Raw genomic sequence first — 134,021 nt, forward strand, 5'->3', positions numbered from 1 at the left:
AAATGGGAGAAAGTGAAGACTGCAGATCAGACTCAAAAAGTGTGGTGCTGGAAAAGCGCAGCAGATCAGGCAGCATCCGAGGAGCAGGAGAGTCAACATTTCATGAGGAATGTCCTGATGAAGGCCTATATCTTATGTGATCTCCCATATTTTGGGGAAATGAAGCATAGACTGGGTGATCATTTCGCAGAGGTTCTGAAGACACATACCACCAGACTATAGTCAAACAGGTTTATTTGAAATCTCAAGCTTTCAAAATGCTGCATCTTTGTCAGATGGAATAAAGAAAATCACACAGGCATAGAATTTATAGGCAGAGAGATCCAAAGATCATAAAAATAGTGTGAGTGGAGTGTCAAATAATAAGTCTCTGCAGGTGATCAAAAGTGTCAGATGGTGTGGGTAAAATGTTAACAGCTAAATAATAAGTGAAGAAGATGACCTATAATCCAATTATTTAAAGCAGAGAGATAATTACAAAAAAATTAAAATAAAGTGGTGCTGGAGACAACCCAAATGGCTGGAATAATGTGCAAGAGGTGTAAGAGTCACATGCAAACATGGTCTAACCAAAGTAACAAGTAATCCAAAATGGTACTCCAAGGCAGCCTTCAAGAGACAAAACAATGCAGAATCATTGAGCAGAAACTGACAGCCAAATTTCAAATCAATGAAAACGGCCTCAACAGTGACCTTGGGTTCTGTCTGCAAAAAAGACCCTGAACTTCCTGTTGCCTGCCACTTCAACACACCACCTTGTTCCCTGGCCAATATTTCTGTCTCAGGCTTGCTGCAGTACTGCAGCAAAGCTCAGTGGAAGCTGGAAGTACATCTCATTTTCTGCTTGGGAACTCTGCAGCTTTTTGGATTCAATATAAAGTTCAACGATTTTAGGGCTTGAGGTAGCTTCTCCCATGATCTTATCTCTTCGCCCACACACCAGGCCTTGTTATCATATGTTGGCAAATATTACTACAGATGCTGGAATCTGTACTGAAAATAAAAATTGCTGGAGATCATAGCAGGTCAGGCAGCATCCATGGAGAGATAGCAAGCTCAAGTTTTGAGTTTCGATTCTTCAGAGCTGATGTGACATATGGGGAGACATATATACTATAGTTGGGGGAGGTGGAATTGGGGGAGAAAGGATATTGATAGTTCAGATTAACTGATCGGAATGTAAGGATGACAGAAGAATGGTGTGTCTAACTGCCAGAGATGGAAAGAACAGACAGTCCCACTAGGATGGGGTACAGGAAAGAGGACATGGTAACAGAGAATGTAACAAGCAAAGCTAAAAGAAAGGAAAGGAATGGGGGTTCTCAGTATTGAGCCCAGAATGTTGTAAAGTGTCTAGTCTGAAGATGAGATGTTCCACCTCCAGTTTGCACTGTAATGGTGTTGGAGCATTGCAGCATGCCGAGGACAGACAAGTAGGCTGTGTTGAAATGACTGGCTACGGGAAGGTCAGAGTCATGCTTACACACAGACTGGAGGTGTGTAAAGTGGTCACTCAGTCTGCATTTGGTTTCTCCAATGTGGTGAAAAATGTGTTGCTGGAAAAGCGCAGCAGGTCAGGCTGCATCCAAGGAGCAGGAGAATCTACTTTTCAGGTATAAGCCCTTCTTCAGGAATGAGGAAGGTGTGCCAAGCAGGCTAAGATAAAGGTAGGGAGGAGGGACTTGGGGGAGGGGCGTTGAGAATGCGATAGGTGGAAGGAGGTTAAGGTGAGGGTGATAGGCCGGAGAGGGGGTGGGGAGGAGAGTTTGGGAAGAAGATTGCAGGTCAAGAAGGCGGTGCTGAGTCCGAGTGTTGAGACTGAGATAAGGTCGGGGGAGGGGAAATGAGGAAGCTGGAGAAATCTGCATTCATCCCTTGTGGTTGAAGGGTTCCTAGGTGGAAGATGAGGTGCTCTTCCTCCAGGCGTCGTGTTGCCATGCTCTGGCAATGGAGGAGGCCAAGGACCTGCATGTCATAGAGTCATAGAATCATAGAGATATACAGCATGGAAACAGACCCTTCAGTCCAACCTGTCCATGCCAACTAGATACCCCAACCCAATCTAGCCCCACCTGCCACAGTGGGAGGGGAAGTTAAAGTGTTTAGCCATGGGGCGATTGGGTTGGATGGTGCAGGTATCCCAGAGGTGTTCTCTGAAGCATTCCGCAAGTAGGCAGCCTGTCTCCCCAATGTAGAGGAGGCCACATCGGATGCAGCGGATGCAGTAAATGATGTGTGTGGAGGTGCAGGTGAATTTGTGACGAATGTGGAAGGATCCCTTGGGGCCTTGGAGGGAAGTGAGGGGGGAGGTGTGGCGCAAGTTTTGCATTTCTTGCGGTTACAGGGGAAGGTGCCAGGAGTGGAGGTTGGGTTGGTGGGGGGTGTGGACCTGGCGAGGGAGTCACGGAGGGAGTGGTCTTTCTGGAACGCTGATAGGGGAGTGGAGGGAAATATATCCTTGGTGGTGGGGTCTGTTTGGAGGTGGCGGAAATGACGAAGGATGATACGATGTATCTGGAGGTTGGTGGGATGGTAGTTGAGGACCAGTGGGGTTCTGTCCTGGTGGTGATTGGAGGGGCGGGGTTCAAGGGCAGAGGAGTGGGAAGTGGAGAAGATGCAGTGGAGAGCATCGTCAACCATGTCTCAGGGGAAATTGCGGTCTTTGAAGAAGGAAGCCATCTGGTTTGTTCGGTAATGGAATTGGTCCGCCTGGGAGCAGATGCGGCAGAGGCGAAGGAATTGGGAATATGGGATGGCGTTTTTACAGGGGGCAGGGTGGGAGGATGTGTAATCTAGGTAGCTGTGGGAGTCGGTCGGTTTATAGTAAATGTCCGTGTTGAGTCGGTCGCCCGAGATAGAAATGGAGAGGTCTAGGAAGGGAAGGGAGGAGTCTGAGATGGTCCAGGTAAATTTGAGGTTGGAGTGGAAGGTGTTAGTAAAGTGGATGAACTGTTCAACCTCCTCATGGGAGCACAAGGTAGCGCCGATACAGTCATCGATGTAGCAGAGGAAAAGGTGGGGGGTGGTGCCAGTGTATCTGCGGAAGATGGACTGTTCCACATATCCGACGAATGTGGAGTAGGCCACACTGGGTGAAGCAACTACCATACACAAGGTTGGAGAAGGTACAGGTGAAATACTGCTTCACCTGGTAAGACAGTTTAGGCCCTTAGAATGAGCAGGGAGGAGATGAAGGGGCAGATATTGCACCTTCTACGTTTACATGGGAAGGTGCAATGGGATGGGGGAATGGTGTAGGTGATTGAGAAATGGACTAGGGTGTCATGGAGGGAGCAATCCCTGCAAAATGCAGATGGGGGAATGAGGGGAAGATGTGATTGGTGGTGGCGGTCTGTTGGAGTTGTCTGAAATGGCGGAGAATGACCTTTGAATGCAGAGGCTGGTTGAATGAAGAGTGAGAACAAGGGACATTCTTGTAGTGAGTGATGGGAAGGAGCAAGGGCAGAAGCACAGTGATTGGTTGGATGCACAGTGAGGGCCCTGACAACCACAGTGAGTGGGGAACCAGGGTTACGGCAGAAGGAAGCCATGTCAGCAGCTTGGAAACAGTATGGACTGCGGGTGCTGGAAGCCAGAGTCAAAAGATATGAAGCTGGAAAAGTGCAGCAGGTCAGATAGCAGCTGAGGAGCAGGAAATCAACATTTCAGACTGAAATCCTTTGTTAGGACTAGGGAAGGGGAAGGAGCCCTGACGTATATAAAGGGAGGGGTGTAGGAGTAGGGGTGGAGGAAAGGTAGGGGGGGTATGGTGATAGGTGGATGCAGGCAGAGGGTTATTGTGATTGGTCAGTGGGACGAGTGGAGCAGATGGATGAGTAGGAAGATGGACAGGTTAGATGAGGTCAGAAAGGTGAAGCGGGGTGCTGGATATAGGATAAATGCTTGGGAAGGAGGGATTTTGAAGCTGGTGAAGTCAATATTGAGACTATTGAACAGTAAGCTCCCCAAGTGAAATATCAGGTGTTGTTCCTCCAGTTTATCTTTGGTCTTACTCTGACAATGGAGGGGGACAAGGATGGACATGTCACCAGTGGAGCGTGGGCGGGGGAATTAAAATAGATATCAACCAGAAGGTCAGGTTGGTTGATGAGTGCAGAGCATTGATGCTCCACGAACTGGTCCTTAAATCTGCATTTGATCTCCCCCAGTATAGTGGAAACAACATTGGGAGCAACGGATGCAATAGATGAGGTTGGATGAAGTGCAGGTGAACCTCTGTCAGATCTGCAAAAATTATTTGTGACCTTGGACAGAGGTAAGAGGGGAGGTGTGGGGCAGGTATTGTATCTCTTGTGGTTGCAGGGAAAGGTACCAGTGTGGTGGAGAAGTTGGTGGGAAGTTTAGAGCTGACGAGGGAGTGAACTGTCCCCTGCAGAAAGCGGATAAGAGTGGAGAAAGAAATTTCTTTTTGAAGGTGGGGTCTACATGGGGGACATAGATGTAAAGGGCCTGCACGTCTATGGTGAAGATGAGGTGTTAGGGGCTGGGGAATTGAAAGTTTTGGAAAAGGTGGAGGGTATTGGTTGTGTCACAAATGTAGGTAGGAAGTTCCTGGACCAAAGGGGAACAGAGTCGAGATAGGAGGAAATGAGCTCAGTATGACAGGAGTAGTCAGAGACAAAATTCAACTGGGGCAGTCAGGTTTTTGGGTAGGAGATAGAAACAGACAGTACGGGGTTGGGGAACTATCAGATTGGAGGCTGTGGACAGGAGATCTGATGAGGTTGTTGATTGTCTGGGTAATGATGGCTTGGTGATCAGAGGTGGAGTCATAATTGAGGGAACGGTGGGAGGAGGTGTCAGAGAGTTGGCGTCTGACCTCAGCAATGTAGAGGTCAGTTCACCATGCTACCACCGAGCTCCACTTTATCGGCAGGTTTAGTAGGTTGGAATTGGAGCAAAGGGAGCGAAGGGCCACACATTCCAATGGGAAGAGATAGGAGTAATTGAGAGGGAGGGAGAGGCAGCAGTTTGAGATGAAGGAATTGAAAGAGGGTAGGAGGCCGGAAGAGGTGTCCAGGAGGATGGACTTTGCTGGAGGTGGGAGAAGGGGTTGTTAAAGAATGGATTGGATTCAAAGAAATAGGTGTGGGGGAGGCAGAAAAAGAGCTTGACATCATGACATGTGCAGAATTTATTTATGTCTGGATGAAATAGAATGAAAATGAGCCCTTTGCTGAAGACTGACCATTCAACCTCAGTGAGTGGGTCTTCTGGGGGGATGGTGATGTAGCAGCCACATGGTCCTCAATGTTAGCGGAACCGGCAGCTGGGTATTCACCATCTCCCTGGATCTTGTTGAGATATTTGTATCATTGATAGCCACTGGTGAAGTATTAGAAGGGTGAAGATTGGTTCACGTGGCTCAGTATTTAAGAAAGGCAGGGGCCTATAGACTGGTGAGCTTGATATCAGTGGTGGGTAAGTTGTTGGATGGGATTCTGAGGAACAGGATTTGCATGCATTTGGACAGGCAAGGACTGATTAGGGATAGTTAACATGGCTTTGCATGTAGGAAATCGTGTCTCACTAACTTGATTGGTTTTTTTGAAGAAGTGTTTTGGGATTGCTTTCAGACTGTAGGCCTGTGACCAGCGCAGTACCACAAGGATCGGTGCTGGGTCCACTGCTTTTCGTCATTTATACAAATGATTCGGATGTGAGTATAGGAGATATGGTTAGTAAGTTTGTAGATGATACCAAAATTGGAGATATAGTGGACAGCAAATCAGGTTACCTCAAAATACAAAGGGATCTTGAACAGATGGGCCAATGGACTGAGGAGTGGTAGATGGAGTTTAATTTAGATAAATGTGAGGCGCTACATTACAGAAATGCAAATCAGGGCAGGACTTCTACACTTAATGGTAAGGTCCTGGGCAGTGTTGCTGAACAAAGGGACATTGGATTGCAGGTTCATAGCTCCTTGAAAGTGGAGTCACAGGTCGACTGGATTGTGAAGAAAACATCTGATATGCTTGCCTTTATTGGTCAGTGCACTGAGTATAGGAATTGAGAGGTCATGTTACAGTTGTAGAGAACATTGGTTAGGCGACTTTTGGAATATTGTGTAATATTCTGGTCTCCCTGTAACAGGGAAGATGTTGTAAAACTTGAAAGGGTTTAGAAAAGATTTACAAGGATGTTTCCAGGTTTGGAGGGTTTGAGCTACAAAGAGAGCCTGAATAGACTGGGGCTGTTTTCCCTGGAGCATTGGAGGTTGAGGGGTGACCCTACAGAGGTTTATAAATTCATGAGGGGCATGGATAGGGTTAATAGTCAAGATCTTTTTCCCAGGGTAGGGGAGTCCAAAAGTAGAGGGCACACGTTTAAGATGAGATGGAAAGATTTAAAATGGACCTAAGGGACAACATTTTCACACAGAGCATGGTGCATGTATGGAACAAACTGCCGGAGGAAGTGATGGATGCAGGTACAGTTACATTTAAAAGGCATCTGGTTGGGTATATGAATAGAAAGGGTTTAGAGGGATACAGGCCAATGGGCCAATGCTGGCAAATGGGACTAAATTAATTTAGGATATCTGGTTGGCATGGACGAGTTGGGCTGAAGGGTCTGTTGCTGTGCTGTATATTTCTATGATTCTATAACTCAATGATGGTTATATTGCAACAAAAGCATGTCAAATGATGTCAATGTACTGGGACAACTAACCCAAACACCACACACCACCACGATATCTCGAGCAATAACCATCAGCTTTAATGAATTGGATCTCTTGCTCTTATCAGCGTGGTACCCAGCCCCAGTTACCCCTAAAATCAATGTTCTCTACTAGAGGTATTGCAAAACATCAACAAGTGATGTAAAGACTCAGATAAGACACTCATTGAGTGTTTCAAAAGTAGATGGCCACATGACTGAACTGATTGTTTATTTGTTGCTTGGAATGGATTAAAAGAAACAGGAAAAGCAAGTGAGGTGGTTAATGGAACCGCACCAGTTTATTTCCATAAGCTTGGCATTTGTCCTCTGCGGCACGGTGGCACAGTGGTTAGCACTGCTGCCTCACAGTGCCAGAGATCCGGGTTCAATTCCCGCCTCAGGCGACTCTCTGTGTAGAGTTTGCACGTTCTCCCCGTGTCTGCGTGGGTTTCCTCCGGGTGCTCCGGTTTCCTCCCACACTCCAAAGATGTGCAGGTCAGGAGAATTGGCCATGCTAAATTGCCCGTAGTGTTAGGTAAGGGGTAGATGTAGGGGTATGGGTGGGTTGCGCTTCGGCGGGTGCGGTGTGGACTTGTTGGGCCGAAGGGCCTGTTTCCACACTGTAAGTAATCTAATCTAATCTAATTGCTCTGCAATTGGAAGAAAGTGAATTAAAAATTAGTTGCTATTACTTGCTGATAATCATGTGACTGTAACAAAGAATTACATCACAATGCAGAGGTGACATCCTCGGAGCAGTCTCAGTTTTCCTGGGCTCCAAAGAAACAAAAATCACTTCAAAAATATGTGAGCAAGACCATAAGTAGAATATGAATTAGAAGTGGAGAGTTCAACATTTTCTTCCCTTTATGTGATAAATGATAATAGAGACTAGGTTCTAATAGCATTGTCTACAGAGTCAAAATCACTAATAGTTTTCCAATGAACCAGAGTGACTGTGAGAAATAATTGACTCTAGGTGTGCAGATGTTAGCTCTGAAAGAAAATCTAGTTATACAGCAGACATATTCAGTCACTATTTTGGAATCTTGTATTCTGCTTTTTATTTTGGTTTTATTTTAATTTTTATAGTCACTTAGGATATCTTTTGGCATTTTGAAAAGAAAGAGATAGAAATTGTCAGAGGATTGAAGTATATCTTGTTGAAGAGGTAAGAAATTTAAAAGTGCATCATTACAGCTTTACAAAGCTAATCTCCAGAATATGGGCATCGCAATCTGTAAGAGGAAAGTTTGATACAAAAGAATGACACAAAAATAACAGCAGAAAGTATGATGCAGTTGTGTAAGGTTTCTAACAGGAAGCAGTTAAACATTTCTCCTATGACTATATTTCAGATGGCAGGCATTAATTGGGATCTCACCTGCATGGAACAGGCTGAATGGTTGGTTGTCAGTTGGAGTTGAATAATGTGTAATACATTTCTCTGTAAATAAAAGTTGTTGTAAGAATACAAAAACTAGGCTGCAGTGCTCTAACCTGCACAGTCTAGTCTCTTGTTTTCCAGGATTTTCTGTTTCCATTTAATTCAATCTACTCTTCGTCATTCTGCTAACTTTGGACCCATGCTGCCATTGTTCCTTTTATTCCATAATCATCTTGAAGAAGAGAGAACCTAAACATTGTTCCTTAATGTACAATAATGTTACTATAGTTAAACTACATCCTGGGTGTTATTGTTGATCAGACACTGAATTGGACAAGCCAGATAAATACCATGGCTATAAGAACAGGTCAAAGGCTGAGAATTCTACAGCAAGTAATTCACTTCCTGAATCCAAAAACCACACACCATCTATAAGATCCAAGCCAGGAGTGTGATTGAATACTTCCCAGGGATGAGTGCAGCTCCAAAAACACTCAGGAAGCTCAACATCATTCAGGAAAAAGCAGCCTCCTTGTTTGGCACCACATCCTCAAACATTCAATCCCTCTACCACAATCTATAGTAGTAACAGAATGTACCATCTACAAAGTGTATTGCAATAACTCACAAAGACTCCTTTGGCAGTAACTTCCAAACTGACAACTTCTACCATCCAGAAGAATTTGTGCAGCAGAGACAGTGAACATCACCACCTATAAGTTCCCCTTTAAGTTATACATTACCCTGATTTGGTTATAGTTATATTCTGTTTTTCCAAAGTTGCTGGGACAAACTCCTGGAACTCGCTTACTAACAGCAATCACAAGGACTGCAACAGTTCAAGAATGCAGCTTCCAGCTTATCTGCTCCAGCATAATTAAGGATGGGTAAACAATTGCCTTGCCAGCAATGTCCCATCCGGTGTACAGTAAAAAAGCTTGTAACCATGAGATTGCTGATGGTTAACTGTTGTGTAATGCTTGCATTAATTGGGAACAGGATGCATGTCATTTCTATCAGCCTCAGATTCATAAAGAAAAGCTATTTGATTGTTGCATCCATAGCTGAAATTGGATTTTAGTGGAGAAAAAAACAAAAACCGGATAAAACTTACCTGTTCCTTTAGACCTGTACAGCTTGGGTTTACTCCGGATATGAAGGAGTCACATATTTCAAAGGAAGTAAGCTTCACTCAGTGAGGAAGGAGAGTGAGACACAGCTCAGATAGTATATCATTCGGGGAATTTGGAGGCAATGTGGGGATTCAGTGAAGATGGGGAGGAGTGCTGTTTGATTGCTTTTTTTGTCCCACAGTTTGTAAGGTTTGTTTAACAGGATAATTGAAATCCAGGATCAGGGGCCCAGCACAAAACAATGGCACCAGAGGTAAATGGATTGGTTGGTGATAGCTACTAATTTGACTATCCGTTACAGGTTTCTTTCAGTTTAAAGGTATGCAGGGGAAATATTTACAGGCCACAAACTAAAAGACCAGTGCGATTTTTAAAAAAATCAGGTTAAGAGCTAAGAAATTAAAATAGAAATTTGGGCTAGGCGAAGTGATGTAACTGCATGGTGTGGGAGCTCGTGGACCCTATTATGTTTCATAGTGACCATCATCTGTAATAAGTGTTGGTTGTTTGGGGAACTCCAGCTCAGAGTTGATTAGCTGGAGTCTGAACTTCAAACACTGCAATACCTTGGGGTGGGTGAGAGTTATCTGGACATTGTGTTTCAGGAAGTGTTCACATCCTTAGATTAACTTCTGTCAATGGTCAGGGACAGGTGGGTGAGTCTGTGAGTGAGATAGGCAGAGGGAACCAAGAGGTAATGCTGAAGGTGCCTCAGCCCTTGAACTTGGCCAAAATTTGAGATTCTTGCTCCCTGTGTGGATGAGAGTGGAGACTATAGAGAGGATGAACAAACTAACCATAGCACTGTAGTACAGGGAACCATTGAAGAGAGGGAGAAAAGAGAAATGTAATTGTATTTCAGGGTTGGTATTGTGAGAGGAATGGACATTGTTTTCTGTAGCCAGGATCAAGAGTCCTGAAGGCTGAATTGCTTGCCTGGTGCCCAGGTTCAGGATCTTTCATCTGGGCTGCAGAGGAACTGGGTGGGGAAAGATCCATGTGCCATGGTCCATATAGATACTAACAATACAGGTAAAAAGAGGAAAGAGGTTCTTTTGAGGGAATTTGAGCAGCTAGGGGTTAATGTCAAAAAGCAGAACCAAAAAAGTAAGAATTTCAGGATTAGTACCTCAGCCAAAAGCAATTTGGTGCAGGGTCAATAAGATTAAAGAGGTCAAGACATAGCTCAAAGATTGTTGTGGAAGAAAGGGTTCAAATTCATCAGATATTGTTACCTGTACTTAGGAAGGAGGGAACTGTTCTGATGGGACTGGCTCCACCTGAATCGTTACTGGGATCCAAGTCCTAGTGAATCATATAACCAGGGCTGTGGACATGGCTTTAACCTAAATAGTTGGGGATGGGTTCAGTTATGTGGAAACTTATGGAAAAGATTAAAGGGGGAGGGAGGGCTCAACAGAGGTTATCAAAGTTTCCAGAATAAATAATAGGACAGGGAGTACAGAAACAGTCAGGAATCTAACTTCAGGCACAGCAGATAACCAGAGCCTATTTCCTAGGGCAGAAATGACTAACACGAGGGGTCATAGTTTTAAGCTGGTTGGAGGAAAGTATAGAGGGGATGTCAGAGGTGGGTTCTTTACACAGAGTTGTGAGAGCATGGAATGCGTTGCCAGCAGCAGTTGTGGAAGCAAGGTCATTGGGGACATTTAAGAGACCACTGGACATGCATATGGTCACAGAAATTTGAGGGTGCATACATGAGGATCAGTGGTCGGCACAACATCGTGGGCTGAAGGGCCTGTTCTGTGCTGTACTGTTCTATGTTCTATAAGGGGACGACTATGAGAAGGGGACAGTCAACATAGTTTTGAGGGTGCTGTGCTTAAATGCACACTGCATATGAAACAAGGTAAGTGAGCTTGTAGCACAGATTGAAATTAGTAGGCTAGATGTGGATATCACAGGAATGAGGCTGCAAGGGGATCAGGGCTGGGAAATAAATATCCAAGGATACACATCCTATCAAAAGAACAGGCAGATATGCAGAGGGGGTGGGGTTGCCTTATTAGTAAAAGAAATTAAATCAATAGCAAAAGGTGATATAGAGTCAGAAGGCATAGAATCTGTTTGGTAGAGTTCAGAAACCACAAAGGAGAAAAGACCTTGATTGGAGTTGTGTACAGGCCTCCTAGCAGTAGTCAGGATGTGGGAAAAAACTAAGTAAGAACTTAGAAAAGGCACTGTTATATTAATCATGGGGGACATCAATATGTAAGTGGACTGGGAAAATCAGATTGGTAGTGGATCTCAAGAGAACAAATTTATGGAATGTCTACGAAGTGTCTTTTTGGGACATCTTGTGATAGAGCCCAGATGGGAACAGGATTTAGTGATTTGTAATGATTAGGGAGCTGAAGGTAAAGAAAGCCCTCAGGAGCAGTGACCATAATATGATAGAATTTACTCTGCAGTTTGAGAGGGCAAAGCTGGAATCAGATGTAACGGTAATACAATTGAGTAAAGACATGAGGAGGAGCTGAGCAGAGTTGATTGGAAAGGAAGTCAAGCAGGGAAGACAGTAGAGCAGCAATGGCAGGAGTTTCTGGGGGTAACTCAGGAGGCACAGCAGAAACTCATCCCAGAGAAGAAAAAACATACTAAGGGGAGGATGAGGCAAACATGGCTCATAAGGGAAGTTAGGGACAGCATAAAGAGAAACGAGAAAGAAAAATGTGGTGAATATTAGTGGGAAGCCAGAGGATACCCTTTCCTAGTAGTCTATTGATCCCTTCCCTGGTAGTCTAGTGGTTAGGATTTGGCATTCTCACCGCTGCGGCCAGAGTTCAATTCCTGGTCAGGGTATGGGAGCTCTACTCTGCTCATTTATATGGCAGTACAGTGGCTTAATGGTTAGCGCTGCTGCCTTACAGTGCCAGGAACCTGGGTTCAATTCCAGCCTTGAGTGACCATCTGTGTGGAGTTTGCACATTCTCCCTGTGTCTGCATGGGTTTCCTTTGGATACTCTGGTTTCATTCCACAGTCCAGAGATATGCAGTTTAGGTGAATTGGCCATGCTAAATTGCCCATAGTGTTCAGAGATGTGTAGGTTAGGTGTATTAGTCATGGGAAATGTACAGTAATAAGGTAGAGGAATGATCTGGGTGGAATACTCTTTGGAGGGTCAGTGTGGACTTGTTGGGCCAAATGGCCTGTTTCCACACTGTAGGGATTCTATGATTGCGAAGCCTTTAAAAACCAACAGAGGAAAACTGAAAAAGCAATAACTGGGGAGAAGATAAAATATGAGAGGGGGCAAACTAATAATATGCAAGGAGATTGCAAGAGTTCTTTTAGAAAGAGACAAGAGTGAATGTTGCACTGCTAGAAAATGAGGCCAAACGAGTGGCAATGAGGAACAAGAAATGGTGGGGGAACTGAATAGGGAGAAGATGCTTGGAAAGATGGATAAATCACCCGGACCAGATGGACTATACCCCAGAATTCTGAAGGAGATAAATGAGGAGATTGTAAAGGCATTGGTGGTGATATTTTCAGGAGTCACTGCAGTCAGAGAGGGGCCCAAAGGACTGGAAAATGTTTAATATCACACCACTGTTTAAGCGAGGGAGGCAAAAGATAGGAAGCTATAGGCCGGTTAGCCTGACCTCAGTTTTGGTAAGCTTTTAGAATCCATTACTAAGGATGAGAATGTGGAATACTTTGAAGTGCATGGTAAGTAGGGCCGAGTCAGCGCGGCTTCATCAAAGGAGGTCATGCCTGACAAATCTGTTAGAATTTTTTTAGGAGGTAACGAGCAAGTTAGACAAAGGAGAGCCAATGGATGTGAATTATTTGGATTTACACAAGACCTTTGACAAGTTGTCACACAGGAGGCTGCTATAAGACAAGAGTCCACAGAGTTAGTGGCAAGGTACTGACATGGATAGAGTATTGGCTGACTGGCAGAAGGCAGAAAGGAGGAATAAAGGGATTTTTTTCAGGATGGTAGCTGTTGACTAGTGGAGTTCCATGGGGTCAGTGTTGGGCACATAACTATTCACGTTATACTACACATTAACAATCTGGACGAAGGAACAGAGGGCATTGTTGCTAAGTTTTCAGATGACACAATAATAGGTGGAGGGATAAGTAGTGTTGAGGAATTGGGAAGACTGCAAAAGGACTTGGAAAGAACAGGAGAGTGGGCAAAGAAGTGGCAGATGGATTACAAGTGTGAGGTTATACACATTGGTAGGAAGAATAGAGGCATAGGTTATTTTTTAAATGGGGAAAGGCTCCCAAATCTGAAGCACAAAGAGACACGGAAGGCCTAATTCAGGATTCTCTTATGGTTAACATGCAGGTTCAGTTGGCAGTTGGGAAGGCAAATGCAATGTCAAGCGAGCTAGAATGCAAGAGAAGGGATGTACTGCTGAGGCTGTATAAGGCTCTGGTCAGACTGCATTTGAAATATTGTAAGCCATTTCGGGCCCTATATCTAAGAAAGGATGTGCTGGCTTTGGAGGGAGTCTGGAGGAGATTTACAAGAAATATCCTGGGGATGAAGGACTTGTCATATTAGGAAACGTTGAGGACTCTAGGTCTGAACTCGATGGAGTTTAGAAGAATGACGGGAAATCCATCTGCAACTTACAGAATACTAAGAGGCCTGGATAAAGTGGACCAGGAGAAGGTGTTTCCAGTTGTAAGAGAAATTAGGCACAGCCTCAGGATGACCCTTCAGAACTGAGCTGAGGAATTTCTTCAGACAGAGAGCGGTGAATCTGTGGAACTCATTGTCATAGAGGGCTGTGGAGACCAAGTGATTGAGTGTATTTAAAGTCAGGGGTAGGTTATTGATTCGTAAAAGGATCAAGGGTTGCATAGAGAAGGCAGGAGAATGGGGTTGAGAAACATGTCGGCCAAGATCGAATGCCAGATCAAACCTGAATGCCGAATACATAATTCTGCTCCTATATCTTATGGTCCTATAGTCTTAAGTCCTTTCCTACGTGTACTGAGATTTTGTTCTTAAAGACTTTTCCATGTCATTGTAAACTGTAGGATATTATCAATGATCTTCAAATAATATTGTTTTATTGTAAAATTTTTATCAATATTGCATTCTGCTCAATGTTTCTGGAAGGTTTTTGAATATTATTTCAAAACATTTCCTAAACATTCTCCACATACCAGCAAAACGTAAGGAATAGTTTTCTGTGCCATGCTATATGGTGCAGCATTAATGTCACATTAGCAACAAAGTAAACAATGTTTGTTTTTTAATAATTCTGGAAACTTTATTTACTTTGTTTCTGCAGGTGATTACACCAGTAAAGAGAAATTTAACACTAGCACATGAATCATGCCATTTCCTTTTATTAAATCTCATAAAACTCCTGTTGAGATTGTAAGAAATCTAAAGGAGAACATGGCTATATTATAAAAATGTGATCCTTCAGAATATAGAAAAGCAGAAAAGGTAAGCAAGGATGAAGGAAAAAAGCAGAGGCTACATGGTCAGTGAATCAAACAAGAAAGAAACCTACACTGCTGTCTGACACAGCAGTGAATCTGCACAGCCACTGCCTTTGCTGTTTGAGTTCAAGTATCTCTGGACATCGGAGTGCGTGTAAGAAAAATTAACAAACAGTGAAATTCACAGCTGACCTTGGAGGAATCTGTGTGAGAGAGCTTACAGCATAGGAGAAGCTAAGTGCATAGTTTTCAGTGTAATCTTGCTGCTCTTTACTTAGTAAATCTATCATAGTAAGTAGAGCATGTTCTTTTTTGATTATATGTTTTATTGAGATCTGTCTTTTGATTAAATTTTAAAAATATAAAACATAGGTACTAAGTTAGCCTGGAGCAGTGTTTTTTTAGAGCAGTAAGTCTGTGCTATTTTCTGGGTCTATAGATTGTTATGGTGCAAAGATGGCCTTCAGTAGAATGAGGTGCTCTTCCTGTTAGACATGTGACATTAAGGAGAGTTTCCATGTTATTGCAGGATCATTATGTCTGCAGGAAGTGTGTTTGGTTGCAAACCCTATCAGATCATATGGGTCAGTTGAAGTGGCAGTTAGAGGCAATGAGGAATTTACAGGTGCTAGGGAGTGTGTTGAGTGGCAGTTATAGGAAGTGGAAAAAATCACAGACATCACGGAAGTGGGTTACCTCCATGAAAGGTAGGAGAAGGAGGCAGGTAGTGCAGGAGTCTCCTGTGGCTATCCCCACCTCAAACAAGTATGTTGTTTTGGAAAATGTAGAGGGTAATGGACTCTCAGGGGAATGTAGCACAAATAGCCAAGTTTCTGATACCAAGACCGGCTCTAATGTAATGAGGGGTACATCAGGTTCCAAGCAATCAATTGTGATAGGAGACTCCCTAGTCAGAGGCACAGACAGACATTCTGTGGCGAACAGCAAGGAATCAGAATGGTGCGTTGAATACTTGGTGCCAGGATTAAGGATATCTCGGAGAGGATGCGGAATATTCTCAAAGGGGAAAGGTACCAGCAGGAGGTCATTGCACACATTGGAACTAAGGACATAGGAAGGGAAAAGGATAAGATTTTGAAGGGAGAATATAGGAAGTTAGGCAGAAATTTTAAAAGGAGGTCATAAGACCATAAGACATAGAAGCAGAAACTAGACCATTCACCCCATCAAATCTGCTTCGCCATTCAATCATGGCTGATAAGTTTCTCAACTCATTCTTCCACTTTTTCCCTGTAACCCCTGTTTCCTTGATACTCAAGAATCTGTCTATCTCAGTCTTAAATATACTCAATGACCTAGCCTCCACAGCCTTCTGTGGCAATGAATTGCACAGATTCACCACTCTCTGGCTGAAGAAGTTTCTCCTTATCTCCATTCTAAAAGGTCTTCCCTTTACCCAAGGCTGTGTCCTCAGGTCCTAGTCTCTCTACCAATAGAAACATCTTCTCAACATCTACCCTGTCCAGGCCATTGTGTATGTTTCAATTAGAGGTCCTCAACAGTAGTAATATCTGGATTACTCCCAGTGCTACAAGCTAGTGAGGGCAGGAATAGGAGGATAGAGCAGATGAATGTATGGCTGAGGAGCTGGTGTATGGGAGAAGGATTCACATTTTTGGATCATTGGAATCTCTTTTGTGGTAGAAATCACCTGTACAAGAAGGACGGATTGCACCTAAATTGGAAGGGAACTAATATACTGGCAGGGAAATTTGCTAGAGCTGCTTGGGAGGATTTAAATGAGTAAGGTTGGGGAAAGGGGGGGGGGGGTTGGGACCCAGGGAGATAGTGAGGAAAGAGATCAATCTGTGACTGGTACAGTTGAGAACAGAAGCGAGTCAAACAGTTAGGTCTAGCAGGGACAAGGTAGGACTAATAAATTAAACTGCATTTATTTCCATGCAAGGGGCCTAACAGGGAAGGCAGATGAACTCAGGGCATGGTTAGGAACATGGTGCTGGGATATCATAGCAATTACAGAAACATGGGTCAAGGATGGGCAGGACTGGTAGCTTGATGTTCCAGGAGACAGAAAGGATAGAAAGGGAGGCAAGAGAGGAGGGGGAGTGGCATTTTTGATAAGGGATAGCATTACAGCTGTGCTGAGGGAGGATATTCCCGGGAATACATCAAGGGAAGTTATTTGGGTGGAACTGAGAAATAAGAAAGGGATGATGACCTTATTGGGATTGTATTATAGACCCCCTAATAGTCAGAGAGAAATTGAGAAACAAACTTGTGAGGAGATCTCAGCTATCTGTAAGAATAATAGGGTGGTTATGGTAGGGGATTTTAACATTCCAAAAGTAAGACTGGGACTGCCATAGTGTTAAGGCTTTAGGTGGACAGGAATTTGTTAAGTGTGTATAAGACAATTTTCTGATTCAGTATGTGGATGTACCTACTAGAGAAGGTGCAAAACTTGACCTACTCTTGGGAAATAAGGCAGGGCAGTAGATTGAGGTGTCAGTGGGGGAGCACTTTGGGCCAGCGACCATAATTCTACTAGATTTAAAATAGTGATGGAAAAGGATAGACCAGATCTAAGAGTTGAATTTCTAAATTGGAGAAAGGCCAAGAACTTTCGAAAGCTGATTGGAGGCAGATGTTTGCAGGTAAAGGAACGGCTGGAAAATGAGAAGCCTTCAGAAATGAGATAACAAGAATCCAGAGAAAGTATATTCCTGTCAGGGTGAAAGGGAAGGCTGGTAGGTATAGGAAATGCCGGATGACTAAAGAATTTGAAGGTTTGGTTAATAAAAAAAAGGAAGCATATGTAAGGTATAGACAGGATAGATCGAGTGAATCCTTAGAAGAGTACAAAGGAAGTAGGAGTATACTTAAGAGGGAAATCAGGAGGGCAAAAAGGGGACATGAGATAGCTTTGGCAAATATAATTAGGGAGAATCCAAAGAGTTTTTACAAATACATAATGGACAAAAGGGTAACGAGGGAGAGAATAGGGCCCCTCAAAGATCAGCAAGCGGCCTTTGTATGGAGCCGCTGAAAATGGGGGAGATAATAAATGAGCATTTTGCATTAGTATTTACTGTGGAAAAGGATATGGGAGATATAGACTGTAGGGAAATAGATGGTGACATCTTGCAAAATGTCCATATTACAGAGGAGGAAGTGCTGGATGTCTTGAAATGGGTAAAGGTGGATAAGTCTCCAGGACCTGATCAGGTGTACCCTCAAACTCTGTAGGAAGCTAGAGAAGTGATTGCTGGGCCTCTTACTGAGATATTTGTAGCATCGATAGTCACAGGTGAGGTGCCGGAAGACTTGATGTTGGCTAACGTGGTGCCACTGTTCAAGAAGGGTGGTAAGGACAAGCCAGGGAACTATAGACCAGTGAACCTGATGTCGGTAGTGGGCAAGTTGTTGGAGGGAATCCTGATGGACAGGATGTACATGTATTTGGAAAGGCAAGGACTGATTAGGGGTAGTCAACATGGCTTTGTGCGTGGGAACTCATGTTTCACAAACTTGATTGAGCTTTTTGAGGTAGTAACAAAGAGGATTGATGAGGGCAGAGCAGTAGATGTGATCTATATGGACTTCAGTAATGTGTTTGACAAGGTTCCCCATGGGAGACTGATTAGCAAGGTTAGATCTCACGGAATACAGGGAGAACTAGCCATTTGGATACAGAACTGGCTCAAAGGTAGAAGACAAAGGGTGGTGGTGTAGGGTTATTTTTCAGACTGGAGGCCTGTAACCAGTGGAGTGCCACAAGGATCGGTGCTGGGTCCTCTATTTTTTGTCATTCATATAAATGATTTGGATGCGAGCATAAGAGGTACAGTTGGTAAGTTTGCAGATGACACCAAAATTGGAGGTGTAGTGGACAGCAAAGAGGGTTACCTCAGATTATAACAGGATCTTAATCAGATGAGCCAATGGGCCGAGAATTGGCAGATGGAGTTTAATTCAGATAAATGCGAGGTGCCGCATTTTGGGAAAGCAAATCTTAGAAGGACTTATACACTTAATGGTAAAGTCCTAGGGAGTGTTGCTGAACAAAGAGACCTTGGAGTGCAGGATCATAGCTCCTTGAAAGTAGAGTCCCAGGTGGATTGGATAGTGAAGAAGGCGTTTGGTATGCTTTCATTTATTGGTCAGAGTATTGAGTGCAGGAGTTGGGAGGTCATGTTACGGCTGTACAGGACAATGGTTAGGCCACTGTTAGAATATTGCATGCAATTCTGGTATTCATCCTATCAGAAAGATGTTGTGAAACTTGAAAGGGTTCAGGAAAGATTTACAAGGATGTTGCCAGGGTTGGAGGATTTGAGCTATAGGGAGAGGCTTAGTAGGCTGGGGCTGTGTTCCCTGGAGCGTCGGAGGCTAAGGAGTGACCTTATAGAGGTTTACAAAATTATGAGGGGCATGGATAGGGTAAATAGACAAAGTCTTTTCCCTGGGGTAGGGGAGTCCAGAACTAGAGGGTGAGAGGGGAAAGATATAAAGGAGACCTATGGGGCAACATTTTCACACAAAGTGTGGTATGTGTATGGAATGAGCTGCCAGAGGAAGTGGTGGAGGCTGGTACAATTGCAACATTTAAGAGACATTTGGATGGTATATGAGTAGGAAGGGTTTGGAGGGATATGGGCCAGGTGCTGGCAGGTGGGATTAGATTGGGTTGGGATTTCTGGTCGGCATGGACGGGTTGGGCTGAACGGTCTGTTTCCATATTGTACATCTCTATGACTCAATGGCTCTAGATCTCCTCACATCCCCTGGGTGGCACGGTGGCACAGTGGTTAGCACTGCTGTCTCACAGTGCCAGAGACCCGGGTTGAATTCCCACCTCAGGTGACTGACTATGTGGAGTTTGCACATTCTCCCCGTGTCTGCGTGGGTTTCCTCTGGGTGCTCCAGTTTCCTCCCACAGTCCAAACATGTGCAGGTTAGGTGAATTGGCCAAGGCTAAATTGCCCATGGCGTTAGGTGTAAGGGTCTGGGTGAGGACGCGTCGGTGTGGCCTTGTTGGGCCAAAGGGCCTGTTTCCACACTATAAATAATCTAATCTTATCCTTCTAAACTCCATTAAATATGAACCCAGAGTTCTCAAACATTCCTCATACGTTAAGCTTTTCATTCCTGGGACCATTCTCATGAAGCTCATCTGAACACCCTCCAGGACCAATAGGTCCTTCCTGAGATTTGGGCCCTGAACTGTGCACGATACTCCAAATGTGGTCTGACCAGAGCCTTATTGAGCCTCTGAAGTACATCACTGCTTTTATATTCAAATCTTCTCAAAATAAATGCCATCATTGTATTTGCCTTTCAAACTACTGACTCAACCTGCAAGTTTATCTTGAGAGAATCCCTGACTATAACTCTCAAGTCCCTTTTGCACTTCAGACTTCAAAATTTTCTCCCTATTGAGAAAATAGTGCATGCTTTTATTCTTCTACTAAGGTGCATGACATCACACTTTCCCACGTTGTATTTCATCTGCTACTTCTTTGCCCACTTTGCTAGCCTCTCCAAATTCTTCTGCAGCCTCCTTGTCTCCTCAATACTATTTGTCCCTCTACCTATCTTTGCATCATCTTCAAACTTAGCCAGAAAGCCCTCAGATCGTTAATGTATGAAGTGAAAAATTGTGGTCCCAACACTGAGCCGTGCGGAAGACCACTTGTCACCGGCTGGCATCCTGAGAAGGACCTTTTTATCCCCATTCTCTGCTTTCTGTCAGACGCCAGGCTTCTATCCATGGTAGCACCTTGCCACTAACACCATGAGTCCTTATCTTACTCAGTAGCCTCCTGCGTGGTATCTTATCAAAGGGCTTCTTGAAGTCCAGGAAGATAACATTCATTGCCTCTTCTTGGTCTAACTTGCTCATTACTTCCTCAAAGAATTCTAGCAGATTTGTCAGATGTGACCTCCCCTTGACAAAACCATACTGATTTTGCGCTATTTTACCATATACTTCCAAGAATTCAGAAATCTCATCCTTCACAATGGATTCCAGGATCTTACCCATGACTGAGGTTAGGCTAGTTGATCTGTATTTTTCCGTACTTTGCTTTACTCCATGTTTAAATGGGCCTGTCACGTTAGTGATTATCCAGTCCTCTGGGAGCCTCCCTGATTCTTGCGATTCCTGAAGGATCACCACAAATCCTCCACTATTTCTTTAGCTATTTCCCTTAGTACTCTGGGGTGTAGACCATCAGGTCCAGGTGAATTATTCACTTTTAGGCCATTCAGATTTTGTAGCACTTTCTCTTTGTTGATGGCCACCATACTCAGCTGTGCCCCTCTACTCTTCAGAATTTTTGGGATATTACTCATGTATTTCGTCATGAAGACCGATGCTAAGTAATTATTCAGTTCCTCAGCCATTTCCTTGTTCCCCACTACCATCTCTCCAGTGTCATTTTCCAGCAGCTCAGTGTCTACTTTTGCCTGTCTTTTGCCCTTTATATGCCTAAGGAAACTCTTACAGTCTTCCTTTATGTTACTGGCTAGCTTATCCACATATTTAATCTTATCTCTTCTCATTTCTTTCTTTGTTGCCATCTGTTGGTCTTTGTAAGCTTCCCAATCCTCTGGTTTCCCACTGCCCTTTGCCACATTATATGATGTCTCTGTTGCTTTTATACTATCCCTGACCTCCCTAGTCAGCTATGGTTGCCTCATCCTCCCTGTACCATACTTCTTTTTCCTTGGGATGAATCTCAGCTGTGTCTCCTGAATTACTCCCAGAAACTCCTGCCATTGCTGTTCCACTGTTCTTCCTGCTGGGCTCCTCTCCCAGTCAATTCTGCCTAGCTCCTCCCTCATGCCTCTGTAGTTACCTTTATTCAGCTGTAATGCTGTTACCTCTGATTCTATCTTCTCCCTCTCAAATTGCAGAGTAAATTAAATCATATTTTGATCACTGCCTCCTCAGGATTCCTTCACCTCAAGGTTTCTTATCAAGTCTGCATCATTGAACAACACTAAATCCAGTATTGCCTGTTCCCTAGTGGGCTCCACCACAAACTGCTTCACAAAGCCATCTTGTAGACATTCCACAAATTTCTTTTCTTGCAATCCACTACTAACCTGATTTTCCCAGTTCACCTGCATATTGAAATCCCTCATGATAAGCTGCAGTGCTGGGCTGAGAGGTGGCAAATGGAGTTTAATGTGGAAAAGTGTGAGGCGATTCACTTTGGAAGGAGCAACAGGAATAAAGAGTACTGGGCTAATGGTAAGATTCTTGGCAGTGTAGATGAGCAGAGAGATCTTGGTGTTCATGTACATAAATCCCTGAAAGTTGCCACCCAGGCTGGAATGGTTGTTAAGAAGGCATCTGGTGTGTTAGCTTTTATTGGTAGAGGGATTAAGTTTTAGAGCCACAAGGTCATATTGTAGCTGTACAAAACTGGTGCGGCCACACTTGGAATATTGCATACAGTTCTGGTCACCGCATTATGGGAAGGATGTGGGAGCTTTGGAAAAGTTTCATAGAACATAGAAAAGTACAGCACAGAACAGGCCCTTCAGCCCACCATGTTGTGCCAAGGATTAACCCTAATGTAAAATAAAATAACCTAACCTACACACCCCTCAATTCTGGTCATTGCATTATGGAACGATGTGGAAGCTTTGGAAAGGGTTCAGAGGCGATTTACTAGGATGTTGTCTGGTATGGAAGGAAGGTCTTATGAGGAAAGCCTGAGGGATTTGAGGCTGTTTTCATTAGAGAGAAGAAGGTTGAGAGGTGACCTAATTGAGATATATAAGATAATCAGAGGTCTAGACAGGATGGACAGTGAGACCCTTTTTCCTTGAATAGTGATAGCTAGCACAAGGGATTGAGGGGTGATAGATATTGGACAGATGTCAGAGGTGGTCTCTTTACTCAAAGAATAGTAGGGGCATTGAACGCTCTGCCTGCAACTGTAATAGACTCGCCAACTTTAAGGGCATTTAAATGATCATTGGATAAACATATGGATGAAAATGGAATAGTGTAAAATAGAGAGGCTTCAGATTTTTTCCACAGGTCGGCGCAACATTGAAGGCTAAAGGGCCTGTGCTGCGCTATAATGTTCTATGTTCTATGATTACTGTAACTTTGCCTTTCCTACACATCTTTTCCCTCTCCTGGTGTATCTTGCGCCCCAGCTCCTGACTAATATTTGAGGCTTCTACATAACTCCACCTATTTTTTTATCCCTCAATTTTACCCACATACATTCTATACCATCTGACCCTACTTCATTTCTTACTATTAATTTGATTTAATTTCTTATTAATAAGTCAACCCCATCCCCTCTGCCCACCTACCTATCTTTTTGAAAGGATGTATATCCTTGAATAGTTAGCTCCCTTGCAGCCATGTCTCTGTCATGTCCACCACGTTATACCTACCAATTTCAATCTGTGCCACAAGCTCATTTATCCTATTCCCTATACTACATACATTCAGATATAACACCTTCAGTCCTGTATTGACCATTCCTCTTTTCATTGTCATTCATTTGTCCGATGTGCTTGAAGTTTGATTGCTAACCCTTTCCATATACACTCTGTCGTAGATTTGTCTGTGCTGAGTTCCTATAATCCTATAATTCCTATAATTCCTATAATTATAATTCCTATAATTTGTCTGTGCTCCTATAATTCTAGTTTTCTAACTTCCACTGTAACTGAACTCCCCCCCCCATTTAGTTTAAAGCCCTGTCTACAGCCGTAGTTATGTGATTCGCTTGGACTCTGGTCCCAGCACGGTTACATCTGATTACAACAGGATCTTGATCAGATGGGCCAATGGGCTGAAGAGTGGCAGATGGAGCTTCATTTAGATAAATGCGAGGTGCTGCTTTTTGGAAAAGCAAATCTTAGCAGGACTTACACACTTAATGGTAAGGTCCTGGGGAGTGTTGCTGAACAAAGAGACCTTGGAGTGCAGGTTCATAGCTCCTTGAAAGTGAAGTCGCAGGAAGATAGGTTAGTGAAGAACGCGTTTGGTATGCTTTCTTTTATTAGTCAGAGTATTGCGTACAGGAGTTAGGGAGGTCATGCTGCGACTGTACAGGACATTGGTTATGCCACTTTTGGAATATTGTGTGCAGTTTGGTTTTCTTCCTATTAGAAGGATATTGTAAAACTTGGAAGGGTTCAGAAAAGATTTGCAAAGATATTCCCAGCTATTTGAGGCTGAATAGATTAGGGCTGTTTTCTCTGGAGCGTCGGAGGCTGAGGGTTGACCTTATAGAGGTTTATAAAATCATTAGGGGCATGGACAGGATAAACAGACAAGGTCTTTTCCCTGGCTGGGAGAGTCCAAAACTAGAGGGTCTAGATTTAGGGTGAGAGAGAAAAAATATAAAAGGGACCTAATGGGTAACTGACTCATGCGAGGGTGGTGTGTGTATGGAATGAGCTGTCAGGGGAAGTGGTGGACGCTGGTACAATTGCAGCATTTAAAAGGCATCTGGGTGGGTATATGAATAGGAAGGGGTTGGAGGGACATGGGCCGGGTGCTGGCAGGTGCGACTAGATTGGGTTGGGATATCTGGTCAACAGGGATGAGTTGGACTGAAGGGTCTGTTTCTATGCTTTACATTTCTATGATTCCATGACTCTAGTCAGGGACATGCTGCAGAATTTTAAAATGCTGGTCTGAAAATCATTCTGCAACTAACTCCAAGCCTCCTGTCACCTAACTTTGGCAGATGCGGGAGATGAAAGTAGAATGTATAATAATCCCAGATTTCCATTAGCTTGTTGAAACAGATGTGGAGAAAAGAAAATATCGCTTGATTGACAGTTTAAGATTTTTATCTTAAATCTATTCTGTTGATTACTCAAGGTTTATGAATACAAGAAGAAGAGCTCAAATCTTTATAGTTTCTGTTGTTGATACTTTAAGGGTCTTTTTGATTGGTAGTAGGAAGAGCAATATTTCTTTAAAAAGTTATGAATGGCTATTTTTAAAAATTTTCTATAAAGGCCATTGTTATTACCAGGTTCACTAATTCTTTTCCAGTGAATACTTGGTGAATAAAAAAACAAAGAACAGCCTAGCACAGGAAAAGGCTTTGGCCCACCAGGACTGAGCTGCCACCTGATGCCTCTCAAAACTAAAAACCTCTTTCCTCTATTCCCTGCCTATTCAAATATCTATCAAGATGCCTCTTAAGCATTGCTATAGTATTTGTCCCCACCACCTCCTCTGGCAACACATTCCAGGCACTTATAGAGTCATAGAGACGTACAGCATGGAAACAGACCCTTCAGTCCAACCTGTCCATGCCGACCAGATATCCCAACCCAATCTAGTCCCACCTGCCAGCACCCAGCCCATATCCCTCCAAACCCTTCCTATTCATATGCCCATCCAAATGCCTTTTAAATGTTGCAATTGTATCAGCCTCCACCACTTCCTCTGGCAGCTCATTCCATACACGTACTACCCTCTGCGTGAAAAAGTTGCCCCTTAGGTCTCTTTTACATGAAGACACGAAAATTAGTGGACTAGCAGAAAGCATAGGGGACTGTCAGAGAATACAGGAGATATAGATAGACTGGAGAATTGGGAGGAAAAATGGCAGATAGATTTCAATCCAGACAAATGTAGGGTGATGCATTTAGGCAAGACTAATTTGAGAGCAAATTATACAATGAGTGGAAGAGCCTTGAGAAAAGTTGATGGGCAGAGAGATCTGGGAGTGCAGGTCCATTGTACCCTGAAGGTTGCTGCACAGGTGGATTGGGTGGTCAAGAAGGCATATAGTATGCTTGCCTTCATTGAATAGGGTATTGAGTATAAGAGCTGGCAAGTCATGTTAAAATTGTACAAGACATTGGTTCGGCCACATGTAAAATACTGTGTACAGTTCTGGTCACCACATTACCAAAAAGATGTGGAAGCTTTGGAGAGGGTGTAGAGAAGGTTTACGAGGATGTTGCCCGGTATGGAAGGTGCTAGCTATGAAGAGAGGTTGAGTAGGTTAGGTTTGTTTTCATTAGAAAAAAAGAAGATTGAGAGGGGACCTGATTCAGGTTTACAAAATCATGAAGGGTATAGACAAGGTGGATAGAGACAAGCTTTTTTCCAGGGTGAAGGATTCAACAATGAAAGGTCACGCTTTCAAGGGCGAGAAAGTTTAAGGGGGATATACACAGCAAGTACTTCACATAGAGGGTGGTGGGTGTCAGGAATACGTTGCCAGCAGAGGTGGTAGAGGCAGGCATGGTAGATTCATTTGAGATGCACCTGGACAGATGCATGAGTAGGTGGGGAGCAGAGGGATACAAATGTTTAGGAATTGACTAACAGGGTTAGACAGTACATTTGGATCAGCTCAAGCTTGGAGGGCTGAAGGGCCTATTCCTGGGCTGTCAATTTTCTTTGTTCTTTGTTCTTCTTTGTACATCTTTCCCCTCTCACCCTAAACCTATGCTCTCTAGTTCTGGACTCCCCGATTCCAGGAAAAAGACTTTGCCTTTTTATCCTATCCACGCCCCTCATGATTTTATAAACCTCTATAAGGTCACCCCTTAGCCTCCGATGCTCCAGGGAAAAACAGCATCAGCCTGTTCAACCTCTCCCGATTGCTCAAATCCTCCAACCCTGGCAACTTCCTTGTAAATCTTTTCTGAACCCTTTCAAGTTTCACAACATCTTTCTGATAGGAAGGAGACCAGAATTGCACGTAATATTCCAACAGTGGCCTAACCAATGTCCTGTACAATCACAACATGATTCCCAATTCCTGTACTCAATACTCTGACCAAAAAAGGAAAGCATACTAAACGCCTTCTTCACTATCCTGTCTACCTGTGACTCCACTTTCAAGGAGCTATGAACCTGCATTCCAAGGTCTCTTTCTTCAGCAACACTCCCTAGGACCTTACCATCAACTGTATAAGTCCTGGTAAGATTTGCTTTCCCAAAAAGCAGCACCTCGCATTTATCTGAATTAAACTCCATCTGCCACTTCTCAGCCCATTGGCCCATCTGGTCCAGATCCTGTTGTAATCTGAGGTAATCTTCTTCGCTGTCCACTACACCTCCAATTTTGGTGTCATCTGCAAACTTCCTAACCATACCTCTTATGCTCACATCCAAATCATTTATGTAGATGACAAAAAGTAGTGGACCCAGCATCGATCCTTGTGGCACTCCACTGGTCACAGGCCTCCAGTCTGAAAAACAACTCTCCGCCACCACCACCCTCTGTCTTCTTCCTTTGAGCCAGTTCTATATCCAAATGGCTAGTTCTCCCTGTATTCCATGAGATCTAACCTTGCTAAACAGTCTCCCATGGGAACCTTGGCGAATGCCTTACTGAAGTCCATATAGATCACATCTACTGCTCTGCCCTCATCAATCCTCTTTGTTACTTCCTCAAAAACACAATCAAGTTTGTGAGACATGAAAGGGAAGGCTGATAGCTTTGGGAATGCTGGATGACTAAAGAAATTGAGGGTTTGGTTAAGAAAAAGAAGGAAGCATATGTCAGGTATAGACAGGATAGATCGAGTGAATCCTTAGAAGAGTATAAAGGAAGTAGGAGTATACTTAAGAGGGAAATCAGGAGGGCAAAAAGGGGACATGAGATAGCGTTGGCAAATAGAATTAAGGAGAATCCAAAGGGTTTTTACAAATATATTAAGGACAAAAGGCTAACTATGGAAAGAATAGGGCACCTCAAAGATCAGCAAGGCAGCCTTTGTGTGGAGCCACAGAAAATGGGGGAGATACTAAATGAATATTTTGCATCGGTATTTACTGTGGAAAAGGATATGGAAGATATAGGCTGTAGGGAAATAGATGATAACATCTTGCACAATGTCCAGATTACAGAGGAGGAAGTGCTGGCTGTCTTGAAATGGTTAAAGGTGGATAAATCCCCAGGACCTGATCAGGTGTACCCTTGAACTCTGTGGAATGCAGGAGAAGTGATTGCTTAGCCTCTTGCTGAGATATTTGTATCATCGATAGTCACAGGTGAGGTGCCAGAAGACTGGAGGTTGGCAAACGTGATGCCGCTGTTTAAGACGGGCAGTAAAGACAAGCCAGGGAACTATAGACTGGTGAGCCCGACCTCGGTTCCTGGTGAAGGGCTTTTGCCCGAAACGTCGATTTCGCTGCTCCTTGAATGCTGCCTGAACTGCTGTGCTCTTCCAACACCACTAATCCAGAATCTGGTTTCCAGCATCCGCAGTCATTGTTTTTACCCTGTTTTGACCTTAGTGGTTGGCATGTTATTGGAGGGGATCCTGAGGGACAGGACGTACGTGTATTTGGAAAGGCAAGGACTGATTCGGGATAGTCAACATGGCTTTGTGCATGGGAAATCATGTCTCACAAATATGATTGAGTTTTTTGAAGAAGTAACAAAGATGATTGATGAGGGCAGAGCTGTAGATGTGATCTATATGGACTTCAGTAAGGCGTTCGACAAGGTTCCCCATGGGAGACTGATTAGCAAGGTTATATCTCATGGAATACAGGGAGAACTAGCCATTTGGATACAGAACTGGCTCAAAGGTAGAAGACAGAGGGTGGTGGTGGAGGGTTGTTTATCAGACTGGAGGCCTGTGACCAGTGGAGTGCCACAAGGATCGGTGCTGGGTCCTCTACCTTTTGTCATTTTCATAAATGATTTGGATGTGAGCATAAGAGGTACAGTTAGTAAGTTTGCAGATGACACCAAAATTGGAGGTGTTGTGGACAGCGAAGAGGGTTATGTCAGATTACAACAGGATCTTGACCAGATGGGCCAATGGGCCGAGAAGTGGCAGATGGAGTTTAATTCAGATAAATGTGAGGTGCTGCATTTTGTGAAAGCAAATCCTAGCAGGAATTATACAGTTAATGTTAAGGTCCTAGGGAGTGTTGTTGAACAAAGAGACCTTGGAGTGCAGGATCATAGCTCCTTGAAAGTAGAGTCACAGGTGGATAGGATAGTGAAGAAGGCGTTTGGTATGCTTTCATTTATTGGTCAGAGTATTGAGTGCAGGAGTTGGGAGGTCATGTTATGGCTGTACAGGACATTGGTTAGGCCACTGTTAGAATATTGCATGCAATTCTGGTTTCCTTCCTATCAGAAAGGTGTTGTGAAACTTGAAAGGGTTCAGAAAAGATTTACAAGGATGTTGCCAGGTTTGGAGGATTTGAGCTATCGGGCGAGGCTGAACAGGCTGGGGCTGTTTTCCCTGGAGCATCGGAGGCTGACGGGTGACCTTATAGAGGTTTATAAAATTGTGAGGGGCATGGGTAGGATAAATAGACAAAGTCTTTTCCCTGGGGTTGGGGAGTCCAGAACTAGAGGGCATAGGTTTAGGGTCAGAGCAGAAAGATAGAAAAGAGACCTAAGGGCAACTTTTTCATGCAGAGGGTGGTACATGTATGGAATGAGCTGCCAGAGGAAGTGGTGGAGGCTGGTACAATTGCAACATTTAAGCGGCATTTGGATGGGTATATGAATAGGAAGGGTTTGGAGGGATATGGGCCAGGTGCTGGCAGGTGGGACTAGATTGAGGTGGGATATCTGTTTGGCGAAGATAGGTTGGACTGAAGGGTCTGTTTCCATGTTGTACATCTCTATGAGTCTATGATTATCACTAATCAGTCCTTACCTTTCCAAATACATGTATATCCTGTACCTCAGGATTCCCTCCAACAACTTGCCCACCACCAACGTCAGGCTCACTGGTCTATAGTTCCCTGGCTTGTCCTTACCACCTTTCTTAAACAGTGGCACCACGTTAGCCAACCTCCAGAATTCCGGCACCTCACCTGTGACTATCAATGATACAAATATCTCAGTAAGAGGCCCAGCAATCACTTCTCCAGCTTCCCACAGAGTTCTAGAGTACACCTGATCAGGTCCTGGGGATTTATCCACCTTCATGCATTTCAAGACATCCAGCATTTCCTCCTCTGTAATATGGACATTTTTCAAGATGTCATCATCTGTTTCCCTACCTTCTATATCCTCCATGTTCTTTTCCACAGTAAATTACCATCCTCTATGTACAAAACCTGCCTCTTACATCCCATTTAAACGTTCACCTTTTACCTTACATATTTTGCCTAGTAATTGGCATTTCTACCCTGGGAAAAAGGCTCTGACTTTCCATTCTATCCATGCCTCTCATAATTTTGGAAGCTTCTATCAGGTTACCACTCATCCTGCAATGTTCAAATTCTCCTTATATCTAATACCCTCCAAACCAGGCAACCTCCTGGTAAACTGTTCCTGTACCCTCTCCAAAGCCTCCATATCCTTCTGGCAACCACAACTGTGTATAATATTCCAAATGTATCCTAACTAAGGTTCTATACAACTGCAACATAACTTGCCAATTTTTAATATTCTATGCTCTGACCAATGAAGGCAAATATGCTATCTGCCTTCTTGCCTGCCTTATCTCCTTGTGTTGCCACTTTTAGGGAACTGTAGGACTGTACACTTAGATACCTCTGTATGCTAAAGCTACTAAGAGTTCTGCCATTTACAGTATACTTCCCTCCTGCATTAGATCTCCCAATATGCGACACTTTGCAATTATCCAGATTAAACTCCATCAGTCATTAGTGAGTTTTGAGAAGATTTGTAGCTCAGGTTGAGGTTCTCGATGTAAGTTTGCTCACTGAGCTGGGAGGTTCATTTTCAGACGTTACGTCACCATAATAGGTAACATCATCAATGAGCCTCCAGTGAAGCACTAGTGGTATGGCCTGCTTTTAAGTTTCCTTGGATTGGTGATGTCATTTCCTGTGATGAAGTCATTTCCTGTTCTTTTTCTCAGGGGGTGGTAAATGGGATCCAAGTCAATGTGTTTGTTGATAGAGTTCCAGTTGGAGTGCCATGCTTCTAGGAATTTTCACACATGTCTCTGTTTGGTTTGTCCTAGGTTGGATGTATTGGCCCAGTCAAAGTGGTGTCTCTCTTCATCTGTATGTAAAGATACTAGTGAGAGTGGGTCATGTCTTTTTGCAGCTAGTTGATGTTCATGTATCTTGATGGCTAGTTTTCTGCCTGTTTGTCCGATGTAGTGTTTGTTACAGTCCTTGCACAGTATTTTGTAAATGACATTAGTTTTCCTTGTTGTCTGTATAAGGTCTTCCAAGTTCATTTGCTGCTGTTTTAGTGAGTTGGTGAGTTTGTGGGCTACCATGATGCCAAGAGGTCTGAGTAGTCTGGCAGTCATTTCTGGGAGAGTATCTAGGGCTTCTGGATGCATTTTGTCTGCTTGTTTGGGTTTGTTGCTGAGAAATCAGCAGACTGTGTTCATTGGGTACCCATTCTTTTTGAATACACTGTATAGGTGATTTTCCTCTGCTCTTCATAGTTCCTCTATGCTGCAATGTGTGGTGACTCATTGAAATAGTGTTCTAATGCAGCTCCTTTGTGGGTGAATTCTTAGAAGCATGGCACTCCAACCAGAACTCTATCAACAAACACATTGACTTGGATCCCATTTACCACCCTCTGAGAAAAACAACAGGAAATGACATCTCCAAAGGAAATGACATCACCGACCCAAGGGAACTTAAATGCATGAATAAAATGCAGATCATACCACCAGTGCTTCACCAACAACTCACTGATGATGTTACCTACTATGGTGACAAAACATCTGAAAATGAGCCTTCCAGCTTAGCGAGCAAACTTACATTCATCTGCCATTTCTCTGCTCAAGTCTCTAGCCTATCTATATGCTGCTGTATCACCTGCCAGTCCTCTTCACTATCTGGATCTCCCCCAACCTTTGTGTCATCTGAAAAAATATTAATCAGGCCACCTACATTATTGATAGAGTACATTTATGAGATGTTTGTTCTGTATTGTTTCTCTTGCAGAGAGGTTTTGCCGTACTGGTGGTGGAATGTCTGTTTCAGAAGCAATGGGTAAATATTTTTGGGCTCCCTAAGTGTTTTTTTTCAAATTAGACAAAAGAAAAATGCGTGGATTGAGTCAGACTCACACACACACAAGGTTTTAGTTTTGCTTTCAGTTGGGCTTTGGGGTTGCTATTGAACCTGATAGATACAGCTCTCTCTCTGCTGCAGCAAAATACTTGAGCTCTTTCTCTGCTGCTAGATTGTTTCTTTCAGTGTTCTTTTCTCCTGGACTGGAAAGGAGATAGCACATGAGGAAATCTGTTTTGCTGAATATGATTCCTGAAGAAGGGCTAATGCCCGAAAAGTCAATTCTCCTGCTCTTCGGATGCTGCCTGGCCTGCTGTGATTTTCCAGCACAACATTTTTCAACTCTGAATATGCCTTTGCCAAGGGTATGTTTATGGGATGCTACTGTATTGGAACAGTTGATGATTAGTAGGTGAATAATATAATATTTTGTTAAATATTTCACTAGAGTTAAAATTATGCCAATCCATTTTTTTGTATTTTAATTATAAGAATAAAGTGTATTTTGCTTAAAGCCCAGTGGTAGGACCAATTGAATAACGTCTGGAATATGGCATCTTACACTTGCCTTTAAATAAAATAAAAACTTAGGGTCTAGGCTATCTCCTTGATATATTTTGAGGGGGTGGGGAGGGGGAGTGTTTGGTCTGGTCAATAACACTACATTCTCCTCCCAATCATTTATGTATAGTACAAAGGATAGGGTCTCAACACTGTTCACTGTAAAATACCAGTGTTTACAGATCTCCAAGCTGTAATTCACCCTTCCACCATTATTTTCTGTCTTCTGTGACTAAGTCAGTCCTTTATCCATCTTACCAGCTCACCGCGGTTCTCATGTGACTTCACATTTTGTATCAGCCTGCCATGAGGGACCTTGTCAAAGGCCTCGTTAAATTCCACATGGACAATATCTACCACCTTGCCCTCATAGATCAAGTTGTCACTTCCTAAAAAAATCTCATTCACATTTGTGAGACAATACCTCCTCTTCACAAAGCCATGTTGCCTAATGCTAATAAGTCCAACTTCTTTCCAAATATGAGTAAATCCTATCCCTAAGAATCTTCTCCAGTAATTTCTGTGCCATAAATATATGTCTCACCAGCCTGTAATTTCCCAGACCATCCCTCTTCCCCTTCTTAAGCAAAGGAGCAATGTTGGCTATTCTTCAGAGAACGCAAAGACCCCTCAGATCTTGGGCACTTGTCTATCTTAATGCTTTTCAAAATATCTTTTTTTAATATTGACATGTCCTAGAATATCAACATACCTCTCCTGAGACTCACCACCCACCATGTCCTTCTCCTTTGTGCGTATTGCTACAAAGTAATTGTTAAGGATCTCGCTCCCTTCATCCAGCTCCACACACAAATTCCTTCTTTGTCCTTGGGTGGACTTACCCTTTCCCTCGTGACCCTCTTCTCCTTATATATGTATATATTTATATAAAATGCCTTTGGATTTTTCTTAATCCTGTTTGCCTCAGACATTTCAAGGCCCCTTTTAGCCCTCTTAATTTCTTGTTCAAGTGCTTTCTTGCTTTCTTTATAGTCTTCGAGCTCTGTCTGTCTTCAGTTTCCTAAACCTCACATCTGTCTCCTTTTTCTTTTTGTCTAAGCTTTCAATTTTTCTTGTCATCCAAGATTCCTGAATTTTGTCATCCTTATCCTTCACTTTCATAGGAACAGGTTGGCTTTTAAAAGATTCCCACATGCTGGATGTGGGTTTACCCTCAAACAGCTGCTGTCAATCTACATTCCCCTGTTACCACCTATTATTGTGGTGGTTAGACTTCCCCAAATTTAATACCCAAGGGCTACTCTTGTCCTTATCCATAAATAATTTAAAGCTTACAGAATTATGGTCACTGTTCCTGAATGTTCCTTAAATTTTGATCACCTGGCCAGCTCATTCCCCAAAACCAGGTCTACTGTGCCCCTTCCTTAGTTGGACTATTTACATATTGCTTCAAAAAATTGTCCTGAACTCACCATCAAATTCACCTCCATCCAAGCCCCTGGCACTAAGCAACTCCCTGTCACTATAGGGAAAGTTAAAAATCAGCCATCACAAAAACCCTGTTGTTTTTACATTTTTCCATAATTTGTCCACATATCTGTTCCTCCATCTCCCACTGGCTGTTGGGAGGCCCGCACTACAACCTCTTCAAAATGACTGCACCCTTCTTATTGCTGAGCTCTACCCATATAACTTCCCTGGATGACACCTCTAAGGTGTCCTCCCTCTGTACAGCTGTGATATTCTCCCTCATCAGTAATGTAACTAACCCTTCTCTTTTGCATCCCTCTCTATCTCATTTGAAACACTTAAATTTCAGACTATGAGTCTTGCCGTATTCACTGACCTCTCCCTACCTGTTCTTCCTCTTAGTCTTATTGGCCTTAGTCTCGGACTCTTCCTTGCTGACCTACAGCTCTGCCCACACTAGTTTAAACCTTTCCAAGTGGCACTAGCAAACCTTCATGCCAGGATATTGGTGTTCCTTCAGTTCAGGTGCAACATGTTCTTCCTGTACAGGTTCCGCTTGCTCTGGAAGATATGCCAATGATCCACATATCTGAAGCCTTTTTTCCTACACCAGCTCTTGAGCCATGTATTTAACTACTGTCATCCTATTTGTTGCCTCACTGGCAAGTGGCATTGGAAGTAATTTTGAGATTACAACTCTATAGTCTTGCTTTTCACCTCCTGTCTAACTTCCTGAATTCCCTTTTTAGGATCTTGTCTCTCTTCCTGTTTTTGTTGTCAATACCATTATGGACCACAATCTCTGGCTGCTCACCCTTCCCTTTTGAAATATCCTGTGCCTGCTCCCTGTTGTACAACAGTACCAATCATCATGTCACCAAACTGGCTGCTGCTGCTTTCCTTGAGAGGCCATTGTCCTCCAATGGTATCCAAAACAGTTTTGCTGCCTGAGAGTAAAGATTGGCCACAGGGGACTCCTGCACTGCCTGCGCACACTATTCATCTTCCTGTGGTCACCCAATTCTTCTCTGTCTATGTAGCCCTTACTGGTGATGTGACCTGCTCACTAAACGTACTATCCACGACATTCTCAGCCTCATGGATTATCCATAGTGAGTCCATCTGCAGCTCCAGGTGCTCCATGTGGCAAATCAGCAGCTGCAGCTGAACTCACTTCCTGCATATGGAGTCAGCATAGACACTGGAAGTGTTGCTGATTTCCCACATATTGCAGGAGGAGGAACATTTCACAGGCCAGAGTTCTCCTGCCTCTATGAACCTTATCAACTATAAACAGGCACGCCTAGACTTCCCTAGCAGACTACAACAAAATGTAAGTATTTTTATTTTCAGAAATGTATTTTATTCATAAAAATATATTTAGGTATATATCATTCCTAAAGCAGTTAAATTCTGTACTGTCAGATATGAGGAAACAAACAAACAATGGAGTTTGACTCTATCTAGCAAACAAACCAAAGGCACCTCTTACTTGTACAAGACTATACTTTCACACATTTGAGACATTGGAAGGGTCTGATAACTGAACGGACGCCTAGTTAACTTTGGCAGAAAGACTTTCAACAGTGGTTTTTCCCCACTGCACCTATGCAGAAGCTGTCCCAAGCATTAGTGTGTCCCTCAGCATGTAGTCCTAGAGCTTGGAATGTCAACTACAAAAAGTAAATATTTTATCGTTCTCCAGGCCCTGCTCACTCAGTCTGCAAACCTGAGCCCCCTCTGTAATATGAATGAGTGTGTGAGTGTTGAGTTGGCATTAAGGACAAGAGTGACCATTGCGAATGTGTGGGAGGTCATGGGTTAGGAAAACTTGGAATGGATGTGATATTAGGGCTAGAAAGCCTAATATTTCACAAAATGATTGAAACAGTCCCAGAAAATCATGGGGCATTTGGCATCACCTGTGGCAACCTCCCATCTGCATTTGAGAGTTGGGAGTAACAGAGAGGATAGCCCCCACTTGCAACCCTTGGAAAAAGAAATAGGGCCATTTAGGTTATGTTTTACCAAGGTGAGTGGACCAGGCTGGGAAATTTCCCAATGTGATCCGCCAGCCTCCATTATGAAAATTCAGCTCAATGCTCCAACTTCAGAGTTTCACCATGATGTCATAGAGTCATAGAGATGTACAGCACAGAAACAGACCCTTCGGTCCAACCCATCCATGCCGACCAGATATCCCAACACAATCTAGTCCCACCTGCTAGCCCCCAGCCCATATCCATCCAAACCCTTCCTATTCATATACCCATCCAGGTGCCTGTTAAATATTGCAATTTTACCAGCCTCTACCACTTCCTTTGGCAGCTCATTCTATACACGTATCACCCTCTGTGTGAGAAAGTTGCCCCTTTTATATCTTTCCCCTCTCACCCTCTAGTTCTGGACTCCCCGCCCCAGGGAAGACGCTTTGTCTATTTAGCCTATCCATGCCCCTCATGATTTTATGAACCTCCATAAGGTCACCCCTTAGCTTCCGACGCTCCAGAGAAAACAGCCCCAGCCTACTCAACTCTCCCTATAGCTCAAATCCTCCAACCCTGGCAACATCCTTGTAAATCTTGTCTGAACCCTTTCATGTTTCACAACATCTTTCCGATAGGAAGGAGACCAGAGTTGCATTAAATATTCCAACAGTGGCCTAACCAATGTCCTGTACAGCTACAACATGACCTCCCAACTCCTGTACTCAATACTCTGACCAATAAAGGAAAGCATAACAAACGCCTTCTTCACTATCCTATCTACCTGCGACTCCACTTTCAAGGAGCTATGAACCTGCACTCCAAGGTCTCTTTGTTCAGCAACACTCCCTAGGACCTTACCATTAAGTGTATAAGTCCTGCTAAGATTTGTGATTTACTCTGCCATTCAATATGATCATGGCTAATCTGACTTTAATCTCAATGCGACATTCTTGCGTATCCCCAATTCCTTTGGAAATCAAGAAGCTATATTCCTCTCGCTTAAAATTATTTAAAGATTCTGCATCCATTTTATTTTCAGAAAGGGAGCTCCAAAGACTCACAATCCTAAGAGAGAAAAACCTTTGTGTCAAGGTGCCACACAGGACGCTGCTAAATAAAATAAGGACCCATGGTATTAGGGGCGGGATACTGTTCTGATTGTAGTTCACTAAAACCACAAACAGAACACAAGGTAGAACACAAGAACAGGGAATACTTTATGCATTTTCTCAGCTCCACAGTCAGTCCTAGACTGTCTCTCCCAGCTCACCTGACCATTCTCTTGGAGCAGCAACACCACACAATTACTGAGATAACACATATTGTTATGGATAGAGGATTGGCTGACTGGCAGAAGGCAGAGAATGGGGATAAAGGGGTCTTTTTCAGGATGGCAGCTAGTGACTCATGGAGTTCTGCTGGGGTCAGCATTGGGACTACAATTATTCACATTCACAATTATTAACAATCTGGATGAAGGAACTGAGGGCAGTGTTGCTAAGTTTGCAGATGACACAAAGTAAATGCAGGGAGAGGTAGTGTTAGGGAAGTGGGGAGGCTGCAGCAGGACTTGGACAGGCTAGCGGACTGGGCAAAGAAGTGGCAGATGGAATAGAATGTGAGAAAGTGTGAGGTTGTACATTTTGGTAGAAAAATTAGACTATTTTTCTAAACAAGAAAGGCTTTGGAAATATGAAGCGCAAAGCAACTTGGGAATCTTGATTCAGGATTCTCTTCAGATTAACATGCAGATTCAGTTGGCAGTTAGGAAGGCAAATACAATGTTGACATTCATGTCATGACATCTAGCATACAAGAGCAAAGATGTACGGCTGAGGCTGTATAAGGCTCTGGTCAGACTGCATTTGAATATTGTGAGGAGATTTGGGCCCTGTATTCTAAGGAAAAGAGTGCTGACATCGGAGGGGGTCCCGAGGAGGTTTCCAAGAATGATCCTGGGGATGAAGGTCTTGTCATGTGAGGAGTGAATGAGAACCCTGGGTGTGTACTCAATGGAGTTTAGAGGGATAACGGGAGATCTGATTGAAATTTACAGGATACTGAGAGGCCTGAATGGAGTGGACCTGGAGGAGATGTTTCCATTTGGAGGACAGACAAGGACCCAAGGGCACATGCTCATGGTGAAGAGACAACCCTTCAGAATAGAGGTGAGGAGGAATTTCTTCAGCCAGAGGGTAGTGACTCTGTGGAACTCAATGTGCAAAGGGCTGTGGAGGCCAAGCCATTGAGTAGCTTTAAGACAGAGACAGATAGATTCTTGAATAGTAAGGGGATCAATAGTTATGGGGAGAAGACAGGAGAATGTGGTTGAGAAACATATCAGCCAGGATCAAATGGCGGAGCAGACTTGATGGGCCTAATTGAATAATTTTACTCCTGCATCTTATAGTCTTAGGGTGGACCAATTAACAACCAGAGTGTATAAATTTAATACAAAAGGCAAAAGAAGCAATGACGACGTGAAGAGAAGATTTTGTGCAGTATGTGGTTGGGATTCAGGATGCACTGGCTGACAAGCTGGTACAACCAAAGCTTTCTTAAGGGCAATTGGATCATTACCTGAAAAGGAAAGAAATATCAGCCAATGGGAAATGGTGGTGAAGAAGCACCAGGTGAATTGCTTCCTTGGAGGGGCAGCAGTAGCAAAGTTGTGCCATACCTGCCAGTGGTTTGTAATGTAATTGAAACTGCAAGGTCTTTCCATTCGCCGTCCTTCTTGTTCCTGACCCAGTTGCTGCAATTGACAAGTTAAGTGCTGTTTCCCACTCACTCTCAATTTGAGGCTGGGCAGGAGTAGTTCCTGGATGGGGATAGGGATGAGGATGGGGATTCAGCAGGCCACCCAGCTCAGACATTGTGCAGGAAAGAGATCAACTCTTCAAGGACCCCTTTTCCACAATGGGTACACCTCAGTATGTGTTGCTCATGCAAACTCCCTCCCTCTATCTATCCATCAAGACTCCTAGGTTTCTTCCCTCCTACATGGCCCTCAGCCCCTCTCCAGCATGGGAATTCGACACTTTGCCTGCCCTGCATTCTAAGACTGCCTGTAGGCCCAGTGCTGTCAGCTGCTGTCAATGTGCTCCTGGGGCAACAGTGGTGCCAGTCAATCACAATGGCTGCTGAATCTTTGAAGAGCAAGTTCTGTCTGAATGAGGAGCAAAGTTCAATCTGCAGCTAATTCATCCTCCTCTGAGAATTGAATGTCTATGGAGCTTCTGAATTGGTGATGATGTGTTCGTTGCCGACACATTAGGAAATGTTGCCATCCCATAGATCCTTTCCAAAGGACTTGGCCAAAAGTAGAGAGAGACATACATGGTGATATTAAATAAGGCAGAAAGTAAATCATGTTGATTACAGCAGAAAGCTGCAAAGAGAGTTTGATAGATTAAGTGACTCGACAAAACTCTGGAAAATAGGATACGTTGTGGAAAAATGTGAGACTATCCACTTTGGATCCAAGATTCACATTGTGAGATGCTAAGAACTGAAAAGGACCTGAACGATTGAGGATTGAAATCATTCAAATAGTGAATAGGTGCAAAATATTATTCAAGAGGCTATTACATTTTTAATTCTCTTGGTAGTGGAAATCTAGACTTTATTCTCACCAACAAGAAGCTGTCGATGCTTGAGGTGAACTGAAAAGATTGTTTCCATTTGTGGGAGAGTCTAAGACCACAGTAAGGGGTTGCCCATTGTTAAGAAACAGAGCAAAAGCCCTCACAATATATGAAGAGGGTAGCCTAGATCCCAACTGTTTCTTATTTCTAAAGGCATGTGTTAGGTATTATGTTCTGGATGCAATTTGGTTGATCAAACTACTAGGTTTTAAGCAAAACGCACTTTATTCTTACACTATAGTTAATACATAAACAAAAGAAAGAAGAATTCTATTCTACTCTATTGAACTCTATTAGAAAACCTAAAGGAGAATAGCAAATTATTTAAATAGTAAACAACAACTCTTCCAATATATAACATCCCATAAATGGCACGAGGGCACAGTGATTAACACTGTTACCTCACAGCGCCAGAGATCCGGGTTCAATCTCTGCCTCGGGCAACTGTCTGTGTGGAGTTTGCACATTCTCCCCGTGTCTGCGTGGGTTTCCTCAGGGTGTTCTGGTTTCCTCCCACAGTCCAAAGATGTGCACGTTAGGTTAATTGGCCATGCTAAATTGCCCATAGTGTCAGGTGAAGAGGTAAATGTAGGGGAATGGGTCTTGGTGGGTTGCTCTTCGGAGGGTCGGTGTGGACTTGTTGGGCCAAAGGGCCTGTTTCCACATTGTAAGTAATCTAATCTAATCTAAACACACTCTTGGCGAAGGCAAATTCAGTAAATTAGATTGTCTCACATGCAATGCTTTTCCAGTTCAGGAGGACAAAAACATCAAGAGAAAACACAGAGGGAGAGAATGAACTGAGTGTTTTGCTGTCGCAGAGAGAGATGTATATCAGCTTCCAAACCCCCGCAGCTACTGAAAGTTAAACTAAAATCCTGATTCTGTGGGCGCTTGACCCCACCTGTTCAGGTTGCTTCTACTAGAAGCAGAGAGTCATAGAGATATACAGCACAGAAATAAACTCTTCGGTCCAACTTGTCCATGCTGACCAGATATCCGAAACACATTTAGTCCCATTTGCTAGCATTTGGCCCATATCCCTCTAAACTTTTCCTATTCATATACCCAGATACTTTTGAATGTTGCAATTGTACCAGCCTCCACCACTTCCTCTGGCAGCTTATTCCATACACGTACTACCCTCTGAGTGAAAAGGTCCCATTTAGGTCCCTTTAAATCTTTCCCCTCTCACCTTAAATCAATGTCCTCTAGTTTTAGACTCCCCCACTCCTGGGAAAAGATCTTGTTCCAACTTTAAAAAACCCCAAGGCTTCACAAACTGTTTACTTTATTGGCTTGGAACAGACTGCTCAGTACCTCTGCTTCAACCCCTCTTCAGAAAAAAAAAGAACAAAATATGCTTCTTAAAGCCATATTATTGTCACATCATTTAAGACAGAGGCGAGGAGGATTTCTTCTCTCACCGGACAGTGAATCTGTGGAGTTCTTTGTTGAGGTTGGATTGTTAAGTATATTCAAGGCTGAGAGAGACAGATTTTGAATCAGTGAGGGAATCAAGGGTTTCAGGGAAAAGACAGGAAAGTGAAGTTGAGAATTATCATTATCAGCTACGATCTGATTGAATGGTGGAATCGAGTTGATGGGCAGAATGGCCCATTTCTGCAACTATGTTGTAAGGTCTAATTGGCAATCTTATAGCAGCAACTTTCTGTTGTTTGATTTTCGTTGCAGCTCTCCATATTCCCATATTGAGCTCCTGTAATTTAAACATGTGCAGAGGAGTTTAGACTGTGTTTCTGTTTAGTCCAGCTGTTGTTGCTTGACCCCTTTTCACCAATATTGCCTGTACATGTTTTCATGGAGACTTGCTCAACTGTCATTATTTTGTTTAGGTCACTGAGGAAGTGTCAGAAAGCTTGATATTAATGAAGGAAATACTTTATGGCACAAGTGGGAAGGATGCTCAGACAGAGGTTGTGGCAGTTAGTCCAGGAGCTTTATAACTCTGACCTTCTCAGCACTCTGATAGCTGGTCTCCCTATGATCGACTTTGAGGTACATTAAATCAGAATTAGTTAAGTAATTTTATGCCATATCGTTAATTAAATCACAGTTTGTTTTATAAATGTATGTTGGTCTTTTCACTTATTACATTTCAATGTGTGAGTAAAACACTAACATTTTGATCTGGGGACAGTATAAATCCAAGGCTTGACATTTTCAGGATTCTAGTCTGGAAGAAATGTAAGTTCCTCAAAGGGGAGGATGGAATGGACAGGGGCAGGTGTGTGTGCTAGGCAAAGGTGGAATCCCAGCTTCTCTATCCACCTGTCTGAGTGGATTTCTTGCTGGTCATGTGGTTTTGAAGATGATGAAATATTTAAATCTGAGTTGCTTGCTTTTAGGAGGGATTTTGATTTCAGAGAAAGTATGTTATATTTCTCTTTCCACAAATGAATTTTGAAGATTTATTTTCTGATATGTTGACTGGTGTAGACTCAGTGAGATGAATGTCTCTTTTTTTTGCCACAGTGGTACCAGAACTTCTTTTACCCATAAGCCTTTGGAATTCCTAAATTTCCTTTTGCTCTCACTTTAGGGCAAGAAGGATGTATCGGAGATCTTCAACAATATTCTTTGTAGGCAGATTGGCACACAGACACCAACAGTAGAGTATGTATTCTCCCATATGCAGATTCTCTTCATGTTGCTAAAGGGGTAAGAACAACTACATTCAGAAATTTGTTGTTTGAACATTTAAGGGACACAAACAGGTTTCAATTTTATTCAAGAGCAATTTTTTTTTTCTCTGAAGAAACTCATCATGTGGAATCTTAAAGAGGCCTAATCAATGTAAGCTATGGTGGGAATGTGGCAGAATTATGTGAGAAATACAGTGAGATCAATGTTGGAATAAATCACTTCACCTTTTAAGTTTGAGGCCAGATTTTCACGAGAGAGATATGAGTTACCTACTAAAGGAGAATATTATTTATTAACATGCAGGGAGTGATGCGTATGTGGAATGGGCTGCCACAAAAAGTGGTTGAGGCAGGTACAATGGCAATATTTAAAAAACATTTGGATAGGTACAAGGATGGGAAGGGTTTAGAGGGATATTGACCAAATATGGGCAATTGGAACTAGCTGAGTGGGCAGCATGGACCAGTTTGGGCCAAAGGGCCTATTTCCATGCTGTGTTACTCTATGACTCTATAACTTATTAACTGCAGATCTCACCTCATTCATATGCAGCTTTCTATTCTGTCATCTGCCGTGAACAAAGTAGATCCTGAGAATTCCCAATGTGGAAGTTAGAGCAGGTACCTTGCTGCTGGCTGTGAAAAGCCTTCATGTTGTTCACCAAGTAAAAACATCTCAGAGCATGATCCATGGGCACCAGCCAAATACCCACCTTACCCATAGACATAGGCATATGGTAACTGCCAATGCCTCTGGCTCTTCATGGCTCTTCTCTGATCAACCTGAAGGATGCTTAGGAAGTACTGCAGGGTGCACTGGCAATTTGCATTAAGTTGCTACTGAAGGACACTTTGTACACATGGATAGGTGCCCAGCTCAAGGATAAGACTGGGCTGCATCTCAGGCTGATCAACCTCAAAGCTGGGTGCTCACCCAAAGTCCTGAAGAAGAGCAATAAAAGACTTGAGACATCAACTTCCTCATTTCTCTCTGCACAGATACTGCCAGATCTGCTGAGTTTCTCCAGCATTTTCTGTGTTTGTTCCAGATTTCCAGCATTCACAGTATTTTGCTTTTGTCTCCATTTTTTCTTGCCATACCTTGGTGTGCCATTTCGTGCAGTCACACAAATAGGCAGCTTGCCTTGCAAGTCAGCAGCCCTCTTCCTATTGTCAATCTCACACCTGCAACATGTGCCAGCAGTTTACGGTGATAATACACTGCACATGCAGCAAGCAGGCAGCCAGGTCTCAAACAGTCCCTATCGAAACCCCCAGCAGTCAGGGGTCCTAGCACAGTAAGTCAAGAACAGCCTCCCGTACGAGCCCAGGGATTGGCCATGATCAGGCTTCCAGGCAGGGTGTTCCCAATCAGTGTGTCTGTGCCTCTGCAGTCTGGGAAGTTGATCTTAATAAGTCTGGAGTGGAAGTCTTGGGGATAGCATTAATGTGGACATAGAACTGTACAACAAAGGTCAGGGCTCTACTGCTTTGGGGCTGTCCAGTTAGGTCACTCAAAAGGAGTGGGCCATGGTCAGAGAAACTAAAGGAAAGAAAGTTTGGGGTATAAGGGGAGCCACTGCCAGGAGAAAGACACTTGGGAATCTGCTTGTGGGGATTGAGTTCTACAGACTTGGGGAAGGGTGGATAACAATTGTGACGGTAGCAACAGTATTTGTAAAGGGGGAGATTACAGGACAATATTAGATGGGAACAGCATAACGTGGGAGGGGAGTAGTCATCCACAGTCAAGAACATCAGACCTTCAAGGGATGGACAGTGAATGATCACATTTGACATTGTCACCTCATTACTTTTGGATACAGAACCCAGGGAAAGAGTGGGGATGCTTGATCAAGAGGGTAAAGTTACCAGCCAAACTCGTTGTCCTATGTAAGCCTTATTCATCTTGCATTCACTAGCTGCAGCAGTCTCTCAGCACAGTCATCAATCCATGGTATATTCTACATGGCCAGCAGCACTGTGGATATAAAACTGGCTGAAAGATGGGAAACAGAGAGTAATGGTCAATGGATGTTTTTTGAGTTGGATGAAGGTTTGTGGTGAAGTTCCCCAAGAGTCAGTATTGGGACCCTTATTTTTCTTGATAAATATATTAATGATCTTGATGTTGGTGTGCAGGGGACACTTTCCAAGTTTGTAAATTATACTAAACTTTGAAGAACTGTGAGGAGGGCAATGTGGAACTCTGTAAGGACATTGTCAAATTAATGGAGTGGATGGATAGGAGGTAAATGAAGTTCAATGCAGTGAAGTGAGAGGTGATGCATTTTGGTCAGAGGAACATTGAAAGGCAATATAAAATGAGGTACAATCTCAAGGTTGCAGGAGAAGGAGGACCCAGGTGTTTACGTGCAGAGATCATGAAGGTGGCAGGACAGGAATTAAGCATAGTGTTCTTGGCTTTATTAATTGGGGCTTAGAATATGAGAGCAAGGAGGTTGTGTTGAGCTTGTACAAGACACTTGTTCAACCATAGCTGGAACATTGAGTACAGTCCTGGATGTCACAAAATAGGAAAAATGTGAATGCATTGGAGAGAGATTGCAGAAAAGATTTACTAGAGTGGTTCCAGGAATAAGAAACTTGAGTGATGAGGACAGAGTGAGGAAGTAGAAACTGTTCTTTCATTGAAAGAATAACGTTCATTGAGAGAATAATGTTAAGAGGAGATTTCATCAATGTTTTCAAAACATTGATGAACAGAGTAGATATAGAGAAGCTATTCCCATTTAGAAAAGAATGAAGTAATAAGAAGGGATAGAAATAAAGTGATGAGCAAACAAACAAAGGTGATGTAAGAATTACCTTTTCAATCAGCAAGTGTATGGAATATACTGCCTGGAGAAGTGGAGGAGGCTGGTTCAATTAGGCATTCACGAGAATATTGGATGATGATTTGCACAGAAATGGTGAGTCAGGCTATGGGGGGAAAGGTAGGAAATTGACATGAGGGGATAGCAGGAATGATGCACTGAATGGCCTCCTTCTGTGCTATAGCAATTCTGTGATTCTGTGAAATGAAGCTAGGCATCACATTGGTACAGTTAAATTCAGGATGTACACTGACTCACACAAACAGATGTATTGTAAAACCAGGAACAATTATGAAGTCATGAGATTTTATACAAAGTGAAATATCACCAGTGCTATCCAAAGTGCCCTCAATTATTTTCGTTCTCACCCACTACATCTCAGTGTTCCCCAGGTTGTGCAGCTGAAGGAAGGAGCCCTCTCAGCACTAGAATCTGTTACATTGAAGTTGGATAAGCAACCCCCTGGGTGCTTGTGTCTGGACAGTCTAGAGACAAATTACTTAGAATTCCAAGGAGAAAGTGAGGATTGCAGATGCTGGAGATCAGAGTGAAAAAGTGTGGTGCTGGAAAAGCACAGTTGACCAGGCAGCATCCAAGGAGCAGGAGAGTTGATGTTTTGAGCATAAGCTCTTCATCAGGAAATTGGGGAAGGCCCAAGGGGGCTGAGAGATAAGTGGGGGCTGGGGGTGGGGGTGGGGGGAAGGTAGTTGGGAATGCGATAGGTAGATGAAGGTGGGGGTAATGGTGATAGGTCACAGTGGAGGATGGAGTGTATAGATGGGAAAGAAGATGGACAGGTAGGACAGTTTACAGGGCAGTACCAAGTTGGAGAGTTGGATCTGGGATAAGGTGAGGGGAGAGGAGATGAGGAAACTGGTGAAATCAACATTGATCCCGTGTGGTTGGAGGGTCCCAGGTGGAAGATGAGGTGTTCTTCCTCCAAGCAGAGGGAGGAGGAGAGCTTCTTCAAGGAAGGCATCCTTGCAAGAGGATTCGCAGTAGGTTAAGATCAACTAGGAGAAAGTGAGGACTGCAGATGCTGGAGATCAGAGTTGAAAAATGTTGTGCTGGAAAAACACAGCAGGCCAGGCAGCATCCGAGGAGCAGGAGAATCGACGTTTCGGGCATAAGCCCTTCTGCTCCTCGGATGCTGCCTGGCCTGCTGTGTTTTTCCAGCATGACATTTTTCAACTCTGGTACTCCAGCATCTGCAATCCTCACTTTCTCCTAGTTCTTCCTCCAAGCGTTTGGTGGCTAGAATCTGGCACTTGCATGTCCTTGGCAGAGGGGAGGGGGGAATTAAAGTGTTTGGCCACAGGGCAGTAGTGTTGTTTAGTGTGTGTGTCCCAGAGATATTCTCTGAAATGTTCTGCAAGTTGGCCTCCTGTCTCCCCAATGTACAGGAGACCACACCAGGAGCAACGGATATAGTAGATATTGTGTGTGGAGGTGCAGGAAAATCCATCCAAGGTCCCAAAGGATCATTCCACATCACACAGACACCTCCACACACGTTATCAACTGTGTCCACTGCACCTGATGTGGACACTGGGTAGACAGGATGCCAACTTGCAGCCTGACCGGCTGTGCTTTTCCAGCACCACATTTGTTGACTTGGAATTCCAAGGGTCAGAGGGAGCAGGCAGACTGGAGGTGAAGGACCAAGACAAGACTTCTGATGATTCATCTGGCTGGAGACCTCTTGGAGCCACCTTTTCTCCATGTGAAGAATGGGCATCCAGAGTGAGTGCCAGGTTCCTCAACTTCCACACGCCATGCTTTCAAGCATGTGACCAAAGGTTGGGACAATGAAGTGCCAGTATATGGGGGTATCCAGCAGACCCTGAGGTGGGTAGCAGTGCAGGAGGTGGTGTTGCCAATGCTTCTTAAGGGCCTTGGGATCTCTTCCTCAGAGATCAAATAAGTGGTATGGTGGAGAATATTCTGTTTCTCCACAGAGATCATGGACATTCCACTTCAAGGCTCAAGAGAGAGAATGTGTTGCAGCCAATAGTTTGAAGTGGTGTCCTGCCATGGTAGGATCCAGAGACTGGTTCTGTCAGGATTATATTCACTGGAGTTTAGAAGAATGAGGGAGATCTCAGAAACCTATAAAATTCCAACAAGACTGGACAGGGTAGTCAGGAAGGGTGTTCCCAAAGGCCAGGGAGTGCAGAACCAGGGGTTACAGTTTAAGGATTGGGGTAGCCCATTGAGGACTGAGATGAGGAGAAATTTCTTCACACAGAGTCAGAAGAGTCTGTGGGATTCTCTGCAACAGAACATGGTTTAGGTTGAAACATTGGATGTTTTCAATAAAGAGTTAGATATATTCCTTAGGACTAAATTGAACAAAGGTGATGGGGAAAAAAGTGAGAGCAGGGGACTGGGTTGGATGATCAGCCATGATCATATTGAATGGTAGGAGCAGGCTGGAAGGGTTGAGTGGCCTATTCATATTTTCTTTGTTTCAGTGTGAGCAATGAATGTAACTGGAGGGTTACTGTGAGAGTTGCAGTGAAATGAAAAATGGCATTTATTCGGTTGATGGGTCATGGGTCCGTAGCATCCCCACAGAAGTGATCGTGGTCTTCTCCTGTGAGGGATTTGCTTTGATTCTTTTCTCAAAGTGGGTGAGAAGCCAGATGTCAGGTCCCTCTCCATCTGACTTGGCTCTCTCTGCCTTTTTATGGGCTGTTTTCTCCAGGCATGAGTGAAAGACTGAGTAAGATAACAATGGTTGGCACAGCAATTTGTGCTGGTGCAGAGAGACAAAAAGTGTCCGGATGAGAAAGCAGGCAGCATTGAGGCCACACTGGGTCAGTGATGGTGGGAGATTGGAGGTGACTGAGAGTGAAAGAGAAAATGTGATTGTATCAGAGGCATACCATATGACTTGGAGTAAGGTGAGCGCAGCTGCAGAGAGAGTGAGTGTGACGTTGCAGAGAAAAATCAAGTGCAGCATTTACCCTGGTGGAGAAAATTAGGTCATTCACCTTTTTGTGGCACAGCTGACCATTCCTCGAGACTATGAGGACTGCATTGATCCACATAGTGACCTTGGACCAGATTACAATGGTCTAGTGGCATGGCTTCCTTTATCCTCTGGTCCTAAGGGCTTGTCAGTCTTTAAGTCAAATGGTTTTCTCAGAAGACAAAGAAACATGGAAAATAGGTGTACAAGAGTCCAATCAACCCTTCGAGCCTGCACCACCATTCAATGTGATCATGGCTGATTGTGCAATTTTAGTGTCCCATGACCACTTCCTCTCCATACCCCTTGATCCCTTTAGCTGCAAGGGCCACATCCAGCTCCCTCTCTGATGTGCCAATCCTGTATAAAAGAACTGGCCCTAACAGCTTTCTGTGGGACAGAATTCCGCAAGTTCACAACTCTGGTGAATTCAGGCTTACCCCTTATTCTTCAACTGTGACCCCTTTGTTGTACACCTCCCCAAACGTACGGATGCAAGATGGCACCGGATATGGTCGACTCCTTGCGAGCTCCTGCATGCAGATCTAAGTTTCCTATTTTCCACAATCATTCTACACTCTTTAAACTTAATAGCAAACTTTTAAAAATTACTAATAACTATGTTTTATCTAAACTCACAGGTTTGAAGCCACTGTTTACCGATTATTTCCTTATCTATGCTACTTAACTCTGTGATCTGCCTGTATTGCTCACAAGACAAAACTTTTCACTGTGCGTCTGCACATGTGACAATGAATTCAATTCAATTCAATTCCTCCCGAATGTAGTCGATCCAGTCCTTTTATATGTTTCTATAAGATTCCGCCTCATTCTACTAAATTCCAGTGAGTACAAGCCCAGTCGATCCAGCCTTTCCGCATGTGTCATTCCTGCCATCCCGGGAATCAGTCTGGTGATCATTCACTGGACTCCCTCAGGAGCAAGAATGTCCTTCCTCCGACTAGGAGACCAAAACTGCACAAGATGTTCCCTGGTAATGTAATTGTTTTAAGCTCCTCCTTATTAATTTTTGGTCATATTTTGCAGGTTCTTAAATTCTGATCAATCTTTTGAACTACTACGAAACTTTGCTTATTTGTATATAATTTGTTTCTTTCAGCTTAGAACATAGAAAAGCACAGCACAGGTTTAGTCCTAATGTGAAATATAACCTACGCACCCCTCAACTCACTGCTATCCATGTGCATGTCCAGTAGTCACTTAAATGTCCCCAATGACTCTGCTTCCACCATCACAGCTGGCCAAGCATTCCATGCATTCACAACTCTCTGCGTGAAGAACCTACCTCTGACCACTCCTCTACACTTACCTCCTAATGTCTTCAAACTATGACTACTTGTACCAGTCAATCCTGCTCTGGGGAAAAGTCTCTGACTATTAATTCTATCCATTCCACTCATTAGCTTGTATACCTCAATCAGGTCTCCTCTCTTCCTCTTTCTCTCCAGAGAGAAAAGTCCAAGCTTATTCAACCTTTCTTCATAAGACAAGCCCTCCAGTCCAGGCAGCATCATGGTAAACCTTCTTTGCACCCTCTACAAAGCCTCTGTATTTTTCCTATAGTAGGGCGACCAGAACTGGACACAATATTCCAAGTGTGGTCTCACCAGGGACTTGTAGAGCTGCAGCAAAACCTCACGGCTCTTACACTCAATCCCCCTGTTAATGAAAGCCAAAACACCATATGCTTTCTTAACAACCCTATGCACTTGGGTGGCAACTTTGAGGGATCTATGTACTTGCACACCCAGATCCTTCTGTTCCTCCACACTGCCAAGGATCCTGTCTTTAATCCTATATTCAGCATTCGGGTTCGACCTTCCAAAATGCATCACTTCGCATTTATCTAGGTTGAACTCCATCTGCCATTTCTCAGTCCAACTCTGCATCTTGTCTATGTTGTGCTGCAACCTGCAGTAGACCTCTATACTATCAACGCCTTTGTGCCATCTGCAAATTTACTAACCCACCCCTCAACCTCCTCATCCAAGTCATTTATAAAAACTACAAAGAGCAGAGGCCCAAGAACAGAGCCCCGTGGGACCCCACTCAACACTAACCTCCAGGCAGAATGCTTTCCATCGACAACCACTCTCTGCCTTCTGTCAGTCAGCCAATTCTGAATCCAGATAGCCAAATCTCCCTGTTTACCATACCTCCTGGCTTTATGAATGAGCCTACCATGGGGAACCTTATCAAATGCCTTGCTGAAGTCCATATACACCACATCCACTGCTCGACCTTCGTCGACCTGTCTCGTCACCTCCTCAAAGAGCTCAATAAGATTAGTGAGGCATGACCTGCCCCACACAAAGCCATGCTGACTGCCTTTAATCACACTATGCTGTTCCAAATAGTCATAAATCCTAACCCTCAGAATTCTTTCCAAAACTTTGCTGACCACAGACGTAAGACTGACTGGTCTGTAATTGCCAGGGATTTCCCTATTACCCTTCTTGAAAAGAGGAACAACATTCACCTCCTTCCAATCCTCTGGTACGACTTCCGTGGAGAGTGAGGAGGCAACTATCCTCACCAGCAACTTAGCAACTTCCTTTCTCGCTTCCCGGAGCAGACTAGGATAAATCTGGTCTGACCTTGGGGACTTATCAACCTTAACGTTTTCCAAAATTTCCAGCACATCAACTTCAGCAATCTTGATCTGGTCAAGACTGTTTCCCAGCTCCTGAAAGTTCTCATTCACAACAAGGTCCCTTTCCTTAATGAAAACTGAAGCAAAAAACTCATTTAGAGCTTCCCCAATCTGCTCAGACTCCACGCACAAGTTCCCTCTGCTATCCCTGATCGGCCCTAGCTTCTCCCTGGTCATTCTCTTATTCCTCATGTATGAGTAAAATGCCTTTGGGTTCTCCCTAATCCTTCTTGCCAAGCCTTTTGCGTGCCCCCTCCTGGCTCTCCTCAGTCCATTTCTGAGCTCCTTTCTAGTAAGCCTGTATTCCTCTAACGCTGTGCTAGATCCTTACTTCCTCCACCTTCCGTAAGCTGCCTCCTTCCTTTTGATGAGAAGTTCCTCTGTTCTCATCATCCAAAGTTCCTTAATCTTACCCCTTCTTACCTGTCTCAGAGGAACAAATTTGTGCATCACTCGCAACGACTGCTCCTTAAATAGTCTCCACATGTCTGCTGTGCCCTTTCTGTGGAACAATTGCTCCCAGTCTGTACTTCCCAACTCCTTTCTGATAGTGTCATAATTTGCTTTTCCCCAATTTAATATCTTCCCTCGGTAACTGCTTCTTTCCCTCTCCAAGGCTATGATAAATGTGAGGCAGTTGTGATCACTGTCAGCAAAGTGCTCTCCCACCGCGAGATCTGACACCTGTCCTGGCTCGTTGCCAAGCAACAAATCCAAAATGGCCTCTCCCCTCATCAGTCTGTCTACATACTGAGTAAGGAAACTCTCCTGAACACACCCAACAAAATCTGCTCCATCCCAACCATCTGCACTAAGGAGGTTCCAATCAATATTGGGAAAGTTGAAATCACCCATAACAACAACCCTGCTATTTCTGCATTTTTCCAGAAACAGCCAGCCTATGAGTTCTTCAATCTCTCTATTGCTTTTAGGTGTTCTGTAGAAAACCCCTAATGCGGTGACTGTTCCCTTGCTGTTCCTAACTTCCACCCATACTGACTCAGTAGACAAACCTTCCTCAACAACCTTTGTTTCTGTAGCTGTGATGCACTCTCTGATTAGCAATGCTACACATCCTCCTCTTTTTCCACCCTCCCTGTTCTTTTTAAATGTTCTGGAACATCAAGCAATCATTCCTGCCCCTGTGAAACCCATGTCTCCGTTATGGCACAACATCGTATTCCCAAGTACTGATCCATGCTCTAAGTTCGTCACTCTTATTTTGGACACTCTTGCATTTAACCGATCCTTTTGTTTTATCATGTGAGAAACCTTCCTGATAGATTCAATACATCCTGGCACTGCCCCATCTGCAACTGACCCCAGAAGTCCTTTGTTCCTCCCTTGCACCTCTTGGCAAATTTTACCTGCAACATCGGAGGCTGAGGGGTGACCTTCTGGAGGTTTATAAAACCATGAGGAGCATGGATAGGGTGAAAAGCCAAGGTATTTTTCCCCAGAGTGACTGAGTCCAAAACTAGAGACCATAGAATTAAGAGAGAGAGGGGAAAGATTTAAAAGGGACCTCAGATGCAACTATTTCATGCAGCGGTTGGTGCGTGTATGGAATGAGCTGCTGGAGGGAGTGATGAATACTGGTACAATTGCAATATTTAAAAGGCATCTGGATGGATGTGTGGATAGGATGGGTTTAGAGGGATATGGGCCAAAAGCTGGCAAATGGGACTGTGTTAATTTAGGATATCTGGCCAGCACTGACAGGTTGGACCAAAGGGTTTGTTTCCATGCTGTACATCTCTATGACTCTAATATAGTGTTACAGCTACTGAGAAGCAGCAGAGAAAGATCAACCTAATATCAAGAGTTCATAAGTCTGTTAACAGCAGGAAAGGAGCTGTTCTTGAATGTCAAATTTTTTTGTCTTTTGCCCAACGAAAGAGAGTATAACTAAGGTGGGAGAGGTCATTGATTATGCTTTGCAAAAGTGAGGACTGCAGATGCTAGAGATTAGAGTCAAGGGTGTGGTGCTGGAAAAGCACAGCAGGTCAGGCAACATCCGATGAGCAGGAAAATCAATGTTTCAGGCAAAACCCCTTAATCAAGAAAGGTGATGTTGACTGCTTTCCTTAGGGGCAGCACAGTGGCTCAGTGGTTAGCACTGCTGCCTGACAGGGTAGGGACCTGGGGTTGATTACAGCCTCAGGCAACTGTCTGTGTGGAGTTTGCACATTCTCAGACCACAATCTCTCTTCCCATGTGGTTAAAGATGCCCTCCAATGCTTCTCGTCCACATCCCGCCCCTCTGCCCTCAAACCCCACCCCTCCAACTTTAACAAGGACAGAAACCCTTGGTGCTCACCTTCCACCCTACCAACCTTCGCATAAACCACATCATCCGATGACATTTCCACCACCTCCAAACGGACCCCACCACCAAGGATCTATTTCCCTCTCCACCTCTTTCTGCTTCTGTAAAGACCATTCCCTCCATAACTACCTGGTCAGGTCCACGCCCCCCAACAACCCACCTTCCAGTCCTGGCACCTTCCCCAGCCACAGCAGGAATTGCAAAACCTGCACCCACACCTCCTCCCTCACCTCCATCCAAGGCCCTAAAGGAGCCTTCCACATCCCATCAAAGTTTTATCTGCACATCCACCAGTATCATTTATTGTATCAGTTGCTCCTGATGAGGTCTCCTCTACATTGGGGAGACTGGAACCCTCCTAGCAGAGCGCTTTAGGGAACATCTCTGGGTCATCCACACCAATCAACCAAACCGCCCCGTGGCCCAGTATTTCAACTCCCTCTCCCACTCAGCCGAGGACATGGAGATCCTGGGCCTTCTCCACTACCGCTCTCTCACCACCCGACGCCTGGAGGAAGAACACCTCATCTTCCGCCTCGGAACACTTCAACTCCAGGGCATCAATGTGGACTTTATCAATTTCCACATTGCCCCTTCCCCACCTCACCCCAGTTCCAACCTTCCAGCTCAGCACTGACTCCATGACTTGTCCTACCTGCCTATCTTTCTTTCCACCGATGCACTCCACCCTCCCCTCTGACCTATCACTTTCATCCCCACCCCCATTCACCCATTGTACTCTTTGCTACCTTCCCCACCCTCCTCTCTGACCTATCACCTCTATCCCCACCCCCGTTCACCTATTGTACTCAATGCTACTTTCTCCCCACCCCCACCCTCATCTCATTTCTCTCTCCACCCTGCAGGCTTCCTGCCTCTATTCCTGATGAAGGGCTTTTGAAACGTCAATTTTCCTGCTCCACAGATGCTGCCTGACCTGCTGTGCTTTTCCAGCAACACTCTAATCTAGAATCTGGTTTCCAGCATCTGCAGTCCTTGTTTTTACCGACATTCTCCCCATGGCTGAATGGATTTCCTTCAGGTGCTCTGGTTTCCTCCCACAGTCTAAAAATGTGCAGATTAGGAGAATCTGCCATGCTAAATTGCCCGTAGTGTTCAGGGATGTATAGGTTAGGCACATTAGTTAAGGGTAAATGTAGAATAATAGGAGAATGGGTCTGGGTGGGATACTCTTCAGAGGGTTGGTATGGGCTTGCTGGACACTGTAGGGATTCTATGATTCCTGAGGCAGTGGGAAGTATAGATGGAGGCAATGAAAGAAAGACAGGTTTATGTGATGTGTTCACAACTCTCTAATTTATTGTGGTCTTGGGCAGAGCAGTTGCCATAACATGCTGTGATGCATCCAAATAGAATTCTTTCTCAAGATATATCCTGAGTGAGGCAATGCAATTGCCCTCACTTGAGTGGTGTTCCCTAAGCTCACTTGGACTGGCAAGGGCATCCATTTCCGTCAGAGTACCCTGCAACTCACATGCTCCACTTGCTGCATTTTCCAATGATAAAGCCAATTGTAGCGTCTATTTGAAGTCCAGTTGGGCTTCAGCTTGTAGGTGCTTTTGCAAAGTTACATCATTAATCCCACATGCCATTAAGGATTAAACTAAAGTCACAGACTTCTATCAGTCATCTTAACCTCATCAAGAATCCTAATATGGATTCCCCAAGTTCACAACTTGCTGAGTAAAGGTGACAGCATCTCAAAAATTAGTGGCGGCTCAGGGTTGTAATATTCCTTCACTATGTCCATCAATTCTTGAAAGGTTTTAGTATCTGATGGCTCAGGAAAAACAAGGCTCCTAATATCAGAAGAAGCTGCAGTTCCATGGGCTGTTAGGAGAATTACTTGTTGTTTTTTTGTCTGTCACAATATTGTTTGCCCAGAAGAAATAATAGTCTTTCTGCATACTGGGCCCAGTCCCTGAGGACAGGGTTGAATGAGTTAAGTTTCCCAAACAAAGGTATGATCTAAGAAATATTTACCCCAACTCAAAGATGACTATTACGAGTGAGTTTCTTTAGGATCATGCTTTATTCTCAATGCCACTGAAATAATTCCACAGAGGCGAGTATCTGTCCCCAAGTCACTCTTTATTTACATATGAACAGACTTTATCTTCAGTACTGCCTCATTCAGAGTCAGGTACCAGAATGTCAGTATCTCTGGCACTTGCCCTTTTTTGTTCTTTTTTTTTCTTTCTTTTAGTGAATAGGATGTCTAACACTCCTACTTATTTTTTTTTTAGCCCTTTTTATATGTAAGTAAGGACTTCCTGATTAGAATAGATTAACAGCCACAATCAGGGAAATTACCTCAATACAATTACTACAATTGGGAAAGGACATCATTTTGGAAAGGTAAAGCACAAAGCTTTTTAAATGAGATTAAAATTGCTTTTATGGCCTTAATAACTAAACGTGAAGAGCCATCACAGAATCTATGCTACTATCAACGAGTAACAGCCCCTGGACTTTGGTTTCTATTGGACAGCAAGCCAGCCGATGAGATTTCTCAGTATTTTCTGGGAATCAGAGAAAGTTCCAGAGATCAGTGTCTCTGATCTCTCATAAACCTTAAAATCTGAACCATTAACTCAATCCAATGATCTGGGTGAACTGATTCACCATCTTAGCTGAAGGTCTTCCATTATTCTGCAGCTGACAGCAGCTTAATCTCATTGATAGAAAACTGAAGGAACTATGAGAAATCAACTCATTCCACCCTTTTACTCTTGATCTACAAGAGTGTTTTATTTTCCAATTATTTTTCCCACCCATGATACACCTGCTGTATCCCATCCTGTCTGTATAAATGCATGTTTGGGATTAAGAGGATATTGTTTAGTTCTGCACAGTAGTTATTCACCCAGTTCTGCTGTCTACCTAAAGAACAAGTTTGTTTTGAATAAATCAGTTTTGAATTTCTTGAAGAAATCTGGTGACAGTCTCTTTTTTCTCGATGGATTTTGCACATCTGGTCTTGCTTGTGGAGGAGTCAGGCTTGATTTCCAGTGCACTTCTCTCAGAGCTTTGACATGTTAAATTGAAAGCATTTAAATCATTTCTTTTTTTGTTTCATAGATATGAAACACCAGAAATTGCATTAAATTGTGGCATTATGTTGCGAGAATGCATTCGTTATGAGTCTTTGGCAAAAATAATTCTGTACTCAGAACAGTTTTATGATTTCTTCCGATATGTAGAACTGTCCACTTTTGACATAGCCTCAGATGCCTTTGCTTCATTTAAGGTAAGTGATTGTTCCTTAGTAGGTATGTGATTAATGTTATCGTCACTTTTCAATAACTGATATTTCACAATGTTTTCAGGATTTGCTCAGCCGACATAGGCTTATTTCTGCACATTTTTTAGAAAAGAATTATGACAAAGTAAGTTTAATCAAAATTCTTAAATATCTTAGGACTGTTCAAACAATAAAGGCATGTACAAAAGTAGAAAGTCTGAACACGACTTTTGGCTTATTTTTAGATATTTATTGAATATGAGAAACTGCTGCATTCTGAAAACTATGTGACCAAGCATCAATGTCTGAAGGTATGGGAATTCTTTTGTCATTACATTCAATTCACTGCACTGCACTGCACTTTTATTTTTATTATAGTTTTTTTCTGTTTCAGATACAACAGAATGGTTTGTCACATCATTTCAGAGTGCTTACTGTGAATAGGTCAAATCAGGTAAAGATAGCAGATTTCCTTCCCTCGGCCTATCAGTGAACCAGCTGGGTTTTTAATGAAAATATGTTAATTTATGGTTATTACCAATACCAGCTTTTTATTCAAATTTTATTTCATTAAATAGTTTTAATTTCTGAAGCTGCTGTTGACCATTGGAACTCTTGGCTCCACACTGTTAGCCCATGCCTCTGGATTATTGATTCTAATTCCTTTTTTTTAACCAAAAGCTTCTAGGGAAATTACTGCTGGATAGACATAGTTACAACATCATGCCAAAGTATACCAGTAAACCAGAAAATCTGAAGCTGATGATGAATTTACTGAGAGACAAAAGCAGAAATATCCAGTCTGAAGCTTTTCATGTATTTAAGGTATTTTCATCTCAATCTCAATCCAGCATTAGCTGAAAGATTATAAAATGATAAGAACAGGAGAAGGCCATTCAGCCCATTAAATATTTCCTACTCTTCAGTTGGATCATATCTAATCTACGCAGCAACACCATTTTCCTGCAGTATCACCATATCTCTTAATGTCACTTGTCTCCAGAAATACAGCAATTTTGGTCTTGAAAATGGTTAACGATTAATCTTACACTGCTTTCTGGGATAGATTTACTAGCCTCTGAAAAATACTGCCCATCTCTGTCTTAACTAGCCTATGCTTTATTCTGAGATATGTTTCCTGATATGGACTCACAAGCCAGAAAAAATATTCTATTTATATTCATCCTCTCAAGCCCTATTACAACTTTGTAAATTTCAATGAGACCACATCTCACTGTTCAAGTTTTAAATATTCATTTCTGGAATTTGGGAATGACTGGCTGGGCCAGTATTTATTGTCCATGTAGGAATGGTGATATGTTTCCAAGTCAAAACTGTGAATGGTCTGGAGGGGAACCTGCAGAGGGAGGTGTTCCTATTTGGAGTTTAATATAGGTAAGTGTGAGGTCTTGCATTTTGGAAAGTCAAATCAAGGTAGGAGTTTCAAGGTGAATTGTAGGGCCTGAAAGAGTACAGTGGAAAAGAAGGGACCTTGGAGTTCAGGTACACAATTCTCTAATAGTGGCGTCACAGGTAGACAGGACAGTGAGGAAGGTTTTTGGCACACTAGCCTTCATCAGTTAGGGCATTGAGTATAGAAGTTCAGAAGTTATGTTGCAGTTGTTAATGTACCTACCTCAACCACTTCTGCTGGTGTTGGTGAGGCTATACTTGGGAGTACTGTGTTCAGTTTTGCACCCCTTATTATAGGAAGGATGTTATTAAACTGGAAAGAGTGCAGAAGAAACTTACAAGGATGTTGCCAGGACTCAATGGTCTAAGTTATAGGGAGAGGTTGGACAAGCTAGGGCTTTTTCTTTTGAACATAGGAGACTGATGGGGCATCTTGCAGAGGTGTATAAGATTATGAGAGGCATGGATAGGGTGAATGCACTCAGTCTTTTTCCCAGGGTTGGGGAATCAAGGACCAGAGGGCATTAATTTAAGGTTAGAGGGGAAAGAATAAAAGGGAACCTGAGGGGCAACTTTTTTACACAGAGGATGGTACACATGTGGAATGAGCTGCCAGCATAAATGGTTGAGGTAGGTACATTAACAACATTGAAAAAACATTTGAACAAATACATGGATAAGAAAAGTTTAGAAGGATATGAGCCAAGTGCAGGGAAATAGGGTTAACATGGATGGACGTTTTGGTTGGCTTGGATCAGTTTGGGCCAAAGGGCCAGTCTCCATGCTGTAGGACTCTATGACTCTATCTGCTGCCCTTGTGTGTTCCCAGATGAGAATGGACAGGTATTTGGAAGGTGCTAACAGAGAAAACTTGGTGAAGTCCCACACTGGAGGTTACCGTATATACTTGTGTATAGGTCAATGTATAAGTCGGCCCCATTTTTTGGCCAAACAAATCTTGTATTTTCTATATATCTCGTGTATACATTGACCCTAGTATATTGCATTATAAACCTCTTATAAAGGAAACTGCATGTTCCCATTAACTTATTTTGCTGAAATTTCATAGATTTTTCAGAAAGTATCTGCTTAATGAAGAAAGTAAGTCAGTGTTCCCATTAACCCACTTAAACTAAATCGCATTCGTTCACTCATACCAGTAACTCTATTCATTGCTCTTTGTTTACTATATCACATCTCAATTCATTCATTACTCAGCTCACCTGGTTTACTACAGCACATTTTGATTGATTCATTCATTCAGACTAGTATTAAGTCTATCAGTATTTATTGCATTTTGTTCACTATACATCCAGAAGTTAATATCATTACAAAGCTAATCATTTTAATTGCACCATTATATCTGAATAAAACTACATACCGCTATATCTTTAATTCTTTGACATTTCATTGTACTGCTTTGTTCAGTTCCAAAACAATGAGGAATAACATTAAATCCACTCATAGAGGATTTTACAGGACACATTGTTCCTCTTTTAAAATCAAATTTTGTAGATAGGATAGTGAAGAAGGCATTTGGTGTGCTTTCCTTTATTGGTCAGAGTATTGACTACAGGAGTTGGGAGGTCATGTTGTGGCTGTACAGGACATTGGTTAGGCCACTGTTGGAATATTGCGTGCAACTCTGGTCTCCTTCCTATTGGAAAGATGTTGTGAAACTTGAAAGGGTTTAGAAAAGATTTACAAGGATGTTGCCAGGGTTGGAGGATTTGAGCTATAGGGAGAGGCTGAACAGGCTGGGACTGTTTTCCCTGGAGCGTCGGAGGCTGAGGGGTGACCTTATAGAGGTTTACAAAATTATGAAGGGCATGTATAGGATAAATAGGCAAAGTCTTTTCCCTGGGGTTGGGGAGTCCAGAACTAGAGGACATAGGTTTAGGGTGAGAGGGGAAAGATATAAAAGAGACCTAAGGGGCAACCTTTTCACTCAGAGGGTGGTACTTGTATGGAATGAGCTGCCAGAGAATGTGGTGGAGGCTGGTACAATTGCAACATTTAAGAGGCATTTGGATGGGTATATGAATAGGAAGGGTTTGGAGGGATATGGGCCGGGTGCTGGCAGGTGGGACTAGATTGGGTTGGGATATCTGGTCGGCATGGATGGGTTGGACCAAAGGGTCTGTTTTCATGCTGTACATCTCTATGACTCTATGACTATAATCAGTGTTAGGTAATTATTCTAAGTTAATTTACAATTTGTGCTTTCTTTAGAATAATAGTGTGAGTGTGCAGTTTAAGTTTCATTTCTTTAATTCGAGCACAGCTTGTTGACTGAGCTGCTGTGTAACAGGGCCTTTCCTACACTCCTCCTATGGCTACCCTACCCCTCTCTTCTTCTCCTCCTCCTCCACTCCCCCCCCCCCACCCCCCCCACCCCCCCCATTCAACACTAGGCTACAAAACCTCCAGCACCTTCCATCAGCACGGCCCCATGCAGTATCAGGACAGGGAGGTAGTGCTGGTCCCCGTCCCCAATGACATCACTGCTCACCAGTCAGAACACCTGCATGCCTGACGAGCAGGATGTAAGCCAGTCAGAGCTGTGGCCTGTGGGCAAGGAACCCGCAGAGAGATTGGAAATCCATGTACTGTATCAGAGAATGTAGCAAATTGATGAAAGTTTGTGTTGCTGACTCAGACATGGCAGGAAGGTGAGCAATAGAAGATTAGAATTCAGTAACTATTTAGGATTCTTCTTTACGGGGATTAGTTGTGTGATCAAATTGACTTCTGCTAATAATATTGTATTTTGAATGACAGCATGAATTTCAGCCCTCGAAAACAATACCCCATGTATAAGCTGACCCCCAATTTCAGCTAAAAACTATTTTCAAAATTTGATCTATACACGAGTATATATGGTATTTTTCAAAATTAAAGCACGTGGGACTGAAGATAATAGTCTAGCATGAATTAAAAATTGATTAACGTACAGAAAGCAGATAGTTGAAACAAATAGGTCATTGTCACATTGGCAACCTGTGACAATATGTACTGCAAAGGTTATTCCTGATGAAGGGCTTTTGCCAGAACGTCAATTTTCCTGCTCCTCGGATGCTGCCTGACCTGCTGTGCTTTTCCAGCACCACACTAATCTAAACTCTGGTTTTCGGCATCTGTAGTCCTCACTTTTGCCCTGCAAAGGTTATTGCTTGGGCCTAAGATTTTCACAATATACACCAAAACTTTTGGATGTGGGGACCAATTACTAAATTTGCAAGTTTGCAAATGATATAAGACTTGGTGCGAATGCCGAATTAAAACAGAAAATGTAGAGAAATTCAGCATGTCTGGCTACATCAATGGAGAGAAAAATAGTTAACGTTTTGAAATGATTGTTCTTCAGAAATGAAAGGACTGGAAAATGGTGTGTTTTTATTGCTGTTGCCAGAAAGGGAAAGGGGAAGAGCAAGTGGAACAGTTAGTTGAGGATGCCTAGAGCAAAAGATACAGGGAGTAATAATAATGGTAAAAAAAGGACTGAAATGCAAAATGAGTGCAATTGAAATTGTAATTAAGGAGAAAATAGGTCCACTCTCCTGAAAGTCAACAAGACACAAACAAAGATGGCTGTAGAGGGTGGGGATATAAGAAAAATGAAGGAACATCACCTCATTTTCTACTTAGATATTTTACAGCCTTTAAGACTCAGTATTGAGTTCCACATTTAGAGAACACTTTTCATCAAACTGAATGAGATCAAGAGGGTGACAGTCTGGAAGATGGAATATGATACAGGTAAGTACGAGGTTATTCACTTTGGTATGAGGAGTGGAGGTGCAGTTTTTTTCTTAAAACGTGAGAGATTGAGAAGTACCTTGGTCCCTTTAGACAACAACATAAGTCATTGAAACATAGATGGAAGGCACAGCAAGAAATTCAACAAGCAAACAGTGCATTAGCATTTCTTGCTAGACAGTTTGAGTTACAGGAACAAAGAAGTCTTGCTTCAGTTTTATAGAACATCAGGAAGGCTATACATCACTTTGAGGCAGTGCAGCAGAGATTCACCAAAATGATTCCTGAAATGGTAGGACTGTCCAATGAGGAGAGATTGTGGAAACTGAGCCTGTATTCTCTGAACTTATGCTTTTGTGTGATTTCTAAAGGAAATTATGTTTCACCAATCTGTTGGAGTTCTTTGAGAAGTTAACATGTGCTGTCAATAAAGGGGAACCAGTGGACACAGAGTCATTGAGATGTGCAGCATGAAAACAGACCCTTCAGTCTAACTTGTCCACACCAACCAGATATTCTAACCTAATCTAGTCCCATTTGCCAGCACTCGGCCCATATCCCTCCAAACCCTTCCTATTCATATACCCATCCAGATGCCTTTTAAATGTAATTGTACCAGCCTCCACCACTTCCTCTGGCAGCTCATTCCATACACGTACCACCCTCCGTGTGAAAATGTTGCCTCTCAGGTCCCTTTTATATCTTTCCCTGTCACCCTAATCCTATGCCCTCGAGTTCTGGAATCCCACACCCCAGGGAAAAGGCCTTGTCTATTTATCCTATCCATGCTCCTCATGATTTTAGAACCCTCTGTAAGGTCACCCTTCAGCCTCTGGTGCTCCAGGGAAAAACAGCTCCTGCCCATTAAGCCTCTCCATATAGCTCAAACTCTCCAATCTCAGCAACATCCTTGAAATTCTTGTCTGAATCATCTCAAGTTTCACAATATCCTTCCAATAGGAAGGAGACCAGAATTGCACGCAATATTCCCAAAGTGGCTCAACCTGTATAGCCACAACATGACCTCCCAACTCCTATATTCAATGCTCTGACCAATGAAGGAAAGCATACCAAACGCCTTCTTCACTATCTTATCTACATGCGACTCCACTTTCCAGCAACTATGAACCTGCACTCCAAGATGTCATTGTTCAGCACTCCCCACGACCTTACCAGTAAGTGTATAAAGCCTGCTCTGGTTTGCTTTTCCAAAATGTAGCATCTAGTTTATCTAAATTAAATTCCATCTGCCACTCCTCAGCCCAAAAGCCTATCTGATCAAGATCCCTCTATACTCTCAGGTAACCTTCAGTATCCACTACGCCTCCAATTTTGTTGTCAACTGCAAACTTAATAACAATACCTCCTATGTTCACATCCAAATCATTTATATGTCAAAAAGCAGTGACACAGTATCAATGCTGTGGCACACCACTACCGTCCAGTCTGAAAGCAACCCCAGTTCAGTATCCAAATGGCGAGTTCTTCCTGTAATCCATGAGATCTAACCTTGCTAATCAGTCTCCCATGAGGAATCTTGTTGAGCACCTTACTGAAGTCCATATCGATCATGTCTACTGTTCTGCCCTCAATCCTCTTTGCTACTTCTTCAAAAAACTCAATCAAGTTTGTGAGACATGATTTCCCACATCCAAAGCCATGCTGACTATCCCTAATCAGTCCCAGCCTTTTCAAATACATGTAATTCCTGTCCTTCGGGATTCCCTCCAACAACTTGCCCACCACCGACGTCAGGCTCACTGGTCTACAATTCCCTGGCTTGTCCTTACCACCCTTCTTAAACAGTGGCACCACATTAGCCAACCTCCAGTCTTCCGGTACCTCACCTGTGACTATTGATGATACAAATATCTCAGCAAGAGGCCCAGAATCATTTCCCTAGCTTCCCACAGAATTCTGGGTACACCTAATTAGATCCTGGGGTTATCCACTTTTATGCATTTTAAGACATCCAGCACCTCCTCTCTGTAATATAGACATTTTCAAGATGTCACCATCTATTTCCCCACATTCTACATCTTCCATGTCCTTGAATACGTTGTATAGGTGGTTCTCCTCTGTTTTCCGAAGTTCGTCTGTGCTGCAGTGTGTGGTGGCTCATTGGAATAGTGTTCTGATACAGCTTCGTTTGTGTGTGTTGGGATGGTTGCTGGTGTAGTTAAGTATTTGGTCAGTGTTTGTTGGTTTTCTGTAAACGCAGGTTTGTAGTTCTCCGTTGTCCGTTCCTGATCCCGCTATCAGGATTAATAGCAGAAGCGGTAATGCAAAGACTAGAACAAACAGCCCTACCAACCATCAAACCAAAAATCTGGGTCCCCTACGTCGATGACACCTTTGTCATCACAAAACGAAACAAGATAGAAGAGACATTTAACATCATCAACAACATCCTCACAGGCATAAAGTTCACCAAGGAGGAAGAAACCGACAACAAACTCGCATTCCTGGACGTTACAGTCGGAAGAAAGGACAATGGAGAATTACAAACCTGCGAATACAGAAAACCGACAAACACCGACCAAATACTTAACTATACCAGCAACCATCCCAACACAAACAAACGAAGCTGTATCAGAACACTATTCCAACGAGCCACCTCACACTGCAGCACAGACAAACTTCGGAAAACAGATTCCTCAAGAACAAATCACAACAAGCAGACCTAACACAGCCAGAAACCCTAACCACCTTACCATACATCAAAGAAATTTCAGAAATGAAAGCCAGACTACTAAGACCCCTCGGAATCCTAGTAGCACACAAACCCACCAACACTCTCAAACAAAAACTAACAAACTTAAAAGACCCAGTACAACCCATGGACAAAACCAACGTCGTCTACAAAATTCCATGCAAGGACTGCCACAAACATTACGTCGGACAAACAGGAAGAAAGTTAGCCACCAGGATACACAAACACCAGCTAGCCACAAAAAGACACGATCCTCTCTCCCTCGTAGCCCTACACACGGAGGGGAAAAAAAAACACCATTTCGACTGGGACATCACATCTATCCCAGGATAGGCTAAGCAAAGATATGCCAGAGAATTCCTAGAGACCTGGCACTCCAACCACAATGCCATAAACAAACACATAGATCTAGATACCATCTATCAATCCCTCAGAAAACGAACAGGAAATGACATCACCACAAACCCCAGGAACCCCATCCAGGACAAACATATAAATAGAAAGCAGGAGACAACAGCTTCGCTTCACTTGGAGGTCACCACTAATGATGTTACCTAGCCAGGTAATGAAACGTCTGGATATCAAACCTACAGCTCAGCGAGCAAACCTACACCCTAAACCTCAACCTGAGCTACAAACCTTCACATTCCTTATCTTTCTTAACCAAGACCTCAATTTCTCTAGTCACCCAGCATTCCCTACACCTATCAGCTTTTCCTTTCACCCTAACAGGAATATTCTGTCTCTGGACTCTCTAATTTCATTTTTGAAAGTTTCCCATTTTCAAGCTGTCCCTCTACCTGTGAACATCTGCCCCCAATCAGCTTTCAAAAGTTCTTGCCTAATACCATCAAAATTATCCTTCCTCCAATTTAGAATTTCAACTTTTAGATCTGGCCTATCCTTTTCCATCACGATTTGAAAACGAATAGAATTATGGTCACTGGCCCCAAAGTGCTCTCCCACTGACACCTCAGTCACCTGCCCTGCCTTATTTCCCAAGAGTAGGTCAAGTTTTGTACCTTCTCTAGTTAGGTACATCCACATACTTGTACACACTTAACAAATTCCTGTCCATCTAAAGCCTTAACACTATGGCAGTCCTGGTCTATGGAAAGTTAAAATCCCCTACCATAACCACACTATTATACTTACAGATAACTGAAATCACCTTAAAAATTTGTTTCTCAATTTCCTGCTGACTGATAGGGGGTCTGCAATACAATCCCAATAAGATGATTATCCCTTTCTTATTTCTCAGTTCCACCAAATAACTTCCCTAGATGTATTTTCGTGAATATCCTCCCTGAGTACAACTGTAATGCTTTCCCTTATCAAAAAAACTACTCCCCCTTCTCTCCTGCCTCTCTTTTTATCCTTCTGATAGTATTTGTATCCTGGAACATTAAGCTGCCAGTCCTGTCCATCTCTAAGCAACATTTTTGTAATTGCTATGATATTCCAGTCCCATGTTCCTAACCACGCCTTGAGTTCTATATTGCATTTAGATTTCCAGAAGGCATTTGATAAATTGCGACAAAAAGTTAATGCAGAAAATAAAAGCTCATAGTGTATATGGTAACGTATTGGCATGGATAAAAAATATCCACCAGGAGCAAAAAGTAGGCATAAATGGGTACTTTTCAAGTGGGTAAGATTTATTGAGTAGCATGTTAAAGGGGTTGGTGGAACCTCACCTCTTTCCACTTTATATTAATGGTTCAGATGAAGGGATCGAAAGTATTGGAGCTAAATTTGCTGATGACACAAAGATAGGTATGAAAAAGTAAATTGCATAGAAAATACAAGGAGGCGATAAAAATATATAGATAGGAAAGTGAATGGGCAAAGATGTGGCAAATGGAGTAAAATGTGGAAAAATCTGAAGTGTCATAGAGTCCTACAGCACGGAGATAGGCCCTTTGGCCCAAAGTGGTCCATGTCAACCAAAATGTCCACCTACGCTAATCCCATTTCCCTGCACTTGGCCCATATCTTTCTACTCCTTTCCTATCCACATATTTGTCCAAATCCTTCTAAAATTTGTTAATATACCCGTCTGAACCACTTCCACTGGCAGCTCATTCCACATGTGTACCACCCTCTGTGTAAAAAAGTTGCCCCTCAGGTTCCCTTTTATTCTTTCCCCTCTAACCTTAAACTGATTTCCCCAACCCTGGGAAAAAGACTGAGTGCATTCACCCTATCCATGCCTCTCATGATCTTATACACCTCTACAAGATCCCCCCCTCAGTATCCTACTCTCTAAAGAAAAAGTCCCAGCTTGTCCTACCTCTCCCTATAACTCAGACCATTGAGTCCTGGCACCATCCTTGTAAATTTCTTCTGCACTCTTTCCAGTTTAATAACATCATTCCTGTAGGAAAACTGAACACAATACTCCAAGTGCAGCCTCACCAACGTTCTGAACAACTGCAACATAACTTCCCAACTTCTAAACTCAATGCCCTGACTGATGAAGGCCAGTGTGCCAAAAGCCTTCTTCACTGCCCTGTTTACCTGTGACTCCACTTTCAGGGAACTGTGCACCTGAACTCCAAGGTCCCTCTGTTCCACTACACTCCTCAAGGCCCTACCATTCATTATGAAACTCCAACCTTGATTTGACTTTCCAACATGCAAGACCACATACTCATCTATGTTAAACTTCATTTGCCATTTCTTGGACCACTTCCCCAGCTGATCAGGGACCTGCTGCAACTTCTGATAACCTTCCTCAGTATCCTCAATACCATCTATTTTAGTATCATCTGCAAACTTGCTAATCATCATGACTTCTATATTCTTATCCAAATCATTGACACAGATAACAAACAGCAATGGGCCAAGTATGACCCCTGAGGCACTCTCCTAGTCACAGGCCTCCAGTTCGATAAGCATCCTTCCACTATTACTCTCTGCTTACTAACATCAACCAGTTGTGTACCCAATTTGATAGCTCCCCCTGAATTCCATGCAATGTAACCTCCCAGAGCAGCCTGCCATGTGGAACCTTATCAAAAGCCTTACTGAAATCCATATAGGCTACATTTATGTCTACCACCCTGTCCTCGTCAACCTTCCTGGGTCACTTCATCAAAGAACTGCAAATTTGTGCAGCACGATCTCCTATACACAAAGCCATGCTGACTACTGCTATTCAAACCCTGTCTTTCCAAATGCCTGTATATCTCTCAGAATCTTCTCAAATAACTTACCCACCACAGAGGTTAGGTTTACTGATCTGAAGTTGTCCCTTATGCTTCTTTTTTATTCTTTCAGCAAATTATCTAAATGGTGAGAGGTTGCAGAGCTCGGAGATAGAGTCATAAAGTCAGAGAGCTGTACAACATGGAGACAGATGGTTTGGTTCAACTCGTCCATGCCGACTAGATATTCTAAATTAATCTAGTCCCATTTGCCAGCATTTGGCCTATATCCCTCTAAATCCTTCCTATCCATGTGTGCTGAGGAATCCAGGTATCCTTGCCCGTGAAATTAGTATGCAGGTGCAGCAACTAATTAGGAAAGCTAAAAGAATGACTACTTTTTTTTTGCAAGAGTAATTAAATACAGAAGTAAGGAGGTTATGCTTCAGTTATACAGGGTATTGGTGAATCTGGAGTACTGTGGACAGCATTGATTGCCTTATTTAAAGGAAGGACACATGTGCATTGGAGTCAGTTCAAGAAAGTTCTGTATTAATCCCTGGAATGGAGTTTCTTGTCTTGGGATGAAATCTTGAACAGGCTCAGCCTGTATCTGCTGATGTTTGGAAAAATAAGAACTGACTTGATTGAAACAAAAGACCAGAGGCATCTTGACAGATGTGCAGAGAACATTTCCTGTTATAGAGAATCTAGAAATATGTGTCGGGGCTGACCATTTAAAACAGAGATTAGACTCAAAATATCTTTCAGAGGGTTGAGAGTTTTTGGAACTTCCTTCCTGAAAAGGGGATGTACGCAAAGACCTTGAACATTTTTAAGGCAGCGATAGATTTTTATTAAGCAATGAGGTGAAAGGAGTGGATTTGAGGTTACAATTAAATCAGCTATGTTCATATTGAATGGGGGAGCAGGTCCAAGGGACTGAATGGTCTACTTCTGCTCCTAATTCATATGTTCAGGTGAGCTTAAAAAGGATGAGAGACTATCTTATAGAAGCTTACAAAATTCTTAAAGGAAAAGAGAGTAAAATGTACTTCTTTCCTTAGGGTGGAGGTAAGGTTATTGATGAAGCAGCTGAAGATGGTTGGGCCTAGGACACTACCCTGGGGAACTCCTGCAGAGATATCCTGGAGCTGAGATAACTGACCTCCAACAACCATGACCATTTTCCTTTGTGTTGCCGTAATAGAGTCATCAAAAGGCCTTTTGGTCAACAAGTCTGTGCCAGTCAAAAACAAATCACTTAACTATTCCAATCCTATTTTCCAGCACTTGGTCCATAGTCTTGTATGCTTTGGCATCACTAGTGCATACTTAAATAACTCTGCAATGTCATGAGGATTTCTGCCTGTACAACCCTTACAGTCAGTGAGCTCCAGATTCCCACCATCCTCTGGGTGAGAACAGTTTTCCTTGCACTCAGTGTAAACCTCCTGCCCCTTACCTTAAATCTATGCCTCCCCCCCCCCACCCCCCACCACCAGTCTCTGATACGTCATTCAAAGGGAAAATTTTCTTCCTCTTTCTCGGCGGCAGTTGGAGTGGGAGGAGTGACAGTGAGAACCAGAGGCCCGACAAGAAGGTAAATTTAAAATATAAAAACTTACCTCATGTATAGGTAGAGTGCACATTGAGCAGGTGTAATCACGAGACTGCTGGGTAAGTGAGACTTTATATTTGGGCGGCTGCTTTACCTGAAACATTACTTGGGTAGAGTCTCCCACCTGTCCTCCTCCTCAAACCACAAAAAAAAAGATTCTGCGTACAGGATTGGTACGGTGAGTTTTTTACTAGTCTCGTTGGGAATTTAGAACAGTGGGAATGGAGGTTAGGGCAGTTGAATGTTCCTCCTGCAGAATGTGGGAGGTAAGGGTCACCACTAGTGTCCCTGCTGACTACATCTGCGGGAAGTGTATCCAACTCCAGCTCCTCGAAAACCACGTTAGGGAACTGGAGCTGGAGCTGGATGAAGTTCAGATCATTCAGGAGGCAGAGGGGGTTATTGAGATGAGTTACAGGGAGGTAGTTACAAGTCAGGTAAAAGAAGAAGGTAGATGGGTTACCATCAGGGGACAGAAAGAGAACTGGTAGGCAGTGCAGGGATCCCCTGTGGCTGTTCCCCCTCAACAACAAGTATACCATTTTGGATACTGTTCGGGAGAGGGAGTCTGGCACAGAGTCTGTCCCTGTTGCTCAGAAGGGAAGGGGGAAAAGGAGCAGAGCATTAGTCATTAGGGACTCCATAGTTAGGGGGACAGTTAGAAGGTTCTGTGGGAATGAGAGAGACTCACGGTTGGTGTGTTGCCTCCCAGGTGCCAGAGCTCGTGATGTATCAGATCGTGTTTTCAGAATCCTTGAGGGGGATGGGGAGCAGCCCAAAGTCATGGTCCACATCAGCACCAACGACATAGGTCGGGAAAGGGATGGGAATTTAAGGCAGAAATTCAGGGAGCTAGGGTGGAAGCTTACAGCTAGAACAAACAGAGTTGTTGTCTCTGGTTTGTTGCCTGTGCCACATACTAGCAAGGCGAGGGACAGGGAGAGAGAGGAGTTGAACACGTGGCTACAGGGATGGTGCAGGAGGAAGGATTTTGGATTACTGAATAATTGGGGCTCTTTCTGGGGTAGGTAAGACTGCTACAATCAGGACGGTCTTCACTTAAACCAGAGGAGTACCAATATCCTGGGGGGATTTGAAGTAATTCATCAGAGCTAGTCCGTTCCACAACCACCAACACCACTCGGCCTCACCATAGCACCTTAACATGTAACCACAGAAGGTGCAATGCTTGTCCCTTCACCTGCTCCCTGCTCCCCATGAACGGCCCTAAATAGTCTTTCCGGGTGAAGCAGCACTTCACCGGTACCTCCTCTAATCATGTGGATTGTATTCACTGTTTAGAAAGTGAAGACTGCAGATGCTGGAGATCAGAGTCAAAAAGTGGATGCTGGAAAAGCACAGCTGACCAGGCAGCATCTGTTGCCTGACCGCTGTGCTCTTCCAGCACCAAACCCCTTGACTGTATTCACTGCACCCAATGTGGCCTACCCTAAATTGGAGAAACCAGTTGCAGACTGGGTTACTGCTTTGCGGATCACCTCCAGTCTGAGTACAAGCCATAAACCTGACCTTCCCGTTGGCAGTCATTTTAACACAGCCTCCTGCTCACATGCCCACATATCTGTACTCAGCATGCTGCAATGTTCCGGTGAATCACAACACAAACTGGAGGAGCAGTATCTCATCTTCAAGTGAGGCCTTTTACAACCTTTTGGACTCAATATTGAATTCAACACCTTCAAATTGTGAACCATTTCTTCCCTTTTTCTTTAGCTTGTTAAATTCTATTATCATGTCCTCTCTCCCCTCTCCCCATCCTAGCGGGAGTGTCTGTCCTTTCAGGTCTGGCAGGAGGCGCACTATTGTGCAGCCATTCTCACCTTCCAATCACTTAACCTGAACTAATAACAGATGTTCTCCACCAGCATCCTCCACCCAATACCCCCCCACACACACCCCCTACTCCTCCAAACAATACCATAAACTCCGACCTCTCCATACTTCATTTCAGCTCTGATGAAGAGTAATCTGGACTGGAAACATTGGCCTGCTCTCCACCCATGGATGTTGTCCAAACCCGCCACCCATTTCAATTCCCCCAACCACTCCCTTTCCGAGATGACCATCCTTGGCCTCCTCCATTGCCAAATCAAACCGCTGCACCAATTGGAAAAGCAACACCTCATCTTTGACCTGGGCAGGCTACAGCCTGGAGGACTCATAACTGAGACCTCCAGTTTCAAATGACCTCCTTCCCATCCCCGACTCCCTTCCCATCGCCTCTTCCTTCCACACTTACCTGCGACCGATTGATTCCTCCCATTAACCAACCAGACCAACCTCTACCTGTCTTCCCCTATCCCCACTTCACCACCCTGCCCCCGTCACCCCCTTTACCTGCAGCTCCCCTTACACGGCACGGTGGCACAATGGTTAGCACTGCTGCCTCACAGTGGCAGAGACCCAGGTTCAATTCCCGCCTCAGGCGACTGACTGTGTGGAATTTGCACATTCTCCTCGTGTCTGCATGGGTTTCCTCTGGGTGCTCCGGTTTCCTCCTACAGTCCATAAATGTACAGGTTGGGTGAATTGGCCATGCTAAATTGCCCGTAGTGTTAGGTGCAGAGGTAAATGTAGGAGAATGGGTCTGGGTGGGTGCGCTTCGGCGGGTTGGTGTGGACTTGTTGGGCCGAAGGGCCTGTTTCCACACTATAAGTAATCTAAAACCCACCTCCAGTCCTGAAGAAGGGTTACACCCGAAGCATCGACTTCTCCACCTCCAACTGCTGCCTGGCTTGCTGTGTTCTTCCAGACTCCCGCCTGTCTACTTTGGATTCCAGCATCTGCAAGTTTTTTTTTTGTCTCTGATAGCTGTAATCTCCAGCATTTGCTGTTTACACCATGTTGTTCAATGCATTTCTCTAGCCCACTGTTGGATTACCAAAGTAACTACACATCCATCCTGCTGCACATAATACCAAGACACTGCCCATGAAGATGATGCTGTTCCTGAGTGGGATGCCTGGGGATCGTAACTGTTGGACCTGCAACTTTTTATTGGGGCCCTGCACCTGGGGAGGGGCCAGGTCTCCATTTTATGCAATTTCAGCATGACCTCCCTGTTCTTAAACAATATGCCATGACTAAGAAAGGCAAGTATCCCATTGGCTTCCTCAGCTACTTTATCTACTGAAGCCTACTATCTTAAGAAACCACTGAACATGCACACTGAGGTCCCTCTGATCTTTGGTGCTTCCAGGGTCCTACTGTTCATCATGTATTCCTTGCCTTGTTTGTCCTGCCCATGTGCATCACCTCACACATAAAGTCCTCCTGTAAAGCTATCCTCCTCTCTATTTACCACCCCACCGATTTTCATATTATCTGTGAACTTAGAACATAGAACAACACAGCGCAGTACAGGCCCTTTGGCCCTCGATGTTGCGCCGATCCAAGCCCACCTAACCTACACTAGCCCACTATCCTCCATTTGCCTATCCAATGCCCATTTAAATGCCCATAAAGAGGGAGAGTCCACCACTGCTACTGGCAGGGCATTCCATGAATTCACGACTCGCTGAGTAAAGAATCTACCCCTAACATCTGTCCTATACCTACCACCCCTTAATTTAAAGCTATGCCCCCTCATAATAGCTGACTCCATATGTGGAAAAAGGTTCTCATGGTCAACCCTATCTAACCCCCTAATCATCTTGTACACCTCTATCAAGTCACCCCTAAACCTTCTTTTCTCCAATGAAAACAGCCCCAAGTTCCTCAGCCTTTCCCCGTACGATCTTCCCACCATACCAGGCAACATCCTGGTAAACCTCCTCTGCACCCGTTCCAGTGCCTCCACATCCTTCCTATAGTATGGTGACCAAAACTGCACACAATACTCCAGATGCGGCCGCACCAGAGTCTTATACAACTGCAACATGACCTCAGGACTCCGGAACTCAATTCCTCTACCAATAAAAGCCAGTACACCATATGCCTTCTTCACCGCACTATTTACCTGGGTGGCAACTTTCAGAGATCTGTGTACATGGACACCAAGATCCCTCTGCTCATCCACACTACCAAGTATCCGACCATTAGCCCAGTACCCCATCTTTTTGTTACCCATACCAAAGTGAATCACCTCACACTTACCCACATTGAACTCCATTTGCCACCTTTCTGCCCAGCTCTGCAGCTTATCAATATCACGCTGTAATCTGACACATCCTTCCTCACTATCAACAACTCTACCGACTTTCGTATCATCCGCAAACTTGCTCACCCAAACTTCTAGCCCCTCCTCCAGGTCATTTATAAAAATGACAAACAGCAATGGTCCCAAAACAGATCCTTGCGGAACACCGCTAGTAACTGCACTCCAAGATGAGCTTTTACCATCAACTCCTACCCTCTGTCTTCTTCCAGCTAGCCAATTCTTAATCCAAACCTCCAACTCACCCTCAATGCCGTACCTCCGTATTTTTTGCGGTAGCCTACCATGGGGAACCTTATCAAACGCCTTACTAAAATCCATATACACCACATCTATCGCTTTACCCTCGTCCACCTCCTTAGTCGCCTTCTCAAAGAATTCAATAAGGTTTGTGAGGCACGACCTGGCCTTCATGAAACCATGCTGACTATCCTTGATCACATTATTCCTATCCAGATGTTCATAAATCCTATCCCTTACAATTCTCTCTAAGACTTTGCCCACAACAGAAGTGAGACTCACCGGCCTATAGTTACTAGGGTTATCCCTACTCCCCTTCTTGAACAAGGGAACCGCATTTGCTATCCTCCTGTCTTCTGGCACTATTCCTGTAGACAACGAGGACATAAAAATCAAGGCCAGTGGCTCTGCAATCTCCTCCCTTGCTTCCCAGAGAATCCTAGGGTAAATGCCATCAGGCCCAGGGGACTTATCTATTTTCACCCTTTCCAGAATTTCCAACACCTCTTCCCTACATACCTCAAAGCCGTCCATTCTAATTAATTGTGACTCAGTATTCACATCGGCAACAATGTCCTGTTCCTGAGTGAATATTGATGAAAAGTATTCATTCAGTGTCTCCCCAATCTCTTCAGCCTCCACACGCAACTTCCCACTACTATCCTTGACTGGACCTATTCCTACCCTAGTCATTCTTTTATTCCTGACATACCTATAGAAAGCCTTTGGGTTTTCCCTAATCCTACCAACTAAGGACTTTTCATGTCCCCTCCTTGCAGCTCTTAGCTCTCTCTTCAGATCCTTCCTGGCTACCTTATAACTCTCAATCGCCCCAATTGAACCTTCATGCCTCATCTTTACATAGGCCGTCCTCTTCCCTTTAACAAGAGATTCCAATTCCTTATTAAACCACAGCTCCCTCACACGACCCTTTCCTCCCTGCCTGACAGGTACATACTTATCAAGGACACTCAATAGTTGCTCCTTGGACAAGCTCCACATATCAATTGCGCCCTTGCCTTGAAGCCTACTTTTCCAAGGCACGCATCCTAAGTCGTGCCTCACTGCATCATAATTTCCCTGCCCCTAGCTATAACCCCTGCCCTGCAGTGCATACTTATCCCTCTCCATCACTAGAGTAAAAGTCACCGAACTGTGGTCACTGTCCCCAAAGTGCTCACCTACCTCCAATTCTAACACCTGGCCTGGTTCGTTACCCAGAACCAAATCCAGTATGGCCTCACCTCTTGTTGGCCTGTCTACGTATTGAGTCAGGAAATCCTCCTGCACACATTGGACAAACACCGACCCATCTAACGAACTTGAGCTATAACTTTCCCAGTCAATACCAGGAAAGTTAAAGTCCCCCATAACAACCACCCTATTACTTTCACTCTTCTCCTGAATCATCCTCGCAATCCTTTCTTCTATGTCTCTAGGACTATTAGGAGGCCTGTAGAAAACTCCTAACAGGGTGACCTCACCTTTCCTATTCCTAACCTCAGCCCAAACTACCTCAGATGGCGAGTCTTCATCCATCGACCTTTCCACCACTGTAATACTATCTTTGACAAGCAATGCCACACCTCCCCCTCTTTTACTCCCACCTCTGACCCTACTAAAACATTTAAACCCTGGAACCTGCAACAGCCAATCCTGTCCCTGTTCTACCCATGTCTCCGTAATAGCCACAACAGGTCTCAGGCGCTGTGAGGCAGCAGTGCTAACCACTGTGCCACCTTGCCGCCCACGGTAAGTTCACCTACCTTATTTTGTATACTTCTTGCATTGAAGTATACACACTTCAAGCCACTTTCCTGTTTACAGACACCCCCCTTTGAGATTGATGCCATGTTCCTAACCTCCCTACACTCCAGGTCCTGCACCCTAAAGCTACTTATTGATAACCCTCCTGCATTCAAATCAAAATTGTTTATATAAACCTCAAACAGGAAGGGCCCAATACTAACTCCTGTGAGACCCCACTGGACACAGACATCAAATTAGAAAAGCACCCCTCAACCACCACTGTGTGCTTTCTGCCACTCAACCAATTCTTGATCAAAATATCCAAATTTTCTTGGATCCCATGGGCTCTTACCTTTCTCATTAGTCTCCCGAACAGGATCTTATCAAAAGCCTTGCTGAAGTCCAAATAAACTAAATTGAATACATTACCCTCATTCACAAAACTGGTCACCTCTTCGAAAAAATTCACTCAAGTTGGTCAGACATAACCTCCCCTTAACAAAACATGCTGACTGGTCTTAATTAATCCCTGCCTCTCCGGTGCAGATTAATTCTGTCCCTAAGAATTGCTTCTTAGATATGATTCCAATGAGTGGAGAGTTTTCCCATTGAATTCCATTGACCCCAGTTTGCTCGGGCTCCTTGATGCCACATGCAGTCAAAACAGGCCTCGATGCCAAGGGCTATCACTCCCTTACTTCTGGAATTTAGCTCTCTTTTCCATGTTGGACAAAGGAGGTAATGAAGTCGAAGTTGAACAGCCCTGGGGGAAGCTAGACTGAGCATCATGAGAAAGTTATTGCTAAGGGAAAAAGTGAGGACTGCAGATACTGGAGATCAGAGCTAAAAATGTGTTGCTGGAAAAGCGCAGCAGGTCAGGCAGCATCCAAGGAGCAGGAGAATCGACGTTTCAGGCATAAGCCCTTCTTCAGGAAGCGCTCATGCCCGAAACATCGATTCTCCTGCTCCTTGGTTGCTGCCTGACCTGCTGCGCTTTTCCAGCAATACATTTTCAGCAAAGTTATTGCTAAGCAAGTATCATTTGATAGCTTCTTGGACTACTTTTGCTAGATTCTAAAATGCTGAAAATCCTCATGTTTACCATTTTATTCGGCATTCGATATAAATCATTACAATTTATAAAAATGTTTTGTATCTAAATTTGTTGTTGATACAAAGATAAATGAGAAAGTGAGTTGTGAAGAAGACACAATGAGCCTACAAAGGGATACAAATGGGGCGGCACGGTGGCTCATTGGTTAGCACTGCTGCCTCACAGCACTGAGACACCGATTCGATTCCAGCCTCAGGTGACTGTCTGTGTGGAGTTTGCACATTTCTCCCCGTGTCTGCATGGGTTTCCTCTGGGTGCTCCGGTTTCCTCCCACAATCCAAAGATGTGCAGGTCAGGTGAATTGGGCATGCTAAATTGCTCATAGTGTCAGGTGCATTAGTCAGGGGTAAATATAGGGTCGGGGGGTGAGTCACTCTTCGGAGGGTCAGTGGGGACTTGTTGGGCCAAAGGGCCTGTTTCCATACTGTAGGGAATCTAATCTAATCTAATCAAATAGGTTAACTGAGAGGGCAAAGATCTAGCAAGTAGAATGTATAGTGGGAATGTGTGAAATTGTCCATTTTGTAGAAAGAGTAAAAAAGCATGTTATGTCAATGGTGAGAGGTTGCATCGTTCTGCAATGCAGAGAGATCAGAATATCCCAGGACATGAATGACATTAGGTTCTTACAATAAGCAATCAGTAAAGCAAATAGAAGATAGAACATTGCAGCGCAGTACAGGTCGTTTGGTCCTCAACGTTGCGCTGACCTATGGAACCAATCTGATGCGTATCTATCTTACAATATTCCAATTTTATCCATATGTTTATCCAATGACCATTTCAATGCCCTTGAAATTGCTGAGTCTACTACTGTTGCGGGCAGTGCGTTGCATGCCCCTACTACTCTGAGTAAAGAAACTACCTCTGACATCTGTCTTATATCTATCAACCCTCAATTTAAAGCTATGTTCTCTCGTGCTAGCCATCACCAACTGAGGAAAATGGGTCTCACTGTCCCCCATATCTAACCCTCTGATTATCTTATTTGTCTCAATTAAGTCATCTTGAACCTTCTTCTAACGAAAACAGCCTTAAATCCCTTAGCCTTTCCTCATAAGACCTTCCCTTCAAACAAGGCAATATCCTCGTAAATCTCCTCTGCACCCTTAACAAAGCTTTCACATCCTTTCTATTACGTGGTGACCAGAACTGTATGCAATACTCCCAGTGCAGCTGTACCAGAGTTTTGTAGAGCTGCTGCATGTCCTTGTGACTTTGAAACTCAAGCCCTCTGCCAATAAAAGATAACACATCATATGCCTTTTTAACAACCCTATCAACCTGGGTGGCAACTTTCAGGGATCTGTGTACATGGACACAGAGATCTCTCTGCTCATCTACATTACCAAGAGTCTTACCATTAACCCAGTACTCTTTATTCCTGTTGCTCCTACCAAATTGAATCACCTCACACTTTTTCACATTAAACTCCATTTGCCACCTCTCAGCCCAGCTCTGCAGCTTATCTATGTCCCTCTGTAACTCGCAACATCCTTCGTCACTATCCACAACTCTACCGACCTTAGTATCATCCTCAAATTTACGAATCCATCCTTCCATGCCCTCACCAAGGTCATTTATAAAAATGACAAACAGGAGTGGCCCCAAAACAGATGCTTGCGGTAACTCACAAGCAACTGAACTCCAGGATGAACATTTCCCATCAACTATCAGCCTCTGTTTTCTTTCAGCTAGCATGTTTCTGATCCAAATTACGAAATCACCCTCAATCCCATGCCTCCGTTTTTTTGTACAATAGCCTACTGTGGGGAACCTTATCAAACGCCTTGCTGAAATCCATATACACCACATCAACTGGTTTACTCTCATCTACCTGTTTGGTCACCTTCTCAAAGAACTCAATAAGATTTGTGAGGCATGACCTACCCTTCACAAAACCGTGCTGACTATCCCTAACCAAATTGTTCTTTTCTAGATGATTATAAATCCTATCTCTTATAACCTTTTCCAACACCTTACCAACAACTGAAGTAGGGCTCAATGGTCTATAATTACCAGGGTTGTCTCTACTCCCCTTCTTGAACAGGGAACCACATTTGCTATCCTCCAGTCTTCTGGCACTATTCCTGTAGACAATGACAATTTAAAGATCAATGTCAAAGGCTCAGCAATCTCTTCCCTGGCTTCCCAGAGGATCCTAGGATAAATCACACTCTGCAGGATTTCTAATACCTCTTCCTTGTGAACCTCAATCACACCTAGTCTAGTAGCCTGTATCTCAATATTCTCCTCGACAACATTGTTGTTTTCGAGAGTGAATACTGTCGAAAAATATTCATTTAGTGCTTCCCCTATCTCCTCTGACTCCACTCACAACTTCCCACTACTGTTCTTGATTGGCCCTAATCTTACTTTCGTCATTCTTTTATTCCTTAAATACCAATGGAAAGCATTCGGGTTTACCCTGATCCAATCCGCCAACAACTTCTCATGTCTCCTCCTGGCTCTTCTGAGCTCTCTCTTTAGGTCTTTCCTGGCTACCTTGTAACCCTCAAGCGCCCTAACTGAGCCTTCACATCTCATCCTAACGTAAGCTGCCGCCTTCCTCTTGATCAGAGATTCCACTTCCTTCGTAAACCACGGCCCCCGCGCTCTACAGCTTCCTCCCTGCCTGACAGGTACATACTTACCTGAGACACACAGGAGCTTTTCCTTGAATAAGCTCCACATTTCTAATGTGCCCATCCCTGCAGTTTCCTTTCCCATCCGATGCTTCCTAAATCTTGCCTAATCGCATCGTAATTGCCTTTTACCCAGCTGTAACTCTTGCCCAGTGGTATACACCTATCCCTTTCTATCAGAATTGTGATCACTATCACCAAAGTGCTCACCTACTTCCAAGTCTAACACCTGGCTGGGCTTATTACCCAGTACCAAGTCTAATGTGGCCTCGCCCCTTGTTGGCCTGTCTACATACTGTGTCAGGAAGCCCTCCTGCACACACTGGACAAAAACTGACCCATTTATAGTACTGTTCTTAATGAAAGATCTAAACCCTGGACCCTGCAACATCCATTCCAGACCCTGCTCTATCCATGTCTCCGAAATGGCCACAACATCGAAGTCCCAGGTACCTATCCATGCTGTAAGCTCACTGGCCTTATTTCAGATACTTCTGGCATTGATGTAGACAGCAAGCTGGTTTGGTGTGTGTCTGCCAGCATACACCTGTGACCGTGAAATGCTGTCCATGCCCTCCCTACTCTCATCCTCGTGTGCACTGGAACTACACCTCAGGTTCCCATCCCCCTGCTGAGCTAGTTTAAACCCACCCGAATAGCACCAGCAAATTTCCCACCCGGGATATTTGTACCCGTCTGGTTCAAGTGAAGCTTGTCCTGTTTGAACAAAGAAAATTTACAGCCCAGGAACAGGCCCTTCAGCCCTCCAAGCCTGAGCTGATCCAAATGTACTGTCTAAACCTGTCGGTCAATTCCTAAGCATCTGTATCCCTCTGCTCCCCACCTACTCCTGCATCTGTCCAGACGCATCTTAAATGAATCTACCGTGCCTGCCTCTACCCCCTCTGCTGGCAACGCGTTCCAAATGCCCACCACCCTCTGTGTGAAGTACTTGCCACGTGTATCCCCCTTAAGCTTTCCACCTCTCACCTTGAAATCGTGACCTCTCGTTATTGAATCCTTCACCCTGGGAAAAAGCTTGTCTCTACCCACCCTGTCTATACCCTTCATGATTTTGTAAACCTCAATCAGGTCCCTCCTCAATCTCCTTTTCTCTAGTGAAAATAAACCTAACCTACTCAACCTCTCCTCATAGCTAGCACCTTCCATAGCAGGCAACATCCTCGTAAACCTTCTCTGCACCCTCTCTAAAACGTTCACATCCTTTTGATAATGTGGCGACCAGAACTGGACACAGTATTCTAAATGCAGCCGAACCAATGTCTTGTACAATTTTAACATGACTTGCCAGCTCTTATACTCAATCCCCTGTCCAATGAAGGCAAGCATACTATATGCCTTCTTAACCACCCAATCCACCTGTGTAGCAACCTTCAGGGTACAATGGACCTGCACTCCCAGATCTCTCTGCCCATTCATTGTATAATTCGCTCTCGAATTAGTCTTGCATAAATCACCACACATTTGTCTGGATTGAAAGCCATCTGCTACTTTTTCGCCCAACTCTCCAGTCTATCTATATCCTCCTGTATTCTGCTACTCCTGCTTTCTGCTACTCCACCAATCTTTGTGTCATCTGCAAACTTGCTGATCATACCAACAGTGCCCTCTTCCAGATCATTTATGTATATTACAAACAACAGTGGCCCAGTAGAGGTCCCACCTTCCCCAGAATGAGCCCCAATTATCCAAGTACCTGAAACCCTCCCTCCTGCAATGTCTCTGCAGCCACGTGTTCAGCTGATATCTCTCCCTGTTCCCCGCCTCGCTATCACGTGGCACGGGTAACAAACCAGATATAACGACTCTGTTTGTTCTAGCTCTCAGCTTCCACCCTAGCTCCCTGAAATTCTGCCTTACATCCCTATCCTCTTTCTACCTATGTCGTTAGTACCTGTGTGGACCACAACTTGGGGCTGGTCACCCTCTCCCTTCAGGACCCAAAGATACAATCAGAGACATCACGGACCCTGGCACCTGGGAAGCAACATACCAATCGTGAGTCTCGTTCGTTCCCAACAAACCTTCTATCTGAGCCTCTAACTTTTGAGTCCCCAATGGCTAACACTCTCCTCCTTTCCCTCTTTCCCTTCTGTGCAACAGGGACAGACTCTGTGCCAGAGATCTGCACCCCACTGCATACCCCTTGTAAGTCATTCCCCCAACAGTATCCAAAACGATATACATGTTTTTCAGGGGAACGACCACAGGGGATCCCTGCACTGACTGTTTTTCCCCCTCCTTCGAACAGTTACCCAGCTTTCTTCATGCCTAGCAGTAACTACTTTCCTGTAACTTATCTATCATAGTCTCTGCCTCCCGAATGATCCAAAGTTCATCCATCTCCCACTTCAGTTCCCTAACGTGGCCTTGGAGGAGCAAGAGTTGGGTGCACTTCCTCCAGATGTACATATCCTGGGACACTAATGGTGTTCCTTACCTCAAACATCATGCAGAAGGAACATTCCTCTCCCTGCACTGCCCATCCCTGCTAGTCCCCTTAACAGAAAGCAAAAAAGAAGAGAAGCTTACCTGATGTGTCCCTGCTGTTTAAGGTTAGAGGAGGTGGACGGGTGGGAGGCCCTACAAGGGTAGGGTCTCGGGTTTAGAAACATTCACTTCTATAGCTGAGGGGAAATAAAAGTCTCCTTTCCCATAAACCTCTGCTCTCCGATGTCATCTTTCCCAGTAGGCTCCTAGCCCAAGCTCCTATTCTTCCTGCTGCTGAAAACTGAAATACAGATTTATAAAATCATGAGGGGCATAGAGAGGGTGAATAACCGAGGTCTTTTCCCCAGGGTAGGAGAGTACAAAACTAGAGGTTGATGATGAGAGGGGAAAGCTTTCAAAGGGATCTAAGGGGCAACCTTTTTCACACAGAGGATGGTGCCTGTATGGAATGAGCTGCCAGAGGAGGTGGAGGAGACTGGTACAATTACAGCATTTAAAAGGCATCTGGATGGGTATATGAATTGGAAGGGTTTAGAGGGATATGGGCCAAGTGCTGGCAAATGGAACTATATGTGTACATGTGGGTGTGGGGAGGGAGGGGGGTGCGGTGGTGGAGGTTATGAGCATCTGTGAGAGAGTGTGTGTATTTGTGTAAGTGTGAGTGTAAAGAGGTATAAATCTGTGAGAGGGTGCATGTGAGAGTGTGTGTGTGTGTGTGTGTGTGTGTGTAGGAGTGTCTGTGTGTGTGTATAGTGCAATACGGTCACCGATTGAGGCCGTCCCCATGGGTATCTACCTTGGCTATCAGCCTCTGCTTGGCCACTTTTCGTTGTTGCCTCTGTTTGAGGTTTGGTAGTTGTTTAAAGGCAAGAAGTGGAGGTGTGAGGAAGGTCTTGGCGAAGTGCTCATCCTCATTGATAATGTGCTGCAGGCTGCGAAAAACGTGGCGTAGTTTTTCAGCTCCTGGGAAGTACTGGACAACGAAGGGTACCCTGTCAGTTGCAGCTCGTGTCTGTCTCCTGAGGAGGTCTTTACGGTTTCTCACTGTGGCACGTCAGAACTGGTGATCAATGAGCATCGTACCCTGTTCTCGTGAGGGCATCCTTCAGTATTTCCAGGTGCCAGTCACGTTCCTCCTCATCTGAACAGATCCTGTGCATGCATAGGGCTTGTTCATAGAGGATGGCTCTTTTAATATGTTTCAGGTGGAAGCTGAAGAAGTTTAGCATTGTGAGGTTATCTGTGGGTTTGTAGTAGAATGAGGTGCTGAGGTGCCCATCCTTGATGAAGATGCATGTGTCCAAGAATGAAACAGATAGTAGAGGGTAATCCATGGTGAGTCTGATGGTGGGATGAAACTTGTTGATATCACTGTGTGGTTGTTTCAGTGACTTCTCGTCATGGGTCCAGAGAGAGAAAATGTCGTCAGTGTACCTGGTGTATAGTGTTGGTTGGAGATCCTGCACAGAGGAGAAGTCTTGTTTGAACCTGTGCACAAAAATGTTGGCATATTGGGGTGCAAATTTGGTCCCCATGGCTGTTCCATGTGTCTGGATGAAGAACTGGCTGTCAAAGGTGAAAATGTTGTGGTCAAAGATAAAGCGGATAAGTTTTAGAACAATGTTCAGAGATTGGCAGTTATTGGTGTTGAGTACTGACGCTGTTGCCGCGATGCCGCCATTGTGTGGGATGCTGGTATAGACTGCTGACACGTCCATTGTGATGAGGAATGTTCCCAGTTCAACTGGTCCATGGGTGCTGAGTTTCTGTAAGAAATATGTTGTGTCATGACAGAAGCTGGGGGTCCCCTGTACAATGGGTTTCAAGATGCATTCGTCATAACCAGAGGTTCTCACACAGGGTCCCAGTGTCTGAAACAATGGGATGTCCTGGTGTATTACCTTTGTGTATATTCAGAAAGCAGTAGAAGTACGTGGAATGAGGACATGAAGGGAACTCTGAAGGGCTGGATCCAAAGTCCTGATCAATGTGTTTAGTTCATGGGTGTGCTGTTTGGTTGGATCAGCTGGTAGTTACCTGTAGTGTTCCTGATTGTTCAGTTGTCGGTAAACTTCCTTGCAGTAATCTGTTCTATTCTGAATGACGATGGCTCTTCCTTTATCTGCTGGTTTGATGAGAATGTTGTAATTGGTTTTGAGAGCATGGATGGCATTGTGTTGTGATCGGATGATGTTCTGCTTTACTTTGTGGGTACAGCTGATGAATCGGGCGTTTATACACACACACATACAAGTTTGTGGGATGAATTTGTACTTGCAGAATTACATTTTACCTTGCTCAAAAACTACATGAATCCATGTAAGAGTCTGTAAATCCATTTTTTAGATTAGAATCAGTCTGACCATTGTGGCACAGACAGCCTCACACCGGAAAGCTCACACCTTCAATGCATTATCTGGGCTGATATGGCACTAATTGTTAAAGTTCACTTGAAAATATAACTTTTAAATGTTCTGCAATTTACATATGAAACCAACATGTTCTTTCTGAAAGATGAGAGACTTAACAAACAATCCAGGTCTTTTTCAATATATAGTTTCACTTACATCACACTGTAAACTTCTGCTATAAATTCTGTGTCTTGCGATCTTATACTCCACTACCACCTGATGAAGGAGCAGCGGTCCGAAAGCTAGTGCTTCCAAATAAACCTATTGGACTATAACCTGGTATTGTGTGATTTTTAACATTGGAATGTTAGTTTTCATTCCTACTAAGAACAAAAAGTTTCTTATTCTCAAGAACCTTGCACTATAACTAGGTAGTATGGGACTGAAAGATCTTGTGTTTATGATTGTTGAAGGCTAGTTACAACTAACACAGTTAAGATGAGGTCTACACAGTGCTGCACAGAACATATTGAATACTGAAAGCACATATCTTTTAAGGGGACCTCAGTTTCCCACAGTTCTGCTCCTTGAAGTTCTTTAATTTCATCAAACTGATTCTATTTTGATCTAAGATCCTGAATTGATTTGGTCTCTTACTGGAGCATTATCCCATTTCCCTTTCCTGTCTAGTCTTTTTAAATGATGAATATGCTGGGACATTCATTTCCTGATCTTGGGCAACCAATAGCCTCAATTTATATCTATTTACATCAATTTGAGCCTTCAAATGATCAATCTTGTTGCAAATATTGTGTGTATGCAGGTAAAATGCCTCTAAATCTGCCCTTTTAACATTATTCTATATTCTGATACTATTTCTTACTTGTCTTTGCTTCATCTGTTTCCTAATTTTCCTTGTTACATTTCCTGTTTCCAGTCTTGTTACCCTCCAATTTGAGATGCCTGTTAGGTTCCCATGCCCCTGCCAATTTAGTCTAAACCCACCCAACCATACTATTTTCCTGCAAAGATGTAAGTTTAAATCCTGCCGAGGTGCAACAGGTCCATCTTTTACAGGTCCCAGCTGCCTATGAACCAGTCCTAATTGTGAGAAATCTGATGCCCTCCCTCCGATAGTCATCCTCCTGCCACATATTCAATTGCTCAGTTCTGTTACTCTGCTCAATTCTGTTGCAATTGTTATGGTCCAGGGGGCTAGACCCCCTCAAAATATTTTAAGAAGGTAGCCAAGACCATAACTTTCTCTTATTTGAAAGGTAAATGTGAAATGGGCGTTCCAGGTGCGATGCAACAGGTCAAATCATTTTGCTTTAAGCAACATAGAACTTACTTAAACATGACCGTTGAAACACAAAGAAAAAGTGGAATTCAGAACAACTGAACTATTGAAAAACTTAACCGACCAAAACTTAACTAAGGAGCTGTTCCAATCCAGTAACACCCCATAACATACCCCTTATCAAAAAGGTAAACTCAAACACAGATTCTTACAGGCAGAAGGGAACAACATCTAGAGAGAGATTTGCATAAGAACATAAGAACTAGGAGCAGGAGTAGGCCGTCTGGCCCCTTCAGCCTGCTCCACCATTCAATAAGATCATGACTGATCTTTTCATGGCCTCAGCCCCACTTATCCGCCCTCTCGCCATAACCCTTAATTCCTTCATTGTTCAAAAATAAATCTTAGCTTTAACAACATTTACTGAAGTATCAACAACTACTTCAATGGGCAGGGAATTCCATAGATTCACAACCCTTTGAGTGAAGAAGTTCCTTCTCAATTCAGTCCTACATCTGCTCCCCCTAATTTTGAGGCTATGCCCTCTTGACCTAGTTTCACCTACCAGTGGAAACATCCTCTCTACATCTATGTTATCTATTCCCTTCATAATTTTATGTTTCTATAAGGTCCCTCCTCATTCTTCTAAATTCCAATGAATATAATCCTACTCTACTCAGTCTCTCCTCATAAGCAAATCAACCTAGTGAAAATCCTCTAGTGCCAGTACATCATTTCTCAAGTAAGGAAACCAACACTGCACACAGTACTTCAGGTGTGGCCTCACCAGCACCTTGTACAACTGCAACATAACCTCCCTACTTTTAAACTCAATCTCTTTAGCAATGAAGGACAAAATTCCATTTGCCTTCTTTTTGTACCTGCAGACCTTTTGTACCTGCTGCACCTGCAGACCAACCCTCTGTGATTCATACAAAAACAGACCCAGCTCCCTCAACATAGCAGCACGCTGAAACCTTTTACCATTCAAGTAAATGTCGTTTTTACTGTTACTCCTCCAAAAACATTGATTTATTAACATTGCATTCCATCTGCCAGACCTTTGCCCACTCACTTAAAGTATCTATGTTTTTCTGCAAAAGTTTCACCGTCCTCTGCAAAATTTGCTCTGTGACTCATCTTAGTGTCATCTGCAAACTTTGACACACTACATGTGTCCCCAACTCCAAATCATTTATATAAATTGTGAATAATATTTGCAGTCCCAACTCTGATCTCTGAGGCACACCACTAGTCACTGATTGCCAACCAGAATAGCACTCACTTATCCCGCTTTTTGCTTCCTGTTTGTCAACTAATCTTCTATCCATGCTAATACTTTACCCATAACACCTTGCATCTTTATCTTATGCAGCAGCCTTTTGTGCGGCACCTTATCGAAGGCCTTTTGGAAATTTAGGTATCCACCACATCTACTGGGTCCCTGTTGCCCACTGTGTGTATAATGTCTTCACAGAATTCCAGTAAATCAGTTAAACATGACCTGCCCTTCATGAACCCATGCTGCATCTGGCCATCTGGACAATTTCTTTCTAGATGCCTTGCTGTTTCATCCTTGATAACAGACTCAAGCATCTTCCCCAGTACAGAAGTTAAACTAACCTGTCTATAATTCCCCATCTTTTGTCTACTGCCCTTTTTTAAAACAGTGGTATCACATTTGCTGTTTTCCAATTTGTTGGGATTGCCCTAGAGTCCAGCAAATTCTGGAAAATTACCACAAGTGCACTTTCTGTTTCTCCTGCTCTCTCTTTTGTGTCCTGGGATGCATTCCATCAGGGCAAGGAGACTTGTCTATCCTTAGCTCCATTAGCTTGCCCAACACTACCTCTTCTGTAATAATGATTGTTTCCAGGTCCTCATCTACCTTCGTCTCTTTGTCAATTGCTGACATGTCATTCATGTCCTCCACTGTGAAGACCGACACAAAATACCTATTTAGTGCCTCAGCCATTTCATCATATCCCATGACTAAATGCCCCTTCTCATCCTCTAAAGGACCAATGTTTACTTTAGCCACTCTTTTTTGTTTTTATATATATTTGTAGAAACGTTTGCTATCTGTCTTTATATTCTGTACTAGTTTTTTCTTATGTTCTATTGTACTTTTCTTTATAGCTCTTTTTATGGCTTTCTGTTGACCTTTAAAGCTTTCCCAATTTTCTAGTGTCCTGCTGATCTTGGCCATTTTGTATGTCTTCTCTTTCAATTTGATAGCCTCCCTTATTTCCTTAGACACCCATGGAAGATTACCCACTTTCTTACAGTCCTTCCTTTTCACTGGAATATACTTTTGCTGAGCACTTTGAAAAATTGCTTTGAAAGTCATCCACTAGTCATCAACTGTCCCACTATAAAGTCTTTGTTTCCAGTTTACTTTACCCAAGTCCTCCCTCATCCTATTGTAGTCTCCCTTGTTAAGCGCAGGACCCTGGTACTGGATTTTATCTTCACACTCTCTATCTGTATTCTGAATTGTGATGATGCCTTCCAAGAGGATCCTTAACTATGAGGTCATTTATTATTCCTGTTTCGTTACACAGGACCAAATCTAGGGTAGCTTGCTCCCTCATTGATTCCATTACATACTGTTCAAGAAAACTATCATGGATACACTCAACAAACTCCTTCTCAAGGCTATCCTGACCGAGCTGGTTCAACCAATCAACATGTAGATTAAAATCCCCCATAATAATTGCAATACCATTTTTACAGGCACTAGTTATTTCTTTGTTATTATTTGGTAGCCTATAGACTACGAGAAAGTGAGGACTGCAGATGCTGGACATTAGAGTCCCAAGTGTGTTGCTGGAAAAGCACAGCAGGTCAGGCAGCATCCAAGGAGCAGGAGAATCGATGTTCCTGGCATAAACCCTTCATCAGGAATGAAGGGTTTAAGATAGAAAAAGTCACTGATATGTCTATCAGTGACTTTTTCTTCTTAGAATTTCTCATTTCCACCCAAATGGATTCAACCTTAGTCATAGAATCTTATAGCACAGAAACAGACCCTTCTTCTCCAATTCGGAGGAATTCATTACTGAAGCTTGCAACACTTCTGAACTCCAACATCTTGTGACTACTACAGCTAAAAACAAACTTGAAAAACCTGAACTAGGAGAACTGGTCACTCCCCTTTCATTGTTAAAGCCCTTAGCTTTTTTGGCACCTCTGCCTGTACGACCTCTCTTCAAAATAAAACCAAGGACAAAATAACCTTTTTAAAGTGACAGCATCGTTACACAATGCTCACTTTCACATGAAACAGAAAGTAATCTAGACGTTACTGCTTTTGAGGTCTTGCTTTATAATATGTCCGAAAATCCAAAATAGGAACAGATATAGACTGTTTGGTCCCTTAAGACCGCTCCACTATTTGAAAAGATTATGGCTAATTCATTTGTGTTTTGAGTTCCACATTCCCATCTCTCCCCAATAACCCTTTGATTCCTTTACCAAAAATGAATTTACCTACTCAAATAAAACAAAGAACTGCAGATGCTGAAAATCTGAAACAAAACTAGAATTTGCTGGAGAAACTCAGCAGGTCTGGCTAGTTTTGAAACTTCAAAAAAGTACAGCACAGAAAGATTTGGATATTCTTGTGCATGAAACACCAAGTTAGCATGCAGGCGCAGCAAGTAATATGGCAGCAAGTGGATTATTGGCTCTTACTACTGGGGTCTTAGAATTTAAAAATAGAGAAGTCTTATTACACCTGGGCGGGTGTTGGTGAATACTGTGTAGTTTTGGGCCTAGTGTTTAAGGAAGGATGTACTGGGAATTCAAAACAGATTTGCTTGGCTAAAACAAAAACAGAAATTGCTGGAAAAATTCAGCCGGTCTGGAAGCATTTATGGAGAGAAAGCAGAGTTGACATTTCGGATCCAATGACCCTTCTTCAGTACCTTTCTTTTGCCAGGTTAAACCCTGAATTAAAAGGTTTGGTTGATAAAGCACAGTTAAACAGATGAGGCATTTATTTATTAAAGTTTCAGAGATTGAGGGGTTATCTTCTCAAACATGCAAGATTCTGAGGTGGTTAGACAGGGCAGACATTGAGAAGATGTTTTCACTAGTGGGGGATTCTTGAATTAGAGACATAATTACAAAATAAGGGGATATTAACCTAAAACTGACATCTGAAGGAATTTATTTTCCCCAGATAGTAGTGAACGTCTGTAATTCTCTGCTCCAGAGAGTTCTGGAGGCTAAAGTATTTAAAGAAGATGTAGAGTTTTGAAATATTAGGGAGATGAGGGCTATGCTAAGTTAGTACAGAAGAGGAGTTGAGACCTTGGATAGATGAACCATGATCTCACAGGATGGCAAGGCATATTTGAAGGTCTGAATGAACTACTCCTGTTCTATGTTCTTATATTCATGAGAAAATCCAGGCTTCATTAATTGGGACATGGAATACAAGAACAGGGAGGTGATACTGAATTTATACAAGACACTGGTTAGACCTCAGCTAAAATATTGTATACAGTTCTAGGCACCACATCATAGGAAGAATGTAAACGTATTGGTGAGTGTGTGGAAGATGTTTGTGAGAATGGTTCCAAAGATAAAACTCCTTCATTGGGAGAAGTTGGGACTGCTTTCCTTGGACAGAAGACAGAGTAGACTTGACAGAAGTTTCCAAAATCGTGAGGGGTTCAGATAGAGTAGATCGGCCAATACTATTTTAGTTGTAAGAAGGATTAAGAATCAAAGACTATTTCCAGCCCTTCTCCTCAGATTATAACATTTTAAGACTTATTTTCAGCTCTGATAGCCTGGGAATGTCTTTCTAATTCTGGCGAACTCGACCAACTCTCTGTCTGGTAAGTTATACAGTCAAATAATCATACAGCATGGAAACAGACCCTTCGATCCAACTCATCCATGCCAACCATGTTCCCAAACTAAACTCATCCCACCTGACTGTATTTGGCCCATATCTAATTAGACTGTTCCTATTCATGTACCTGTCCAAATGCTTTTAAGTGTTGTACCTGTACCTGCATCCACTGCTTCCTCTGGCAGATCATTCTACATAAGAGCCACCTTGTATATGTAAAAGCTGCCTCCTAATTTTGAGCTCCCCGATCCCAGGGAGAGGATCTTTGCTATTCACCTTATCTGTACACCTCATGATTTTATAAACCTCTATAAAGGTCACCCCTCAACCTCCTACACCAGCCTATCCAGCCTCTCTGGATAATTGAAACCCTCCAATCCCAGCAACATCCTGGTAAATCTTTCCTGAACCCCCTTCAATTTAATAATATCCTTCCTATAGCAGGGCAACCAAACTATACACTACTCCAAAAACAGCCTCACCAATATCCTGTACAACCTCAACATAAATCCCAACTCCTATACTCAATGGTTTGACACTGTTAAAGAACTATGCACCTAAACCCCTAGGTGCCTCTGTTCAACAACATTACCCAGGGCCTTACCATTAATTGTATAAGCCCTGTGCTTGTTTGTTTTACTAAAATGCAATGCAATGTATTTATCCAAATTAAACTCCATCTGCCATTCCTCAGCCCATTGGCCCAATTGATCAAGATCCCTTTGTAATCTTAGATAACCCTTCTTCAGTGTTGACCATATCACTAATATTGGTCAAAGTTAAAAATCACACAACACCAGGTTATAATCCGATGGATTTATTTGGAAGTTCGAGCTTTTGGAACACTGCTCCTTCATCAGGTAACTAGTGGGGCAGGGACATTGATCTTTTACTTATAAATCCTTTGTCCTACGTTCCTGCCCCACTAGCAACCTGATGAGGAGCAGTGTTCCAAAAGCTTGTACTTCCAAATAAACCCATTGGATTATAACCTGGTGTTGTATGATTTTTAAACTTTGTCTACCCCAGTTCAACACCAGCACCTCAACATCATGACTAACTTTAATGTCATCTGCAAATTTACTAACTATACATCCTAAAATCTCATCCAAATCGTTCATATAAATGGCAAACAACCAACTCACCGCAAAGATGATGTCACCTCTGAGTGTAACATGACCATCTGTTTTCATATCATAAAATTCAATTTCATAACCATTCGGTAATTTACTCTCCTGCTAGCTGATGAGGCCATTAAACTTTTTCAATATACTTTCCAAGAAAAGCTGTCTATTGACTACTGCTCAAAATATCTTTCAGATCTTGGTTTAATAAATGTGCCACCTTCTCAGCTGAAATCCGTAATCCAACTTTCCTCCAGTTTCAAATGCAAGGTCCCAAATAATGACAATTTATTACAAATGTACATCATACTTAAGACAGTCATTCACATTTTCATCACTTCTCTTCTTTGAAACCATCAAAGCAATGAAGTGACTGTCCTGGTCCAGTGTAAATGAAGCAGGGGAATCGAAAATAAAATAAAGAACATGGATACTGGAAATCTGAAATAAAAACAGCGATTGCTGGAGAAGCATAGCAGGTCTGGCAGCATCTGTGGAGAGAAAGTGGAGTAATGTGTCGAGCAACACATATGCTATAGACAGGATAGGGAGGAAAAGGAGTGAATAGATAGGCAGAGATGGACCCCAGAGTGAGACAGCGAGAGAGCTGGTCGGGCCCGAAAATTACTGAACTCAATATTGAGTCCACAAGGCTGCAGGGTCCCAAAAGGAAAATGAGGAGCTGTTCTTTCAGCTTGTGCTGAGCTTCACTGGAGCACTGCAGCAAACCCGAGACAGAGACGTTGACCAGGGAACACGGTGGTGTGTTAAAGTGGCAGGCAACTGTAAGCTCAGAGTCTTTTTTGTGGGCAGAACTTAAGTTCAAAGCAGTCGTCCAGTTTGCATTTTATTTCCCCAATGTAGAGGAGACCACATTGTGAGCAGCAAATTCAATAACTAAATTGAATAAAGAGCAGATAAATTACTGCTTCAACTTGGAAAGAGAGTGTCCAAATCCTTAGATGGTAAGGAGGGAGGAGGTAAATAAACAGGTGTCACACATGCTGCATTGGGGAAATGCATTGAGTATGGGGAGGGGGTTGTTGGGACTGGAGGAGGAGTGGACCACGATGTCCTGGAGTGAACGGTCCCTTTGGAAGACTGACAAAGGAGGGGAGGAGAACATGTATCTGGTGGTGGCATCCCCACTGGAGGTGGCAGAAATGGTGACTTATGATCTTTTGGAAGTAGATATGGTGGGTTAGAAAGTGAGGACTAGGGGCACCCTATTGGTGTTGTGGGAGGTTTCCATTTTAAATGCTTGTTTTCATTGTTTGATTGTAAATTATAACAATGGCAAGAACAAGGGCTCATGATAGTCATGTCTTCAAATAAACTGAAATTTGCCCTGACATCTCTTGGCCCCGTGAGAATTCAATTCTCTCTCCCTGATCCAACAAACAAGATCTTCAATGAAAGGGCCATGATTGTGACCAGTTTAAATTCAAGGTGTGGAATCATCCCAGCTCCTGAATACATGGGTAATGCTGAGAAAGTTGGAAAAATACAATGAGAATGAATCATGGCATTCTCAGTATTGAGCAAAATGAGTCTGATTTTCCACTTAAGGTTTTAGCAGCTTGATGAAAATCTCACCAGTAAGGGGTGTGCGGTCTTTTGCATGCATTAACACCTCAATACTTATTAATTTGCATCATTTACAGATCACTGAATTGTTACCATGCAGAAGGGGCCATACAGCCCATTGTGATTGCATTAGCTCTTCAATCAAGCATCTCAAGCCAATTTCCTGCTGTTATCCTATCCCCCTGCAGGCTATTTCAATACAAATATTCAATCAACATCTACTCAAATACTGCAATTGAAACCTGTCTCTACCAAAATTTCCGGGCAGTACATTCCAGACTGTAACTATTCCTGGAGTATGAGGTTTTTCTCACATCACCCTTGCTTCATTTATACATCATTCTAAATCTGTGTCCCCCAATTTTGTACCTTTTGCTAATGGAAACAACTTCTCCCTATCCAGTACAATTTTCCCAGTATCAGTAAGAAATTGAACGGTGCTAATTCCTGACTTTAAGGAGAGAGGGTAACCTGGTACTGCAGATTGCCTATATCTTCTCTGGTCAAATATTCTCTGGCCAACATTCCCCAACATCTCAGGGCACATTACATGCCAACAACCACTTCCTATTCATCTCTGGAGGTCAGTATAGGCGAAACACCAGCCCAATCACATCTTTGTGACACATCTTGGACTGTCTTATCATTTACAGATAGTTCAGTAGTTCAACACTGCACTCTGAAACTCATGATGCTTTACACTGCAATGCTTCTGTCATACCTATTGTATACAGGTAGAGGCACCAGCTCACACATCAAATCAAGCCACCCAGCATGAGTACTGTGTAATGAGAAAGGAATAATTGGCAGTCTGGTTGTGTGAAACCCTTTGGGAATGAGCAACCATAATATGTTAGAATTCCTCATCAACAGAGTTGACATTGTTGATTCTGACATGAGGATCCTGAACCTAAATAAAAGGAAACTAAGATGATATGAGTTGGACTGACTTGGCTATGATAGATTGCAAGGAGAAAGTGAGGACTGCAGATGCTGGAGATCAGAGCTGAAAATGTGTTGTTGGAAAAACACAGCAGGCCAGGCAGCATCCAAGGGCTTATGCCCGAAACGTGGATTCTCCTGCTCCTTGGATGCTGCCTGACCTGCTCCGCTTTTCCAGCAACACATTTTCAGCTCTGATAGATTGCGGAATGTTATTGACAGGGATGATAGTGGAAAGGTAAATGCCAAACATACAAAGAGCACATGGGTGAACTGCAACAATTGTTCATTCCCATCTTGCACAAAAACAAATCAGTAAAGTCTACTTTTTGTCATTTACATAAATGATTTGGATGCGAGCATAAGAGGTACAGTTAGTAAGTTTGCAGATGACACCAAAATTGGAGATGTAGTAGACAGTGAAAAGGGTTACCTCAGATTACAACAGGATCTTGATCAGATGGGCCAATGGGCTGAGAAGTGGCAGATAGAATTTAATTCAGATAAATGCGAGGTGCTGCATTTTGGGAAAGCAAATCTTAGCAGGACATATACACTTAATGGTAAGGTCCTAGGGAGTGTTGCTGAACAAAGAGACCTTCGAGTGCAGGTTCATAGCTCCTTGAAAGTGGAGTCGCAGGTAGATAGGATAGTGAAGAAGGCATTTGGTATGCTTTCATTTATTGGTCAGAGTATTGAGTACAGGAGTTGGGAGGTCATGTTGTATCTGTACAGGACATTGGTTAGGCCACTGTTGGAATATTGCGTGCAATTCTGGTTTCCTTCCTTTGGAAAGATGTTGTGAAACTTGAAAGGGTTCAGGAAATATTTACAAGAATGTTGCCAGAGTTGGATGATTTGAGCTATAGGGAGAAGCTGAATAGGCTGGGGCTGTTTTCCCTGGAGCGTCGGAGGCTGAGGGGTGACCTTCGAGAGGTTTACAAAATTGTGAGGGGCTTGGATAGGGTAAATAGGCAAAGTCTTTTCCCTGGGGTTGGGAAGTCCAGAACTAGAGGGCATAGGTTTAGGGTGAGAGGGGAAAGATATAAAAGAGACCTAAGGTGCAATGTTTTCACGCAGAGGGTGGTACGTGTATGGAATGAGCTGCCAGAGGATGTGGTGGAGGCTGGTACAATTGCAACATTTAAGGGGCATTTGGATGGGTATATGAATAGGAAGGGTTTGGAGGGATATGGGCTGGGTGCTGGCAGGTGGGACTAGATTGAGTTGGGATATCTGGTCAGCATAGACGGGTTGGACCAAAGGGTCTGTTTCCATGCTGTACATCTCTATGACTCTATGACTCTAAGATGCCCAAACCATGGCTTACAGACAGTATTATATCCAAGGAAGAGGCATAAAAGTTGGCCAGGAAGAAAAATAAACAATAGACCTGAGGAGTGGGAGCAGGTTAGAATTCAGCAAAGGAGGTCAAAGGCATTATTGGTTAAAAAAAAGTACAAAACTAAGCTTATGAGAAATAAAAGAACTGACTGTAAATGTTCCTGTAGGGGTGTGAAAAAAAAATCAGTGAGAACAAATGGCGGTCCCTTCCAGTCAGAAACATGGCAATTTATGATGGAGAACAAAGAAATGGCTGACCGACTAAATACATACATTGTTTCTGCGTTCACAAAAGGAGTACAGAAAAAACATCCCAAAAGTATTGGAAAACACAGTTTAATAAGAGGGAGGAACTGAAGGGAGTTAGTGTTCGCATGGAAATAATGTTGGCAAAGTTGATGGGGTTGAAAGCTGATAAATCCCCAGGACCTGATAATCTACATCCCAGAATATTTAAGGAAGTGGTCCACGAAATAGTGGATGCATTGGTGGTCATCTTCCAAGATTCTCTCGAATCTGGAACAGTTCCTATAGATTGGAGGATAGTTCGTGTAACCCCACTGTGTTAAAAAAATAGAGAGAAGACTGGGAATTAAAGACCAGTCAGTCTGATGCCAGAGGAAGTGGTGGAGGCTGGTACAATTGCAACATTTAAAAGGCATCTGGATGGGCATATGAATAGGAAGGGTTTGGAGGGATATGGGCCGGGTGCTGGCAAGTGGGACTAGATTAGGTTGGGATATCTGGTCGGCATGGACGGGTTAGATCGAAGGGTCTATTTCCGTGCTGTAAATCTCTATGACTCGAAGTGATCAAAAGTGTCAGACAGTGCAAGTGTCAACAGCTGAATAACAAGCAAAGAGATGATCTATAATCCAATTAATTGGGGCAGAGATAGAATTACAAAAAATTAAAAATAAGGTGAAGCAGGAGGCAAACCAAATGACTGGAACAACGTGATTGGTTGGACTCTCAGCATGAGATTCTTATATCTAAGTAACAAGTAATCCAAAACTGTACAAACTAATTAAGATAGATTAATCATAAGTAATCAAGATGATGGTGTCAAAACGGACAGTAAGGAAGATTTTATAAATACAGAACAGTATGGTAGGGTCACATGTAATGCAACTTGAACCCAAGGTTACGGCTGAAGTCATCTTCATGAGTATGGAACTTGGCTATCAGTTTCTGCTTGGCCATTCTGCTTTGTATATCTCGAAAGCCACCTTGGAGGATGTTTACCTGAAGATCAGAGATTGAATGTCCTTAATCACTGAAGTGTTTCGACTGGGAGGGAACATTCCCATCTGGCAATCGTTGTGCAGTGTCCATTCATCCATTGTCGTGGTATCTGCATGATCTCGTTAATGTACAATACCTTGGGGCATCCTTGCCTGCTGCATATGAGGTAGGCAACATTGGCCAAGTCACAAAAGTGCCAACTGTGTTTGTGTTGGGTGGTGTTCCCATTTACGATGGTAGTATCCATGTCAATGATCTGACATGTCAGATCAGAGGTTGCCATGGCAGGGTTGTGTGGTGTTGTGGTCAATGTTGTCCTGAAGGCTGTGTAGTTTGTTGTGAAAAATGTTCTGTTTAAGGTTTGGCAGTTATTTGAAGGCGAGAAGTGGAGACATAGGGATGATCTTGGAGAAGAGATGTTTCTCGTCATTGATGACATGTTGAAGGCTGTGAAGAACATGGCATTGTTTCTCTGCTCCGGGAAAGTACTGGACCGTGAAGGGTACTCAATCGGTCGTGTCCTGTGTGTTTGTCTTGAGGAGGTCATTGTGGCTCATATCCATTCTTATGAGAGTGTCCTTTAAACTCTTTAGGTCTCTGTCACGTTCCTCCTCATCTGAGCAGATCCTGTGTATGCACATGGCTTGTCCATAGGGGATGACTTCTTTAACATGTCTATGGTGGAAGCTAGAGAAGTGCTGCATTGGGAGGTTATCCGTAGGCTTGTGGTAGAGTGAGGTGCTGGGGTGTCAGTTCTTGAAGAAGATGCATGTGTCTAAGAATGAGACTGATTCTGAAGAGTAGTCCATGGCAAGTCTGATGGTGGGATGAAACTTGCTGATGTTGTGTAATCATTTAATTGATTCCTTGCCATGAGTCCAAAAGGAAGAAAAATGTCAATGTAACTGGTGTATAGCATTGGTCGGAGGTCCTGTGCAACAAAGAAGAGCTGCGTGAACTTGTGCATGAAATTGTTTGTGTATTGGGGTGCACATTTGGTCCCAAATGACTGCTCCGTGTGTCTGGAGGAAGAACTGGTTGTCAAAGGTGAAAATATTGTGGTCGAGGATGAAGCTGATGAGTTGTAGGATAGTGTTTGAAAATTGGCAGTTGTTGGTATTGAGTAAATGAATATAATTTAATTTATTGTCACATGTACCGAGGCACAGTGAAAAGCTTTGTCTTGCGAGCGATACAGGCAGATCACAGAGTTAAATAGCATAGATAAGTAAATACAGTAGCGCCTCGACATACGAACGACCCCGTTCACGAACAAATCGGTTTACGTACAGCATTGTACATAAAATTTTGCTTCAACATCCGTACAAAATTCAAGGTACAAACGAAGGTATGAGCAGTTCATCTTTGGAGCGTGTGCAGTTTGTCTTTGGCGTGTGCGCTGTGAACACTATCCGAACAATGAGAAAATTTGATTCGGTTCGCGAACCGGGTCCTGGAACGGATTAAGTTCATAAGTTGAAGCACTACTGTAATAGGTAAACAGCAGCAAAAGCACAAACACAGATACAGGCGAATGTTAAGAGTTTGAGAGTCCATTCAGTATTCTAACAACAGTAGGGTAGAAACTGTTTCAAAACCGGCTGGTGTGCATGTTCAGGCTTCTGTACCTTCTCCCCTGATGGTAGAAGTTGTAGAAAAACATTGCCAGGGTGGAATGGATCTTTGGGAATGCTGGCGGCCTTTCCTTGACAGTGGGCCTGATAGATGAATTCTATAGATGGGAGGTTGGCCTTTGTGATTGTCTAGGCTGAGTTCACCACTCTCTGTAACCATCTCCGATCTTGAATGGTACAGTTGCCAGACCAGGTGGTGATACATTTGACCAACTATGGTGGTGTCATCAGGGAACTTGTAAATGGCATTAGTCTGGTATTTGGTGACGCAGTCATGGGTATACAGTGAGTAAGGTAGGGGGCTGAGTACACATACGGGGTGGGGGGGGGGTCCAATGTTGAGTGTAAGTGAGGATGAATAATTGTCCCCAGTCTTCACTGATTGTGGTCTGTGGGTCAGGAAACGGAGTATCCAGTTGCAGAAAGTGGGGCTTAGTCCGAGATCACTAAGTTTAGCAATCAGTCAGTCTTGAGGGGATAATAGTGTTGAAGGCTGAACTGCAGTCAATAAGCAGGATTCTTACGTAGCTGTTCTTGGTATTAGGATGTTCTAGGGAGGAGTGAACAGCAAGTGATATGGCATCTGACATGGATCTGTTGGTCCAATAGGCAAATTGGAGTGGGTCAAGAGTATTGGGGAGGCTGGAGTTGGTTAATGCCATGACCAGCCTTTCAAAGCACTTCATGACCACCGTAGTTAGGGCCACTGGGTGGTAGTCATTGAGACATGCTGCGTGAGCCTTCTTAGGCACAGGGATGATGTTGGCCTCTTGGAACATGCAGGGACAGTGGCCTGCTGCAGGGAGGGGTTGAAGATATCAGAGAAAACCTCTGTCAGTTAATCTGCACTCAGCGTATGGCTTGGTACTCTGTCTGGTCCCATCGCTTTCCTTGGATTCACACAAAGTAAAACTGATCTGACCTCTGATGCAGTGACTGTTGGGATAGGTTCGTCAGGAGTTGTCAGAATAGGTGTTACCTCTCTGCCAAAATTCTGCTCACAGCGAGCATAAAAGGTATTGAGATGATCTGGGAGGGATGTGTCCTCATCTACTATCTTGCACTATCTCTTTTTAGAACCTGTGATGTCCTTCAGTCCTTGCCATAGTGGCTGGTGTCTGTCTGGTCTCTAGTTTGAATCAGTATCGGTCGTTAGCTGTCTTTATGGCTCTGTGAAGGTCATACTTGGATTCCTTATGTTTGAGTTGGTCTTTTGATCCGAAGGCCTCACGCCTGGTTTTAGCAGTTTCTGTATGTCCAGATTCATCCAGGGATTCCTGTTGGGGAACACTCGGATTGACTTCCTCGGTATGCAGTCCCCCACACACTTGCTGATCAAGTCTGTGACGGTGGTGTACTCATCCAAAGTACCTGTGGCTTGTTTGAACACAGCCCAATCAGCTGATTCCAGACAGCACCGGAGTTGATCCTGTGCCTCCTCCGACCAGCACTGGACCTTTATCCGCGAGGGGGTCTCCCGCTTGAGCCTGTAAGCTGGGAGAGAAACAGGGCATTGTAGTCAGAGTTCCTGAAATGAAGGCAGGGGATGGAGCGGTAGGCATCTTTCACAGTGGTGTAGCAGTGGTTTGGTGCAGCAGAGTACTGAGGCTGTTGCAGAGATACCATCAATGCTGGGGTGGGGGCACGGTGCAGGGATTCTGGTGGAGAGTGCTGAAATATCTATTGTGACAAGGAACGTACCTGGTTTGACTGGTCCATGGTTACTGAGTTTCTGTAAGAATTCTGTCGTGTTGCGACAGAAGCTGGGGGTTCCCCATACAATGAATTTCAAGATGCCCTCGACATAGTCAGAGAGGTTCTCACACAGGGTCCTATTGCATGATACGATTGGCTGTCCAGGCGTATTAGCTTTGAGTATCTTTGGAAGGCAGTAGAAATCTCCAGTGTGAGAAGTACATGGGAGAAGAGGGTATAGGATACTCAAGGTCTTGAGTAGTCAAAGGTCTTGATCAGAAGATATGTGTGTTCTTTGGTTGATCGGCAGGCAATTGTCTGTAATCCTCCAGGTTGATCAGTTGTTGGTATGCTTCTTTGCAGTAGCCCATTCTATATGACAATGGCTCTTCTTTTGTCTGCTGGTTTGATGACAATGTTGCAATTGGTTGGAGAGCATAGTTGGCATTGTGCTCAGGTGATGTTCAGTACTATCTTGTGAGCATAGCTGATGAATCTGGCAAGGATGCCCCAAGACATCATACATTGGCAAGACTATGCAGATGCTACAACAATGGATGAATAGACACTGCACAACAGGGACGGTATGGTGCCTCAGTGGTTAGCACTGCTGCCTCACAGCACCAGGGACTCAAGTTCAATTCCAGCCTCGGGCAACTGTCTGTGTGGAGTTTGCACATTCTGCGTGGGTTTCCTCCAAGTGCTCCGGTTTCCTCCCACAATCCAAGGTGAATTGGCTATGCTAAACTACCCATAGCGTTAGGTGCATTAGTCATGGGTAAATATGGGGAATGTGTCTGGGTGGGTCACTCTTCAGAGGGTTGATGTGGACTTGTTTGGCCAAAAGGCCTGTTTCCATACATTAGGGAATCTAATCTAAACAAATCACCAGACAGGAATGTTCCATCCCAGTCAGAGACCACTTCAGCAGTCAAGGACATTCAGCGTCCAATCTTTGGGTAAGCGTCCTCCAAGGCAGCCTTCGTGATACACAATGCTGAATCGCCGAGCAGAAACTGATAGCCAAGTTCCACAGCCATAAAGATGGCCTCAACTGTGAACTTGGGATCATGTTACACTACATGTAACCCCACCATATTGTTCTATATTTGCAACAACATCCTTCCTGTCCTATTTTGACACTATCACCTTGATCAGTTGTTATGATCTAACTTAATTAGTTTGCACACTTTTGAATTACTTGTTACTTTGATTAGACCCTGAGCATGCTACTTATACCTATCATGTTATTCCAGCCATTTGGTTTGTCTCCAGCATCACCTTACTTTTTGTAATTATCTCTCTGCCTCAAATAATTAGATTATTGGTCATTACTTCACTTACGATTTAGCTGTTGATCCTTTACACACACTGAAGAAGGGCTGATGCCCGAAACGTCGATTCTCCTGTTCCTTGGATGCTGCCTGACCTGCTGCGCTTTTCCACCAACACATTTTCAGCTCTGATCTCCAGCATCTGCAGTCCTCACTTTCTCCTTTACACACACTGTCTGACACTTGATCACCTGCAGAGACTCATTCAGCCTATTGGCACTCCACTCACACCATGTGGATAATCTATTAATCTCATTAATCTATCTCCTTATGTGCTTCTCTCTCACTTCACCTGATGAAAGTTTGTGATTTCAAATAAACCTATTGGACTATTACCTGGTGTTTTGTGACTTCTAACCTTAAAATAAGAATGCAGGTGCATTAGGCAGTAAAGCAGGCACAATAGTATATTTTTAAAACTGAAAAAAAACCTGCAGATGCTGTAAATTAGAAACAAAAACAAATTGCTGGAAAAACTCAACAGGTCTGGCAGCATCTGTGCAAAGAAAGTAGAGTAACAGTTCTTCAGAATATAAGGAAAATGGGAAGGGAACAAAGTGGAGCAGGTGGTAATTGGCCTTCATAGTCAGAGGATGAGTACAGGAGCAAGGACAACTTGCTGCAGTTATCCAGGACCTTGGTGAAAACACAGCTGGAGTATTGTATGTAGTTTTGGTTTCCTTATTTGAGGGAAGATATTCTAGATCTAGAGGGAGCAAGTTTGCTAGACTGATACCTGGGCTGGCATGACTAGCCATTTGGATACAGAATGGGCTCAAAAGTTAAACAATAGAGGGTGGTAGTGGAGGGTTGCTTTTCAGACTGGAGGCCTGTGACCAGTGGAGTGCCACAAGGATCAGTGCTGGGTCCACTACTTTCCATCATTTATATAAATGATTTGGATGCGAGCATAAGAGGGAGAGTTAGTAAGTTTGCAGATGACATCAAAATTGGAGGTGTAGTGGTCAGCAAAGAAGATTACCTCAGATTACAACGGGATCTTGTTCAGATGGGCCAATGGGCTGAGAACTGGCAGATGGAGTTTAATTTAGATAAGTGAGAGGTGCTGCATTTTGGGAAAGCAAATCTTAGCAGGACTTATACACTTAATTGTAAGGTCTGAGGGAGTGTTGCTGAACAAAGAGACCTTGGAGTGCAGGTTCATAGCTCCTTGAAAGTGGAGTCGCAGTTGGATAGGATAGTGAAGTAGGCGTTTGGTATGCTTTCCTTTATTGGTCAGTGTATTGAATACAGGAGTTGGGAGGTCATGTTGCGGCTGTACAGGACATTGGTTAGGCCACTGTTGGAATATTGTGTGCAATTCTGGTCTCCTTCCTTTGGAAAGATGTTGTGAAACTTGAAAGGGTTCAGAAAAGATTTACAAGGATGTTGCCAGGTTTGGAGGATTTGAGCTATAAGGGAGAAGTTGAATAGGCTGGGGCTGTTTTTCCCTGGAGTGTCAGAGGCTGAGGGGTGACCTTATCCTTATAGAGGTTTATAAAATCATGAGGGGCATGGATAGAATAAATAGACAAGGTCTTTTCCCTGGGGTGGGAGAGTCCAGAACTAGAGGGCATAGGTTTAGAGGGAGAGGGCAAAGATATAAAAGAGACCTAAGGGGCAACTTTTTCACACAGAGGGTGGTACGTATATGGAATGAGTGGCCAGAGGAAGTGGTTGAGGCTGGTACAATTGCAACATTTAAAAGGCATCTGGATGGGTATATGAAGGGGAAGGGTTTGGGGGGATATGAGCCGGGTGCTGGCAGGTGGGACTAGATTGGGTTGGGATATCTGGTTGGCATGGACGGGTTGGACTGAAGGGTCTGTTTCCGTGCTGTACATCTCTATGATGTAGGTATAATATTAATGTCATGCAGAGCAAAATGCCTGTCCTCTTGATTCATAACAAGCTGTCTGTGCTAAAAGGCAAGGCAAAATGAAGCCACTGTGTCTGAGTCCTAAATGAAGAAACAGTGCACTAAAAAGGTAAAGTTAAAAATCACAATACCAGGTTATAGTCCAACAGGTTTATTGGGAAGTACTGGCTTGTGGAGTGCTGCTCCTTTGACAGGTAGCTAGTGGGACGAGAACTTGGTGTTGTGTGATTTTTTTAAAAAAGCTTTGTCCACCCAGTCCAACAGCACCAGTATCCTGGGAGGTATGTTTGCTAGCACTCTTCGGGGGGGGGGGAGTTTAAACTAATTTGGCAGTGGGATGGGATCCGGACTTGTAGTCCAGCAAGTAGGTTAGCTGTTTTTCAGGATGCCCAAGAATGTAGGGAGGCTGTGGAGAAAGTAGCACTGACAGGGAATACTTGCAGACACAGAGATGGGCTCAAGAGTGTATACTTCAACGCAAGGAGTATCAGAAATAAGGTGGGTGAATTTAAGGCGTGGATCGGTACTTGGGACTACGATGTTGTGGCCATCATGGAAACATGGATAGAAGAAGGATAGGAATGGTTGTTGGAGGTTCCTGGTTACAGATGTTTCAGTAAGATTGGGGGGGTTGGTAAAAAAGGAGGGGATGTGGTGTTGCTAATTAGAAATGGTATAACGGCTGCAAAAAGGCAGTTCGAGGGGGATCTGCCTTTGGAGGTAGTATGGGCTGAAGTCAGAAATAGGAAAGGAGTAGTCACCTTGTTGGGTGTTTACTATAGGCCCCCCAATAGCAGCAGAGATGTGGAGAAACAGATTGGGAAACAGACTTTGGAAAGGTGCAAAAGCCACAGGGTAGTAGTCATGGGCGATTTCAACTTCCCAAATATTGATTGGAAGCTCTTTAGATCAAGTAGATTGGACGGGGGCGGTGTTTGTGCAGTGTGTCCAGAAAGCTTTTCCAACTCAGTATGTAGATTGTCCGACCAGAGGGGAGGCCATATTGGATTTGGTACTTGGTAATGAACCGGGACAAGTGATGGGCTTGTTAGTGGGTGAGCATTTTGGCGATGGTGACCACAATTCTGTGACTTTCACCTTGGTTATGGAGAGAGGTAGGTGCGTGCAACAGGGCAGGTTTACAATTGGGGGAAGGGTAAATACGATGCTGCAACACAGGATCTGAGGAGCATAAATTGGGAGCATGGGCTGTCAGGGAAGGATGTCATTGAAATGTGGAACTTTTTCAAGGAGCAGATACGACGTGTCCTTGATATGTATGTACCTGTCAGGCAGGAAAGAGATGGTCGTGTGAGGGAACCTTGATTGACGAGAGAGGTTGAATGCCTTGTAAGGAGGAAGAAGGAGGCTTACATAAGGTTGAGGAAACAAGGTTCAGACAGAGCGTTGGAAGGATACAGGATAGCCAGGAGGGAGCTGAAGAAAGGGATTAGGAGAGCTAAGAGAGGGAATGAAAAATCTTTGGAAGGTAGGATCAAGGATAACCCCAAGGCCTTTTATGCGTATGTGAGAAACATGAGAATGACGAGAACGAGGATAGGTCCAATCAAGGACAGCAGTGGGAGACTGTGTATTGAGTCAGAAGAGATAGGAGAGGTCTTGAATGAGTACTTTTCTTCAGTATTTACAAATGAGAGGGACCGTATTGTTGAAGAGGAGAGTATGAAATGGACTGTTAAGCTAGAGGAGATACTTGTTAGGAAGGAAGATGTGTTGGACATTTTGAACAACTTGAGAATAGACAAGTTCCCCGGGCCTGACGGGATATATCCTAGGATTATGTGGCAAGCAAGAGAGGAAATTGCAGAACCGTTGGCAATGATCTTTTCGTCTTCACTGTCAATGGGGGTGGTGCCAGGAGACTGGAGAGTAGCGAATGTTGTGCCCCTGTTCAAAAAAGGGAATAGGGATAACCCCGGGAATTACAGGCCAGTTAGTCTTACTTGGGTGGTAGGCAAAGTAATGGAAAGGGTACTGAGGGATAGGATTTATGAGTATCTGGAAAGACACTGCTTGATTAGGGACAGCCAGCACGGAATGTGAGGGGTAGGTCTTGCCTTACAAGTCTTATTGAATTCTTTGAGGAGGTGACCAAGCATGTGGATGAGGGTAGAGCAGTGGATGTAGTGTACATGGATTTTAGTAAGGCATTTGATAAGGTTCCCCATGGTAGGCTTATGCGGAAAGTCAGGAGGCATGGGATAGTGGGAAGTTTGACCAGTTGGATAGAGAACTGGCTAACCAGTCGGAGTCAGAGAGTGGCGGTAGATGGTAAATATTCAGCCTGGAACCCAGTTACAAGTGGAGTTCTGCAGGGATCAGTTCTGGGTCCTCTGCTGTTTGTAATTTTTATTAATGACTTGGAAGAGGGAGTTGAAGGGTGGGTCAGTAAATTTGCAGATGAAACGAAGATTGGTGGAGTTGTGGATAGTGAGGAGGGCTGTTGTCGGCTGCAAAGGGACTTAGATATGATGCAGAGCTGGGCTGAGGAGTGGCAGATGGAGTTCAACCTTGATGCTGCCTGAACTGCTGTGCTCTTCCAGCACCACTAATCCAGAATCTGGTTTCCAGCATCTGCAATCATTGTTTTTACCATGGAGTTCAACCCTGTCAAGTATGAGGTTGTCCATTTTGGAAGGACAAATAAGAATGCGGAATACAGGGTTAATGGTAGGGTAAGGTGGAGGAGCAGAGGGATCTTGGGGTCTATATTCATAGATCTTTGAAAGTTGACACTCAGGTGGATATAGCTTGTAAGAAGGCCTATGGTGTATTCGTGTTCATTAGCAGAGGGATTGAATTCAAGAGTGGTGAGGTGATGTTGCAGCTGTATAGGACCTTGGTAAGGCCACAGTTGGAGTACTGTGTGCAGTTCTGGTCGCCTCATTTTAGGAAAGATGTGGAAGCTTTGGAGAGGGTGCAGAGGAGATTTACCAGGATGTTGCCTGGAATGGAGAATAGGTCGTAAGAGGATAGGTTGAGAGTGCTAGGCCTTTTCTCATTGGAACGGCGAAGGATGAGGGGTGACTTGATAGAGGTTTATAAGATGATCAGGGGAATAGATAGAGTAGACAGTCAGAGACTTTTTCCCCGGGTACAAGAGAGTGTTACAAGGGGTCATAAATTTAAGGTGAAGGGTGGAAGGTATAGGGGGGATGTCAGGGGTAGGTTCTTTACCCAGAGAGTGGTGGAGGCATGGAATGCACTGCCTGTGGGAGTGGCAGAGTCAGAATCATTGGTGACCTTTAAGCGGCAATTGGATAGGTACATGGATAGGTGTTTAAGCTAGGACAAATGTTCAGCACAACATCGTGGGCCGAAGGGCCAGTTCTGTGCTGTATTGTTCTATGTTCTACGTTCTATGTTAGATCCCTTTTATATCTTTCCCCTCTCACTAAACCTATGCCCTCATCTGACAGCTGCTTACATGGGACTGCATGTGCTTGAACTAAATAGTCATGTCTGGAAGTGTAAGGGGAGCAGTCTTCAGTTCAAACAAAGGGAACTATGGTCAGTCAGGTGGCTTCTCTGTTCTCAGAGAAGAGATGAAGAAGTGTCCTGAATGAGAGAGTAGAAAATGCCGAGGGCACAAAGAGTTGGTGGTTTGCAGGACGTGAAGTAGGTGACAGCTATTGAGGGTAGTGTCCTAGGCCCAATCATCTTCATTAATGACGTTCCCACCATAAGGTCAGAAGTGGGGGATAAATCGATGGTCGCACAATGTTCAGCACTATTTGTGACTCTTTAGATCCTAAAACAGTCCATATTCAAATGCAACAAGATCTGGACAATATCCAGGCTTGGGCTGACAAGTGGTAAGTAATATTCATGCTACATAAATGCCAGGCTATGACCATCACCAATAAGACACACAATCTAATCACTGCCTATTGACATTCAATGGTGAATCCCCAACAATCAACATGGTTGGGATTACCATTGACCAGAAACTCAACTGGACTGACCACAAAACCTCGTGACAAGATCAGGTCACCTCCTGACTCCACAAAGCCTGTCCATCTACAAGGCACAAGTCAGGAATGTGATGGAATACTCCCCATTCGCCTGGATGGATGCAGCCCCACAACACTCAAGAAGCTTGACACCATCCAGGACAAAGCAGCCCACATGAATGGCATCACATCCACAAGTATCCACTCCCTCCACCACCGACACTCAGTAGCAGGAGTGTGTATCATCCACAAGATGCATTGCAGAAATTCAAAGATCCTCAGACAACACATTCCAAACCCACGACCACTTCCATCTAGAAAGAAAAGGGCACCACCTTTATGTAAACACTCACCATCCTGACTTGGAAATATATCACCATTCCTTCCTTGTTGGCGGGTCAAAATCCTGGAATTCTTTTCTAAAGGCATTGCAAATCTACCTACTGCACAGGGACTGCGTCAGTTCAAGGATGCTTCTCACCACCACCTTCTCAAGGGCAGGACAAGTAAATAAATGTTGACCAGCCAGCGATAATTCTGTCCCACGAATGATTAAAAACAAACTGAGAACAGAACTTAGCTATTTGAGGCTGCTCCACCATTTGCTTTTGTTTTTAATTCAGTCACAGGATGCTGGCTAGGCTGTATTTATTACCCATCCCTAGTTGCCCAAAGGGCAGTTAACAGTCAAGGTTCTAGATTAGAGTGGTGCTGGAAAAGCACAGCAGTTCAGGCATCATCCGAGGAGCAGGAAAATCAATGTTTCGGGCAAAAGCTCTTCATCAGCTCTATTCCTGATGAAGGGCTTTTGCCCGAAATGTCAAATTTTCCTGCTCCTTGGATGCTGCCTGACCTGCTGTGCTTTTCCAGCACCACTCTAATCTAGAATCTGGTTTCCAGCATTTGCAGTCCTTGCTTTTAGCAAAGTTAACAGTCAACTCCAGAGCCACAGCAATGTGGTTATGTGGAGGCCAGACCAAGTAAGGATGGCAATTTTCTTCCCTAAATGACTTTAAAGAACCAGATGGGGCTTTCCTGACAATTGTCAAATTGTTTCATGGTAGTCATTGGATTCTTAGTTCCAAATTTAAAAAGTATGAATTCAAATTCAACCATCTGTTGTTGCTGGATTCAAAACCAGGTTCCCAGGACACGACCTTGGTCTCTGGGATTCTAGACGAGCAACAATACCATGAGCCTCTGCCTCCCTCTTTGTCTGCTCCACTTATCGAATTGCAGCAAACATTCCTATTGTCTCATACACTTATTGGAATATTGCTATTTTACTAATTGTGGTCATATGATTTTTTTCCAACAGCTTTTTGTAGCAACTTCCAATATATCTCAACCAGTCTTGAACATCCTGTTAAAGAATCAAAGTAAGCTGATCGAATTTCTCAGCAAGTTTCAGTGTGATCGGACAGATGATAAACAATTCTCTGATGAAAAGAATTATTTGATCAAGCAGATACGAGATTTAAAAAGACCTGCTGTGGTAGCTGCTTAAGTTGGCTTTCCACTTTAAGTGCACTGGAGAAATGAAGGTGTGGGGCAATGTCATTCACACAAGGAATGAAGCCATGCAACTGTTAACTCCAGATAAAGGCTTCTGTTAATGATCAGAACTGCTGATTCTTGTAAAGTATGAATTTGCTTTTCCACTGTTGGTTTTTACATGGCAACAAAATCTGCAGATGTGTGCACATCTGTATTGATTTCTTTTTTAAATTAAGTAGCTTAAATAACTGATTGGTAGCTCACAATCTATCATTGAAACTTACATCCCTAGCTCGGTTAGGAAGGATAGAATACAGACATTTTGAAATGCTGGAGTTGCTTGCATCTCCCACACTAATAACTGTCAAATTAAAATCAATAACCTACCACTGATGAGAATGCAACACAGTTTTAATCACATGCACTAAAAGTGCCTTTTGATGAACATACTTCAGGTATATATATTTACAAACATTTAACACTGATCAATATGCAAGGAAGCAAAAGAGTTAAGGATAAAAAAGTTGCAGTCTGTCTGGTAAAGTTATGCAAATGAAAAGTAAACATAGACAGGATTGTAGTTCATGTTGATGTTACCATTGGACAAGTCAGATCCTAAACTGAACTCTGACCTGGTGGATCTTTTTGGGTTTTAATGAGGTGGTCTGGCACTGAAGCACAAGCATGTAATGTTGCAGATTTTTAGGCAAAAAAGACATAAACCAAATTATTCATATTTAACACAGTAAATTATAATCCCAATCCCAACAGCACCCCTTCACAGCACTCAAACACCAAAGAGAATTCCCTTCTAGGTCACATCTGTAGGGTTTAACTTTATTGATGCTTCAATCTCCACTCTTGAGAATTAGATAGCCTTTTCCTTGAGTCCTCGTAGATTTGAACTTTGTCTTTCTCAGCTTCAAGTAACACTCTCACGTTTTAACCCAATACTTCTGTTCTGGAATTTTTAAAACAAGTTCTTTGGACTGAAGTAACCTACTTCTTTAGGAGCAACTGTTTTATACAAACAACTTCCATCATGATTTCTCCAAAAACACTTTTAAAACTCTGGGTGTTGCCCTAAACTGAATCAAAATTCTGGGTTCTTCCAGCTAAAGCCAAATGTACAAACGTTTACTCAGTTCATTTGTGAAGCTCACCAGATTAATACAAGCTATATTACTCTACAGTTGGAAATCAAATCCCCCATTTCTGGAACCTTCACAGGAGTTAAAGGTTTTAAAAAGTACACAGAATGCCTCAACTGACCCAACTTTCAAACACAGATCAACTTTCAGTACTTAACAAGAATTCCTATTTAGAGTCATAGAGACGTACAGCATGGAAACAGATGCTTCGGACCAACCTGTCCATGCCAACCAGATATCCCAACCCAAACATGGCACAGTGGTTGGGACTGCTGCCTCACAGCGCCAGAGACCTGGGTTCAATTCCCACCTCAGGCGACCGACTGTGTCGAGTTTGCACATTCTCCCCGTGTCTGCGTGAGTTTCCTCTGGGTGCTCCGGTTTCGTCCCACAGTCCAAAGATGTGCAGGTTAGGTGAATTGGCCACGCTAAATTGCCTGTAGTGTTAGGTGAAGGGGTAAGTGTAGGGGAATGGGTCTGGGTGGGTTGCACTTTGGCGGGTTGGTGTGGACTTGTTGGGCACAAGGGCCTGTTTCCACACTGTAAGTAATCTAGTCCCACCTGCCAGCACCTGGCACATATCCCTCCAAACTCTTCCTGTTCATATACACATCCAATTGCCTTTTAAATGTTGCAATCATACCAGCCTCCACCACTTCCGCTGGCAGCTTATTCCATACACGTACCACCCTATGCATGAAAAAGTTGCCCCTTAGGTCCCTTGTATATCTTTCCCTCTCACCCTAAACCTATGCCCACTAGTTCTGGACTCCCCCACCCAGGCAAAAGACTTCATCTATTTATCCTATTCATGCCCTCAATTTTGTAAACCTCTATAAGGTCACCCCTCAGCCTCTGACGCTCCAGGGAAAACAGCCCCAGCCTGATCAGCCTCTCCCCAAAGCTCAAATCCTCCAAATCTGGCAACATCCTTGTAAATCTTGTCTGAACCCTTTCAAGATTCGCAATATCTTTCAGATAGGAAGGACACCAGAATTGCATGCAATATTCCAACATGACCTCCCAACTCCTGTACTCAATACTCTGACCAATAAAGGAATGCATACCAAATGCCTTCTTCACTGTCCTCCCTTCCTGCGACTCCACTTTCAAGGAGCAATGAACCCGCACTCCAAGGTCTCTTTGTTCAGCAACACTCCCTAGGTAAGTGTATAAGTCCTGCTAAGATTCGCTTCCCCAAAATGCAGTACCTCGCCACTTCTCAGCCCATTGGCCCATCTGATCAAGATCCTGTTGTAATCTGAGGTAACCCTCTTCGCTGTCCACTACACCTCCAATTTTGGTGTCACCTGCAAACTTACTAACTGTACCTCTTATGCTCACATCCAAATCATTTATATAAATAACAAAAATAACTGGTCACAGGCCTCCAGTCTGAAAAACAACCCTCCACCACCACTCTCTGTCTTCTACCTTTGAGCCAGTTCTGTATCCAAATGGCTAGTTCTCCCTGTATACCGTGAGATCTAACCTTGCTAACCAGTCTCCCATGGGGAACCTTGTTGAACGCCTTACTGAAGTCCATATAGATCACATCTACCTCTCTGCCCTCATCAATCCTCTTTGTTACTTCTTCAAAAAAAACTCAATCAAGTTTGAGAAACATGATTTCCCACGCACAAAGCCACGTTTACTATCCCTAATCAGTCCTTGCCTTTCCAAATACATCTACATCCTGTCCCTCAGGATTCCCTCCAACAACTTGCCCATCATTGACGTCAGGCTCACTGGTCTATAGTTCCCTGCCTTGTCCTTACTACCTTTCTTAAAGAGTGGCACCACATTAGCCAACCTCCAGTCTTCTGGCATCTCACCTGTGACTATCAATGAGACAAATATCTCAGTAAGAGGCCCAGCAATCACTTCTCTAGCTTCCCACAGAGTTCGAAGGTAACCTGATCAGGTCCTGGGGATTTATCCACCTTTATGCATTGCAAGTCATCCCGTCACTTCCTCCTCTGTAATATTGACATTTTGCAAGGTGTTACCATCTATTTTGTTACTTTCTATATCTTCCATATCCTTTTCCACAGTGAATACTGATGCAAAATACTCATTTAGTGTCTCCCCCATTTTCTGCAGCTCCACACAAAGGCTGCTTTGCTGGTCTTTGAGGGGCCCTATTCTCTCCCTAGTTACCCTTTTGTCCTTAAATGTATTTATAAAAGCCCTTTAGATTCTCCTTAACTCTATTTGTCCCCGTTTTGCCCTCCTGATTTCCCTCTTAAGTATACTCCTATTTTGTCTTTATAATCTAAGGACTCACTCGTTCTATCCTGGCTATACCTTAAATATGCTTCCTTCTTTTTCTTAACCAAACCCTCAATTTCTTTAGTCATCTAGCATTCCCTATACCTACCAGCCTTCCCTTTCACCCTGACAGGAATATACTTTCTCTAGATTCTTGTTATCTCATTTCTGAAGGCTTCCCATTTTCCATCCGTCCCTTTATCTGCGAACATCTGCCCCCCAATCAGCTTTTGAAAGTTCTTGCCTAATACCATCAAAATTGGCCTTTCTCCAATTTAGAACCTCAACTTTTAGATCTGGTCTATCCCTTTCCATCACTATTTTAAATCTAATAGAATTATGGCCGCTGGCCCCAAAGTGCTCCCGCATTGACGCCTCAGGTCACCTGCCCTGCCTTATTTCCCAAGAGTAGGTCAAGCTTTGAACCTTCTCTAGTAGGTACATCCACATAACTGGATCAGAAAATTGTCTTGTACACACTTAAATTCCTCTCCATCTAAACCCTTAACACTATGGCAGTCCCAGTCTATGTTTGGAAAGTTAAAATCCCCTACCATAATCACCCTATTATTCTTACAGATAGCTGAGATCTCCTTACAAATTTGATTCTCAATTTCTGACTATTAGGGGGTCTATAATTCCATCCCAATAAGGTTATCATCCCTTTCTTATTTCTCAGTTTCACCCAAATAACTTCCCTGGATGTATTTCCAGGAATATCCTCCCTCAGCCCAGCTGTAATGCTATTCCTTACCAAAAACACCACTCTCCCTCCTGTCTTGCCTCCCTTTCTATCCTTCCTGTAGCATTTGTGTCCTGGAACATTAAGCTGCCAGTCCTGCCCATCCTTGAGCCATGTTTCTGTAGTTGCTATGATATCCCAGTCCCATGTTCCTAACCATGCCCTGAGTTCATCTGCCTTCCCTGTTAGGCCCCTTGCATTGAAATAAATGCAGTTTAATTTATTAGTCACACCCTGTCCCTGCCTGCCCTGACTGTTTGACTCGCTTCTGTTCTCAACTGTTCCAGTCTCAGATTGATCTCTTTCTTCACTATCTCCCCTGGGTCCCCCCCACCCCCACCCCCCAACCTTACTAGTTTCAATCCTCCCAAGCAGTTCTAGCAAATTTCCCTGCCAGTATATTAGTCCCCTTCCAATTTAGGTGCAATCCGTCCTTTTTGTACAGGTAATTTCTAACCCAAAAGAGATTCCAATGATCCAAAAATGTGAATCCTTCTCCCATACACCAGCTCCTCAACCATGCATTCATCTGCTCTATCTTCCTATTCCTGCCCTCACTAACTCGTAGCACTGGGAGTAATCTAGATATTACTGCTCTCAAGGACCTCCTTTTTAAATTCCTGTCTAACTCTTGTCATCTCCCTTCAGAATCTCAACCTTTTCCCTTCCTATATCATTGGTTCCAATGTGGAAAATGATCTCTTGCTTATTAAAGGTAAATCAACTTTAGCTACAAAGAAACAATTATGATCCATCAGAATATAACTCTACTATTCAGGGAGTGGAGTGCATCATTTCTCCCTCCAACTCTATTTTGATTTAGTCCCTACCCTCCCCTTCACTGTTTTGATCACACAGCATTGCTCTTTGATGTGAAGGGCACTGCTTGTCACTGGCCACTCAGGTGTTTTCCTATCTTCCTGGTGGTGGAAATTGAATAAAGATTCATGCACTTTGTGTCTTTCACTGTGTCTCACACCTGCACACACACACACACACACCATGGGTACTGGGGAAAAAAAAATAAGCACTACCGCAGTCAGGCGGTAGTGTGGGGGTTTAAAAAAAGAAAAAAATAAAACAAAAAAAGAAAAAATATATATAACTCTACTATTTAAAACTCTAATGTAAACAACCACTGAAGGAGAAATAAGTAGTACCACTGAGAACATAGAAAGCTCCTGACTTCATGGGAATTGATGACTTCTCCTTATCTTGTTCACAGCCCAAAGCTGGTTAGCTGCCTGAGTCAATCACGTGGGTGTCAGTTGGAAAAAGCCATTTGTCACCATTAGCTGGAACTATTCCACAGACCAATCAGCAACTTGTTGCCAGCTGAATCATACCTTTAGCTCCAAACCATCTGCACCTTCTCTTGCTTGTCAAACACCTGCTTTGGTTTTCACATCAGGTTTTCCCAATATCTTTATTTCATTTCCCAATAAATGGGTGAGTAATCTGGAAGATTAATGAGGAGCTATGTCATCAACATGGATGGAAAGATTCTCTCTAATTGGTTTTATATAGGTATTTTTATTGAAAAAAGAAAAATTTAACGATTTTTTTACAAAATTACAAAAATAATATAAACTCGTGTATTCCACTTTACAATATGATAACAACACCAATATAAAAATAAATAAATAACCCATCTAACTACTAATCGATTCTACAAACAACCAAAACATAAAATAGGATATCATACATTACTAGCAGTAAATGACAAAATAATTAAATATCTAGATACATGCTCAAAATAGATTTATATCAAGTCATAATAGAACCCATATTTATACAGGATTCCTCCTCCTGGGGGCCCCTGAACCAGCCAGAACCATTTCCACAGCTAAACAAAAGCACTGAACAGTATGGCCAAAATGCCTGTGTTGATGTAGTTCAAAAAGGGCTGCCATGTTTTGTAAAATAATTCCGTTTTTTAGTGCACCATATTCGTGAGGAAGTCAAGGGAGATATATTCCATGATTATCCTGCGCCAGTTTGAAAGTCCTGGGGGGCCTTCAGATACCCAATTCACTAAAATAGTTTCCCTCGCACAAAAGAAGAGGATAGTAAATAATTTCCTCCGTGTACATTCAGGGAGGGAAAATTTGGAAAGCCCAAAAGTAGGAATGCTGGATCCGATCGAATCTCTGTACCCAAAATCTCTGTCAAGGCAATTGCTACTCTATCCCAATACCTACGGATCTTATGGCATAGAAACATAGAAACCTAGAAAAAATACAGTGCAGTACAGGCCCTTTGGCCCTCGATGTTGCGCCGATCCAAGCCCACCTAACCTACACTAGCCCACTATCCTCCATATGCCTATCCAATGCCCGTTTAAATGCCCATAAAGAGGGAGAGTCCACGACTGCTACTGGCAGGGCATTCCATGAACTCACGACTCGCTGAGTAAAGAATCTACCCCTAACATCTGTCCTATACCTACCACCCCTTAATTTAAAGCTATGCCCCCTCGTAATAGCTGACTCCATACGTGGAAAAAGGTTCTCATGGTCAACCCTATCTAAACCCCTAATCATCTTGTAACATGTCCATAGACAATGTGTGAGAGTGCCAACTTCTTTTTACATTGAGGATGCTCCTGCCTTGAATTTTGCGAGTCGTTCAGGTGCCATATAAGTCCTGTAAGTATCTTTAATTGAATAGCCTGAGTTCTATTACAAATAGAGATCTTTCTGGCATTTTTCCAGATGTCCTCCCACATTTCTGAAGAGATTTCCAACCCTAATTCTTGATTCCAGGTTTTATATAATCGTTCCATGTCCTTCGAGACCTTATTGTATAGTGAATGATAAAAGAACTGACCAAGGGCGGCCCCATCAGCTATAGTACTCTCCTTTTCCTATCCGATTTGTAAGGATTGACTATCAGTGTGGTCTTCTTTTGTGTAAAGTCTCGTATTTGAAAATACCGAAAGATGTCCTTGTTCGGCAGTCCAAACTTCTGGTGCAGCTGCTCAAAGGACATTAAAACTTCTCCATCGAACAGGTCTCCCAAGCAGGAGATACCTCTGTCATCCTTGGCTGAAATCCCGGTGCTCCCACTATGGGGGTATTAGGGGAGGTTTTTTGCAGGTTACCCTCATCTTGTCGCATTATCCTCCAGGCTTTAATTGTATTTAATACAATAGAGTTTATACAGCAGTCCGTAATAACTCTCACCTTGTCCATAAATAAAAGATTGATGAGGGAGCATTTTGCTTGGGAGGTCTCAATATCCAACCAGATTGATTGTGGGTCACAAGAGACCCAGTCAGCTACATAGGATAATAAAGAGCTCAATTGATACCTCCTGATATCTGGAAAGTCCAGTCCTCCCCTTGCTTGTGGGAGCTGCAGCTTTTCTAATTTGATAAGGGGCCATCTATGATTCCAAATGAAGGAGGAGCCAAGCCAGCCGTAGAGCTTATGCAACGCCTGTTTCGGCAGCATTGGGGGAGCGTTCTCATAGGATATAGAAGTTGAGGTAGAATATTCATCTTAACTAAGGCTACTCTGCCTAACCAAGATATTGGGAGATCTCCCCAGCGTTGAAGGTCCTGCCTTATTTTCTCTAATAAGTGCACAAAATTGGCTTTATACAGCTGACCAAATACTGGGGTGATAAAAATATAGAAAACCTTCTGGTGACCATCCGGTAAATTGGATACATTGGCAAGGCCTCCCAACGGCATGGCCTCCGATTTCATAAAATTGATTTTATGACCAAATAGATTGATCACTTGAATTAAGCGGGGCATGGACGTCAAAGGATCACTTAAGAAAAGGAAGACATCATCCGCATAGAGAGTAATTTTGTGCTTGCCCGATCCAACCCTCGGAGCAGTTATATTAGGGTCAGTTTGTACAGCTTCCACTAGTGGTTCAATCACTAGCGTAAATAGTAATGGCGAGAGAGAGCATCCCTGGCGACAGCCCCTGCCAATGCTAAAGCTATCTGAACTTAAACTGTTGGTGATCACTGCTCCTTTGTGATCGTTATATAATAGTGAAACCCGTTTAGTAAAGGCCTGGAATCCGTCTGGTCCAGTGCTTTGCCACTCTGAAGCTGCCTAACTGTGTCCTGTACTTCCTGGTTGTTAGGGGGGCATTCAAGATCGACACCTGCTCCAAGGTTAGGCCTGGAAGGACCAAATTTTTAAATAAAGACTCCATCTTCCCCATTCTGTGACTTATACAATTCAAAATAGGTGAGGTAAAAACAATGACTGCAGATGCTGGTAACCAGATTCTGGATTCGTGGTGCTGGAAGAGCACAGCAGTTCAGGCAGCATCCAAGGAGCTTCAAAATCGATGTTTCGGGCAAAAGCCCTTCATTAGGAATAAAAAAACATTCTAAAGGCTGTATTGATCTTTTTACAATCACAAGTCAGGGTACCAGCACTTTCTCTAATGGACATAATGGCTTGGGGAGCTTTTCTCTTTCTAGCAAGGTACACTAGATACCTGCCAGACTTGTCACCGTATTCAAATAATCTCTGCTTTGCGAATATTCCCCTCTTTTCTGTTTGGCTAAGTGCGGTATTCAAGGTTGCCCTAAGGGCTGTGATCCTCTGTAGCTTAGTAATGGAGGGCCTGTCAACATACACTGTTTTAGCTGCCTTCAAGCAAGCCTCGAGCAGGTGCTGTTGCTCTCCCTTTTGTCTTTTCCGAGACACAGAATATGAGATGACCAAGCCTCGTGCATATGCCTTAGTGGTCTCCCACATCATTGACGGGTTACTGGCTGTACCTGAATTAATTTCCCAGAAGGTTTTGAATTCCTGCGAAAAATACTTTATAAATTTGCTACCCTTCAATAAGAAGGGATCCATACGCCAATGTCGGGGGCCTATCGTATCATTCCTAGTCTTGACTTCCTATATACTGCAGCATGGTCAGAAATAGTTATATTACCTATTTTACAAGACAGTATTGAATTCAGAAGGGTCGAAGGGGCAAAAAACATATCAATTCTGCTATGGCACTTGTATGGATTAGAGTAGAAAGTAAAGTCTCTACCCTGGGGATGAAGACACCTCCACACATCCACTAGTCCTAGCTCCTTGTTCAGATCCGCCAGTTGTCTAGATCTCAGAGATATACCCGCAGTGCTTTTAGATATCCTATCTGTCTCTGGGTCAATAATACAAATAAAATCTCCTCCTATAATTGTATGGCGGACCCCAAAAGCCATCAACTTAGAGAACACTTCTATTACAAATTTAAAAGGGTGTGCCAAGGGGCAATAAAGATTCAAAATTCCATATACCTTTCCATGTATTAGGGCTTTGATCAATATATACTGTCCAGACTCATCTTTTATCTGGCTTAACATTTGAAAAGGAAGATTCTTCCAAATAAGAATGGCTACTCCCCTACTTTTTGAGCTGAAAGCTGAAAAGAAATCCTGACCAAGATTCTCTCAAGTTTAACTGTTGTCAATTAGCAATCTGCTTCGAGGGAGTCTTTCCACACTGGGCCAATGGACTGAGGAGTGGCAGATGGAGTTTAATTCAGATAAATGCGAGGTGCTGCATTTTGGGAAAGCAAATCTTAGCAGGACTTATACACTTAATGGTAAGGTCCTAGGGAGTGTTGCTGAACAAAGAGACCTTGGAGTGCAGGTTCATAGCTCCTTGAAAGTAGAGTCACAGGTAGATAGGAGAGTGATGAAGACGTCTGGTATGCTTTCTTTTATTGGTCAGAGTATTGACTACAGGAGTTGGGAGGTCATGTTGCGGCTGTACAGGACATTGGTTAGGCTACTGTTGGAATATTGCATACAATTCTAGTCTCCTTCCTATTGGAAAGATGTTGTGAAACTTGAAAGGGTTCAGAAAAGATTTACAAGGATGTTGCCAGGGTTGGAGGATTTGAGCTATAGGGAGACGCTGAACAGGCTGGGGCTGTTTTCCCTGGAGCGTCGGAGGCTGAGGGGTGACCTTATAGAGGTTTACAAAATTATGAGGGGCATGGATAGGATAAATAGACAAAGTCTTTTCCCTGGGGTCGGGGACTCCAGAACTAGAGAGCATAGGTTTAGGATGAGAGGGGAAAGATATAAAAGAGACCTACGAGGAAACTTTTTCACACAGAGGGTGGTACGTGTATGGAATGAGCTGCCAGAGGAAGTTGTGGAGGCTGGTACAATTGCAACATTTAAGAGGCATTTGGATGGGTATATGAATAGGAAGGGTTTGGAGGGATATGGTCCAGGTGCTGGCAGGTGGGACTAGATTGGGTTGGGATATCTAGTCGGCATGGATGGGTTGGACCGAAGGATCTGTATCCATGCTGTACATCTCTATGACTTATGCTTGTGAAAAGCAATAAAGATGGCACAAGGTGATCTTGCTGTCAAGGTATACTGTATTGGGCATATCGCGCAGTACTGCACCACATCTCATATAAAGGCTGTGTCTTTATACTTTTTGTAACTTTGATTGTGAACTGAAATGGAAAAAAAAACTGTTTTAAAACCTAGAACTGTTGAAGGATTATTGCACATTTTGAAAGCAAATAATCTGATACTCCTGGTGAGTATTGTCTACACAGCAGATTGAACTCATCACTTGCTCCAAACGATATCCATTTGAACAAAAGGCACCAACGTCTCAGGGCATGCTCCATGAGCAAAAGAAGGCTGGACACTGGGTAAAGCACAGGAAATTTATGTTTCACTGTCTGAGGAAGTTTCTTGGGATTATGATGTGTGTGGCTGCATATTAGATAATGCCAGAGGCAGACAGAAAGTTCTGGAATTTATGGAACAGCATGGGCGAACCAACATTGAAATTCAAAAGGACAGGTGGATACTAGCATTAGAAGCTGAAATCACATGTGAAACTCTCAGAGAGGTTATTCCCTTAGAGGAATTTAAAAATTCATTACCTTCCATAATCAGAATCAAAGGGGTTCTCAATGCTACTTGGGTGACAACATGGGTGATCAATGCGAGTTAATCCATAAAACTAAATGTATTTTCTCTTACCCTCAAAAAATTGAAAAGGATAGAAAATGGGACAGTGAAAGGAAAGTGTGTAGCTAAGATAAGGACTGGAGAGCTGGAAATGCTTTAAAGTCTCGTCCTTAGATCGGAAAGGAGAGCTCTGTGGGTGGAGGTGATAATCAGAAGTCAAGGTGTTTCTATTGTAACCAAGTGTAACACTGTAGTGATTGATAGTCTGGTATGGAGGGAAGGCCTTATGAGGAAAGGCTGAAGGACTTGAGGCTGTTTTCATTACAGAAGAAGGTTGACAGGTGACTGAATTGAGACATATCAGATAATCAGAGAGTTAGATAGGATAGGCCATGAGATTCACGACTCTTTGGGAGAAGTAATTTCTTCCCATCTGTTTTAAATCTGTGATCCCTTTTCCTAAAACTATGCCTTCTTTTTCTAGATTGCCCTACGATGAAAATTCCTCTCTACAATTCCTTTGAGCATTTTGTATACCTCAATGAGATCTCTTCTCATTTTCCTAACCTCCAGAGAGTACAGGCCTAAATTACTCAGAAACCAAACCCCTCAGTCTCTGGAATCAATCTAGTGCATTACCCTGAACTGCCTCCAATGCAACTACATTCCTCATCAAATAAGGGGACCAAAGTTGTAAGCAGTAATCTAGGTGTGGTGTCACTAATGCCTTGTACAGTTGCAGCAACAATTCCCTACATTTATACTCCATTCCTTTAGCAATAAATGACAAAATTCCATTTGCCTTCCTTATTACATGCTGTACCTACAAACTGCGGTTCAAATGGCACATTGGAAGAGTAGTCAGCACTGTTGCCTCTCAGCACCAGGGAGCCAGTTTAATTTCACCTTTATGCAAACTGCATACAGACAGTTGGCCATTCTCCTTGTATCTGTATGGGTTTCCTCCCACAGTCCAAAGATGTGCAGGATAGGTTGATTAGCCGGGGTATGAATGAATTAATGATTTATTGTCACATGTATTCTATAGTGAAATACCATAAAATACAGTGAAATGTTTTCACTTGTCACCATAATCCAACATTACTTTGACAGTTTAAGAATAAGAGAAAATGAAAAGAAGGAGCTTAAAGAGAAGTCTGTCTACATTCACATTCTGAGCTGAATGAGTTTTGAGAAGATCTGGAGCTCAGATTGAGGTTTTGGATGTAGGTTTGCTCGCTGAGCTGCAAGGTTCATTTTCAGACGTTTCGTCACCCTACTAGGTAACATCTTCAGTGGCCTCAGGCGAAGCAATGCTGAAAATTCCTGCTTTCTATTTATATGTTTGGGTTTCTTTGGGTTGGTGATGTCATTTCCTGTGGTGATGTTATTTCCTGTGGTGAAGTCATTTCCTGTTCCTTTTCTTGGGGGTGGTAGATGGAGTCTAATTCGATGTGTTTATTGATAAAGTTCTGGTTGGAATGCCATGCTTCTAGAAATTCTCGTGCGTGTCTTTGTTTGGCTTGTCCTAGGATGGATGTGTTATCCCAGTCAAAGTGGTGTCCTTCCTCATCTGTATGTAAGGAAACTAGTGAGATAGGGTCATGTCGTTTTGTGGCTAGTTGATGTTTATGTTTATGTATCAGTTTTCTGCCTGTTTGTCCAATGTAGTGTTTGTTACAGTCCTTGCATGGTATTTTGTAAATGACATTAGTTTTGCTCGTTGTCTAGTGTAGGGTCTTTTGAGTTCATTAGCTTCTGTTTTAGTATGTTGGTGGGTTTGTGGGCTACCATGATGCCAAGGGGTCTGAGTAGTTTGGCAGTCATTTCTGAGATGTCTTTGATGTAAGGAAGAGTGGCTAGGGCTGGCTCAAAACCAGCACCACCTCATCCAGCCCACTGATTAGAGAATGTCAACACAGCTTTGTGCATGGAAAATCACAAATTTGATTGAGTTTTTTGAAGAAGTAACAAAGAGGATTGATGAGGGCAGAGTGGTGGATGTGATCTATATGGACTTTAGTAAGACGTTCGACAAGGTTCCCCATGGGAGACTGGTTAGCAAGGTTGGATTTCTGGAATACAGAGAGAACTAGCCATTTGGATACAGAACTGGCTTGAAGGTAGAAGACAGAGGGTTGCTTTTCATATCGGAGGCCAGTAACCAGCGGTATGCCACAAGGATTGGTGCTGGGCCAATGAGCTGAGGAGTGGCAGATGAAGTTTAATTTAGATAAATGTGATGTGTTGTGTTTTGGAAATAGCAAATTGTAGCAGGACTTATACACTTAATGGTAAGGTCCTAGGGAGTGTTACTGAACAAAAAGACCTTGGAGTGCAAGTTCATAGTTCCTTGAAATTGGAGCCGCAAGTAGATAGGATAATGAAGAAGGCATTTGATATGTTTTCCTTTATTGGACAGAGCATTGAGTGTAGGAATTGGGAGGTCATGTTGCGGCTGTACAGGTCATTGGTTCGGCCACTTTTGGAATAGTATGTGCAGTTCTGGTCTCCCTCCTATCAGAAGGATGTTGTGAAACTTGAAAGGGTTCAGGAAAGGTTTATAAGGACATTGCCAGGGTTTGAGGATTTGAGCTACAGGGTGAGGCTGAATAGGCTGGGGCTGTTTTCCCTGGAGCATCGGAGGCTGAGGGGTGACCTTATAGAGGTTTACAAAATTATGAGGGGCATGGATAGCGTTAAAAAAATGTCTTTTCCCTGGGTTGGGGGTGTCCACCCAGAACTAGAGGAAGTAAGTTTAGGGTGAGAGGGGAAAGGTTTAAAAAGGATCTGAGGGACAACTTTTTCACACAGAAGTGATGCGTGTATAGAATGAGCTGCCAGAGGAAGTGGTGGAGGCTGGTACAATTACAACATTTAAAAGGCATCTCAATGGGTATATGAATAGGAAGGGTTTGGAGGGATATGAGCCAAGTGCTGGCAAATGGGACTAGATTGGGTTAGGATATCTGGTCAGCACGGACGAGTTGGACCGAAGGGGCTGTTTCTGTGCTGTACATCTCTATGACTCTATGACTCTAATGTCAAAGTCGCTGATCCTCAGGCACCATATTTCACTGCTGGACTTACCTAGCTGACATCACCTCAGGGCTTGCTCGCTCGCTCAGCTAGCTACTGATGAAAGAACAGCACTCTGAAAGCTGGTACTTCCAAATAAACCTGTTGGGCTATAACCTAGTGTTGTGTGATTTTTAACTTTGTCCACCCCAGTCCAACACCATCGCCTCCTCATTTTGAATGAATAAGACAAATTGTCAATGTTGGATTGCATCTCCATGTTTCTAGAAACACTCCCACAAGCACATAGGATAGAACAGAAATGTTTTTAAAAATTCACAGACAAAAATAGAAAATTGCACAGATAAATATTGAACAACTAGAGTGTTTCAGGTGGAGATGAAATATTGATATTGTTAACTTTACAATGTGGATCTTTGAAAGTGAAATTCAGGCCATAAAACCATAAGATATAGGAGCAGAATTAGGCCATTGAGTCCATTGAGGCTGCTCTGCTATTCAATCATGGCTGATATGTTTTGTAACACCATTCTCCTGCCTTCTCCCCATAATCCTAGACTCCCTTACCAATCATGAACCTAACTATCTTAGTCTTCAATACACTTAATGACTTGGTCTCCACAGCTTTCTGCAGCAATAAATTCCGCAGATTAACCACACTCTGGCTGAAGAAATTCCTCCTCATCTCAGTTTTAAATGGTCGCCCCTTCACTCTGAGACTATACCCTCATTCCTAGTCTCTCCTAATGGAAACATTTTCTCTATAAAGACATAGCATCATACAGCACAGAAACAGGCTTGAGAAGTAATTGTGGGGGCCCTGGCTGATATTTTTACGTCATCGTTAGCCACAGGCGAGTTCCCGGAAGACAGAAGATAGCGAAAGTTGTGAGTTTGGATGAGAATGTACAACGCATGATTAGTAAGTTTGCAGATGACACTAAAATAGGCAGTAGTGTAGACAGTGAAGAAGGTTATCAGAAATTGCAGCAGAACCTTGATCAGCTGGAGAAATTGGCTGGGAAATGGCAAATGGAGGTTAATATAGGTAAGTGTGAGGTCTTGCATGTTGGAAAGTCAAATCTAGGCAGGAGTTTCATGGTGATTCATATGGCATTAAGGAGTGTAGTGGAAAGGAGGGATTTTGGAGATCAGGTACATGGTTCTCTGAAAGTGGAGTCACAGATAGCCAGGGCACCGAAGAAGGTTTTCATCACACTGGTCTTCATCAATCAGGGCACTGAGGATAGAAGTTCAGAAGTTATGTTGCAGTTTATACAGGATGTTGTTGAGGCAGCATTTGGAGTATTGTTTTCAGCTTTGGTCATCTTGTTATAGGGTATTATTAAACTGGAAAGAGTGCAGAAGAAATTTACAAGGATGTTGCCTGGATTCAATGATCTGAGTTATAGGGAGAGGTTGGACAAGCTAGGACTTTTTTCTTTAGAGCACAGGAGACTGGGGAGACCTTGTAGAAGTGTATAAGAACATGAGAGGCATGGAGAGGGTGAATTCACTCAGTATTTTTCCCAGGGTTGGGGAATTGAGGACTAGAGGGCACCAGTCTAAGGTTAGAGGGGAAAAAATAAAAGGGAACCTGAGGTGCAACTTTTTTACACAGAGGGTGGTACGCATATGGAATGAGCTGCCAGTGGAAGTGGTTGAGGCAGATACAATAACAACATTTAAAAGGCATTTAGACAAATACATGGATAGGATAGGATTAGAAGGATATGGACCAAGTGCAGGGAAATGGGGTTAACATGGATGGATATTTTGGTCAGCATGGACCAGTTTGGGCCAAAGGCCAGTCTCCATGCTATAGGACTCTATGACTATGACTCTAAACAGACCCTTTTCCCAACCAGTCCATGCCGAAAATAATCTCAAACTAAACTACTTTTAATTGTATACGTCCTGCCCTTGTTTGTTTTACCTCACATTTATCCAAATTAAATTCCATCTTCCACTCTTCAGCCATTGACCCAATTGATCAAGATCTCTTTGCAATCTTAGATAACCTTCTTCACTGTCTACTATACCACCAATTTTGGTGTCAATCACAAAATTATTAACCAGACTATCTATATTCTCATCTAAATCATTTACATAAATGACAAACAAAAGTGGACCCAGCACCAATCCCTGTGTAACACTGCTGGTCACAGACCTCCAGTCCAAAACAAACCCCTCCACCACCCTCTGTTTCCTGCCATTAAGCCAATTTTGTATTCAAATGGCAAGCTCACCCTAAATTCCATGTGATCTAACTTTACTAAGTAGTCTATCATGCAGGATCTTGTCAAGGGCTTTACTAAAGTCCAAGTAAAAAATGTTTACCACTCTTGTCTCAAACTTCTTGGTTACTTCTTGGTTACTTCCTCAAAAAACTCATATCAAGTTCATGAGTCACTATTTCCCTCGCATAAAATCACATTGAATATCCTGAATCATTCTTTGCCTCTCCAAATAGATACAAATCCTACCCTTCAGAATCACTTCCAACAACTTACCTACTACCAAAATCAGACTCACAGGTTTATAGTTTCCAGGCTTCTCCTCACATTCCTTCTTAAATAAAAGAGAAAGTGAGGACTACAGATGCTGGACAGTGAGAGTCGAAAAGTGTGGCGCTGGAAAAAGCACAGCAGGTCAGGCAGCAAACGAGGAGCATGTGAATCAATGTTAAGGGCATAAGCCCTTCATGGCAAAATTCTAGATGAAGGGCTTATACCTGAAAAGCTCCTTATCCTCAGATGCTGCCTGATCTGCTGTGCTTTTTGCAGCACCACACTTCTTAAATAAAGGCACAACATTAAACACTCTCCAGACATCCAATACCTCACCGTTTGTTAAAGGCAATACAAATATTTCTGCAAGAGTCCTACAATTTCCTCTCTAACTTCCCACTGTATCCTGGGATACACTTCATCAACTCTCAGAGATTTATCCACCTCCATGTTTTCTAAGACTGACAGTAATCCTCTACAGTAATATATGATTTAGATGAGAATAGAGAAGGCATGATTAGTAAGTTTGCAGATGACACCAAAATTGGTAGTCATGATTTGGAGATGCTGGTGTTGGACTGGGGTGTACAAAGTTAAAATTCATACAACACCAGGTTATAGTCCAAAAGGTTTATTTGGAAGCACTAGCCTTCGGAGCACTGCATCATCATCAGGTAATTGTGGAGAATAAGACTGTAAAACACAGAATTTATAGCAAAAGTTTACAGTGTGATGTAACTGAAATTATATATTAAGACCATAAGGCCATAAGAAATAGGAATGGAAGTAAGGCCATTTGGCCCATCGAGTCCACTCCGCCATTCAATCATGGCTGATGGGCATTTCAACACCATTTACCTGCACTCTCCCCGTATCCCTTAATTCCTTGCGAGATTAAGAATTTATCAATCTCTGCCTTGAAGACATTTAACGTCCTGGCCTCCACTGTGCTCTGTGGCAGTGAATTCCACAGGAAAATATTGAAAGTGACACAGATTGTTTGTTAAATCTCTAATCTTTTAGAATGACCATGTTGGTTTCAGTTCTTTCATATGTAAATCGCAAAACCTTTTTTAAAAGTTACATTTCAAGTGCACTTTAACAATTGGTGTCATGTCGGCCCAGATAAGGTATTGAAGACGTTAACTCCCTGCGCCACAATGATCAGACTGATTCTAACCTAAAAATGGATTTACAGAATCTTACATAGATTCATGCAATTTTTGAGCAAAGTAAAATGTGATTCTGCAAGTACAAATTCACAAAAGCACAAAGGGATTTTGATCAAATGGGTCAATGGCAGAAAGTGGCAGATGGAGTTCAATTTGGCTAAATGTGAGGTATTATAATTTAATGCAACAAACAGGGGCAGGACTTAGACAATTAACGGGAGGGCGTTGTATAGTGTTGTAAAAAAGAGGGACCTTAGGGGTTCAGGTACCTAATTCTTTAAAGTTTGTAACATATAGGGAGAGAGTGGTTAAATACGTGTTTAGCACTTGTCTTCATTGTTCAGATCATTAAGTATAAGAGTTGGTTCGTCAGAATGGACAGGGCTTTGGTGAGGACTCTTCTGGAGTACTGTGTACAATTCTGGTCGCCCTGTGAAAGGAAGGATATTATTAAGCTGAACAGGGTTCAGAAAAGATTTACCAGGATGTTGCTGAGTCTAGAGGGTTTGAGTTATAAGGAGAGGCTGGTTAGGCTGGGAATTTTTCACTGGAGCATAGGAGGTTGAGGGGTGACCTTATAGAGGTTTATAAAATACTCAGAGGTACAGATAAGGTGAATGACAAGTGTCTTTTTCCCTAAGGTGGGGGATTTCAAGCCAAGGGGGCTTATTTTTAAGGTGACAGGAAAAAGATTTGAGACATGAGGGGCAACTATTTTTTTAATACAGTGTGTGGAATGAACTTCCAGAGAAAATGATGGATGTAGATACAGTTACAATGTTTAAAAAGATTTGGATAAGGACATGAATAAGAAATGCTTGGAGGGATATGGACCAGGAGCAGGCAGGTGCGACTAGATTTGTTTAGGATTATGCTTGGCATGGACTGGTTGGACTGAAGAGTCTGTTTCCATGCTGTATGACTGTATATGAACTGTTTTTAAAACATCAATATTTATTTCCAAGTTCTCTCACCTACATTTCTTTCTCCATGGTAAAAACCGACGCAAAATATTCATTTAATATCTCTCCCCATCTCTAGAGGTTCAATACAAAGATGACCTCCTTCATTTTTAAGGGGCGCTAGTCTCTCTCTAGTTGCTCTGTTGTTCTTAATGTACTTGTAGAATCTCTTTGTATTATCCTGAACCTTATCTGCCAAGGCTCTCATATCCCCTCTTTGCCTTCCTGATCTCCCTCTTAAGAATCCAAACCTTTAACATCATGATTTTGCCAACGTTTAGAGAATTAAAATCATCTACTATTACAACCTTGTTATGCTTACATATATCTGAGATCTCTCTGCATATTTGTTCCTCAATTTCCCTCTCACTGGGGGGTCTATAGTACATTCCTATTAAGATGATCACTCCATTTTTATTTCTAGTTTCAACCCATATATTTTCAATAGACAATTTTTCAGACAACACCATTCTCCCTCCTCTTTAGCCTCTCTTTCTATCCTTCCTATAGCATCAAAATTTGGAACATTGAGCTGCCAGTGCTGTCCATCCCTCAGGCAAGTTTCTGCAATAGCATGACATCCAAATCCCATATTCCCAAATATGCCCTGAGTTCATCAGCTTTATCTGTAAGACTCCATGCATCGAAAGAAATGCAATTTAATTCTTGAGTTACTTTGTTAAATTTTCTATCTAACCTTTTATATTCACTCTGTAAAGCCTTGATCTTTTCCTTAATTATGTCATTCCTATCAAAGTGTACAATAACTTCCAGTTCTTCACTCTCCCCTTTAACAATATGCTTCAAATGTTTTGTGAGAAGCATTTAATTCTGGCACTAGGAAAGCATCATCCTATTCTAGATTCACATTCACTGCTGCAGAATTTCCAGCCTATGTCCTTGACAGGAGAGTCCTCAAAACAATTATTTTTTAAAATTTTGTCAAACCCATCTATCATAAGACTCATTCTTAGAGTCCAAGCCCTGACTTTTCCTCTTGAGAGATTATCCTTTCCTGGTGAAGTCAATGTTGATACCTTGTGGTTGTAGGGTCCCAAGGTAGAACATGAGGCGTTCTTCCTCCAGTCAGATTTGGTGGTGGTGGTGGAGGAACCTGATACTTGCATCTCCTTGGCAGAGTGGGAGGGGGAGTTGAAGTGGTCAGCCACACAGTTCCCTCCCCACTGACCTATCACAATCACCCCACACCTGCATCCACTTACTGCCTTCCAAGCCCCATCCTCCTATTTATCTGTCAGCCCTTTATCCCCCCCCCCCCCCAACATTCCTGATGAAGGGCTTATGCTCAAAACGTCACTCTCCTGCTTCTCAGATGCTGCGTACCTGATGTGCTTTTCCAGTGCCACACTTTTTGACTCTGACTCTTCAGCATCTGCAGTCCTCACTTTCTCTCAGACAAGACCACAGGACAAGTGCTGGAAAATGGGATTGGAATAGTTTGATGGTTGTTTTTGATTGTGCCATAGATCTTTATGACTCCCAAACTTCAGCCAGGAGAAACGGAAAGATTTACCTTTAGCAGGACCCTCTCTGAGGGCAATGCTGCTTGATTTCACTATCTTATAGTTTTTTCACTTAATTCATAAATATATATATTACCAACAATAGAGGAGAAAGAAAGGGAAATGAGTGAGAAGTGGAAGGGTTTAAAAGAAAGGAGGCAGATAGAAAATTGAGAGGAAAGATTAAAGAAATGGGAGATAAAAGAAAAACTCCAAAATTTAAATTGAAATAATTAGATATTTAATATGTAACTAAACTATAAAAGAATTCAGGTACAACATGGAATAATTTCACTTTCTGCTCCACAAAATTCATTTGTAAATATCCTGTTGAATGTTTGATACAACATTAGATTTCTATTTTGGTACAGACTTGATGGACATCAAGCAACAACATTGTTTTGTCCTGTAATATTTAATGATTTATTTCAAGTAGTTATTTCAAGCAGTAACTAATTGAAGATCTCTTCAAAAGTTTAATTTTAGTTTATATTCAGTAACCGAAAGCATTAAATAGAAAAAAACAGATGATATCACTTATTTAAAAAGTCAACTTTAAAGTTTTGAGCTAGGTCCAACGCTGGTAAACTAGAGCAATGCTTGCGCAACAATTCCAGAGCTTGCTTATTTTGAGCATGTTGACATCTCTCCTTTTTCAGTTCAGTCTTTACTGTGTCTAGTTCTGTTTGTCGTTTCTTCAGTTCTAAGATTGACTTTTCTTTCCACCTTTCCAGCAAACAGACCTTTTCCAACTGATGCTCCAGTTCCATCTGTTTCCAATTGGAGATGAGTTTCTCCTTTTCAAGGTGGCGATCCTGTGTTTCCAGCCTGTTCCATTGCAATTGAGAGCTCAGGTTATACATGGTCACTATCTTTTCTTGTAAATCTTCTTTAAGACCTCGAATTTGCAAATCCTTTTTGACACTTTCTTGCATGGTTTGTCTTAGGTACAAGGCATTGTTCTGTAAATCTAGTTTAGTCTTATGAAGTTCGGCCTCTTTGATTTCCAGGCAGACAGTTAATTTCTTGTTGCGTGCCTTCAGCTCTTCTGCCTGAAAATGCGCAAGTGCCAGCTGTGCTTTTAAATGTTGTTGCTTAGTGTCTTTTCTACACTTCATTTCATGTAAAGTTGTTAGTTCCTCAGTGTTCCAGATACACTGCTCTTCCATTCCATCAATAAAATTCTCAGCATTTCTATCTGATTTGTCTGATTTAAACATGCCAGCATGACTGTTTCCACACATCTGTAATTTCAGGTCTTCAATGGGAGTTTGAGTATCTGTTACTGATGCAGTCCATCCTGAACTGTAAGCTTTCCTTTTAAATTTGTGCTCTTGTTGAAAATTCTCAATTTTCTGCTGGTAAATGTTTTTAATTCTTTTGAGTCTCTTGACTGCGAAGTTTTCAGAAACGAGTACCAGCTCCGAAGTAACACCCTTCCCAATAAGATCTTGCACATTGAAACGTGGAGGAAATAATGCTTCAACCCAATGTTGTTCTTCCATCTCTTGGAATCTCTATGAAACAAAATCACTAAACAGTTACCACTTAAGACCTAAGTGCAGATATCTCAGGTTAGTCAGCTCCAAATACAAACACACAGCAGATGAAGTAATAACATGCTTAATGTGAAGTTATACACTTTGCTGTGAATAACAGAAAGGAAGAGTATTGTTCAACTGGTGATACATTGGAAAGTGTGGATGCCCAAAGGGATCCTGGTGCACTTGTACAGCAGTTAATGAAAGTAAATAGGCAAGTGTAACGTATAATTAGTAAAGAAAATGGTATGTGGATCTTCATTGGAAGAGGAAGAGGTTAGAAGGAGGGATGACAGCATGTTGCTGGAAAAGCACAGCAGGTCAGGCAGCATCCAAAGGGCAGGAAAATCAACGTTTTGGACCAGAGGTCTTAATTTTTCCTGCTCCTCGGATGCTGTCTGACCTGCTGTGCTTTTCCAGCAACACACTCTCAACTCTGATCTCCAGCATCTGCAGACCTCACTGTCTCCTTAGAAGGGATGTCTTTCTGCAGTTAAACAGGACTTCAGTGAGACCATGCCTGGAGTGCTGTGTGTAGTTTGGTTACCTTACTGAAAAGGAGGTGGAACTTGGAATATGCAACAATGCAAAGTGGCCGAGCAGAGACTGACAGCTAGGTGTGATACCCATGAGATGGCCTCAACTGGGACCTAGGGTTCATGTCACACTACAGATGACCCTACTACATTATACACTCTCATACAGACACAAGCACACATATAAACACCCTCACATACTCTCTCACATTCACACTCTCTTAGACACACACACACACCGCTCCCCAACACACACCCACACCCTCTCACAGGCTTATACTCTGTCACACTCATGCTCAAATTCTACCAGGCACGCACATATACAAATACAGTCTCTCACACACACTGTCTGTCTCTCTCTCTCTCGCCCTCCCTCACATGCACACGCACATAAAAGTCCATGGGGTGAATTTGCATTTGCAGACACATTCTATTTTTGCTCAAACATCACACAACCCGCAGGCAGTCAGTCCAGTCTGACTCAAGATTGAGATACAGACTCGAACCTCACACCGTTGATACATTGTCTGAGCTGAGATGTCACTCTTTTTTATAAAACCTTAAATTACCTTGAGGGTGGCACAGTGAGTAATCTAATCAAAATGTGACTTAAAAGTAGTTCTAGGATTAACATATTAATGAACTGAAACCTGAAACCCATTCTAAAAGATGGAACATTAACAGCAATCTCCCTCCCTCCCCTCGCTCCCCTGTCGCCCCCCCTCCCCCGTCCGCCCCCCCCCGGTCCCCCCTCACCGCCACCTCACCTGGTCTGGTCTGGTCTGGTCTACCCGAGACTCCAGACCCACAGCCATGGGGTTAACTAACTACCAGATGGTGATATAATATAATGGTGACCTAGTCCGCGACACCCACATCCTGTGAATGATGGATTTGATCTGGAGGGTGAGAATCACTGGCCCCAGTCTGACGGGCCCAGGACGAGGACACGGGGCCGGGGCCGGGGCCGGGGCCGGACACTCACCGCCTTCTCACAAAACTACAAACCCTTCACAACCGAAAAGGGGCGGAGACTCACCCACAGTGACGTCAACACAACCGATACCGGGGGGAGGGGCAGATGAGGAGGAGGGGGAGGGGCAGATGAGGAGGAGGGGGGAGGAGGGGGGAGGGGCGGGGAGGAGGGGCGGGGGAGGAGGGGGGGGGAGGGGCGGAGGAGGAGGGGGAGGGGCGGAGGAGGAGGGGGGAGGGGCGGAGGAGGAGGGGGGAGGGGCGGAGGAGGAGGGGGGAGGGGCGGAGGAGGGGCGGGGGAGGGGCGGAGGAGGGGCGGAGGAGGGGCGGAGGAGGAGGGGCGGAGGAGGAGGGGGGAGGGGCGGAGGAGGAGGGGGGAGGGGCGGAGGAGGAGGGGGGAGGGGCGGAGGAGGGGGGAGGGGCGGAGGAGGGGGGAGGGGCGGAGGAGGGGGGAGGGGCGGAGGAGGGGGGAGGGGCGGAGGGAGGAGGAGGGGAGGAGGAGGAGGGGAGGAGGAGGAGGGGAGGAGGAGGGGAGGAGGAGGAGGGGAGGAGGAGGAGGGGAGGAGGAGGGGGGAGGGGAGGAGGAGGGGGGAGGGGGGGGAGGGGGGAGGGGGGGGAGGGGGGAGGGGGGGGAGGGGGGAGGGGGGGGAGGGGGGAGGGGGGGGAGGGGGGAGGGGGGGGAGGGGGGGAGGGGGGGGAGGGGGGAGGGGGGGGAGGGGGGAGGGGGGGGAGGGGGGAGGGGGGGAGGGGGGGGAGGGGGGAGGGGGGGAGGGGGGAGGGGGGGAGGGGGGGAGGGGGGAGGGGGGGAGGGGGGGAGGGGGGAGGGGGGGAGGGGGGAGGGTGGGAGGGGGGAGGGGGGAGGGGGGGAGGGGGGGGGGGAGGGGAGGGGGGAGGAGGGGGGAGGGGGGAGGGGGGAGGGGGGAGGGGGGAGGGGGGAGGGGGGAGGGGGAGGGGGGAGGGGGGGAGGGGGGAGGGGGGAGGAGGAGGGAGGAGGGAGGAGGGGAGGAGGAGGAGGAGGAGGGGGGAGGAGGGGAGGAGGGAGGAGGAGGAGGGGGGAGGAGGGGAGGAGGAGGAGGGGGAGGAGGGGAGGAGGGGAGGAGGAGGAGGGGGAGGAGGGGAGGAGGAGGAGGGGGGAGGAGGGGAGGAGGAGGAGGGGGGAGGAGGGGAGGAGGAGGAGGGGGGAGGAGGGGAGGAGGAGGAGGGGGGAGGAGGGGAGGAGGAGGAGGAGGGGGGAGGAGGGGAGGAGGAGGAGGGGGGAGGAGGGGAGGAGGAGGAGGGGGGAGGAGGGGAGGAGGAGGAGGGAGGAGGGGGGAGGAGGGGAGGAGGAGGAGGGGGGAGGAGGGGAGGAGGAGGAGGGGGGAGGAGGGGAGGAGGAGGAGGGGGGAGGAGGGGAGGAGGAGGAGGTGGGAGGGAGGGAGGAGGGGGGAGGAGGGGAGGAGGAGGAGGGGGGAGGAGGGGAGGAGGAGGAGGGGGGAGGAGGGGAGGAGGAGGAGGAGGGGAGGAGGAGGAGGGGGGGAGGGGGAGGAGGAGGAGGGGGGAGGAGGGGGGAGGAGGAGGAGGGGGGAGGAGGGGAGGAGGAGGGGGGAGGAGGAGGGGGGAGGAGGGGAGGAGGAGGGGGGAGGAGGGGTGGAGGAGGGGGGAGGAGGGGAGGAGGAGGAGGGGGGAGGAGGGGAGGAGGAGGAGGGGGGAGGAGGGGAGGAGGAGGAGGGGGTGAGGAGGGGAGGAGGAGGAGGGGGAGGAGGGGAGGAGGAGGAGGAGGGGAGGAGGAGGAGGGGGAGGAGGGGAGGAGGAGGGGGGAGGAGGGGAGGAGGAGGAGGGGGGAGGGGGGGAGGAGGAGGAGGGGGGAGGAGGAGGAGGGGGGAGGGGGGAGGAGGAGGAGGGGGGAGGGGGGGAGGAGGAGGAGGGGGGAGGGGGGAGGAGGGGGAGGGGGGGAGGAGGGGGAGGGGGGGAGGAGGAGGAGGGGGGAGGGGGGGGAGGAGGGGGGGAGGGGGAGGAGGGGGGGGGGGGGAGGGGGAGGAGGGGGGAGGGGGGAGGAGGGGGGAGGGGAGGAGGAGGGGGGAGGGGGGGGAGGAGGAGGGGGGGGGGGGGGGGAGGAGGAGGGGGGGAGGGGGGGAGGAGGAGGAGGGGGAAGGGGGGAGGGGGGGAGGAGGAGGGGGGAGGGGGGGAGGAGGAGGTGGGGGAGGGGGGTGAGGAGGAGGAGGGGGGAGGGGGGGAGGAGGGGGGAGGGGGGGAGGAGGGGGGAGGGGGGGAGGAGGAGGAGGGGGGAGGGGGGGAGGAGGAGGGGGGAGGGGGGGGAGGAGGAGGGGGGGGTGGGGTGAGGGGGGAGGAGGAGGAGGGGGGGAGGGGGGGAGGAGGGGGGAGGGGGGGGGAGGGGGGAGGGGGAGGAGGAGGAGGGGGGAGGGGGGGAGGAGGGGGGAGGGGGGGGAGGAGGGGGGAGGGGGGGAGGTGGGGGGAGGGGGGGAGGAGGGGGGAGGAGGGGAGGTGGGGGGAGGGGGGAGGGGGGAGGGTGGGGGGGGGTGGGGGGGAGGAGGAGGAGGGGGGAGGGGGGGAGGGGTGGAGGAGGGGGGGAGGGGGGGAGGAGGAGGAGGTGGGGGGAGGAGGAGGAGGGGGGAGGGTGGGAGGAGGAGGAGGGGGGAGGGGGGGGAGGAGGAGGAGGGGGGAGGGGGGGAGGAGGAGGAGGGGGGAGGGGGGGAGGAGGAGGAGGAGGGGGGAGGGGGGGAGGAGGAGGAGGGGGGAGGGGGGGAGGGAGGAGGAGGGGGGAGGGGCGGGGGGGAGGGGGGGGGAGGGGTGGGGGGGGGGGAGGGGCGGGGGGGAGGGGGGGGGAGGGGGTGGGGGGGAGGGGGGGGGGAGGGGCGGGGGGGAGGGGGGGGGGAGGGGCGGAGGGGAGGGGGGGGGAGGGGCGGA

General features: G+C 44.0%; 1 protein-coding gene and 1 pseudogene across 2 annotated transcripts; one reads left to right on the forward strand and one right to left on the reverse strand.

Moving 5' to 3' along the window:
* The first annotated feature begins 14,537 nt into the window (after positions 1–14,537).
* Positions 14,538–107,784, forward strand: LOC140495680 (calcium-binding protein 39-like; annotated as a pseudogene).
* A 20,502-nt stretch (positions 107,785–128,286) lies between these two features.
* On the reverse strand, positions 128,287–131,219 carry ccdc160 (coiled-coil domain containing 160). 2 transcript variants are annotated; one of them, XM_072595670.1, is made up of 2 exons: positions 131,185–131,219; positions 128,287–129,585 (listed from the first exon to the last, which is right to left on the reverse strand). In XM_072595670.1, exon 2 carries the CDS (start codon positions 129,571–129,573, stop codon positions 128,602–128,604), a length of 972 nt encoding a protein of 323 aa, XP_072451771.1. In that variant the 5' UTR covers positions 129,574–129,585; positions 131,185–131,219; the 3' UTR covers positions 128,287–128,601. The 2 variants fall into 2 exon arrangements, with proteins under 2 accessions (XP_072451771.1, XP_072451770.1); XM_072595669.1 differs by lacking the exon at positions 131,185–131,219 and adding an exon at positions 130,913–131,153.
* Between the last annotated feature and the right edge of the window lie 2,802 nt (positions 131,220–134,021).

This window comes from Chiloscyllium punctatum, chromosome 25, assembly GCF_047496795.1.
Source record: "Chiloscyllium punctatum isolate Juve2018m chromosome 25, sChiPun1.3, whole genome shotgun sequence".
Taxonomy (NCBI): domain Eukaryota; kingdom Metazoa; phylum Chordata; class Chondrichthyes; order Orectolobiformes; family Hemiscylliidae; genus Chiloscyllium; species Chiloscyllium punctatum.

What these genes read in the sequence shown, in the direction of transcription:
- ccdc160 (XM_072595669.1), bottom strand. Translation starts at nt 130,960, where the DNA reads ATGGCTGTGGGTCTGGAGTCTCGGGTAGACCAGACCAGACCAGACCAG. An exon ending in ACCAGACCAGACCAGACCAG is followed by an intron (nt 129,586 to 130,912) that starts GTGAGGTGGCGG and finishes TTTGTTTCATAG; the next exon opens with AGATTCCAAGAGATGGAAGA.